This window comes from Amblyomma mixtum, chromosome 2 (genome assembly GCF_055824585.1).
Source record: "Amblyomma mixtum isolate Tamu chromosome 2, ASM5582458v1, whole genome shotgun sequence".
Lineage (NCBI taxonomy): Eukaryota > Metazoa > Arthropoda > Arachnida > Ixodida > Ixodidae > Amblyomma > Amblyomma mixtum.
This window is the reverse complement of record NC_143013.1, coordinates 192,737,411-192,881,589: the sequence shown is the minus strand read 5'-3', so window position 1 is coordinate 192,881,589 and position 144,179 is coordinate 192,737,411. Positions and strand designations below refer to the sequence as shown.

General features: G+C 47.2%; 1 protein-coding gene, 2 long non-coding RNA genes and 1 other non-coding gene across 4 annotated transcripts; 3 read left to right on the top strand and 1 right to left on the bottom strand.

Moving 5' to 3' along the window:
- Window positions 1-42,621: 42,621 nt before the first annotated feature.
- TRNAS-CGA (transfer RNA serine (anticodon CGA)) lies at window positions 42,622-42,693 on the top strand. Its single transcript has one exon. It is a non-coding gene; the product is annotated as a tRNA-Ser (tRNA).
- Window positions 42,694-46,341: 3,648 nt separating this feature from the next.
- On the top strand, window positions 46,342-75,169 carry LOC149361943 (uncharacterized). Its single transcript, XR_016288467.1, has 3 exons — window positions 46,342-46,465; window positions 71,678-71,762; window positions 75,018-75,169. It is a non-coding gene; the product is annotated as an uncharacterized LOC149361943 (long non-coding RNA).
- Window positions 75,170-88,686: 13,517 nt separating this feature from the next.
- LOC149361941 (uncharacterized) lies at window positions 88,687-117,531 on the bottom strand. Its single transcript, XM_089569624.1, has 4 exons — window positions 117,476-117,531; window positions 116,367-116,544; window positions 91,500-91,580; window positions 88,687-88,905 (listed from the first exon to the last, which is right to left on the bottom strand). The coding sequence occupies exons 1-4, from the start codon at window positions 117,529-117,531 to the stop codon at window positions 88,687-88,689; spliced, it is 534 nt and encodes a 177-aa protein (XP_089425750.1).
- Window positions 98,955-100,998, top strand: LOC149361942 (uncharacterized). Its single transcript, XR_016288466.1, has 3 exons — window positions 98,955-99,168; window positions 100,802-100,862; window positions 100,923-100,998. It is a non-coding gene; the product is annotated as an uncharacterized LOC149361942 (long non-coding RNA).
- Window positions 117,532-144,179: the final 26,648 nt, after the last annotated feature.

The following is a 144,179-nucleotide window of genomic DNA, read 5'->3' as shown; positions in this document are numbered from 1 at the left end:
CAGGACTAGCGAGTTCATGTGCCGCTCCACTTTGTCAAGCCTGTACGCTGACTTCAATGAAAGGAGAAGAGGCATGACCACACAGAGCCTTGAAAACAAGATCCACACGCGTGGTGCCGATGTTCTGCCACAACCGGTCCGCGAGGTGCTTAGCCTTGGGACGAAGTTTGCCATGGAATCTAAGAAGACAATACCACAGCTTCTAGCCGAGGTGCGTTGCGTTGCGAAGGCACGCCCTGAATCGGAAAGTGCAAGGTGTATTTCTGGCGGAGTCGATGTCCTTGTCCTCTACCAGCTCTGGGAAAGAAATATGCCAGTGGGGCGTACTGTAAGGTATTTGCAAGACTATTTATTGCCTTGCGTTGCTGACCTATGACAAAGAGAGGGGGCTTTCCTGTGATTTTAAAGGACCTGAACAATACTAAGGCGTTAGAAACCATCTGTTAGGAAAGCAGAAAGCTGTTAGGAAAGCAAAGTGTGCTGCTACGAAGCTCTGCAAAAAACTTAAACTTGACTGCCTCCTTCGAGGTATAAAAACTTGCAAGAACCGTAACTTGGAGGCGTTTTTGACTGTAAAAACTCATAAACCGGAGTGGCCCTTGAAGGTAATAATTTCGGAGGGAATTACTTGGCAAAACAACCTTGGTGTCTTCTTGCAAGAAAAATTAAAACTACTCACAAATGACGACCCATTTCAGGTAAAATCCTCGAACGATATAGCTAGGTGTCTAAATGACAATTCTAGCAGTGACTGCAGCGTGCTGAGTTAATGTAAAAGATTTACACTATTCCATACCAAATGACGAGCTAATGGTGTCTATTGAAGAATGCATAGATGCGCATGGCGCTGTTGGATTTCAAAGCGCCTGCGGGATGTCGACTTGGGGGTTATTGGAACTTCTAGCAGTGTATCTCAGGTCGACTTACGTCCTCTTGGAGGAAAAGGTTTATATTAAGAAACGCCGTGTGTGTATTGGTTCATGTATCGCACCTCTACTGAGTGATTTTTAGTTGGCTCAAAAAGACACGTTTTTTAATGTAACTGTCGCTGGTACAAGTGTTAAAAAGTATTTAGGTACGTTGATGACTACCTTGTTATTTTTGATGGCCAAGGACCGAATACATAGAAACATTAATGGAGGAATTGGGTCGCTTTGTAGCTGGCATCAGACATGGCTAATTGGATGGAGAGGCATTATTTGTGGTGAAGTGGACGTAGTCGGGCTGGATGATGATCATGACGTCAGCGAAAAGACAGAAATAAATTATACGCAGGGCACAGTAGGGGTCGCTACAAATTACTGCTCAACACTATATTACTCATACGAAGGTTACCACCTCTGCGTAGTTTTAAGAGATTAGTGGCGCCCGCTGGGCCGAAGATGAGTCGGACTATGTTATCAAAAGCGCTTTGTTTTGAGTGGGTATGCCTCGGCATCACCCAATCGGCTTTCCGTCGCTGATACGCGGCACGACCTCTAAAGCACACCATGCGACATCTATAGCTGATGGTTTCTGGGGGTTTAACGTCCCAAAGCGACTCAGGCTGTGAGGGACGCCGTAGTGAAGGGCTCCGGAAATTTCGACCACCGGGGGTTCTTTAACGTGCACTGTAACCGCGCAGTACACGAGTTTCTAGAATTTTGCCTCCACAGAAATTTGACTGCCGCGGCAGGGATCGAACTCGCGTCTTTCGGGTCAGCAGTCGGCATCTATAACTGAGGTACATACCTGGTACTTCTCCAGATTAGATGAGAGAAAGGCCGTTACCATAAGCCTTCCAGGAGTTGGATGCATGGTCATCAGGGAGTGGGGCGCGCACTCTGAATTTGTGCCTACAATTCTGTTGTAAATTTGAGCTACTTTAACATAAATATTTAATATGAAAACAAAAATAATCAACAAACAAGAATTATAAAAAACAATAAGGCGAGAATGCTTGTTTTGTGTTGTGCTTGGTTTTGTGGCGCATAAGCATATAAGGCTATCGTGCGCCAAGCTCAGGGTATAGGAAAATTGTTTATTTCAGAATTTTGCAAACGTGAAAACGATCAGTGATGTAGAGACCTAAGACGCTAGCTCGTACTACTTAGTAAAGGCAGAGCAGAGGAACTTCAAAATCGGCTATTAGTAAAAGCTTTTATGAAGGTCAGACAACTTCAACGACCATTCGTGGCTAGGCAAGGCTCTCGAGGCTCCCATCCAATCCAATAAAAACATCAACCTTCTTCTCAGCAATGTGAATTTGGCTTAGGTGTATCAGGCTATTAGCTAGGCAGAGTGTAAGAATTGTCTGCTTTTCAAGGATACCGGCTTGCCCTAAAAAAATGTTACGAGCACATGCCATATCAATAGTTGCATGATCACCTAAAATGAACCCTTGATGAAGAAGTATGCGTTCTTTCTAAAATGGACCGAAATATTTTTCCTGGGTGATTCAAGCTTTCTGCATGAAAACAAAACGTGGTTTACTGTCATTTTTCACAAAGAGGCTTGTCTTGTTTTGTAGAAGTTGTGTGTAAAGTGTGCATATCCAGTACGGAGACGGCATAAACTTGTGGGAAATGTCCCAGGTGCTTACCTGTTTTCCATTCGCCTTGTGCGGGCTTTGCGAAGTGCACTTTCTTACTTACTTCTTTGTCTCAGGTTTCCTGCCATTTAGCGATCAGATTAGTGCGTATTCATTTCATGCAGTCTCTATGGGGCACAATGACGTTTTTGAGAGGACGACTGCGAACTTGCGCAGCACATAAGTTGGCTCTTTCATTCGCATCTATTGCGACATGGCTAGGCACCCAGTAGAATTTTATCGTATGCCCCAGTGTTGTGGCCTTTTCTACGCTGTGTGTTATGTTTCCTGCTCAGGGTTCATGCATTTCTGGAATGTAGTGGCGCGAGCTAGCTAAATGATTTCCTGTAGATTACAGCATTTCATTACTGTTTTTAGTATTCTGCCCACAGCTCCAGAGACACCATAACATTCGGCACTAAAAATTAAAGCACAATTTGGCATCCTTACTATTTTTTTCCAGTTTTGTTGCACTACCACACTTTCGACATAATGTGCTATTTTGCAGCCGTAAGTGTAAAATTGTGTGAGTTCAGATATTTTTCTTGCAGTGCCATGTGCTTCTATATGTGTTCGTGTGTTGTTTCTTTCTTTCTAAAATATGTTAACGTGAAGACACATATAGTGGATAGGCTGTACCAAGAGGGGGGGGGCAGTGGGTAGTGCCTTGAGGCGACATCACGACTAATGTCTAGTATTTAAATGTTTTGGTAACTATCATCGAAGTGGAGAAGTAGAGGTCTGATCGATTGAGGTTTAATGAAGAACATTGTTCCAGAGGTGCACTTTGTAACAATCGGATGACGAATATTTTTCGGCAGAGACCTTATTTTCAGTACGTACTCCCCTATGAGCTTTGTCCTTCTTTCAGTTAGGGGGGGGGGGGGGAGGGTTCGTTTGTTTGTACGTTATGTCTATTTATGGAAGATATTCCGTGTGCACCGGCTTAAAGACGAAGACCGAGGTTAACTGCGTCCATTTGTTTCTCTGCCTGGCTGAGCAAGAGACTATGCACCCGTATTCGAAACAAGAGAGCACTAGAAAGCCATAAACCCGCAAAAGGTAAGCTTTATCGGAACCGCAGCGTTTTCGTGAAAGTATGTTGAGTACTTTTGGGGTCGAGGTGACGTCTTCTTCATGTTTATGTGAGGCAGGAATGGGAGCTTTTTAAAATTGTTATGCCCAAGAACTTGTTTTCCTCCTTTCTTGGTAAGGCAACTTCATCCATCTATATGGTGGGATCGGTCATTAAGCGCCGTCTCAGTGAGAACAGCGCAGTTACGGAGTTTTGTAGGCAAAGTTTGATTCCATTTTTATATTCCCATTTAGCCAATTTGCAATCATCTCTATCTGTCTCTTATATGTTGATACTCTAGTTGAAGTACATACAATTAGCAGGTGATCTACATACATCTGATACATAATCGACTTGGGGGTTATTTTTGCTATGGAGTTCATTTTATGTAGAGTGTAGAACTTAGAATACACCCCTGAGGTACACCATTCTCCTGAACGAAAGTCACTCATAGGGTAGTACCTAAACGTACTTAAAGTGAACGGTATGCCAGAAAGTCACTCAAAGAGTTGAGTACTCTGCCTCGGATGCTTAGATCTATGGGTATTCCGAATCTCTAGGTTGTGTCGTATGCCTTCTTCATTAAAAAAAAAAAACTGCAAGACATTTTTTTTTTCGTGTACTACCACCTCCCGAACTGCATTTTCAAGACGGAGAAGATGATTTCCCGTGAAGCATGCTTTTTGAAGCATACTGATGTATGCCGAGAAGATGACGAGATTATTGAACAAAGGTGAGATGTTCAAAACACTTTCAAATGATTTTTCTAGGCAGCTGGAAAGTGCAGTAAGACTTTCACAACCAGGACTTGATGCTGGCTTTCCAGGTTTCAAGAAGGGAACTATGATGGCCTTCTTTCATGCTTCACGTATCTTGCCTGAACGCCGGATGTTAAAGAATTTTAGGAATGCCTCAGCGGCGGCTTGAGAGAGGTGCGCAAGTATGGTGTAGTATGTATTATCTGAGCCCGCTGCTTCCAGAATTTCTTGGACGGTAATTAACTATTTATAGTAGTTACATAGTGCTTTTTCCAGGACGTTTTTTCAGCATCTCTACTCATAAACCTAGTAGAGGAGTAGAGGAGGCGGTGTGCTGCTCATGGCAAAAAAGGCCTTATCAACAGAAAAAATTTAAAAATACACACAAACAACTCCAGATTTCGAAATCTTGACGGTCATTTCTTCCACAAACATCTTTTCCGTTCTGTACCGCCCACCATCTGGCAGTATACCAAATTTTCTTTCATTTTTGGATAATTTTTTAGAATGGGTTAATTACAACAATTACAACCTTGTATTAGGAGGCGATATTAATATTAATATGCTTCATACCTCAAAAGCTCGATCAGACCTCATCACAATACTCGAAGCCAACACCTGTATTAACACCATTAACAGGCCCACCCGAATTCATGACGATTCTGAAACATTATTAGACGTATTTTTAACAAATATAGACAATGAGAAACATCATTCTGGCGCCATTGGCGCCCACATCAGCGATCACTTGCCAATATTTCTCATTACTGACCACAAATTAACACAATCATCATTCCTGGCAACGCGTGACATGACATATCAGGATATTAACCCATTTACTCTGGAACAGTTTCGCAATGAAATATCTCAAATCAGGTGGGAACAAGTCTACAACGAATCGCATCCGGACACTGCTTACGACACTTTTCTGTCATTATTTAAGTCAGCTTATAACAAAACTTTTTCCCGCAAAGCAACAAACAATAAAAAGACTCGTAAACCATGGATAACGAACCATTCTTTAAAACTAATTAAACAAAAGGACGCTCTTTTCAAACGCTTTATTGAAACAAAAGATCCTGAAGACCTACGTGCTTTTAAGGCTTTCAGAAACAAAGTGACAAATTTTTTAAGACAAAGCAAAAGAAACTACCTTCACAACCTTTTTAACACGGGAGTTATGAAACGCAGTGACGTTGCATGGCGAAGACTTAACACGGTTCTTGGTCGAGAGGGCCGAAATTCACAGAGCCTAGAAGGCTTGGTGTTAAATGGCACACCATCATCGGGATCATCACTGGCTAACGCATTCAACGAATTCTTCACCACCCTGGTGACTGATTCCCACGATTCACAGAGCGTAAAAAACATTAAATATTCCTCCCGTGACAGCGCGTTTTTAAAACCAACTAACTCTCAAGAAATTTGCGACACGTTTCTCACCTTCAACAACAGCAAATCATGCGATTCGGATGACTTACAGATACGCCCCGTCAAATACGTCATAGACATTATCAGTCCCATCCTTGAGCACGTGTACAACCTTTCCTTCGCACATGGCATATTCCCTAAAGGTATGCAGACAGCAAAAGTGAGCGTTCTGTTCAAAGGCGGCGATAAACATAGCCTAACCAATTACAGACCGATTTCTATTCTTCCAGTTTTTTCAAAGGGATTAGAAAAGTTAATTAACAACAGGATGACTGAATTTTGTGAAAAGCATAACATACTAGCTAAATCTCAGTTCGGATTTAGAAAGGGACTTTCAACTGAATTAGCACTTCTAACTCAAAAAGAACTCATTTTGCATGCAATAGAAAGCAAATTACTAACTCTAGGTGTATTTGTTGATTTCTCGAAGGCCTTTGATCGACTAAATCATACTACATTACTAAAGAAACTTGAAATCTACGGATTTCGAGGGGTATTCTTAAGTTTACTGAAAAGTTATCTCCAGTATCGCCAACAAAGAGTGCACATTAATACTCACATATCTGAAATTAGACAAATTAACAGCGGGGTGCCTCAAGGGAGTATCCTCGGCCCATTGCTGTTTAATATTTACATTAACGACATAACATCTATTGATGAATCAGCCACGTTTATTATTTACGCCGATGATACTACCATATTTTTTACTTCACCTACTTCGGTGGGCTTATTTGACCGAGCAAACCTTACATTGTTAAAATTGCACAAATGGAGCGCTGTAAACTCATTAACAATCAACACTAATTAAACCAAAGCTATTCTCTTCCGGCCAAAAAATCAGCACGTGTTCGTTACTGGGAATCTAATGATCGGAACATCAGTCATTGACATCGTCCATTCCTTCAAAAGTCTTGGGGTCATATTCGAGGAGCATTTATCTTGGAATTCACATGTCGACATGGTGGCTAACAAAATTGCCAAAGTAGTTGGAGTACTAACCAAATTACGTTCCTTTTTACCGCGCAGAATAAAATTAGTTATTTATAACTCACTCATCCTTTCGCACATTAGCTATTGCCATCTGATTTGGGGGACTACCACTGCCACTAACATGAACAAGCTATTGTTGCTCCAGAAAAAGTCAGTGCGCGTCATTTCGGACTCCTCATATGATGCTCATACAGAACCCCTCTTTGAAAATCTGAAAATCCGTCCAGTTCACTTTCTGTATAATGACACATTACTCAACCGATACTTTAAAACAAGAAACCAAGGAAATAATTTTATTGCAACATTATCGAACCTCATGAGAAATGATAATGTTTATGAAACACGTCACCATGAAATCTGGCACATTCCATCAGTGCGTACCAACTATGGAACTCAGTCGTTGCGCGTGAGATTGCCGTCCCTATTGAATATTCGCAATCCATAAAAAAAAATTCAGTTAGCTAAAAGCAAACCTAGAAGAAAGTCTACGTCTTTTCCTACATATTTTAAACTTTGATCAACGTGTCACTTTCTCTTGTTTTTCCTAACGTTCTTATTGCTCGCTTTGTTACCCTGTATTCACCAGTGCTTTCGTGCTTTCGTCCTCTGTTTGTTTTGCTTAGCTATTATTCATGTATCTGCCTTGTATCATTACCGAGAATGTTTTTACTAGTACATTGTGAACTGTTCGTCTTATTAATAACAGAATTGTTCATTTAGTTTTCAGTCATGACTTTTTTATGTTCTGAATTACAAATTTGCAACTGACGATGCCAAATATCATTTCTATATGTCCGTACGCACATGAATTGTTAAGGGGCACAGACCCCGTCAAGCTGTCTTCTTCAGCTTTTTGTCTGTGCTCCAGACCTCTGTAAAGATGTCGAATAAAGATGAATGATGAATGATGATGATATAAGGTACTTCGGCCCTTCCATTTTTTTTTAAATTAGTTCTCTGCTCTTGGTACTTGTGAAACGACCACGTGCTTTGTTTTGTTCCTTTTTTTGCTAATCTGCACTCCTTTGTACACGAATCATTATTTTTCCTTTCTTAATTGTCTTGATCTTCATGGAATTTCTATCCTTGCTGAAGAAGTAATGGAGGTGGTAAATTTTTCATTTATTTTATGTGTACCTAGTGCAGCACCTAATTCGTTATGTAGTGTAGCATCTGTGGCAAACAGTGACCAGCCAGCTAGTTGGAGTTTAAGGCGCTGAGGTCGTATTTAAACGATTGCGACTGACGATGATAATTTTGAAACTTTTGGTAAGCGATCAATTCCTCGAGGATTAATTAAAACATCCCAAGACGAACAAATAAAAACTGCTGGTGACACAAAGGGAAAATCAAGGTAGCTGCTTTTCCCTGACATGAGACAGCAGTATGTGCTTTTCCTGCATTCATTAGTCATATGGTATTTTTAAGTATAAAATATTGAATTATTTCGCACCTTGTGTCTGTTCGCTCAGTGCCCTAAAGGTGGAAGTGCGCATTAAAATCCCCAACAGAAAATTACGGTTGAGGCAATTGTTGAAAACATCTTTCGAAATCACGGGTAATAACTGTGATGGGTAATGATATATACTCCGAACATATTGTTATTGTTTTGTGTGTAACTACACTGTCTGCTACAGCTTCACAGTTTGTTTTCAATGATATTTCTTGTGCATGGACGCCGTTTTGCGTTATGATTGCGATGCCACCTGCGTACCTGTTCGCCTGTTCTTTATCTCGTCGGAAAATTCGGAATTTTTTAAAGTTTATATTTTATCCCTAGGTTTGCCTCGTGAAGACAAAAAGCTGTAAGCAATATTGATTCATGTATGGCTGCAACGTCTGTGTAGTTTCTCAGCATTCCTCTACAGCTCCATTGAACCAAAAATATAATGTGAGTATGTTGGGTACTGGAAGGCAAAGCGTTTCTGGTCCGAGCACTCTCTCTCTTTCTTCTGTGTGTTTTTACTTTTTCTGAGATGAGCCATAAAATGGCAAAGAGGATGTAAGTACAAACAGATATTTCGGTGTGTCCTTAGTCTATTGGTTTGGTTTCGGTCTATGGGGTTTAACGTCCCATAGAGACAGGCTATGGGGGACACCATAGTGAAGGCCTTTGGAAATTTTGGCCATCTGGGGTTCTTTAACGTGCCCTACGTCTATGAAGTCAGGAAGCGTGCCGGGGGCACAGGCGAGGACTATGTGTTGTAGGAATTTCTTTGTTATCTTCTAGGATTTTTCTTCTTTGTGCGTTGACAAAGCTCTGTTCTTTGAGTCCTTCTATTATTTCTTCTGTCAGATTGGATGATGTGATGGAGTGTTTCTTTAAGAAGAAATATGTTTGAAAAATAACAAGTTGTCTGCAACTGTACATACATGTTTTGGTCGAATTCTTTGCCTCAATCTATCCAAAAGCTGAAACAGCTGATGGGCAGCGCTCAAATTCTGCATTAGGAAGTAACGTAATTGTCGGAAATTTTTTTTCGGCCCTGGTTTGTCCGTTTATTTGAAGCGGGAGCTTTACTACTAGAGGTCATGGGCTGATCGCTGTGCGTTTTCCATGGCCTTGAAGGCTCAGGCAAAGTCAAAGCTTCAGTTTATAAGTGTGAAGAACCGGTGGATGGTCAATGGTCAGACCAATAGTCAAGCAATTGGACAGGTGAAGGGTCAAGGTCATTGTCGTTTCAAGGTCACGTCAAGGTAAACCAAACTTCAGTCACGTCATCGAACTTAGATTTGCCGAAAAGCCTAAACGCGGCGTTTATAAGATAGGGTGTGACATCAGGCCATCTTTAACCGAGCGCATGACGGAAGGAGCACCAGCGCGCCTATAAATAAGTAGATATGAGGTGTTAACGTGCTAGGCTGCGACTTCATGGCCTCACAAATCGAGTACATAATGGACGTAGCACCGGCGCGCCTGGCACGCTAAACCATAGTGTAGCTACCACTTCTCACTCGGTTTAAGAAAATCTAAAGCACCGTTAAATTTTTCTTCTCTATATTACTTTTTTACACATCCGCCTGTTGGCATTCTTTCTCATTGTAATATATTTCAGTCTATCTTCTTTTGCAGCGTGCGCTTTATCTCATCATTTACCAAGACTGTAGAGCCTTGCCTCTACAACAACCAGTAGTCCGTGTTCTGTTCTGTCTCCCAGCTCATGGTCACTTGAAAATATTCCCTGTTTCATCGTCATGCTCAACTTCTCCGTGTCATTAACATATGCTCACGTTGAAGGCCCACTCGCCTGTTCTGACCTCACCTTAGAAGCCTACGTTGCCGTGACACCAGCTGCCTGTATTAATTTTTTTTAAATGTTCCACTGGGGAAAAATATGGCCCCAGTCCTTTTATGTGTTATTGGCTTGAGCCTGCCACAACTCCGTTGGGTACGCGCTTCCTCCAGATTTACCTTAATATCTATTTTTTTTCTTTTTGGAGGGCCGTAACGCGAGGCTGAATTATGCGAACAATAAGAGCTTAACTTTATCCTTTGCAGTAGAAAATGGTGCATTCATGAGGCACTTTGAACTAGCTATCTCTACGCCATTAAAAGCACCTGTCATCAAGTTTTTTTATATATAAAAGTTCTTTTAAGATCACATTCCAAACTCGGTCACGTACATTCCAAGACCTCGTTGCGGATGCAAAGCGTAATCTTCCCAAGTATAACTTGTAGAATTATTATGTCAAACAGAAATCTTTATAGAAAACGGTGAGTGAGCTGCTTCAAGGTAATAACAATTTTTAACACGTGCGCTTGCCGGCAATAGCAACTAATGTGGAAACAAACGCACAGCAGAGCTTTTAGCCACATGAGAATGCGTGACAATGCTTCATCAGGCAGAGAAAGATGCTATTCATGTTTTGAAGGTTTCTGGTTAAAGTTATAGGATGCGTTGCTTTTGTTTTCATAGCCTAAATACAGTCGTTTTGTACATTTACACCGTTCATTGTCCACACTTGTTGATAGATTTGCGTTCACATCCGTTCATACTCATACAGCCATTCAGACGTAAACAGTGTCTGAACAATAACAAATGCGGAACTGAACGACGTATGCGAATCATGTCTAATGTTTTTATGTTGATTTCAGAAAGAGCGTCACTGTTGAGTGCAAGTGGCTCTGTACACAAACGTTTTGCCATTTTGCACGGCACTGGTTTGCTGCTTCGTTTCAGTGATCGAAGGCCTGCCAATGTGGGTTCCCTAGCAATCTTTGCAACTCAACTTCATGTCTTGTGAAAAGGTTTACACGAAACAGATGGAACATTAGAAAACAGTTCAGGAAGTGTAGTGATATATACCAACACACCCTGCAGAAATAAAAACTACGCATCCGAGTACGCCCACGTACGCCGGCACTCAGCTCTGGGACTGAAGCTTGGAAGGCAACAAAATACACTGAAATCAAATTTCGGGTTATGCAAAACAATAATGATAAGTGCATAGTAGAGTAGAGAGATAGCAAGAAAGTAAAGTCACTGAAGGACCGGTCTAAAGTTAATAATATCAAGCAATTTTCATGAACAGGGATTGAGCATAACACGAATTTGATTCGGAAAGCATATAACGGGTGGTCATTTTAGGCGACATGGTGCATTTTCAGCGCAGGCAAGCTTAACTGGGAAGCAGAAAGGACGACAGATGAGGTTCGGAAGTCTGCTGAGATATGGTGGCCCCAGCTGGCATAAGGCAGGGTTAATTGGAAATGCATTATTTCAGCTCTCAAGTGGAAAGTATTAGGGCTGGGTGAAAATGAAGACGTTCGCGATAACACCGAAACAAATTTTGCGCGGCTGACAGTAGGTATAGATACCACATACAAACCAACCATATATTCCTCAGGCATAGGCCTCCACCTTACCGTAGCTTTCAATAGCTTAATGAGGTCCTCTCGGCTGAATCCGAGTCTAGGTATGTTATCAAAAGCATTTGTGGTTTGCTTTGAATGCGCGTGCCTCGGCATCGCCCTATCGGCTTTCCATCGCAGGAAAGCGGCACGTACTCTGGCCCACACCACGAGACCCCAAAAGCTGAGGTCCATACCCGGTACTTCTCTAGATTAGATAAGAAAACGGGCGCTGCCATCACCCCTCCTGGCGCTGGGTCCCCTGTCATATCGGAGTGGGGCGTTAACACCAGATTTGTGCTTTAAGGGCTGCTGTAAACTTGTAGTTCCTTAATTGTAGTAAAAATACGAAAATAAAAATACTCATTACACAACAATTATAGGTATCACTTAAGGAAGAATAAAAATTGGACGGAACACTTAAGCTCCGCCTTAAGGGTACGACACAATAGCGTAACGAGTTAAATCCCTTATATGCACAATTGGTCATTTGTTACAATCATGGATCCATGGAAGCCCTCACAGCACTCCTGGCGCAGTGGTGAAACGGTTGAGCCAAGCGCCACTGCCCTGGTACGGAAGGGGCTCCCACCAGTGGGCCTTGTGTGACACACGTTGTCCTTAATTTAGTCGCCACCTGGCACCGCGGACATTTTACTCACAAAAATGTCTGCACTCTGTGATGACGCCTCAAGGTTACGTTACTTAGGTGGACCTCCTGCCTCCTAGTTTGCTTCTGTCGGAGTGGGGATCCACTCTTCTTTTATCGTTCATCACATATCATGGGGCCGCCAGCACATAATGGCAGTCCCTCACAAACTAAACACTACAAGGAGTATTGCGGGGCAGCTCTGTCAGGCAGTCAGCTATAAGGTCATCGTAGACTAATCAACCGAAACTATATCGCCGCAACAGCCGCAGGATCGCTGAACTACAGGCTATGCCTTCTAAGCTCGACAAGGCCTGCATTCGGAATAAATGTTTTTCATTTATTCATTTTTCGATGTGGAGTTGCAGATTAAAGAAAATATGTAATAATTTCTCAGAACTGCTCAGGTATCGCTTCTTATTCCATGAGAAATTCAAAAGAAAAACTCCTCAAACGCTGTCTTCCATGCGTGTATCAATATTCTTATATTTGGGATGCACATGTGTTGTATGCCTCTAAGCAAGAGGGATCTAGTTTTTAACACTGTTCAAACTACAGTTTCAGCAAGCTACACTAACTTTTATATTTATCGGGCGAAGAATACTGGGAGTACGCGTACGGGGGCATCTAGTCTTTAGGAGTCGGTGATTGATGGTGCTTTGTATCTGGCCTGAACTTTAAAGACTTGATGCAGGGCTTGTTGGTTCATGCTACAAAAGTTTTTTTCTTTAAGGGCACAAAAGGCACACACGCACGAAAAAGCAGGAAGACTGTCCGTTTCTTTCTTTCTTTTCCTCTGTGTGTGCCATTTGCGCTGTTAAAAAAATATTTTTGAAGGACTTCTGTCTTTCTCGACATTATGTAATGCTCTGGTAGCACAGCTTCCGAATTGTTTGTTAGCGGGAGCCACACGGCACCTTTAGCATTTTATTTTTTAGGCACATATTGTAAATGCAAACATGGGAGAAAATCACAAACCTACTAACTTTTATTTTTTTTACTTCTAGACAAAGAATCTCCATGCGCAGCAGTTTTGAGGCTGGCGTGTATCACATGGCCACAGTTGGCCTATTTCTAAGGTTGTCCTTTGTCCCACCCCTCTGGAAGACATTTTATTTAACCAGTTGTTAACAGGGAAGTTTGAGTTGAAGCATACTACACCAACGTTGTCTATCAGAGAACTCCTGGGTGCAGCCATAACAATAAACCGATTCGCGGCCCAAACGTCTTCAGCTCAGCTCTGGTGTATTCTGTTCACGAGCACTAGCTTCCTGATTATGAATTTCCTCTTGTTTCTCAAAATGGATGGGCATCACTGCTTTTACAGGCAACACCAACTGGTTTTTGGTTTGAGGCCTCTGTGCTGGAATCTATACTTAACGTAGAAAATTGATTAGAACGTTACATAATTTTATCGTTTTCAGTTTCTCTTTGGAAGACGTTAGCGAAATCCAGGGCAATAAATCTGCGCTCATTGTAATTCTTGAATTTTCTGCAGGTAAAACGTTCGCGACAAGTTTGACCTTTCATGCATTTCTTTTAGCGATGACCAGGTTCATTAAACATGCTACTTAAAATGATCATCGCTAGTATTATCAGGAAACTATCACGCACCATTTCAGCTTCCCGTATTTTGAGAGAATTTCACCTCGCTAGCAAACTGCTGCTCTGTTATATGAGGTCCAATTGATTCCGCGACAGTTTACTTTGAAGCCATGTGATTTCATGCGTTTTTAGTCATACGGAGCTACATATCAGTGTGTTGTGCAATATCAGCGCACAGTTATCAAAGAACGATTGCAAGAACTAATGCTGAGCTTTCCACGACGGAGTCACCTCCATCCCACGTGCACCTACCGGCGTTAAGTGCCACATGCCCTACTGTGGTGCGCTTCTGTGGAGCGCTGTGGAGCGCTTGCGCTTCGGCGCAGACAGATGGTACCTCATTAGAGTCAGTTGATGGGCTGGTTGGCACTCTCAAATTAATTTTATAGTATTCAGCGAACATGAGCTCAGCGCTGTGTTCGCTTTCCTTCCCGTCCTTCTTCTTCTCCCTTCCTTTCTTTCGCCTTGTGCATTTGCGCTGAATACTATGAAGTTAACTACATGGTGCCCTTTAGTTGTTTTCTAGTTTGTGGCGCTAGAAAGATAAAGCGCAGGAACCATACTGCATGTAATGATAAGCTACGAATGTTTGTGTACTTAAACCGTGCTTTCTGTTTTATCTTGAGAGAAACGAAACTTCTTATAAAAGCTCTCTTATGTCCACTTCTAGAGCACGTTTCCTTAGTTTCTGATTCGTACAAACATCACAATCATCAGCCTCACTACACCTACTGCAGAAAAAAACTCCTACATGCATATGGAGTTACTGCACTAGGGACATATGGGGGATATGAGACATATGGGACGTATGGGCGATATTGGTGTTATGGGATGGGAGTTTTTGAAAATGTGGCAGTTATGGCCTTATAGTGCCAATTTATGTGGTAACTCGAGGATACGCATGTAAAAAGAGTAGATCGCAATAAAAAATGAAAAATAAAATTGCAGCAGAACCTATTTTCGAACCAGGAACCATCACACTCGAATCTGAGCATGCTGGGAAAAGTGCCTTGCTTTCTCATGTCTATGGTAGATGCGCACTTCACTCCTTGTAGTTTTTCATCAAATGAAAACACTGCAGTCGTAGCTATTCCTGCTTGCCTTGCAAACGTACTGAATATTTCTCCGCGCTATTAGCAGTTGTCACCAGTGTCTTGCATCTTTATAAACCGTCGGTTTCGATAGAACCATCTGAGAATTTCATAGTTTCTCAGTGCTAGCTTTCGTGTTGTCCCCTCAGAAGGCACCTAATTCTCGCTACGCGCAGCTACCTGGCTCGTCAGTTGCTGCATAATGCGCCGTTTGGCTCCTCATGCGGCCAGCGAGGAGAAGCGTCAAGAATACACTTCCGACTAATCATTCGGGGGCGCATTCAGAGAAGGAATGAACCACAGGCTGGTACACGCTCGTTAGTTGGTTGGTTGGTTGGTTTGTGGGGTTTAATGTCCCAAAGCGACTAAGGCTAAGGTTATGTAGATTGCGATCACAATAAGACAACTGGCCCGATAGGCGATTCAAGTTCCGTTAACCTAAGCAGGGCTCATATTATAAAAAGTAGTGTGCTAGAGTACGGCTTACTCCTTTTTTACGGGCATATGGGCACATGTGCCCGTATGTCCTCACATCACCTCCGATGTCACTGCACTTGCTCCCTATGTCCCTTAAGAAGTCTTTTGGTGCCCATATGGGACACACATGGCTTCATATGTGTCCCATATGAATTCATATGGGACGCATATAAATTCATATGCTCCCACATAGGATCATATGGGACTTTTTCAATAACGAAAGACCTCTTTCATGTCTCTCCAATTAACCCTTTTTTCTGCCAGTTGCAGCCAATGTATCCCCCCCAACTGCTTTGTCTCCTCCGTCTACCTAACTTTATGCCTCCCCCTGCTACGCTTGCCTTCTCTTGGAATACACTCCGTTCCCTCAGTGACCAGTGGTTATCTTGCCTTCGCATTATATGCATTGTCCAAGCCCATCTCTTCGTCTTGATTTCGACTACGGTGTTATTAATCCCCATTTTGTACCAGGACCCATTCTTTCCGCTTCCGGTCTCTGATTCACTTATTTTGCCATACCTCGCTGCGTAGGACTTAACATGAGCTGTACCCTTTTTGTTCGACTCAACTTTTGCGCCCCATAGGTGAGTACCGGTAAGATACAGCTGTTGTATACTTTTCTCATGAGGGATATTGGTAAACTGCCAGTCATGATCTGAGAGAACCTTCTATATGCGCTGTACCCGATTCTGATTCTTCTAGTTATTTCAATCTAGTGATCCAGATCAGCGTACAAACATCGATATTAATAAGCTAGACTTGTTTTAAAGGAACACCTTCAGCTTTATACGTCTAAAAGGTGGGAGCCACTTTGAACAGCCGTCCAGCCTTTATTTCCGCAATCTTCCTGATTCGACCGTTTTCTCTATTTTCTATGTGAACATAGTTTCTTCTTTCGTGTAATGGAACGCTGCAATTCTTCGTGCGACGGCATGAGCTGGTTATAACTAGAATTTTTTTTTATTATTCCTGGAATTATAAAACATTGCTCGCCTATCAACTCGCCCATCACTGTGTGCGTTAACTGAAATAGCGTTTTTTTTATTGCCTTCTGAACTATGTTCTACCTACCAGTCAAGTGTACTGCTTCAGAAGTTTCTCATAAATAAACTTACTAGAGGCGAAAATGGCGCAGCGACCGTGCAGAGCGCAGGTATAGTCTGCATCCTTCTCTGTCTTTGTGTTGGTGCAATCATGCGTACTCTTCACTTAACAGCAGCTTTACACTGATGCCCATCGTGCAGGACACAATAATTACTAGAAGGTGTAGTCCTTACTTAGCAGAAACAATACGCTTCGCCAGTTATATGCCTTTTCTGGCCCACTGCGTGTATAAACAAAATGCACTTCCGTGAAAACCTTCATTTATTGACTCGAAACGTTCAGCTTGCATCCTGGAAACCTGTAAATTTTATACATCACAAAAAGCATAGAATTCAAACTGGAAATACTGCAAAGACTATAATATCCCTTGACTCTGAACTATTTTATTAGATCGATACAAAATATTAAGCAGACGACTGGGCTGGAAAACCTTACCTGGTAACAGTTATTGATCGCTTTCTGACAGCCTAACGCACATGCAAAAACTGTCCACTGCTAGTTATCTTCCAGTGTATAAATTCCTTTTCAATGCAATTTTGAAGCCATCCTCTTCAAATTCCGCATGGTAGTTGCTGCAAGAGCTCATATGCTATAAATGGCTTCCTCCTTTAATGTTAAAATATATCATACCTTCAAGCTGTGTAACTCCACGTGCGGATTTTCATTGCGGTTTAGCAAACCTGCCGTGTGGTAGTTTAGTGGTACATCAACAGTTCCACTTTCTTCGACAGGCGAAAGAGCTGAAGGCAATCTGAGGGCGATTTCATGTTGGCCTGCAACAACGAATTATAACATTCTACCGACAAAGGTACCACTCCCAATGACAAGAGAGTATTTTTGCAAGAGAATAAGTCCAAATACAAAATACACTGTGTCCCCATCACCCGTCGATTTTTCTAGTAAAATACATGCATAAATGTATCCGCGCATTGTAATACGGCAAGAGAATGGAAGTTAAAGCACCATTCACTTCGAAATTTTTTATTTATTGATACTGCGATCTTTTACAAGACCTTCGCAGGATTGCAGCAAATCGTCTGTTTCAGGAAGATATCACGAACTTGAACCTTCTGCCTTGTAGATTTAAATGCATAATCACAACCTCACTCGGTCATACCCAAGCAAATATACTGAGGCATATCTGACCTTGAGGGCTCACCACAAATAAAGTAAATACTACCGCGACTTGATTTTGATCCTGCGGCGCCACGACGAGTCACCTTCGCTGGCCAATGATTACGAGCAGTACGCTATCGCCGCAGCCGATCACGCCTCGTGGTAAACTGCAACACACTCAAGCTATGCATTGCAAGTCATCGTCTTCATTAAATTGCATCTTCGGCGCGAAAAAAAATAAAAAGAATTAAATCTCGATCACAACTTAGCCTGAATCTAATATCATCGCCAGACGTGCAGTCAATGCAGCAGAGCAAAACCCCATGTCAATAAGGCTAAACACATGCTTTCGCACGCCTACTCGGTTGAACAACATAACCTAATGCATGCTCCTCCTCACCTCCGTGCCCACGCCTATACTACCCTAATTCGACGTAAACTTGAATATGCCTTGGCTATTTGGGACCCTTAACAATCTTACCTAATAAATAACATTGAGTCATTGTAGAACCGCGAAGTTCGTTTATTTACTCCGATTATTCACGTAATACCCCATCACAGACTTGAAGAAACGCGCAGGTCTCAGTGATTGATGTCTCCGCCGCAAAGTTGCAGGACTATCACTTTTTCATTAACTGTATCATCCACCATCACTTCATAACGACTTTTTTTCTTTGCCACCTTCAATTTTTGACCACCGCGATCATCCCTTTAAAGTTAAGCGTTTCACGTGTAGCACATTTAACTATGCGGATTCATTCTTACCACGCACAATATCTGACTGGAACATTCTGCCTTCACATATCGCAACTACCACTGATCCTGATAAATATTTTAATCTTATATCTTTAAAAACTACTGCTTAACTCTTGGCGTACATTGTCATTTTATTTGTTCATAGGTTCCTTTTTTGCAGGGTATGTTCTAAAATGATTCTTGCATTAGTGTTCTGTTTGTATGATTTTAATACTGTAATAATTTTCTCTCTTTGCCGCGCTGCCATACTTTTGATTTTTTTGATTATTTATGTCATGCTAAGTGTTTTATTCGGGGTTTTGTTGTTTTATACTTGTGGTTTTGTTTTATTTTGATCAATTTCCTGTACCCCCCCCTCCTATGTAATACCCACTCGGGGGCTTTTTGGGGTGTTCTGTATAAATAATAAATAAATAAATAAAAACAGTGCCACTTTTTAAATCAAAATTTTTGGAGATAAGTCTGCAATTGGTAGTAGGCAAATGTCAACGTATCCCTAAAAACGTAGGGAATCAACTTTAAATGTGAACTATACTTAAGCGCTTTGTCGTGACGTTTCGTAAAAGACAGCTGCTCTGTGTTATTTCGGTTGGTTTGGACATGGCGTGAGGGCCCAAAAGTGGCCTTCGGATAAAAAAAAAATTCATGCGCTGTACCCGTCGTCAGCGCGCTGACATCTGTCACTGGCAGCGGTCTGCCATTTACGGTATCTTGAAAGCGAGATCATCAGCATGCTCATCACGGGCCACTAACTTGAGGACACTGGCACTTTCCTGCATGTGCCTCCTATTGTGCACGGAGTGATGGGAGGCAGCCTTTTCTTGCCCTTCAAGATTTTCTTTATTGCGACCTTTGGGTAGCGCGTGCTAACCTTGGGGCAAAGTGAGAAAGTGCGAAGCCTGAGCGCTTACTGGAAGTAAAGAGTGCATTAACTCTCAACCTTCACGACGCTGTATATAGACCTATTATGCGCTCTGAGAAACTCACGAGTTCTTTTATTTCGAAGGATCTATTGTGAGATTCGTATCTTGGATTTGCGGTTAAAAGAAAACTTTGTCATTTCATCCCTCTCGTAAAAAACAATCTACCAAGAACTTTGTGCGCTGAAAGGAACCTACATTTAAAGAGGCTTTTTTCACACACAGCGTTTCAAAAAAGACTTCTGCCATCATACTGGCGCGCACCCTAGTACTGCTTCATTGTTCAGGCTCAACGCCGCCGGCATACTACTGTGTCATTTTGTTTATGACGTGAGATACTACCAGACTTATCTTGATTGATCGGGGCCGCGCGCAACAGCTTCTATATTTTTTTCCGATTTTTGTAGTTGCTTATGGTCGCTCATCTCAAATCTTCCTTGCCAGCTTTAAATTGAGTGCGGCCAAAAACTGCAGCCAGGCTGACCGATGGCCGCCGAGCAGGCTTGCTGCTACACCACCACAAAGTCATTCAGTTGTTTTCGCGCAGGTCCACTCAACAGTCTACTTTAGAAACCCTCTCCGTTGTTTTTTTGCCTGCCGTACAAGTAAGTGAAAATATCAGTTTGGAACAGCGGTAGAAAGTGAAATGTGACTTTTGTTTCCGGTAACTTATCAAAAAGCTTTGAAGACAAGGAAAGTTACCGCGCTTTTACATGGCCTAATATTCTTGCTTTACACAAACCTATTGCCCTGCGTCATATTTCAGCCATTTCGTCACGATACATTTATACGTACTGTCAAACCCGCCACTGCAATCAGCCGCGCACAATCAAATGTTACGAGAGAATTGCACAGCGTCCTTTAAGCTATTTGCGCTATGATCATCATTAAAGATTGAACCATGAGAAGTGGCACATGTTTGTGGATGGCTACGTTAGAAAATAACTGCACAGCGTAGATTCCGCAAGGTGGTTTGCAAAAAATTTAGGGGGCACTTTGTTCACCTCAATTGAGGTGATTCGAAGGCCTTTAGCACGGCGTTGCTGCTTGTGTCACTGATGTGGGGTTCAGACGTTAATTACGTACGCAATTGTTTGTGAATCTAAATGCTGGAGAGACTGGAGGGCGTTTGGGAGGCATCCGTCTGATTGAACGCCTTTCTGCAAACACTCTCCAGCGTCCTAGACAAGCAGAACGACATATGCGTTGGCACGAATTTGCGTAACCATTAGCACGCTCGGCTGCCGAACAGAAGGATGGTGGTTCGAATCCCATCGTGCACAGAGATTTTTTTCAGGTCTGACTAGAAAATCGTGACACCTCTGCTGACAGACTTCTGCTGACAACCTTCTGTCGACAACGAAGAGACATTAAAGGCTTTCTTCTTAATGTGCAGGCGTTCCAAAATTCTAGAACCTCGGAACGCAGAAACAGCGCGGGCATCGCTTACGCGTGCCATGCGCTCCACATGCGGTTCCGGAGCGGAAAAAATTCTGCGGCTAACGATGGCGACTAGCGCTCTGAGATTAAAACGTCCTCGCGAGAGGCAGCACACAGTTACGATCTTTTGTGGTTATCGAAACCACTACTGGAAGTCAGCAGCTGAAAACGTAACTTTGTTGTCTTGTCCGCTCTTGCTGTCGCATAGCCATTCATGAATGTTTCTCTTCGATTATCTTTCACTGAACTAATTTCGTACTTGCTGACTGCTTGGCTGATGTTACAACCAGCAATGGACATAAATTAGCTCTGGTAGTTTTGTAACTGATGTGTATAGCGATTTCCCCTTGCTGGAAGACGTCTAGGCCAGCTACTAAACGTAACTGTATTACCGCGCACAGATATATATAAAAATTTTGGACTACCGTCCCAAAACGTGACGGTCCAATATAAATCAGCAAATCATAGCAACACAACAGTGACTAAACTGCAAAGGCGATATCACAACTATAAGGTAAATGGGTTCATGTGTCGTAGCCAAGAAAGCTGACAAAAAGTTATCCTGGGATCCGTGCGATTGTAACGGAGGAAATGCGTTGACAAGTTGCATCTATTTCATGTGACCACAATTACTCATGGTCCTCTCGCTCCTCAAATACGCACACTATAGAGCCCGTCAAGAATTTATAGAGCCCTATGTGAGCAGCTGTGCCAGCTTGTGCTACAGCGCGTGTTCGTGTGGTGTGCGTGTGTGTCTGTGTGTGCGTTAGTTTGGTTTGGTATGGGTGGTTTAACGCCTCAAAGCGACTAAGGCTATGAGGGACGCCGTAGTGATGCGCTCCGGAAATTTCGACCACCTGGGGTTCTTTTAACGTGCACTGACATCGCACAGTACACGGGCTTCTAGAATTTCGCCTCCATCGAAATTCCGCCTCCGCGGCCGGGATCGAACCCGCGTCTTTCGGGTCAGCAGCCGAGCGACGTACCCATTGTTTTCTCTGACCAGCGCGCAACAGCAGGACAACGAACGGACGACCTACCGCTCAGCTTCAGTTTCAGTTTCGTTTGTGTGTGTGAGGCATGAGAAAGTGTATAACCACTGTGCAAAGAGTTTCAATATCTCATCTAGAAAAGAAAGCGATAAACGCGGATATGCATTTAGAAATCAAGCATCACATTGTGGGAAACTCAAAAAAGAGTTAATTGTGCAGCAGTAAGCTTTATTCCAAAAGGCAGGAGAATGTTCAGGTGGCCTCATTAATGCCAGCAAAGATAGTATTAAACTTATATTGTCACGGACTAGACGACGATGAAGTTGGCAGTGGCCTGAGCGGGAGCGCTCGTGCCAGGCGGTGCGCCATGTAATCATGCTGCAGCCATCTGTAATATCGTAGTGTATTGATCTGCGTGCCGTCACATAACATTGTGAGTTAGCTGCGAGGAGTCATCGCCGTCCTGGTCTTGAAGCTTTGACGTCTGTCGTCTGCCGTGTCTTTCTTGCCCGTACCGCCCGGCCTTGCCCGAGCTCGCCTGACCAGAACCGACCTCGCCGTTCGCCCCAGTGCCTGCCCCGAACCGAACAGAAGAGAAGACCCACCAATGATGCCGCCAGATTAGAGTCTACAGCCCCTTCCGATCCGAAATACGTGAGTGCACAGCCCCTTGACCCTGCCGTTTGGTCCGCCCATAGACCTCTGCTGTCGGCTACAAGTGAGCTATGGCCCGAAATCTTCGTCGGCCAGGGCACATCCGATCATCTTCTCACCCATCGTAGCCGCAAGCCCTTCATCTCTTTTCAACCTTTGTACCACGTCCATCGTCGCGTCCTGGGTTTCATCGTCATTGCCGCTTCAGTTAACGTGGTCAGGACGATCGTTCTGAGGCCCCGGGTCGTGGCACGGACTAGAAGACAACGAAGTGGTCGGTTGCGCGGGCGGGAGCGCACGTGGCAGGCTGTCCGCCATTAAACCATTATGCAGCCATCTGTCATGTCCTACTGCATTCATCGGCTTGCCATCACCTTAGAATATATTAAGTACGACTCACGGCCACCCTATTGGAGTGGATCCTGAATACGGACTACAGTATGGTGGCCTCGAAACTGTAAAATGATCTTGTGTTTTAACGGCTCTTGAGCAAGGCAGACCTAAAGTTGATCGTATGCGCGCTCTCTCAATACTTCTTCACAACCGGAAAGTTTTTTTTTGCCATTTTTCGAATGTATTGCGCACGAGAGACGCCACTATCGAGAAGTCACAACGCGTTGCCGGTGTCACATCGTGTCTCCTCGGACGATGTGGAAAGTGAACCGTTACCAACTCACACAAGCTTCCATTCTGGAACTATGAAAGCTTTCGAAAGAGAACGCTGTGTTTCGAACAGATTTGACTGATGTGTACATCAGCGACACTCACGAAGAAGTATACTGCAAAGCTGTGGATCCTGAGAATTGATCAAAATGCACAACGGCAGCAATCGTGCAAAGAAGACTCGAAAACACGTGGAATTGTGAACAGTTGTGAATCTTATTTTATTCATAGGTTTCGCGTCACTCACAAACGTTTAAAAAATACTATTTCTCGTATTGACTCCATTCGAGCCAGATATTAGGTGTCTGTAAAATAAGTTGCACCGATGATATTTACATTATTTCTCTGCAGCGCCTCATCCATGGCAGGTCTGGTGTATTGTGTACAACCTATATCAAGGAAGATCTCCCCTACATATGAAGGGTTATCCGCTCACACAACCATTTCTCTCGCCCTCAGAATTTTAATTTGTTATTTTCATCGGTGCATAGGACGCGACTACTACCTCACATTACATTCAGTGTCTCCGGTCCCAAGACCCTCATTATGTGACGTTAAACATGTTTTGAATTTACAGATCAGTTACGACTCACAAGCCTCTGTGTTGTGATGTGTGAGGAAATTGGAAAAAATTTTCGGGGCTTCTTTGTGAACAGACGGAAGAAGTCTTACTTGGTGAATATATAAATTTTCATGTATGTCTTCAAAATCTTGCCATCTTTCCTCCGATTTCTACATTATACGCACGCTCTTGTCAAGCTGTGAAGCAATAGCTTTTTTCTCCGCCGCCTTTTTCACCACCCGTGGTTCGTTGGTGAATAAACATTAATTCATCGATTGAATAACTTCACATTTGTTTTGTCTCCGGTACTATCACTAACTTTTCTGCTGTGTTTTCCGGACTGGGTTAATCTTTTTCTCTCCATTTTTTATTGACACACCCACATGTCAGACGTCTCATTTCTCTTGGTCATTTATGGGGCTGACTTGTTTTCCTCGGTGTGCTTCATCGAATGGTTTCTGCAGGTCGTACAGCTTTGCCTTGACAACAGACAATACTTATTGTTCCGTTCCCGTCTCCCATGTCCTGGACAATTGAAAACCTTTTCTGTTTCATCCCGATAGTCACCTTCGTTTCATCATCACATGCTCTCGCTGAGCGCCGTCTCGCCTCCTTCGGCATCACCTTAAGAGGCTGTGTTGCCATGACACTAACTGCCTTAATCCAAATCTCCTTTTGATTTTCAGCTTGGGGCAGAATATGGCCGTAGTTCTTATGTGTTTGATCGGCTTCTGCCTGCGACAAATGCGCTGGGTACGGGGTACCTCCGCGTTCATCTTAATATTTTATTTTCTAGCCGGAGAGCCATAGACGCGAGTTAGGAGTCTTAGAACAATACGCGCTTGAGTGTACCCTGTGCAGTTCGAAACACATAATTAATGGCGCACTTTGACCAAGTTACCTAACAATATATTAAGTATGAATCACAGGCCGTCCTGTCGGAGTGGACCTATATATGGACTACAGTATGGCGGCCTGTGATTCATATTTAATATATGGTAGAGAGAGAGTGTGGTAGATGGTCCTTGGCGATCACAAAATGAACAAGGGAGGGGAAAACCTCAGGTTGCTTGAGCCAACGATCCTAAATATGGACTACAGTATGGTGGCCTCGATATTGTGACCTTGTGTGTTAGAGTGTCTTGAGTGAGGCCGACCTAGGATTGATCGTATGTGCGCTCTCTCAATATTTCTTCACAACCGGAATGTTCTTTTTTTCTATTTTCCGAATATATTGCGCACGGGAGAGAGCACTCTCTAGAAATCGGAACACGTTGCCTGTGTCACATTGTAAGTCTTCTCGGACGATAAAAGCATTCGAAAGAGGACACTGTGCTCCAAATAGATTTCACTGCTGTGTTCATCAGAGAAACTCACGAGGAAGTAAACTGGAAGCTGTGTATCTTGACTGTTGATCAGGCCGTTGACCGTTGAGATTCAAAAACACGTGGAAATCTGAACAGTTGTGAATCTTATTTTATTCATGAGTTTCATGTAACTCACAAAGCTTTCGAAAAATACTCTTGCTCGTATTGATTCTCTCTGAACCAGCCATTAGGTATCTCTGTAAAATAAGTTGCACCAAAGATATTTAGATCATTCCTCTCCAGGATGCGTTTACTAAATAACATTACATACAGTCTCTCCGGTCTCAAGACTCTGATTAGGTGATGAGAAAACTGCTTTGAATTAACAGATGAGTTACGAGTCCCACGCCTCTGTGTCGTGATGTGTGATGAAGTTGGAAAAGGTTTTGTTGGGTTTCGTTGCGAACAGACGGAAGAAGTTTGACGTGGTGAACAAAAGTACATTTGGCCACACTCGCCACGTATGGCTTTTTTCGTATAGCTATGCATACATATAACTTTTTACCTAAGTCTTCAGACCCTTGCCGTCTTCCCTCCGATTTATACATCATATGCACGCTCTTGTGAAGCTCTGAAAAAGCAGCTTTTTTCCGCCATCTTTTTCACCACCGTAATTTGTTGGTGAATAAACACTGATTCATCGATTGAATGACTATTTTTCGTTTGTCTCCGGTACCATGACATCCTTTTCTGCTGACCCTTTCTTTTTCCGGAGCCGGTTTATCTGTGTTTTATTTCTCTCCATTCATTTTTTACTCATCCACTTTTATTTATTTATTTATTTATTTATTTATTTATTCGTTACCCCTAAAGGCCCTCTAGAAGAAGGTATTACATAGGAGGGGTGGAGGGTACAATCATATTAGTAATCGCAATACATTTTAACAAATAAGTGCAGCAAAAAATGTTAATTAAAACATAAGGCATAACACAAAGGAAAAAGGAACACTAACAAAAACAGCAAACTTTTACACATTTCCGTCACAGTGAATAAGCTCTTGGAATTTTTTATTGCTAGTTTCTGTGGCGATGACTGATGACAAACTATTCCACTCAGTGATAGTACGGGGAATGAATGAATTGGCGCAAGACGATGAATGACAGTTTAGGCGTTTAACTGTGAAAGAATGATCGCGGCGTGGAAGGATGGCATCAGGTGATTGAAACAAATCACTGCGAAGGGATGGGTGACAATACTTCAACTGCAGAACAAATTGTACAAGCGCAGTTATCATCAATCAAGATGTACATGACATTATAACGGCACGTGACGGAATGGGAACGGCAAATATACCCACACAGCAAATCATGACGGAAGTGCCGCAGCAAACAAGTCAGCGTTCTCATTTCACTTCGTCATTTATGTTGCTGTCATGTTTTGTTCTGAGTGCTTTAGCCGTATCTCACGGTTTCAGCAGGTCGTAAAGCCTTGCCTCGACAACATCCAGTACTCCGCGACAGTTCCCGTATCCCCAGTCCTGGTCACTTGAAAACATTTTTTGTTTCATCACCATGGTCACCTTCGTTTCATCATCACATACTCTCGCTGAGCGCCGTCTCGCCTCTTTCGACATCACCTGAGGAGTCTGTGCTGCCATGACACTAACTGCCTTAATGCAAATTTCCTTTTGATTTCCAGCTTGAGGCAGAATATGGCCGTAGTTATTATGTGTTTGATCGGCTTCTGCCTGCGCAAAATGCGCTGGGTACGGGCTACCTCCGCGTTTATCTAAACATTATATTCTCTTGCCCGAGAGAGGACTCTTATAACAATATGCGCCTGACTCCTCCCCGCGCAGCTCAAAAACGCAGATTTCACGCAGCACATTGACCAAGGTACCTTTGGTAAATAAAAATTGTCTTATCTTCACCAAGTTTTCTTCAAAGAATTCTCATCTAAAGTCGGAACTCAGACTCGGTCACGAGCATTCCAAGACATCGTTGCGGATGCAAAGTAATGATCTTCCAAAGTATAACTTCAAGAACTATTATGTCAAAAACCGATCCTTTAAATACATTAACTCTGTTTTAATGCCATGCGTGTGATGATAATAAAAAAGGTCTTAGCGAATTGGGATATACGATGGGATATTTATAAACTATTTTAAATACGTTTTGTGTTCATGAATGCATAAAAAAGCAGGAAGTAGATTCCTGAAATTTCATGCTCAATATTCTAAATATATTCTTGAAATTTGCCAAATAACTCACTTGAAGTAGCTCTGAAGGGGCTTCTAATAAAGTTGTGGTATGTCTAGGATGTTAACGAACGGAGCTTCACAAATATCCTGAAGCAAGAAGTTGCTTAATGCGTTTTGTGGAATCTGAGTTATTTTCCAGAAATTTTGAATTTCCTCGCTTTCGCGCATTTCTCTCTCCTCTCTTCACTTTTTGCATGCTGACATGTCGGCGCCTTCGCGGGCTCCATCCGCTCGGTCCTCCGCTGGCTGCCGACACGCGCGGGAGGAGGGGGGGAGCTGGCGGAGCTTGCCGCCGCGGGCATGGGAGCTGCGTGACGTCAGAAAGGGGCGTCACAGCGAACAATGGCAGCCCTTTGCTGGCGCCTTAAGAGAGGGTGACATGACGCGTTGCGCGTGGATTCGAGCGAAAGCACGGCACTGCAAGTCGCCGCGTAGCGCAGCAGCGCAAATTTTTAAATTTATATTGTAAACGATCGGTTCGCTTTTGATGACTACGCGGCATGGACACTCGGTGGCCAACTCTACATATTGCGAGCATATTATAGGTAATCTGGAACACGCTTTTCAGGGGCCCTTTAGAGCATGGTTCTAGCACTTTTCGAATATTCGAAAAATTACGCAGGCGGTTTTAGCATCCTCTCAGTGTATATAAAGTACTTTCGTATATATGAACTTCATTCGTCCAAACTATACCTGAATTCTAACAAATGGGCAGCCCTAGCAAACATACTTCCTGCAATCCTGCAAGCAATGCAGAAAGTTGGGCGAGTTGGTAATGCATGTTGAACTTAGCAAACGCAATAAAAAGACAGGGACAAGAAGAAGAAGAAGCACGCAGGACAAACGCTTGACATCAACTAGTTCTTTACTCGGAAAAAAAAAACACACATATACAGATACATAGAGGGCGGAAACAAATTATTAACCAAACAATGAATCGGCTTTATCACAAGTGTGTTTAACGTGAACAGGTATCAAGGTAGGCAATTTCCTTGCGTGATAAGGTCAGGGAAGGAGTGCTGATACAATTTTCAGCTTTCTTTACAATGCGATAGGCCTCTATAATTTCTCTGTCAAGCCTCTTTTTTCCTTTACCGCATGTGCGTGTGGCGTTGAACTGCGGCTCATTTGCTTTACATTTTTTACATGACTTGCAGTGTTCTGCTAGGTGCCCATCCGCTGCTACAGCTTGCACAGCACGATGGTGTTCCCTCAACCTATCGTTCAGGCACCTGCCTGTCTGGCCAATGTACGACTTCTTGCACGAGAGCGGAATCTCGTAGACTACCCCTGTGACGCAGGTTGTGAAACGGGTGGCATGCTTCGTTGTGCACCCAGGATGGTCATTCACCTCGTTGACAGCTCGACACATTTGTGAGAGCTTATTGGGCGCTGAAAACATTACCCCGCACTTCTCGTCCACTTTTTTAAGCCGGTGCGACACGCTGTGTATGTAGGGGACCACCGTCGGACGCCTAGTCTGGGGAGCCTTTTCTTTTCGCTTCCCAGAGTTTAGCTCCTTCACTAGGCTTTCCACCACAAAGGCGATGATTTCTTGTGGGAAACCAGCCCTTTTCATGCGCTGAGACTGCATCTGCACACTGGCCGAGACGTTATGCTTACACGATTTGTTGAGGGCCTCACGTATGCAATTTAGGGCAATCCCCCTCTTTACTACCTTTGAGTGGGCCGAATCATAGTTCAAAATGCCTTTTTTGGTACGCGGCTGATACACCCAGCAGACTTTATCCTTATCTAGAGTCAAACAAACGTCAAGATACTGCAGACTGCCTTTGATAGGATCCTCACACGTAAACTGCAGACTGTGGGAACAATTTTCGAACACCTTGATCACATTTTTTATAGCATTGCTACTTTGGCCACCTTCTGTCGATTTCATAACCACAAGATAATCATCCACGTACCTAAACACTTTGACAACAACAGATTTATCAAGGCTGTCGCTAATGCGCCTATCACAATGGGCTAAAAAGACCTCACTTAAAAAGGCGGCAAGGCAGGAAGCAATGCATATGCCTTCTTTTTGAAGAAAAGACTGTCCGTTATGAATAACAAATGTTGATGCAAGGTAAAAACGAAGCACTTCTAAGAAGTTGTCAATAGATAAACCCGTCGAGTTTTGGAATGCGACAGCATCCGATGCTTCGATAAGATCTCATACAGCTCGCAGCATATCCGGCTGTGGGAGAGAATAAAACAAATCTACCACATCCAAAGAGAAAGCGTACAGGCTCTCAGAAGCTGGTCCCCTGTTCTTTAGGTAGCTTATGACTTCCGACGAACTTCGAATCATGAAAGGATCCATGAAAGGTAACTAGCTGATATGCTTCTGCAAAAATCTGGCTACCACACCTTGCCAGGAGTCACTTTCCGTAACAATCGCACGAAAAGGCACCCCTTCCTTGTGGGTTTTTGCAGAAAAAAAGGCGCGCAATCCGTCTCTTTTTGCTGCTGAGATACTTTTGCACAAATTCGGTAGATTCAAACTCTCACATAGTTCGAACGCTCGTTTTTTCACTTTTGCACGGAAGAGGTAAAGTTAACAAAATTCTTATTGAATGCCTGATCGGCCTTTTCACGGTACAAAGAATTTGGCATGACGACAAACCCTCCTTCCTTGTCGCTAACCAACAGGGCTAAGTCATTGTTTCGAAGATAGTTAATAGCAGAAATTACATCTTTGTTCCTCTTTTAGACGTTCCTTTTGGATGAAATGCAGTCAACGGCTTGGGAAATAAACCGACCCTTGTCCTCCGCATCGACATGTGCTGCTACTCTTCTGACCACAGCCAGAAGAGCAACAGGAGTTTCATTAGGTTGTTTGCTAAATTTCGGGCCACAACGCAGCACCTCAGCCACGGTTTGCGGTAAAGAACATTGACCGAGGCAAATCACCTTTCCCGACGAGACTTAATTCTTTTGTGTTGACTTGGACCAGGCACACAGAGAGGGCAGAGTCCGATTCCACAGGAAATTCGTTTGCTTGGCGGCTTCACGTGTCAAACGACGAAACAGAGCGTCACCGACTTCACCAGAAAGTTCCACTGAAGACGAAAACGCGCGCAGAACCACCTGTAGATGTCGCACCTGTCGCCAAATTTCGGAACGGACTATCTTGGTGATTCTCCTTGCATGCCTCGAAGAAGGGAAGCATGGTTTGAAGATACCTTGCAGCTCGTCAGGAACAAGATCATGACGAAGGCAAAAGGAATAGGATCTTGCTCTACAAGTAGTGACAGCAATAAGGTTGACTAAGGTAACTGAAGGATTCACACATAAAGAAAGAGGTAACACAGGGCCCAATGTACTAGAAAGGACTTCAAGCAATGCAGAAAGTTGGGCGAGTTGGTAATGCATGTTGAACTTAGCAAACCGCAATAAAAAGACAGGGACAAGAAGCTGTAGCAAGCTGTAGCAACGGATGGGCACCTAGCAGAACACTGCAAGTCATGTAAAAAATGTAAAGCAAATGAGCCGCAATTCAACGCCACACGCACGTGCGGTAAAGGAAAAAAGAGGCTTGACAGAGAAATTATAGAGGCGTATCGCATTGTAAAGAAAGCTGAAAATTGTATCAGCACTCCTTCCCTGACCTTATCACGCAAGGAAATTGCCTACCTTGGTACCTGTTCATGCTAAACACACTTGTGATAAAGCCGATTCATTGTTTGGTTAATAATTTGTTTCCGCCCTCTATGTATCTGTATATATGTGTTTTTTCCCGAGTAAAGAACTAGTTGATGTCAAGCGTTTGTCTTGCGTGTTTCTTCTTCTTGTCCCTGTCATTTTATTGCGCTTTGCTAAGTTCAACATACTTCCTGCACACGTCTAGCCGCTGTAGGACAAGTGCTTGAAATCACTTTTCGGGGAACCGTCAAGACTAATTCTTTTGCGTCCAGCTATCATTATCGTAACTTCTAGCGCGAAGAATACAACTACCTAACTGCATTATGTGTGGATGACGTGATAGCATTACACCGGCAAGTGCGTTTTGGCACCTCCGAGCCCGAAAATAACGGGGAAAACAATCCTGACTGACAAGGTTCACCTGCTTCCATAGACGCCCGTGTATTTGTTGCTTCACAGTTCGACTCCTGACCGATGCCTGACTCACATTGCGGAGAGCAGTTCGGTTCTAGAGAGCCCCCTGATTCTAACGTGTTCAGCCCGGCACTTGTGGGACAATTTGGGGGCCCACAGTTTTGCGTCAGAAATGCCTCCTCGTGCAACATAATGTGTTCTCTCTGTCTGAACCCTTCCAGTTTGCTGACGTCGCTTTCTGTCGGCATTTGAAGCGTGGCGACATTATTCCACTGAAGCGGCTTCAGGTGACCTCACAACGTCATCGACCTCTCCGTTAAAGACAACGCCACGTTTTCTCAGATAGGCGTATCCTTATACTTACGCATTAAAAGGATAATCGAACGAACAACCCTGACGGCAGCTAGGTCAGTGATTGGTTCTACTGTCGACCCCTTCATCGGTCCCGTCCGGTAAAGCCGACTAGTAGCCTCTTTTCAGGCCGAACTTATTTTTTAATGTGATGCATTTGATATATATTTTAGTGTATCTTTAATGTATAATATATGTATATACTAAGCCGGCAAAAGGAGTATATTTACATATTTCTAACAATTTTCGCAAATTTACTCCACGCATATTTAGAAAGCATTCGTTTTACTATTTAAGTATAAAGCAAAAAATAAAAAAGAATAACAAATAATACAATATATTCGAAATGCACTTTTAGCACAGCCACAAGAGAAATAGTCGTCATGGCATCTTCAATACAAGGGTCGCTCGTTGCAGTATTGTTCACAATGCTTCATGAGCCAGAGACGAATGCAATGAGCGCTATGGGTGCTTCTGATGAAAGTTATAGGACGTGTTCCTTTTCTTTCGTAGCTCTATGGGGGTGGGTTTCTGAGAGCGTTATTTGTTTGCACTTGATAGCTTTGTGCTCACTTGCATTCATAATGAGGAGTGCCATGGATCACGTTCACAATGCGCAGCAATAATAAATCCGGAGCTTAACCACTTCTGTAAAGCTGTGTAATGTTTTCAGGTTGGTTTCAAAAAGAGCACCAGTTTTCAGCGCAAGCGCCTCTAGCTAGAGAAGCGTGCTTTATCATCGTTTCATTGCATAGGTTTTCTGCAGCGTTTCACCGTTCGACAGCCTGTGAAGCCAGCCTCTAGAAGCGTTTACAACCCATCTTCCTGCCTTGTCAAAACGGTTTACACGAAGCAGATCGAGCTTTGAAAAGCCGTTCGTGAAGCGTGTTGGAATAAACAAAAACACCCTACAGGAACAGAAACTCCAGTGTTCCTTAAAACCTTTTTCAAGAAGCTATTGCACAACCACGTACGCCGGCACTCGCATCTGGTATTGGAGCTTGGAAGGTAACAAAAAATTGATATCCACTTTAGCACAACGTAGCCAGTTGTGCAAAACAGTAATTATAAGCAACGAGTAGTAATATAGGAAGAAATTAGAGTCAGTCAGGGAGCGATCGAAAATTACCGATATCTAGCGCATATTATGAACAGGAAATGTGGTCACACAGCCATATAATATAGGTCACGTAGAAAGGTTTGTAGGTCTCTTTGGGCGAACGGGTGAATTCCAGGAGAAGCCGAGCTTAACAGGAAGGAAGGCAGAGAGGTGGACGGATGAAATTAAAAAGTTTCCAGGGATATAGTGCGATCTTATCGCATTAGTGAGGACTAATTGGAAAGGCATTATTTGTGCTGGATAGTATGTATTCGGGCTGGTGACGATGATGACGTTCGAGAAACGATCGCAAGCGCGGCATACACTACGCGGTAGATGCCACATAGGCTGCAACAGTATATTACTCATGCGTGGGTCACCACCTTAGCGCAGCTTTCAATAGCTTAGTGGAACTCTCTCAACTAAAGCCGGGTCGGGCTATGTTATTAATAAAGCATTTGTGCTTTCTTTCGAATGCGTGCGCTTCGAATTTGCCCTATCAGCTTTCCGTCACACCAACTCGGCGCGACCTCTAAACCACACCACGTGACATATATAGCTCAGGTCAAAACCTGGTACTACTCTATATTATATGAGACAACCGCCGTTACCATCAGCCTTCCAGACCATGGGTCCACGGTCGTCAGGCGTGCACTCCGGATTTTTGGCCACAGTGCTCTTGTAAACATGTAGTCACGTTAGTATAAGTCAAAATATAAAAATAAGTTAATCACGACACAAGACTACAATGTAACAATTTAGCAGCAATAATACTTTCAGTATGCAACTACAGTTATATACCACGTATACTTCTCAATCAGCCGATCATCACCTTGAGCCGTGTTTCCTAGGAGCTATATATGCCTGCATTCCGGTCGGTATTGTGGCTGTGCTTAACACTCATCAAGGCGGGAGGGCAGCCCGACGCAGAGCGATAAAAAACTTAGCGCGGGCGATGCAGAATACGTACATGCAGGCGTAGCCAGCCATCCTTACCATACCGCAATGGTGGCCACAGTGGTGGATGCTAGCCATATACATGTCACCAGCGTACCTTCAACAACTGCATGATGACGGAAGCCGAGCAGAGAGCGATTGCTCTCAGCATCACCGAAGGCAACAGACGGCATAGATTGTTTGGTTATATTTCCGGCGGCCAGGTGGCGCCGCCCTGGTTAGCTGGCTGCCTATTGTGCTCTGCTTTCACCTACCCTTGGCCTGGTCTACGGCCTCGCCCGCCCCTAGAATTACACTCCATTGCTCCAGGATGGCTTCCGAAGCACGTGGAAGACATCGGCATCACGGCCCGCTGCCGAGCTGGCCCTCCACGCGTCTCTAAAACTGAAGCGGCGCGGCGCCTTGCTAACCCTAACGCGCCGCGCCTGCACCTCCGCAATGCAGCGTCCGACCAAGCCCCTGCAGCCGAGACCCACCGATGCCTCGCCGGCCTCAGCTTCTTCTGACGCCGGAACCGCGAGGCCTGCTCCAACCACGCCGACAGCTGTTTCTCAAGCGGCTACGTTCAACGCCGCCCACGCCACCGAGCACATTCCTGTCGTGTTCAACGCCATGAGCGACGTTGCGAGCTCTGGATCGACAGACGCAGCGCAGCCAGCAGCGTTCGTCGTCACCGCAGCGTCCCCTGCTAGCCAACACCACGCTCTAAGCGACGCCAAGAGCTTCGGGGCCATAGACGCGTCGCAGCCGGCTGCGTTCATCGCCGCCGCCGGAGCCGCCGCACCTAATCCAGCCACATGTCCCGCTGACACCAAGACCTTGTGGGGATCCACGTTGCCCCTCGCCCGCCGGATGCACCCTTCTCTCTCTCGTGGCCTACCGCGGCTCTTCCTCTGGCGGCCCCCGACATGGCCCCCGACTAGGCGCAGCGGTGGAGGGAGCGGAGGGGAGGCGCCCGCGACTACGCGTCGTCACGTGGGCAGCCGTCCTTACCCACCCCTCTCGGTTTCGGCGGCCGCGCGGGCCGCGCGCACGGGACACAGTCTGATGGAGAGTTGACAGCGAGCCCTGAGAGAGAGCGGACGCGGCACCAGCGGCGGCCCAGGTGACCTGAACTCCTCTGTGCCTGTCTCCTATGCCTGTGTCCTGTGCCTGTTGCCTGCCGCTGCTGCCTGCGCGCGACCGAGGAAAGACATTGGGAGATCCCAATTAAAGCTCTTGCCTACGGGCTTATTCCTCGGAGGTGTTGTTCTTCGCGGCCACAGGTGTGGTCGAGCTAGCGGAGTGGCGTTGGCCCTGAGTTCAGGGTCCGAACCGTGCCAGTAACCCCACATTTTGGCGCCCAACGTGGGGCCCCTCTGGAGTTCCAGGTGGGGTGCTAGCTCACGAAGAACAGCATTACCAGCCCGCGCTACGGGCTGCCGGACCTAATGATGTTGGCTGATGTATGCGGCGAAGCACGGGAGATCTCGAGCATCGTTTCCGTGGCCACATCTAAACCGACCGCGGATGCGGTAGCGCAAGGTCCGTCGGGCGCTATGCATGAAGCCGCAGGCGCGGCTGGCGTCCGAGATATTGCGCCAGGAGTTCCTGGTGAATACTCCGAGCTGGAGCAGCCAGATGGCTGTGGCTACAGGAGTTCCGTTCTGCTGAACGTGTCCCCAGGCGCTCCCGCAGATGCGGGTCGCGCAACTGGTTACGCGCCGGGAGATCCCGGCCAGCAAGGAAAGCCAAAGTCAGGTGTCAGTGGCTTCCAAACGCTCCGCTACGTCTCAGGCGCGTCCGCAGATGCGGTTCGCAAACCGAGTTTCCACCCAGGAGATCCTGGACTGCTCGTTGAGCCATTGCCAGTTGGCGTCGGCTACTCGCTCCTTTCAACTCCTGCGCACGCATTCAGACCAGGTGGTCTAACTGCGTCGACGCCCGCAGATGCGGGCAGCGCTCCCCGCCAGATGGCAGAGGGTGACGCAGCGCATATTGCCCCGGGAGGTCCCGAGCACCACTACAAGCCACCGCCAGTTGGCGAAGGCAAAGTTCACGGTCGAGACCGACCATATGGCCTTAACCTGGCTGAAACGCCTGCGTGAGCCCAGCGGGAGGCTTGCGCGATGGGCCCTGACACTGCAACGCTTCGAGTTCGAAGTGCGTTACCGCAAAGGCACTGCAAATGTAGTCGCCGATGCGCTGTCACGGGCGCCGGTCACTGACACCCAACCGGCCGGCCAGGACGAGGAGGAGGCAGAGTGGCAGCTGTCTCCCCCTCTGCGGAAGGAGCTCGTTGCGGGGAGTGCCCCGTTTTCGAAGCCCCGCGAGCACGTGCACCTCGTTGGAGCGGGGATCCCTCTCGAGGTTGCGTTCAGCAGAGAAGAGCTTGTCAAGGCTCAGCAGGAAGACTCATTCTGTCAGGAGTTGATCAATAGTCTTAGTGAAGAGACAGACACTCCGACGAGTCAGGTCAAATTGCGCTGTGAAGCCACTGGTAGTGTGGTTGGCGCTAACTCTAGTGTCGCTGGTATTGCGGCGAGCGAGTTGGAGAACTTCCTGCTGGACCGTGATGGAGCTTTGCTAAAATACGTGCCAGGCAAAGAGGCCTCGGATGAGAGTTTCAAAGCCGTTATTCCGCGCAAACTGCGGCGCGCCGCTATGCGGCACTATCACGACGCAGACGGTCACGGGAGCGCTCCAAAGACATGGCAGAAGCTTTGTCGGTTTGCTACCTGGCCGGGAATGAAGGCTGACGTATGTAGATATGTACGAACATGCCACGTCTGCCAAGAGAGAAAGCCGAGAGGTGGAAAGCCACCTGGCTTACTCCAACCCATCCTAAGCACCAAGCCCTGGGAGATCCTGGCGTGCGATTTGATGGGGCCGCTGCCGCGCAGCAAACGAGGGTACAAATACGTGCTGGTAGTCACGTGTCACTTTAGTGGGATCGCTGAATTGTACCCGCTGCGAAAAGCGACTGCCCGGGAGATCCTGGCAAAGCTGTGTGAAGTGTTTTGCCGCTACGGCTTTCCAAAGCGGCTGATCACTGACAATGCCACGTATTTCACTTCGAAAGTTTTCCGTGATACGTGTGCAGCAATGGGTGTCCGGCAGCAGAAAACCACGTGCTGCCATCCCCAGTCCAATGTGAGCGAGCGCCGAAATCGAGATATCAAGCCGCTGCTGGGCGCATATGCGAGATCGCACAATGATTGGGATGAGCACTTGGACGCCATCTCCTTCGCTCTGCGCACGAGCACAAATCGCTCGACCGGCTTCACGCCGGCTTTTCTCATGTTTGGCAGGGAGCTGAACACGCCTATGGACACAATCCTGATGGAAGGGTCGGAGAGTGTCCGCGGAGTCACGGCAGATGTTGACGACTACGCAAGGCGATTGCGCGAGCGTTTGGCAAATGCCATTAAGGAGGCGAACCGCAGCCGCGCGAAGGCCAGGGCAAGTCAAAAGGCCACTTATGATCGCGCACACAGAGACGTGGACTTTCAGATGGGAGACCTCGTTCTCAAGCGCAATCACGCACTCAGCGATGCAACCGCAGGTTTCGCGGCCAGTCTAGCGCCCAAATGGATGGGACCCTTCCTGATCGCTGAGAAGCTTTCGCGGCTCAACTACCGGCTGAAAGACCCGAGATCGGGCCGAATCAGCGGACCCATTCACGTGGGAGAGCTGAAACAGTACTTCCAGAGGGAGGTTGCTGTGGAAGCAGAAACGCCACCCGCGCAGGATTGTGCAGAGGCGAGCGAAGCCCAGAGAGATCGCTACAAGCATCGCTATAATACCCGAAGCCAGCGAGCTCGCTGGGGCAACGGGAGAATGCCGAAAGCGTGAGATCACGCACACGGCGGCGTCGGTTGCCAAAACAGCTCGAGATCGGAGCAAACCGCGAAGGAACGCCAGACGCGCGAGATCGCGCACGGTGGATCTCATGCAAGGAGATCCTTGCCCCCGACGTCACAATATCCGAACTGGGCGAGATCGCCGAATGTGACCCATGCCGACCACGGCAAAGCCTGGTGCGAGAGGTCTCGTGCCCACCCTGCCTGTGTGGATACACAAGCCGGTGTAGTTCCTGTGCCCGGAACACTGCAAGACGCCCGCTCGGAGGAGCTGAGCCCCCTCCGGCTGCCCTGATTTACGGCCCTGTCTTCAGCGACGGCACGGAGAGCGGCGCGCGGCCGGGGTCGAGCCGCCGAACTTCGCCCCCACACCATCGCACGGGGCCTCGGCGGCGGTTCCGGAACAGCGCGGGGCGAGCTGACGATGGGCGGCCTGAATGCGGAGCAGGCCGGCTTTCGCGGGCGCCATCCTGGTCTGGCCCGCGCCCCAGGCGCAGAGCTACCATCCCGGGGCCCAGTCTCCGGAAAGGCGGCATGGACCTGCTGATCCGCCGAGTTCGCTTCAGCGGGTGGAGGTCACTATTGAGAGAGGGAGGGTGTGGGGATCCACGTTGCCCCTCGCCCGCCGGATGCACCCTTCTCTCTCTCGTGGCCTACCGCGGCTCTTCCTCTGGCGGCCCCCGACATGGCCCCCGACTAGGCGCAGCGGTGGAGGGAGCGGAGGGGAGGCGCCCGCGACTACGCGTCGTCACGTGGGCAGCCGTCCTTACCCACCCCTCTCGGTTTCGGCGGCCGCGCGGGCCGCGCGCACGGGACACAGTCTGATGGAGAGTTGACAGCGAGCCCTGAGAGAGAGCGGACGCGGCACCAGCGGCGGCCCAGGTGACCTGAACTCCTCTGTGCCTGTCTCCTATGCCTGTGTCCTGTGCCTGTTGCCTGCCGCTGCTGCCTGCGCGCGACCGAGGAAAGACATTGGGAGATCCCAATTAAAGCTCTTGCCTACGGGCTTATTCCTCGGAGGTGTTGTTCTTCGCGGCCACAGGTGTGGTCGAGCTAGCGGAGTGGCGTTGGCCCTGAGTTCAGGGTCCGAACCGTGCCAGTAACCCCACAACCTGCAGCCCAGCACCCGCGTCGCAGATTGAGACTCCGGCTGAAGACTCAGACATGGACCTTACGACGTCCCCGGTAGAGGACACTCCATCCCCGGAAATCGGCTGGAGCACCATCGCTGCCAGCCGAAAGCTTGCCTCCGCAACCCGACCCCGCGTCGAGCTCATCACAGTTGCCATTCAGCTTCCCTCTGGGACCCTCATTCCCAAGCTACCTCTCTACGACGTACTCACCGCAGTCATCTCTGCTGCACAACTCTCCGCCAAGAGCAGTGCAGAGATCACCCTTCAGGCCAAGCCACCCCAAAGCCTTGTGTTTTTAAAAACTGATTCTCCTTTCACCGCCCACCTCCTACTTTCTGCCACGCATCTTCAGCTTCATGGTAAGCCTATCACCATCAAAATATACGCCCCTAATCCTCCCATCTCATGCCTCATTGTCATCCATAACGTCGGTGGCCACTTCACCCTTCATAACTTCATGCCTGATATCGAATCATTCAAAACCGATATTCTTGCTGCTCGCATGATGGGCACCACTTAGTCGGTGCTCATAACTCTCCCTGGAACCGTCATACCCCGCTTTGTGTATTTTAAATTCGTTGAATTCCGGTGCCGTCCCCATAAGCCTAAGCCTCCCAACTGCACCCGTTGTCTCGCTCTTGGACACCGCGCCCACCAGTGCCCACAGCACAGCGTTCCGGCCAAGTGCCGTCGTTGTGCTGCTCCTCTATCCGCCGACCCTTCCGCTCATGCATGTGCAGCCCTGGTGCGTTCATTGCCAGGTGAACACCCACCCCTGCCTTGACCCCACCTGCCCCTTCCTCCTCGATAAACAACACGAGTTTACCAAAGCTGCATACCTCCGACGCCTAGCTTTGTGCCGGGCCACGCAGCCCACCCCCTCTTGCTCCTCTATTCATAAACCTCCATCAGCTCAAATCACGTCGCCACCAGGCTCCTATGCCGCCAATGTTAAAGGATCCTCGGTTCCAGCGTCGCTCTCTTCCACTAACTACACCACCATCTCCATCCCTGACTGACGAGAGCCGCTCGTTCGAACTCCGGCTTGCTATGCTGGAACGCCAGCAGCGAGAGCAGCAGCGCATTTCCCACTACCTACAACAGCAGATCCATGCCTTCACCGAAACCCTCCAGACAAACACCTCCTGTCTTAGCTCCCAGATTACAAAGCTACATGAGCACCTTGCGACGTTGACCACTTCCTTTACCACCGCCCAGGTCACCCTTTTGGCTGATCTTGTCTAACCCACCACACAGGCACACCACACTCGCTTGGTTCAGCTCGACACATCGGTTCTCCAGATTCTTACCACCCTCCAAGCATAATCCATGCAGTTTGAAGCCTTCACTTCTATGCTCCACTTCCTGCATGAGTCAGTGCCCACCGGCCAAAAAGAAGGAACGCGTACCCTCACGAGTCTCTACCTATTCACTACCATAATGGCGTTTGGCGAGAACCTCGAGATTGTGCAGTGGAACTGCTGAAATCTCTGCCATATTGACTCCACTCCGCCAGTACCGCACGCCCGTCCCTCCCTGCCCCATCTTCTCCTTCTCCAGGAGACTCGGACGGCCCGCACTGTCCCAGGATACCGCGCCTACCATGCCACTACGGCCACTCCACTTGCGTCCATTTATGTAAGCAGCGACGTGCTCGTGGAGCAACTTGACATCCCCTCCACCCTCCTTAAATATTTAGTTGGTGTGGTCTATTACCACCCTTCTTCCCGCGTCTCACTTGCCGTTTAGTCTCTCTACAGCCCCCCCGTCACCTCGTCTTTATTCTCCGCCCTGGACAAGTTCCTTCACTCGCTTCCTTCCAACTCCCATCTCCTCTTTGGTGGTGACTTTAGTGCCCCTCAAACACTCTGGGGCTACCATCAAACCCGGATGCCTCCCCCACTGTCTGGCCCACTCCTCACCGTTCTTAATACTCCTGGTCTCTTACTCTAGCGGGAACTGCCTCAAAGCGCCCCACGACACCCAACCTCACTTTCTCTCCGGGTTCACATTCCTTTCACTGGCAGGTGACAGCCGAAACTCGTCTCAGTGACCACTTTCTCGTCCATATTACCACCTCTCTTTCCCACATCCCTCGATGTCATCCGGTCACTTACACTGGCTGACACGAATTCCGCGCTAATCTTGCCTCCAACTCCTTTCAATCCTACAACGACTGGACGTCATGCATCACTGCAGCACTCACGTCGAGTAGCCGTCGCGTTCGTTCTCGTCACCCAGTCCCAGACCCAGATCATCACCTTCTCAGTTTATGGCGTCGCCGTAAACGTCTTCAACGCTCCTTTCGCTCTCAACCCCACAATACCCAATTATCCTCCCGGATCACTGCTCTGCGGGCCGAGATCGTCGCCCACTGCGCCTCCCTCGAGCACTCTCCTTGGAGTCCTCTTTGTGATCGTCTTGACTGTGCGTTGCATTCGCGACCCACATGATCTCTCTTCAAATCCCTCCTTGCCACTAAGCCTGCCCTTGCTCCGACTGTAGCTAAAGCCCTCACTCGGGGGACTCCCTCCGATGTGTTTGATCAGCTCGCCTATCTCTACATCCCTCCCTCTCTGGCACTCTCCTACGCAGTGTTCTCAGGTGGACCTAACCCCGATCTGGACCACTCCTTCACTCTCCGAGAGCTCGAATCGACTCTGGCTGCTAATTCTAGACGCTCGGCTCCCGGTGAGGATGCCTTTACATACACCACACTTCGCAACCTTCCTGACTACGCCTAAGAATTCCTCCTTCAAACCTACAATGAGGCCTGGAACAGCGGCTGCCTGCCGAGCTCCTGGACCTCGTCTCTCATTTCTGATTCCAAAGCCAAACAGACTTTTCTCTCTCTCTAACCTGCGCCTAATCTCCGTCACATCGTGTGTTGGTAAAACCCTTGAGCGAATGTCCCTGACTCCACTCTCTAATTTTCTCGAGACGAGAGAGCTCTTCTCCCATTCTCTCATCAGCTTCCGACGCCGCGTCTGTGCATAGGACATGTTTCTGATTCTCCAGCACACCTTTCTATCACCCCCCCCCCCCCCCTCAAGTTGACGCACTTGTGACCGTCGATGTTCTCAAGGCCTTCGACGGTGTTTGCCACGACCACATCCTTTCCCAAATTGCCTCCCTAGACTGTGGTTCCCGCATGTACTCTTATATCCACCCATTTCTCTCTAAACGTGTGGCTCGCTTTCGAGTAGGCACCCATCTGTCCGACCCCCACCACCTCACCCGTGGCACTCCTCAAGGTGCTGTTCTCTCTCCTACCCTTTTCAATCTTGCTGTGGCCCCTCTCGCCTCCCAGCTAGCTAAAATTCCCAACCTGCATCATATATTTTACGCCGATGACATCACTCTTCTCGACCATTCCTCATAGCAGCGCTCACACAATCACTTCGTCGCTCTCCACCTTTCTGGCTCTCCCATTCCTGTCGTCACGCAGCGCAAAATTCTTGGCTTTCCTTTGCATGCTGCCATGAACGTGCAAGCCCTCCACCACACTGTCGCCACCTGCCACCGCGATAACATATTCAGTAATATTCTAAATTGATCAACACCACAAATTAAATAAATAAATAAAAAAAAATCCCTTGTGCCCCTTGGTTTCTGTGGCTGTTGGCTTCTGTCATATCTATAACGAGCCCCTCATACCTCTTCCCTTGTTTGCTTAATTGCTTAGCGAGGGCCTCGGTCCTGGCAGCCTTGACGCCATAGGAAGCATAAGGGGGTTCTCACGCAACTTCCACCCTCTTCGTTTGATGACGTTCTACGTCACACCTGCGGTAACTCAGGACGTTCCACGTCCGCCGCTTATGAACGTGGGTGGCGCTGATGAACACTCTCAAGGTTAGGTAACTTGTAAAACACAAATACCCCCGAAAGCAGAAGATTTGACAGCCGTCGCCGTAGCTCAGAGGCAGAGCACCGGACGCGAAATTCGGAGGTCGTGGGTTCGGATCCCACCGGCGGCATGTGGTTCTTTGTTCTGCTTTTCTAATCAATTAGCATTAAGCGATAACATATTCAGTAATATTCTAAATTGATCAACACCACGAATTAAATAAATAAATTAAAAATCCCCTGTGCCCCTTGGTTTCTGTGGCTGTTGGCTTCTGTCATATCTATAACGAGCCCCTCATACCCCTTCCCTTGTTTGCTTAATCACACTCTGGTGTTCGTCGGGCTCTCCCGGTCACGTACAAGACACCCTGCAATGTGGCGTAGGTCTCATCGACTCTTTTCTCATCACCGCTGGCCTCTCTCCTGCTCCTGAAAAACCGAGCTTCTCCTTCTCGACCATTCCTCATACCAGCGCTCACACAATCACTACGTCTCTCTCCACCTTTCTGGCTCTCCCATTCCTGTCGTCACGCAGCGCAAAATTCTTGGCTTTCCTTTGCATGCTGCCATGAACGTGCAAGCCCTCCACCACACTGTCACCACCTGCCACTCGGTAACTCACCTCCTGCGGCGCGTGGTCACTCGGCGCTCGGGTCTCCACGAGGCTTACACGTGTCGAGTTGCCCACGCACTGGCTCTCAACAAGGTCTTGTACTTTGCACCCTACGTTCCTTCAGTCAGACTCAACTTAAGCTTTCGAGCCTGCCCTTGTGGGCCTCTACAAGGCAGCTCTCAACCTCGCTATCACTACCTCTACCGCTAATATCTTTGCCACACGCCTCTTTCATCTTCTCCGTTCTCTTCTCTCTCTCCACCGTGATTCGCGGCTTGTCCGGCTTTCCCTTACCCGTCAGGGTCAGTGCTTACTGACTCAAGCGGGTATCTCCTCCATTCCCGTCGCCCCGTTTACCTCTCCTATTCCAACCCCGGTTCCCAATCTTCGTATCCTCCTCCTCCCGACCAAAATGTCCCCCGTCCTGCACGCCGGCCGTTGTCTAGCGGCCGCGCAGCACCATTGCCTTCTCTTTGATACCCAGTGTGTAGCCTACATGGAATTCCTGCTTCGTGGCTCCTCGAGGTTCCTGCGGCTACTCCCTGTACCATCCCCACCTCCCCGCTCCTGATACCCACACCAGCGGGCCGTATCTACACACTCCGGATGGATTGTCCCTCAAGGTCCTCGCCACTGCACATGCCCTCCAGTCATTTGCCCTCCTTCCCTCTCTTCAAGAGTACACACTCTATTCAGACTCCCAAGCCACTATACACCATATACATGAACGCATCCTAACCCCTTCTCTCCAACAGGAGGTCGAACGAGCGGTCTCCGCATTTCAGCCTTCCATCGTTTTCCTCCGCTGGGTCCTTGAGCATTCAGGATTGACGGCAATGAGCTGACCCATCAGCTCTCCCGCGACCCACTTTTCCGGGCACCGTTGATCCCCTGGCCCAAGTCTTCGGATGACGGTGGGAGACTCACCCTTCGCCGCACCATAAAGGAGGTCTACCTCGAGCTCCGCCTCGACAAACGCCTTCACCTTCCCCCTCATCCATCACTCACGGTGCCGGAGGCTCGCCTTCTTCGGCACATCCAAATGAATGCAGTCATCATCCCGTCTCGCCTCTTTCTCTATCGCTATCCATCGGACCCTTCCTGTCCCAACTGCCCCGGTATCTATGCGGATCTGATCCATTGCCTCTTCCTTTTGCCGGCAGCTCAGCAGCCGGTTTCCTACCCCCCACGTTCTTTATCCATCACCACCTGGCTCGACTGGCTTGGCGCTGAAGGGGAGGATGAACAGCCGGTCTGGTCGCCCAGCCGGTCGACATGCTCGGCCTGTAAATTATGGCCGAATAAATGTCTTGTACTACTACCATTATTTCCAGCTAACAAGCAGCCTGCCGTAATTGCACCGACAGCCGAGTTTACAAATAGCTTAGGTAATACTCAGTCTCATCAAACCTGTTCATAGAAGCTTTACGTAGAAGCTGCTAATTGCGAGGTTCTGGAAGTGGTAAGGAAATACGTCTGCTTAGAGCAGGTAATGACCGCTGTTGATCCCGATCACGAAAGGGAAAAAGCCAGAAGATTAAGAATGGGGATAAATGCATGTGGCAGGTTCTCTAAGGTCACGAATGGCAGTTTACCGATATCCCCGAAGAGGAAGGCATACATGTGTATCTTACCGGTACTCACCTTTAGTGTACGAGCATGGAGGCTAACGAAAAGCGTTCAGCTTAAGTTAAGAACAACGCAGCGAGCAATGGAAAGAAAAATGGCAGGTGTAACGTTAGGAGACCATAAGCGGGCAGAGTGACTGAGGGAAAAAAGCAAGTTAATGATATTCGAATCGAAATGAAGAGAAATAGATGAGCTTGGGCAGGACATGTAACCCGCAGGAAAGAAAACCGCTGGTCCTTCATGGTCCTTCAGCCAAGCGTAACAGGGTTCACCGAAACTAAGGTGGGCGGATGAGATTAAGAAGTTTGCGGGGATACAGTGGCGGCAACTGACAAAGGACAGGGTTAATTAAAGAGACATGGGAGAGGCACTTGCACTGCAGTGGTCATTGTCAGGCTGATTATGATGAAGAACCAAACCTAAGGTTGTGCACCCTACATTACATGGGCCCCACGATACGCCGGCCTGACTGCGACAAAGTAGCCAAGGCCACCGCTGGCAAACTACCAATAGATGAGATGTCGGTGAACGGGAATTCACTATGGTCTTACAGACGTAAGGGGCTATTATGCAGCCTCTCTGACGAGCCCACCAACGCCACTCCACATGTTCCTCAAAACTTAGTAGGAAGCAGTCGGTCCGCTGGAGAGCTTTACAAACCAACACATTTTCAAACCTCTTTATTTTACACACTACTCATCCACACAGCACCAGACCACCTACCTTGATGCGGCAATCAACGAGCCTTTCGTCGCATAACATAAAACTGCCAACATATAACCAGAATCCCTCACATACCAGTCACCATACGGAGCAGCCGGAGGCAGCTCTGTCTAGCAACCGTCTCAAAGAACAATGTACATTGATTGATCAGGCGTTTATTGCCGCAGGAGCCCCGAACTGGAGGCTATGCTCGCTGAGCTCGCCAAAGCCTCTATTCAGCAATGTTTTCCATTCTAATTCCCCAAACTCGTCTGAGTGCCATCTCTTCCTCGCAGTAAAGGACTTATTCACTAATTAATTTATTCATTCTCGGAGGTTGAGTCAGATATCCAAGAAATTAGCTAACAATTTTTTGAACATCCCAGATATATTCCTACTCCATATGGACTTCTCCGAAAGCCTTATGAATGCTGCTTTCGATGCTTGTATAAAAACTCTAACATTTCGAATGCACGTGTGTTGCTTGACCCGAAGCAAGAAGCATCTGGTTTTTAACGTTGTTCAAGCTGCAGTTGTCGCAGCCTGCTTCAATTTTTATATTTTTCGGACGAAGATTGGTGTGCTTATGTGTGCTGGGGTTTCTATTCTCGCGGAGTCATTGATTGATGCCGTTCTGCTGCTGACCTGAACTTGACAGCTTTCAGTGTTTCTGTACATGATCTATTGCCCAAGTGGCAGACCTTTTGAAATGTTTTTTAGCGTGAGCTAGACCGCTCCTTTCGTGTCTTATTTTTTTACGAAGCCGCATAGGAGACCGCATACGAGCGTATGAGACCGACGCTGACAAGGAACTCCTGAGTGTAGCCGCAAACAGTCAACCGATTTGTTGCGCACACGGCTTCAGCAGACCTCTGGAGTCTTTCGTTCACCAACACTGCCTTCCTGATTCTACCTTTCCTGCGGTTTTTCCAAAAAGCCGGGAATCGCTGCTTCCAGAGGTAACACCCACTTGTTTTTGGTTAAGGCCTGTGTGTTTTGAACCTATACTTATTGCAGAAAACTTAATAGGGTGTTACATAAATTCATTGTCTTCAGTTTCTGTTTTCAAGAAGTTAGGGAAATATTCGGCAATAAAAATATACTTCAATTTCTCGACTGAGGGATAGGTATAACGTTCAGAACCAGTCTGACCTTTGTGGCTTTTATTTTATTCTGATGATCGCGTTAATATGAGATATAAATTTAACGGGAAACCACTGCTACCAAAAGAAAACTATCCGACAACACTTCAAGCGCCCGTATCTATAAGAGAACTACTCCGAATTAGCTCCTTCTTGCATTGTTACCTGATATTTGAGAGATCCCGGGAAAGTTAACTTCGAACCGATATGATTCTGTACGCTTTTAGTCGACCGCAGCTACATATCACAGCACAGTAATAATTGAACGATAAGCATAACTAATGCTGAGCTTTCCACGACACATTAAAGGGATACTGAGGAGAGCACTATTAATATTTTTTTTTATAGTAAAATCCGATAGTTCGGCATGTCATGGCTTTGTTGCCACTTGGCCGGCAGCGAAAGATGCATTTATTGCTAAGAAATTTGGATTCGAAGTTGAAAAAGTTTTTCCCGCCGCTCTGATTCAAACTTGGGATTCGTCTATGACGACAGAGGACTAAGAGACGTGAAACATGACGTGCACATGACGTAACGCAGACTCCGTGATTTCTGGCTGCCAGCAGTGCGGCCTAGCAGCAGCCGAAAAGAAAGCTACCGCCGGCCGCACGTTGAAGGCATCTATCGGCTATTGCGGCCGTCGCTACAGTCGCTTCGATTACGTTTGCACTGGCGTTTTGCCAGCGTTACGATGGATCTCGTTCTCGAAGTCGTCAACGAAGTTCTCGCAAATAGACACCTTTAGCATACCGTGTACCTTGTTACCGCTAGCGGAATACCGGGAGCCCGCCTACCGCCGGAAAACAGGCGCTGATTTGTCCCGATCCTTCAGGAGCGCGCGTAGCAGCCGGGCACGTGGCGCCATCTGGCGACGTCAAGGAGATTTGCGCATGCATTGACTGCGCCTCAGTGATGCATGGTTTCTCGGTTCCTGGTGTTGCTAGAACCATTCGTTCTAGCAACACTGTTTTGTTCTATGATCTCATCACGCTTGTACTTGCGAGTTTGGCCTGTGGCGGCGATACCTGTATTTTGGTTCTTGCTCTTTTCTACGTTACAAGAGCTTTGTTGTCAGTATGAGTCGCGTTTTTGTAATCAGGAGCTGGTATTCTGTCGATACAAGCCAACTTCAATTTCTCCTCAGTGTCCCTTTAATACCGATCCCACGTGCACATTGGGATGTTAAACGTGTTACAATAATATTATTTATTCATGTCACAGCGTACAGAAAATACTCTAATTACACGATCTTAATGTGCTTCCGCTTCGGCGCGGTGAAATGGTACCTGCATATTTTTCTTCTAGTTTGCGTGGCTATAAACATAAAACACTGCATCAATACGGTATATATTGGTGCGCTAAGAACGTGCGGATAATTGAAGCATGCTTTTCTTTTTGTCTTGTCAGAAACGACACTTCTTCAAATACTTCTGTCCGTCCAATTGGCGAGCGCGTTTCGATAATCTATGGTCCGTACAAACAGACCCACAACAATATCCTAGAGTCAATCTAAAAGAAAGCCTAGAGCATAGTATTGTGACGGGCTAGAAGACAACAGTGGATAGTGCCGCGGCATTGAGCGCTCGCCCGAGGCCCGCCGCCATTAAATCTTTCCATCGCAATCGCTCACGTATTCCTGTATTCATCGGCTTTCCGTCACGTAACATTTGTGGACGTGCTGGGTTATCATCGCCATACTGGTTTTGGAGCTCCGACGTGCTGCGTCTGCTATGGTCGTCGGCCTTCTGTTTGTGGTCCGCAACGCCCGGCTGTGCGCCAGACTATCTGACCAGAACCGACCTCTCCGTTCGCCCCGACCGCAAGGCACGACGGAGTGATCTTGACGACCACACCCTACATGACCCGACCGATCCGAGACACGTGCGCACAAAGCCCCCTGCCCATGCCGTTTGGTGCGCCAATGGGCCTCTACCGTCGGCTTAACGTGACCTGTGTGTAGAAAGCTTTGTTTAAAAGTGTTCATCCGATCATCTCCTTATCTTTTTCATCGTGACGGCAAGCCCTACCTCTACTCTTATTTGTTAATTGCTTCTGTCACCTCTCACGTGTTATCGTCAGTGGTCTTCTAGTTAGCACGATCGGGGACGATCGCTCGGTGGCCCTGGGTAGCCCAACTACTTCTTTCGTCACGTCACAATGTTATGTGACGGCAAGCCGATGAAGTCCGGACTAAGTGGCCGATGGCGATGGAATGATTTAATGGCGGCGGGCCTAGCGCGAGCGCTCCGCGCCGCTCCACTGCCCACTTTGTCATCTTCTAATCCGTGACAATACGTCTCGAGTATACCAGCAACTTTGCAGCGTCATCTAACCTTTATTTCCACAATCTTCCTAATTCGCCCTTTGTTCCAAGTGTATTAAAATGCTTCTTATGTGTAAAGGAAGGCTTGAATTCTTACGACGGTATGAGCTCACTATGATTAAACAATTTCTTTAATCTTCCTATAATTATAGAATGTTAGGGCGTTCTTTTCTCCAATTCTTCAGTAGTCTCGAAGAAGGTGCATTATATGTAAATATCAAATTTGTAAATAAATAAATTCCTCTCGCAGATGCGTACGATGTTTAGAAATTTCCCAGAGAATATATCAGTGCCCTTCTGCAGGCTGCTGGACCGGAAACGAACGTTGCTGCCGCCTTCAGATTTCTAATACCAGATTACTAAACTTCCTACGCTTTGAGTGCCAGTTGCTGGCATCCTTGAAGTACGAAATTCATAAAAATATAACAACATTACGAGCCGTTGCAAACTTGCAGATTAACATGTCGTCTCGCTCCACCCGCCACCATGAACACTGGCACGGTCCGCGACCACGTACTGACTACGGCCTCCAGATGCTTCGAAACAGGCTGCCTAGTACACCAAACAAATATAAGCTAACGGAAAAGCAGCTGCGGGTTCTAACGAAGAAAAAAATTATTCGACATTATTAACTAACCCGTACTGTAAGATTTGATTGAATATTTTATCTAATGCACTAATTCACTGTTTTTGCACTTACTTTGTTCGTATATTTTTTCCATTTTTCCTTGTTATTCTTCCCATCATATATGTTTTATGTATTTCGCAACTGTCGTGCTTGCTGCCATGTTGTTCGGGGAGACGGGGCCAGTCAAGCTGCCCTTGACGCAGCTTTTATCCCAACACCCTCGCCACACCTCGTACATGCCCTGTACTTGTTGTGGGAAATAAACTGGAACTGAAACTAATATTTCTGGCACAAGCACCGTGATGTGTCTTCATATACACACGGTTGCTGCGCCCTTCCTTTAGTAAGTTTATGCAGCACCAAACTCAGAACACACACTTTTGCTGGTAAGTAGAATAAAGCTGAGAACACAAATAGAGAAAGAACTGCGCTATTTTAATTAACTCCCACTTCCGGCCTAGCTGGCGTTTTATTGCAGTTGTCTTCTGGACTTTATTCCACTATCACTCATATATAGCTTTTAAAAATGTGCTGGTGCATAACCTTAATACAGGCGAAAACGGCTTAGCGCCCGTGCAGAGCGCTTGTTTGGTCTCCGTCCTTCTCTGTCTTTGCTTTTGCGCGCTCAAACTTGGTATTCAGCTAACGACAGCTTTACACTGGTGGCCACCGTGTAGGGCACAACACTTACTGGAAACTGTACTTCTCATTCAGCACAAAGCACTACGCTGCTCCAATTCCATACCTTTTCTGTCCCACTAAATGTTTACATACTGTTGCTGCTGTCAACACGCATATGATATAAAAATAGAAGTACAGGTAACATTATTGTATTCCTTCACTTCAAATTCTTTGTTAGCTGCGTTCTGGATATTTAGACGCCGTTTGGGCAGGGAAACCTTCTCAGGTAACCGTTATAGATCGCTCTTTCAGAGTGGGCCATATGCGACCGCAAAATCTATACATTAATAGTTTTCTCGCGGTGGATAAGTTCCACTTTCAACACAACTTTGAAGCCACCGCCTACTTATTCCGATTTTAGTGCCTGCAAAGAGCTTTTATGCAATAAATGTCTGTCACGTTTCGCGTTATGGTAAATCAAACCATGCGTTTATGTAGCCCGGTTTGCGGAATTTCGTAGCTATCTAGGGAGCCTGCCGTGTGGTACCTTAGAAGCCCATCAGCAGTGCCACTTCCCTCTACAAGTGAGGGCATGTAAAGTAATTTGAGAAAAAATTTAAGTCTTCCTGCATCTGATGAGTATGACATTCTACCGACAAAGCTATCCCTCTCAGTGAAAAGCGAGCATATATGTGGTAGAAAACGCCCAAACACGAAATACAGGTGCAGCCAAGACCAATCTATTTTACAGGTAAAATTCATGCGTCGACACCTATTTTTCGGCGCCTGGTCATAAGCTAGTTAAACGTATTGTCGCGTGGCACTTCAGCACTACGACAGGAGAGGGTTGTTACACTGCCATTTATTTCCAAATGGCAGCAATTTGTCTGAACCGATGAGGATGTACCAAATCTGAACCGAGCTTCGGGAAGATTTCGTGCGAAAGCAGTACTGCACGGGGTCAATGACAATCACGAATCTTGTGGCTTAGCTGGCCTTCAGGGTGCAGAAATAAAATGAATATCCGCGGCTGGGTTTCGAACCTGCGGCAGCGCGACCAGAACCCCTTCGCGGCCACTGAACGACACCTCAATGCTCTCGCTGCAGCCCATTACGCCTCATTGTAAACTACAGAACGCTCACGCTGTGCGTCGTAGCTTGTCGTCTTCAACAAATTCTATCTGTTGCCAGACGACAGGTGACCCAGCAAAGCAAAATCATGTGTCAACAAGGCTAAACATGTGCTTTCGCACGTCTACTAGGTTGTGCCACGTTGAAACACTACGATTTTTTAAAAGTAATTTTGTAGACAATGAATATGTCTTTGGTTGCAGGCCGAATGTCAACGCAGTCAGAGGTAGATAATCGTGGTATAAAAACCACGAATCTTCCTTATCAACATCGTGGACTTCACACAATAAAATTTGTATTGCTGTATTCATCGCCAGCACAGCGACGTCTATCACTGAGAGTCATCTATCACTTAAGGTGCCGGGAATGAGATATAGTCCATAGGATCATGACGGTCCTCTAACTTGAGGGCAATAGCACTTTTCTGCATGTCTCTCCTACTGTGCACCATTCATAATTGCGTGCTTTGTCCTGAGTGTTCGTTATACACAGCTGTTCTACATTATTTGAGTTCATCTGGAGTTGGCGTGAGGGATTATACGTGGACTTCATACAATAAAATTTGTATTCGCTGTATTCGTCCTCAGCACAGCGACGTCTGTCACTGAGAGTCATCTATCATTTAAGGTGCAGGGAATGATATATAGTCCATAGGCGCATGACGGTCCTCTAACTTGAGGACAATGGCACTTTTCTGCATGTTTCTCCTACTGCGCACCATTCATTCAATCAGCAAAACTTCGCGCTCATTAAGCTGGCAGATTTTCATTTCAGCGGAGAATTAAGAGGGAACCTGTTTTAAGATTTCAGGATTTTCCTTATTGCTAAATTTGGGTAGCGAGTGCTATTTTGGAGTCAAGCGAGAGGGATGAAACGTCAATGCTTAGTGGAAATAAAAAATAGTGCATTAAGTCGGAAACTTCACGACGCTCAAGAGATATTTTAAGCCCTCTAAGAAAATTATTATTTGTTGTTAGATTGCGAATTATCTATTGTGAGTTTCGTACCTTCAATTGTTTATTAAAGAAAACTTCCGTGTCATTGCTCGTGCAGAGACAATAAATCCATAAACATAGCTTCGTTCGCGGCAAGGAATATAGCCTTTCGGGACCCTGGCGGGCTTTCTGTTCCTGCTCGACCGCAGGCGAAAGCGCAATGAAGCTTCAACGTCCACCATGAGCTCCCCACAAAACTCGACTCGGATCATCCTTCAGCAACCGCGGGTGGATCAACTCTCGCCCCAGGTGAAAACACCAAGAATGGTTGGCTAACTTTCAGCGGTCGGCATTCTACAACAGTTAGGATGTTGCGATAAAAATCGCACACGTCTTTTTGTCACTGGAGGGTTAAGTACATACCTGGTATAAGAACCACGAATCTTCCCTATCAACATCGAGCCTATCCAAGAAGAATGCATTGAAAGCATTCACAAGCGTCCTAAGGAAACAAAGAGCCGAATGACTCGAGTCCAGAACCCAGCTCCCGAACGACCCCGTCATCGTGTACGTCCAAGAGGTGAAGCACCTGTTTTGTCACCCCGACCCCGAGATGACCGAGGAAAAGAAAGTTCAGTGTTTAATGCGCAATGTGAAAGAACAAATCTTTGATTTGCTTTGAGGCGCCAAAACCAGTCCAGGAATCCACATATTAAGGCTCCATGATTGAAAAGACTCTCGACGTCCGAGCTCGGCAGTACAACCTCTCGGCTCAAGTCTCTGCGACTCATACGCACACGATGACCACCAACAGTGACAACTTGTGGCAAATAAGCCGCGAAATTGTCCGCGAGAAACTATGACTACTGCTGCCATCTTCCCCGAAGCCTTAATCGGTGACTCTCGTGAGTGCGATACGCGGAGTGAAACAGGCGCTTGGCATCCCGACTCCGACGGCCACACAACCCCAGGTCATGACTTCCACCGCCGCGGTGGTCATCCGAAGGCATTCTGCGACTCTGCGCCAAGAGCCCTATGCACAGCCCCAAAGATCACAACCGCCCACTCGCCCACATATATTGCAAGCTCCGCCAAGAAAAACAGACCTGGGGAGGACCCCCCATCAGCGCCGCCCGCTCTGCTTCCGTTGCAGCGACCACGGCCATATTCTTTGACACTGCCCCTACAGATGAATGGTCCTGCGTGGATGTTAGGTTGATGCCACTCGACCCCACCTTAGCCAGAATATGGGACATCGACCAATACTAGCCCCAGGACGTGTGCGTGTCATTGATCCGTCTGTCCCGCTCACCACCACCGTCCACACCAGGTTTTGTGTCTCCACGCCGCCGCTAGGCAGCGGCTGCTCGTGGAAGGTCCCCCAGACCCTGCAGGGGAAACTAAAGACGGGAACCCTGTGAGGTAGGTAGCTCACAAACGAAACGCCGAATATATTCCACCGGCCACGCCGCATGAAAACGCAGCCCCCAATATGCCGACACCGCATACAACCTCGACCACGACGCGCCCCGACTTTAGAATGACGCCATCACTCAGAAATGCCCCGACGACACATCTTGCCCCCCATTTTCATATGCGACAAAGCCGTGACCCGACGCCGAGGACGACATCCAGCGCAAAATCTGCGACATCCGACTTATAGCCGTCTATCCAAAAGTTACCACTTTCGCCTACACAAGAGCCGATTATTCGGTGATTAGTGGAATATTCGTCGCGCAGCTTAGGAAAGTCAGGACCACTTGGGACACAAGAGCCGATTATTCGATGATTAATGAAATATTCGTCACGCATCGGAGGACAGTCACAGCCATTTGGGACAGCATGCAGATCCGCACAGCAGGAATCCACCTTGTTACGCCATTGGGACTATGCACTTTGACAGCGACCACCAACGGACAGGGAAACCTTCTCAGGTAATCAGTATATAACGCTCTCCGACTGCCGGCAAAACACCGCAGCAAAATCAATTACACTTTGAATGCCGTTGTAGAGCCTGCAATGTCTGTCACATTTCGAGTTAAGGTAAATCGAGTCATGTGCTACTAGCTATGTAACCAAATGCGCAGATGTGTATTGCCATCTGTGGTGGTACGAGAGATTTCGCACACGTCTTTTTGCAACTATAGGGCTCAACACGTACATTGTATGAATACCAAGAGCCTTCCATAACGATATAGGGCCTATTCTAGAAGGAAGTTTTGAAGTCATTCACGAGCGTTGTGAGGCATCAACGAGCTGTTGAACTCCTGGAATCTAGGACTCAGCTCCCAATCTTCTTTCCGCTGGTACGTTAAAGAGATAGGAGCCTCTTTGGTCGCACTGATCCCGTGATGACTGTGGCAAAGAACGTCTATGAATTCACACAAGAAGAAGCCTCCACGATTGAGAAGTCTCTCGACATCCGGGCTCGGCAGTGCAACCGCTTGGCTCAAGTCTGTCCAACTCGTCCGCACATGTTGACAACCACCAGCGACCACTGGCAAGAAGTCATCCACGAAATGTTCCGCGAGCAACTACGATGACAACTGTCATTTTCCCCACAGCCTCAATCAGTGACTCTGTGACTATGGTACGAGAAATGAAACAGGCGCTCGGCCCCTCCACTCCGACGGCCACACAACCCCACGCCATGACTTTCGCAGCCGCAAAGCGCAGCCAAAGGCGTGATGCCACCCTACGCCTGGAGCCCTATCCACCGCCCAAAATATCACAGCCGCCCGCCCGCTTACATAGTTGCAAGCTCAGCCAAGAAAACCAGACCTCTGAAGGATCACCCATGAATGGCGCCCGCTCTGCTTCGATTGCGGCGAACCAGGCCATATTCTTCGACACTGCCCCTAGAGAATAAGAGGCCTGCCAAAATTTTCAGTTGATGCTCCGCCAGCACACCTGGCCAACAATCTCGGGAGATCGAAGAATACCTGCGGCGAGACGAGCACGTGTCACGAACAGTCTGTCTCGCTGACCATGGCCGTGCAGACAACGTTCTGTGTCGCCGGGGCGCCGCTAGGCAGTGGCTGTTCTCAAAAGGTAACGTAGCCACCGTAAGGAAAACTAAAGACGGCAATATTTATAGGTGAGGTTGCCTTCGAACGAAATGCCGAAGATCTTCCATCGACCACGGCACATGAAGACGCCGCCCCCAATAGGCCGACACCACATGCACCCTCGACGACGACGCCACCCGATTTCAGAATGATGCCGCCACCAAGGGAAGCCCAGGCGGCACGCCCAACCCCCTATTTAAATACCCGGCGAAGCCTTGAACCTACGCCGAGGACGTGCTCGTGACAAAATGCAGCGAAGAATAATGACATCTGAATAGAGACACGACGATTACTTTCTTGGAGTAAGTATCAGACGGTCGAGACACCTTCGCCCTCTCCTATTGACTACCAGGAGCACCCTCTAACCAGAGTACTCTCCCACTTTCGGCATTGAGAACATGCAAGATCAGATACGCGGTCTTCGTCAAAGTTACAGCGATTGCTTCTGGTCGTCTTCGCAAGTCCGGCAAACGCCCGTCGCCAAACACCAAATTGTAACCCACGAAGACGCCTGACCCCAACGCCAAAGCCCTTACTGACACTCAGCAAGAAAACGCCAAGCTATCGGAGATCAAATTGAAGAAATGCTTCACGACGACGTCATCCAGCCATCGACTAGTTCCTGGGCGGCACCGGTTGTTTTGGTGAAAAAGAAAGACAGCACTTTTCTGCGTCGATTACAGCCGCTTTTTCAGTCGGGGACAATGTCTCTGGACCATGTTCTTCTCAAATGAAGCCGAACAGCAGCAGTGCGCAGTGCGTTCTCATTCATAGCCCATAAGCAGCCTTAAACGCCCCCGGTAGTTTTTAGCTGCAGAGATGGTTTTGTGCAATCTAGCCATTTCCCCGGCTGGCGCACACAAAGCTGTAGGGGGGCACTAAGAAAGTATAGTTTGTAATTCACTTAAATGAGCTCACTAATCTCTACTTCCAGGCAAAAAATAGAAACAGGAACAAAGTGAACAGAGTGATCATCTCAGGAACAGAGTGACCAACTGAGCTGCTCTTCTTGAGCCATGTCATTTTAATCCTCCCCAGGTGGTCGAAATTTCCGGAGCCCTTCACTACGGCGTCCCTCATTGTCGCTTAGGGACGTTAAACCCCAATAAACGAAACCAACCGATTTTCAGTGATAAATATAGAGCAATCAGTGCTGACGTCTTCAAAGTAATGAGTCGGATATTCTCTAGAAATCTCAGATCTCGTCTTTGAGAGGGAGACGCGCCTCACGAGTCGGGAAGAGCGGACGTGTCTGACGTCGGCTCCGCCGAATCTATGATCTTTTCGCGAAGCACTAGCCAAAGCGCTGCAACACAATCTGGCTACACTTCCAGAACAACGAGTAGGCCACCCGCCCTTGTTCAGGTAGGACCGTTTTCTTAAATCGCACGAGAATTTGAAATCTAAGCGGATCGCGCGAGTTGCTAAGTCTAACAGGCCACGACTCAGTTGCCCGCCTGGGCTCCCCGGGCAAACTCTGCCGCAAACCATGACGACCCTGACGGGATACGACCTGGAGGGGATGCAGATCGTCACCATGGAACAGCCTAAAACGCCAGTTTTCGAAAAGGGTACGGAGGCGACTATCCAACGCAATATAGACGAGTGGGAGCGCGAATCAGCCCGTGACAACCACTCGGCACGGCAGAAAGGTCAAACGCCAGATGGCCGCGTCACTGCGGCAGGGAATACGCCGCTGCAGCTGACCGCAAGTCAAGCGTTGGAAGCCTCCTCCGCAGCCGCGTCTGGACAAGCACGATGCAGTCATCATAACCAAGCCTAAAGGAACGCTGGATCTCAGCAAATTCAGGGCAAGCAACGCGGTCCGAAACGCCTTACACATGGTAGCTGGCGTATACAATAGCTCAATCGAGCTCAGCATTTGGCCCATATGCCAAAATAACATCATCGTCGTCGGGGAGCGAGACGCCCAAATAATCAGAAAGATCCTGGCAATTCAAGAAATTCAGCTTGGGGCAAGACACACGCAGTGTACTTCTACCTCCGCCCCTCCGACGACACGTGCAAAGGAGTAACAAAAGTGGACCCGAGGGTTTCCCACGAAGACATCACGAAAGCGCTTCGCTCCCCGGACGCACCAGCGGTGAGCGTGAGGAAAATAGGTTCCTCCAACGGGGCGGCAATCACGTTTAAAGGAAGACAGGTCCCGTTTCACGTCTTCTACTACGATGAAGCGGTTCCCGTAGGCCTATACAAGAAACCGATGCCAGCTTGGGCACTGTGCGGGAAACATGGACAACGAGCGGATGTTTGCCCTTGCCCTTCGAAGTCAAGATGTCCGCAGTGCGGTCAGCAAGATGTTCCTGAATCACACGACTGCTAACTGTAACAAATTGTGTGCATGCCTTATTTTCCTTTTATTCTTTTGCGACCGAGGTGGCCACGGCTGGCCACGGCGCCGGTTCTTCGCAAGCATGTTAAGACGCGGCGACGATAATTTTGCGCCCCTCTTGGGGCCAGTTGACCACTCGCGACACTGGAGGGTCAAGGCCGCTCCGCCCCTCCACAGGATTATCGCCGGGAAGCGAGCGATTGCACGAGGTGGGGACGGGAAGTGGCCGGTTGAATGCCCTTGTTGAAGATTTGCGGGGTCGCAGCGGACCACCAGAGCAAGATGACCAGCGTGGCAGGCTTCCAGTTCCGAACAGCCCGTGCCGGACGTGCGCTCCGAGCACGCGCTCTCCATCTTTATTTTCCTCTAGCGCACGCTGGTACCGTCGATCTCAGCGCCTGCGCTTTATAGCGTCGCCGGGCGCTATAGAGCCCCCCGCCTAGACGGAACGGCGAAATGTACGCGCCGACGGGGCACAGATGGAGTAGCCACGGCGGTAAGCAAGTCTGCAGGTGGGCCGGCAACATCTCAGGGGAGCTCCTGGGGAGGTGTCTCGAGGTACGCGGCTTTGAGTCGATCGAGATGGACGACCTCTTCACGACCATCGAGAAGGATTGTCGCTGACTTTGTCGTGCTGTTGAGGACGCGGTACGGGCCGTCGTATGAGGGGGTAAGAGGCGCCTTTACAGCGTCTCGCCTGAGAAAAACATGCGTCGAGGAAGCAAAGTCTGGGTGCATAAAGACTTGATGGGCAGTTGAGCGAGGCGGCACTGGGCGCAGGTGCTGGAGACAGTCCTGTAGGCGCTGAAGGTATTGCAGGGGTTGGAACGAGGGAGCCGAAGGTACGAGCATGTCTCCGGGAAGCCGCAGGGAGGTACCGAAGACGAGGTCGGTACCTCCCTGCCAAGGTCACGACGCAGGACGGCACGTAGGCCTAGGAGCACCATAGGGAGGTGGTCTACCCAGTGCTCGCGATCCAGGCGCGCAGTAAGGGCAGCCTTGAGCTGGCGATGGAGCCGCTCGACTTTGCCGTTGGCACAGGGATAGTGTGATGTGGTGCGGCCCAGAATGCCCTGCTTTAGTCGCTGATACGGGGCATCGCCCAAGGGTGCAGCGATCCGCTACCTCTTGAGCCACCTCAGGAGGCAGGTTGGAAAGTAAATGACGAAACCGAGATTCCTCCGAGCTGACGTGGTGCAGATGGAAGATGGCTTCCACTTGGGCGAACCAGATCTGCGGACACTTGGGCCAGAATGTTAGTAGGCGGAGCTGGAGAACTGCAACGTCCCGTGGGCGCAAGGTAGCGTCAGGCGGAAGGTCGCCTGAGGGCGGTAGGTTGCCGGGGTCGGTCATGTCTTAGGCCGGAGTCACCACTGTTGAAGATTTTCGGGGTCGCAGCGGAGCACCAGAGCAAGATTACCAGCTTGGCAGGCTTCTAGTTCCGAACAGCCCGTGCAGGGCGTGCGCTCCGAGCACGCGCTGTCCATCTTTATTTTCCCCTAGCGCGCGCTGGTACCGCCGATCTCAGCGCCTGCGCTTTAGAGCGTCGCCGGGCCCTGTACCCAACACCCTTACCGACCTTGACAATTTAGCATCGCTCCTGGGGAAGACCGCGGCTTTCCCTCGCGTCCCTTCTCAATCTCTTCGTGTTTCTTTCCCCCCGTTCTCAACATCTGCAAATCGTTGGCGCACTGTGCTTGGAGGATTCATTTGCTGGTTTCTGTTTCTTTGTTGGTTTGCCGCCGGAACGTGGCAGCGGGAAAACCGCGAGCGAGTTAGTTGGCTTGGAGATTTCGGTGCGTGCGGACATGTGTGAGGTCAGCCAGGGAAGTGGTCGGCAAGCGAGCTGAGGCGGGTGTCTGACGCGTAGAGCGCGGCGACGGCTGCCACGAAGACGCGTGGAAGACGCGTGGCCCAATTTCGCCCGTATCCGTAACCCCCCATTAGCCCCACGCGCCTCCGCAGCCCAACGCTCCCTGCGACCGGACCTTGCCACTACGCAGCTAAGCCATCGTTTCTTTGCACTCGCTTTACTCTTTTCTTTGTCCTGTCATTCTTTCTTCTAGTAACCTTTTGTACAGTATTGCTTTGTTGTTATAACGTGCGGTATAGTAATCGTCTTGATGTTTCCTTCTACGTGTTAATTGTAGTGTTTGTGTTCTCATCCTGTGATATTCGCGTAGCGCTTATGTATTGACGCTACTTTGTTGTTTGTAGTGCTGTAACTGGTTGTCGTTATTCATTGCCGAAGTTAAGATTCTTGCTTGTTAAGAACTCACCTACGCCTCATGACTCCGGTCAACGGCTAATCAGGCGTGGCCACTATCGCCGGTCAGCAGTCTAACCTCATCTCTTGCACGTGGGGTGGCGAAGTTTGTCGATGCTGCCCCTCCAATTTTACGGAGAGTGCAGTGGTGGGCAGGTTGTCCCGAATAATTATTATTTCGATGTCAACCTAGTATCAAGCCACCCACAATATTGTGGCACCAACCCAAGTGGACGGCTTGCGAAGGTTCACATCCTATGGGGTCGAATCAATGCAAGTACCAGTTCCTAATATCACAACCAACCAAGCCCAGCACAGTACGAGTTAACCACCAGTCCTGGTTCAGGCTTTGCAACGGGTCCAGCAGCAAAGGCCCATCGAGTAGCGGGGACAGACTGACCCCTTTTATTGTGGAACTCTCAATAAATACAATGCAATAAAAAATGTGAGAGGAAGCCCGTACCTAAACAGAGGTTATCGCAGGCGAACAAATTGAAAATAAAAGAAAAGGGGCCAACGCCCAAGAGAAAATTTAGGAAAAACCAACTACTAGAGAAAAAAAAAGGCACAAATGATGGCCGGGCAAAAGTGATTTTTAGGGCAAGACGCCCCTGAAGGGATAAGAAGGACCAAATGAAAATGAAACATGTATGGGTCCGGCATGCCCAGATTCTTCAGACAGGCTCGCAGGCGTTTAGGCTGAGGGAAAGGCGGGGATATGTAGGAAGGAAAATGAGACAAGAAAAAAAAAGCAAGGAGAAAAGAAAAAGCAGGAGATAATGGGCTTAAGAAAGCACAGGGGTTACATAAAAAACGGGAAATAGAAAAGTGAATCAAGATAAATGAGAAAAAGGCAGGTAAAGAAGAGAAGAAAAAGAGCTAGCGGAAAAAAATAACCAATCGAGTTAAAAATAAAAAATATAATAGCTAGAAGAAAGAAAGGAAAAAATTAAAAACAAACTAAAAGAATAAAAATAAACACAAAAAACGCAAAACAAACACAACGAAGACTGCGTGTGCACGCAAGGTGTGGAAATAGCAAGCTCCACATGCCATCCACATGCCCGTGAGGCAGGGGCAGGGAAAAATTGGCTATATGGTGCCCCCGACCACATGAGATATGGGGTGGCGCAGAAATGGTAGGGAGGTCTACGAGCCATTCGGACGGGACTAAACACGAGAGACAGGGGAAAGAAAAGAAACGCGAACAGCAACGCGAATAAGCAAAGCACGAGACCACAAGGGAAACTAACAGAGAACGGAAGGCACTAGAGGCTGTCTCGAGACGAAACCAGCCCACGTTCCGCAGAGCGCCGGAAGACGTGAATGCGACGTAAGCAGCACCCGCAGAGTGGGACGTATAAGAACCGTCCGTGAATAAATGGATGCCGGAAAGGAAGGACTGAGAAGGAAAGAGAGAAGACGTGTGAAGGAGAACCGGGAAGCCAGAGAGGGATGGTCGCACCAGTGATCAAAGCGGGGCTAGGTATTATAAGGTAGGCAAGTGTGACTTCCAATGGTGACGGGATCTACACCGTTTAAAAGGTTGTACTCTGCACAAAGGCAATCCATTTCGAAGGGGCGAGGGGGTATCCGGAGGAGTACTTGAAGTGCAGCCATGCTCGTCGTGTGGAATGCCCCTGTGATAGCGAGAAGAGAGACGCGTTGCACAGAAACAACCTTGTCCCGAAGTCGGGAATTTACGTTGCGAGACCACCAAGCGGGCGCGGCGAAAGTAAGAGCGGGTTGTATTACTTAGAAATAAAGCCTACGTGGAGAAGAACGACTGAGGCAACGGTGTAACGATAGAAATGAGTCAAGACGCGAAGTGAAGATCTCTGCCTTGACGCGGAGGAAGTGAGCACGAGGCAGAAGAATGAGGTGGCGGTCGAAGACAGCGCCTAAACTTTTGAGTTCCTGTTTGAAACTTAAGGGCGGCCCGATAAGCGCATGGTGGGATTGCGCCTTTCCATTCCGCCCACGCATAGAAAAACAGCATAGAAAATGATTTTGTCCACGAAATCGTCACCCGCGAATGTGAGACCCAACAGGCTCTTCTGTCAAGGACGTCCGCACACAACTGCTCCAGCTGGTGGCGTGTGCGGGTCGGAACCAACACAATGGTATCGTCGGCATACGTCTGTATTTTTACGCCAGGAGGCATTGGACACTCGAGAAGGTCTGCTATTATTATTCTCCACAAAGGGGATGAGACAGGGGGTCCCTGAGGGCTGCCGAGAGTAGGGTTGGCAGAGACCTCCTCACCAGTGCGTGTACGGTAGACTACCGTGCGCTGGGAAAGAATGGACTCACCGACCCACCCGGCCCAATCCTCTAGCAACCAATCAGCACCACCCGGCACACACTTTTTAAGGAAAGGACCTGCACTACTAATAAGGTGTCGCACCACAACGGCAGCCGTCCAGCCGAGAGGACAACACGACCCCATAACAAGGAGCAGTGCAACGGCAGCAAGTTGGGCTAGGCAGATGCAGATTCCTCCTCCCGCGAAGCGTTGGCTTACAAGCGACTTAAAGCAGGGATTGAACAACTCAAATGAGAACATAGGATATTGAAACACCAATTAGGCATCGCAGTCAATCCGAACAGTACATTACCTGCATCGACGCAACAGGCATGTCCGATGAAAGGAGATAAACCAGACAAACCCCCTCCGTTTCCACACCGGTTAGGCACTAGCACCTCCGAGAGGCAAGCAACTTCCTTAGACGCAGCACACCAGGCACCTACTCCAGAGGCACCACCACCGCAGGCACCAAAGCTGCAATATACAGAGCACCCTCAAACCCAGGAACGCATCACTCGCTCAGATCCACAATTCAAGACCTCATTGAGAATAAATTCCAAATTATAATCGAGATGACAATCAAATGCATGTTGCAATCAGTTATTAAACCCATGATGAAAAACCTCGAATCAGTTCTAATCAGTATTCAAGCGCAGGAGATCGGTATTGACCGCTAAGTTCAGGAATTAACAGGTGTTTCACACAATAAGGGCACAAAGCTACAGGGTAAAATGGGAACTCGTCGCCTACTAAGCACTCAGCTAGATCAACAACCTGAGGGTGCACCACATATAGAGACCCTCGTTTCTAATCCTCAGCATGGCGCCACAACCCAGACATAACTTGCCATCCTACAGTGGCACTGTAGGGGACTAAAACAGAAGAGAGAAACATTATAATACGTAGACTCTAGTGCCCATACGCCGCAAATAATAGCCCTGATAGAAGTTCGAATGGAGGCTAACGTCGGAGGTTACTCAACATATCAAACAAATCCCTCTACATGGATCTTGGACAATAAATCGTGCAGGGCAACCACTGTAGACCTCTATCTAGACAGCGACATTGAATATGCCTTCATAAATCTACTGCCACAGCACAGAAACAGCCAGGGCACCTATATACCCAATATATATAGTCGCCCCAAATAGCACCGGTTAGCCTTCGACATGATCTTTCTTAAAGCACTAAGAGAAGCCCAAAAAAGCTCCCCTAGCTGCAGTTGGTGACTTTAATGCTTCTAGCCCCTGTGGGGATTCCAAAGGGAAGACGCGAAAGGCAGAAAACTAGCACCCGCAATCGCTCACATGGCCCTGACTCCTCACGAACCCGCAGCACCCGACTCGAGTCGGCACCAGCATAACGCGGGATACTTCCCCCGACCTCACACTCTTCCCCAATGCCCGCAACTATGAGTGGCTCAATACGGGAGAGACCATAGGGAGTGATCACTACGTACTGCAGACCATCTTCGAAAGCAACAAGCACAGCAAACCACGAGGGCAAGCCAGAATTACAGACTGGTAGACATTCAGGAAGGACACCAACCTAGCTACATCGGAACAAATAATCAGCTATGATGATTGGGTTGCCTCCATTCTCGACCTTAAAGAAAAGCTCACAAAATCCCTCACCACCACGGAGGACCACCCACCTACTGACAACCACCTCTTACACCTTTGGGAAGCCAGACATATTCTTAAAGAAATGATGGAAAAAACAAAGACACAATCGGAAACTCAGAATTCGCATATCCAAGCTTATTATTCAAGCGAACCAATACGCATGGGACCTCACTCGCACCAATCGGCTAACAAGGTGTCCGAAGCCCTCAAAAGTCACCTAGACACCAAGGATACGTCGAACTTTCTGCGGTGCCTAATTGACCCTCTGAAAGCGAAGAGTGAGCAACACAAATTTTCAGCGAGCCCTACACAGCTTTCAAGGCACGGATCACGAACTCGTGGATGAACACATGCATCGCTATGTCTGCATTGCAAGAGGCCCAGAACCCTCCAATAAGGAGTACCTGGGGCAACCGAACGAAGACCTAGATAGAGACTTCACTTTAGAGGAAATCATTGAAGCACTAGCATTTATGTGCCGAGGCGCAGCCCCGGGTCGACAAATTTTCTGTCGGACTTCTGGTCAACCTCGGCACGGAGGCTCTGCAGCAACTCATGGATTACATAAACAAATGCTGGCGTGCCGGAACCATTCCACAAGCAGCCAGTGCACACTTTACCCCCAAACCCGGCAAGAAAATGAGCATCGAAAACCTGCGCCCGATATCCCTCACATCGTGCCAGGCAAACGCATGGAAAAGGCAGTCCACGCGCGCCTCCAATTATCTTGAGATCAGTGAGCCACTACTACAGGCAATGTTTGGGTTCAGGGAACACTTGTCCACCCATGATGCTCATCTGCAACTCAAACGCGAAGTCATTGATGTCGCACGCAGAAACAGCAACCGAGCTAACCCTTGACCTTAAGGGAGCGTTCGACAACCTGAAGCACTCCACAATCCTGAACAACGTTCACAGCGCGAACTGTGTCCAGCGAGTTTACTCATAGATCTGCGATTTCCTTACGGACAGAATCGTCAACATCAGCACCGGCACAAAACAAACAACGCAATGAAGATGAGCACGAGAGGCACTCCGCAAGGGCAGTACTATCCCCACTTCTCTTCAATATTGCGCTTCTAAATCTCACACCCCTTCTCAATCAGGCACAAAGCATACGCCATGCCCTATAAGCTGATGTTATAACCATCTGGACAAGCGCGGGAAGTATGGGAATGATTGCAGAACAACTACAAACAGCGGCAACAGCAGCTCAAAATTATGCACGGGCACGGACTAACCTGCTTCCCGAAAAACCTGAACTCATAGTCTTCCGTCAGCGCAATAGTCAAGACACCATCAACACCCGCGATGACAACTCACTGATCAAGGAAGTTCAGACCCTGAAGATACTGGGTCGGTACATAAATAACAACGGACAACCTCCTCACCCTCCAGAAACTTTGGCTCATGAGCGAGCATGTCGCCAGGATGATCGCCAGGATAACGACGCGCAAATCAGGGATGCGAGATGAAGACACTCTGCGACTGGTGCAAGCTTTCGACGTAAGCCGCGTCGTCTACGCAGCACCCAACCTCCGCCTCAAGAAGCGTGACATCAAGAACCTGGACGTCATAATCAGAACAGGCTACAAGAAGGCCCTGGGCCTCCCCTTGTGACATCGCCGGACCGGCTCTTACGACTGGGAATGCACAACACGATGGACGAGCTAATAGATGCACACCTCACGGCGCAAGTGGTACGGCTCTCCACTACTCGGACTGGCCGACAAGTCCTCAGTGATTTAAACATCAATTGTCCCCGACAGCTAGAGGCCAAAAACTACATTCCAGCCTCATGGAGAGGATAATTCAAGGCAGCTCCACTATCGAGGAATATGCACCCTGGTTTTCACCAGTCAAGACGACAAGCACGAGGTGAAGCTATCAAAACGCACTACGGCGAGCGCGAGGGCGTGTTCTATGTCGATGTAGCGGGTTGGAAGCAGGGAATGACAGCAGTCGTGGTAGTGCGCCAAAATGAAACAATGGACGTCCATGGGCTGCGGCCATTGACCCGCAGGTCCTCCACACAGGGGCTTAAAAAGCCAAGCTGCGCTCGCCCGTAGTCACACCGTGAAGAAGGGGCCGAGCCGGTCCCGAAACGTCGTGTTTTTCCTGTATTTTACTTGGTTGGCGTCACTTACCTTCTCCTAACATTAAATTTCCCAACCAGACAGACTTCTGTCGAATGTTTTCTTTTGATGGACGGACTAGTACTGCCTAGCCCGGACATACTGTCTGCGAAGAAGTGGCGATTGCTTTAGCTGCAACACACACTAGCTCGGAATACATTCGTACAGATTCACAGAGAGCGTATCGCAATTGAGTCAGGGGCAGTATCGCACCGCTAGCAGATAACATCCTGCAAGATAGCTGCACCCGTGGCTATCAACCCACACACAAACACTTAATATGGGTATCAGATCATCAGGACATCCCAGGGAACGAGCGCGCACATGCCTCCGCCCGAGAATTTCTCCCCCGGGCACCCGGTACGGATGCCGTGGAACTTCTTATCCCACTACTAACATACAACGACATACTTCAGCACTTAAGTTTATTCCGTCGGGTCTACCCTCCACCGGCTAAAACAGTGAACAAAGGGAAGGAACTACACCTCCGGAATCTACAGACCAAAACTTACAACAGTCCACGAAGACTACTCGCAATAGACCCGGAGTCATTTGAGTCACAGTGCAAATTCTGCGGGGTGAAAGTGGACCTGTACCATACGGTACAGGTCCACCATATGGTCCACCAGGTCCACCTGTACCATGTGGTACAGGTCCTGCCTGCCAACAAAATCAGGCGGTCACTGTCAATAACCAGCCAACGCATGAGGGATGGGAGGCATCTCTGGCCAGCTCGGACGAAACAAGTCAAAAAGAACTCATCGAAAGGGCCCGGACAGAAGCCTACGCCAATGGGGTTCCGAACTAAGAGCTCCAGCCGCCGCTACAACCTCCTAAAAAATTTCATTAAAATATTTTCACCACCACCACTGGGTATTCACTACGGCACTTCTCCTCCTTACTTCTTTCATTCCCTCCTTTATCCCTTCCCTTATGAGGCGGTTCGGGTGTCCACCGAGATATGTGAGACATTTACTGCGCCATTTCCTTTCCTCTAAAAGCAATTTTCATTTTCCATTTAGGAAAGCTTTTGGTTTGGTTTGGTTTTATGGGGTTTAACGTCCCAAAGCAACTAAGGCTATGAGAGAAGCCGTAGTGGAGGGCTCCGGAAATTTCGACCACCTGGGGTTTTTATACGTGCACTGACAACGCACAGTACACGGGCCTCTATAATTTCTCCTCCAAAAAAAATTCACCCGCCGCGGCCGGGATCGAACCCGCGTCTTTCGGGACAGCAGCCGAGCACCATAACCACTGAGCCACCGCGGCGACAGAGGAAAGCTTTCTGTTTACCACATCACCAGCTCTACGGTAAGAATATATTCCAGTCAGAATATTCAATATTCCGTGGAAATGTAAGCGTTGTGCCATCCTCTGTTATTACCGCCGCTTTTGCATGGGTCTAATAGTAAAAATTACAGCTTTGCTTCCACCCTAAGAGAAACTAGCCTGGCATATTTCTAAAATTACATGGGTGTAGTTATGCTTAATTGCGAAAAAAAAACGTAACGTTATTGCTTTACCTGCGTTATTTCCTGATTGCAAGCCACAGCGCACGTAATATGCCATTGCCATCAGTGTGAGCATAAAGAGGAAGTGTTGTCTTGCGCACTTCGTGAAGTGATGGCAATAAATTTTGCCCTTCATTATGGCAGCGGGGACATAAAGTATGTCTCGTGTACTGGAAGTGCCGGATCGACGCACACTGCCGTCGGGTACCCAGCGCTTGTTCAGTTCAATCTGTTTGCCGGCTTCGTTGGGCAAAATACTTAAAAAATAACTGTCCTGGAGCCCTCTGTGGGCAGACCAAGGCGCCTTTAACCACGGCGTTCTTTGGTCAATCCGTCCTTACACTATTGATATTAAATGCTTGTGAAGACTACTCGTGCTGCAGCCGAAACGTCTAGTTTGCCTTCTGGCCAGCGGCCCTGATATCACTTAATATTAGAAAAGGGCAGTTAAATGTGAAGTGGGACCGCTTTAGAAATTAGGATCTTTTGTTTACATACTAGAAATATAGCTGAATCTTTGCAGTCTTAAAGGCGACGTAGTGTGCAGTACTTACCTGGAAACTGAAAATTGCATACGCATAATTCTTTCATTCATATAAAGCTTGCTGGTGTTCTTGTAGGTTATTCTCTTAGCACCTGCAGGACAGTATAGTGGCGCCGTTGCCAGGCTCAACCTCTGCCAATGTAATTTGGCATTTTCAACTCTCATTTGTCTAGGGTCTCCCTAAAATAAGCGCTATGTTTCTAAAACTATCTTAGTAATATGTTCTGATCGCCATCCCACTTTTTTTATTTTATTGCAGCCCCGTTGAATATGCAAAGCTCTTTCATACTTCTCCATTTCTCTCTGTGGACAATTATTTTTCTAAACGCAAGCGAAAATTCATCAAATTAGACCCAAAATATCTGTTTCAAGCCGTTTTTACTCCACGAGCTTGAAAACTTCGTAAAATTTGAGACAATGACACAATTGTGATTCATAAAGTTTTATGCCATTCTGCAAAACTTTTTTTTCGGCAAATTTTACCCTCAGAGTTTTGCAAAAGCGAAAATGTTGCGAAAGGAACATCAGTGCCTGAAAGGTTCATAACTTCAGTGCCTCCACAGAACAATTCCTTATCGAAAAATCTCATATAAATTCATATGTGTCTCGTATCATCTCAGATGCGTTACATACGAGCTATATGTGTCAGATATGTGTCTCGTATGAACTCGCATGCAGCCCATATGAGTTATATGTGTCAAATATATGCCTCATATGAACACATATATGCTTGATGCGAGTTCATATGTGTCACATATGTGTCTCGTATGGACTCATATGGGCAGCATATGAGCCATATGTGTCGAGAAAAGCGCCTCGTATCAGCGCATATGCTTCATACGAGTTCATATGTGTCACAAATGTGTCTCCTATGAACGTGTATCGACTGCGTAACAGGTGATACGCGTCACAAATGTCATCGATGAACACATGTGCTGCATATATAGTAGTTCACGCGCTACGGAAATGTGCCTTGTATCGACTTATTACATATGCAGCTTACCTCAACTGACACGCGACACTCGTGCGTACACAAGAGCTCCGATATGCATCGTATCAGCTTACATCAATCTCGTGCGAAACAGATAGCCGCTCATGAGTGCCTCTTATAGAGTGGGCCTTGCTGTTTGAAGCACGCGGAAAAGAAGGGATAAACAAGCGATCAACTAGTGCCCAACCAACGCATAACAAAAACTCTTGGCCTGTTTCACATAATTTTCTCCTTGATTCTCTCTTGTGCCCTCTTGTTGTAAACAGCGGCTATCCAAACCGTCGGACGTACGGAGTTTCCAATGTGTTTGGACAAACGTTCAGATAGAAGGCAAATATTGCCTTCAGGGCTTAGTTCAGCTGTTGTAAAGATACATATCGGATAACGCCAGGTATTTTCATGGCAGAGCTCCGACTGTAGTTAACAATAGGTGCGCAATGAGAGTACTACGATGAATGGTGCAGGCGCTGTGAAAATTAAAATACGTACAAATATCAGATCTTTCAGTGCTTATCACAGAGCACATCAGGATTCACAATAACAGTGGAAGCGCAGTCGGCTTTAGTTCAGCTTGTTAAACCTGGCAAATAAACATTTGACCTCGCACCTAACCCTCGAATTTCAAAGTAGTGGGAAGCATAGCGTAAATCTTGTCATGCAAATATAACGCAGACATTTTCCGTGGCAGCCTTGGTGTAGTGGTTAGTGTCGTGAGTTGTAGATATCTAGGACAGTGGTTCGAATCCCGAAGGGTGTGTATTTTTTCTTTCGCCCTGACAATTTTTTCTCCACTAACTTCTATGGAAGCTATTTTATTGTTAACTGCCTTTTAATTCCACCCCAGCCCTCTTTCCTTTCTCAATAATTGTAAACGAGGCACCTATGACATATGACAGATAAGACACATATACACATATTCCATAATCTCGTATGAACCAGGCCGCCGCGGTGGCTTAACGGTTATGGTGCTCGGCTGCTGACCCGAAAGACGCGGGTTCGATCCCGGCCGCGGCGGCTGGAATTTCTTTGGAGGAGAAATTCTAGAGGCCCGTGTACTGTGCGATGTCAGTGCACGTTGAAGAACCCCAGGTGGTCGAAATTTCCGGAGCCCTCCACTACGGCGTCTCTCATAGCCTCAGTCGCTTTGGGACGTTAAACCCCATAAACCAAACCAAACCAAACCGTATGAACCAGACACACACACACACACACACACACACACACACACACATATATATATATATATATATATATATATATATGTGTGTGTGTGTGTGTATATATATATATATATATATATATATATATGAGATTTTTCGATAGGGTTTGCATTAAAAAAAGAACAATAAAACGCACAGTGTGTCATTCATGGTCGATACCAGGTCTCCACCATGAGCAACAGGGCTAAAACGGGTTGAAAGGAGGAACGAGGTACTTTAGCAGAGCGCTCCGGGCTATATCTATAATTAAAGTTCTTTAACATGCCCTGCCATTGCACAGCGCACATGCATTTCAGCATTTCGCGTTCATCAAAATCTCTCCTCCGCGGCCCGTGAACAATGAAATATCGGAGCGCTGGAGCTGCGTTGGAACCGGCTCCCGGATATGCACGTACGCCTTGGTGCGCAGCGCAGGTATCTGTGGAGTGAGGTCTTGCTGCACACTTCTGTTATTTGTTTAGTGCGCTCAGAATGCCCATGCTGCAGCTGTTCTAGGCTCGTGCACGGGAAAGAGAATGCTGAACACGTATTCTATGTCAGCGTGACACAAAAGTTATTCAGGCAGATGTGAGGATTTCAGCGTTTAAAATGTTTGTCGGTTAGTTGGCTCGGAAGCATCACAGAACTACCAGTGTTAAACGGACATAAAGAGAAAAAGATGACACGAGGAAACGCAGCGCTTACTAACAATTGTAGGGGGAACTTAAGGTAAGCTCCACCTGAAGAGTATAACGCGACAGTGTTCACGGACAAATACCCATACATGATTTGGTCATTATCTGCTTACCATTCATAGCACCTGGGAGTCCTCATATCACTCCTGGCGCAGTTGAGCAGCAGTTAAGCGATGCGCCACTACTATTAGATAGCAGTTCCTCCTCCCGCGCAACATTTCGAGACCATACATTAACTGCCACCTGCCAGTGTTGTCTGTTTCATCACAGTCCGGTGGGCAGGTAGTGATGGCGCCAAAAGGTCACATCACCTGAGTGGCCCACCTGTGTGGCTTGTCCGATTGCTTCGCCGGAGACGGAGAATGTTACTTGGCACGTGTCAACACACAGACGGAGCCAAACATAACTGAAGACCAGCCGCAGCGATTTAGCGGGTACATCGCTTGGCTTCTGAGCCAAGTTTAGCAGGAACGAGTAGGTGCCACGGCAGGGACATTTCAGTGCGAGCCCAATGCACAAATTCTCGCATGCTGCCCGATGTCAGTGCAGGCTAAAAGTGCCATACGGACGACATTTAAACGGAGCTGACTAATACGCCGTCTACCACAGCCATTTTGCACCATTGTGACGTTAATCCAAGCGAGCATTACCGCCTGTGCTTAGTTCTTTTTTCTTTGTTTCATGACCTCAACGAAGTTGATCCCAGTGCATAGGATCATGCGGTTCCCATTCTACGCAGCCCTACTCATTGCTGTGAGCTTGCTGCTGTGCTTTGTCAAAGGTGAGCCTAATTTTCGACCGCCGTTAACATATTCACTGGCAGACACAGGTGCATGGCACGGATTTGCTTGCTTTTTAACTTCCTAAAACACGGGCGCGCAGAGCTTATGACGACATTTTTCTCGTCTTCTTGTTCTCGCTTCTTCGCCACTGTACCCTGTGGTGACTACTGACGATCTGATGCCTCCTGAAGCGAGGAGAAACATCCTGTCGAAGGCATTTTGAGAACTCGCAGCACTCTCATAGGAGAATCAAAGGGCCTGGCCACCATCTAGTGTATGCGAGATGTATATGCTTTCAGCATAACCTGTGTATGCATGGGACACCTGTGCTCAGATGTGAAATCTTGAAAACAAATTTAGTGCATTCTTGTCTTAAACAAAAACGCAAACATTGAAGTGGAACGTTCAAAGGCTTTACGTACAGCTGAGAATAATGGTGCAAAATAAACTGCCGACTTCCGTCCGCACCTTGCAGGACTCCCAAACTGATAACTGGCTGGAGGCTGACCGCTTCAATAAAGCCGTACCAGTAGGCGCGTGCTACTGTACCACTGTGTTTAGTCGACACTGAAGAGTTATATTTTCTGTGCTGTGACAAGAAGTTGTGAAAAAAAAAACGCTTTAAAGCTGCGGACGCCAGTGGAGGGATACAGGCAGACTGCATCCTATCATTCTCGAATTCTTAATATAATGAGAACATACTTGAGTTTTCAATGTGGAAGAATGCAATGTATGCTGTGCAACGCGTGTGGTGGAAAGGCCGAGGATGATTTTCACTATACGGGATCCTTTAAAGCGAACCCAATGCGAAGTAAACGCTAGTTTTTGTATCTCGCATCCATCAATATGCAGCACCCTGCAGCACCTGTTAGTTACACTGCAATGAATTCAGAAGTTTTATAATTAGCGTTCTGTCTCCGTGCTTCTGTCCGCATTCTTTCGCGGGCGCTTGATATTTTGCAAGATTCCTGGCCAACGACCAAAATTTTCAGTATTATATTTACTAGGTAACGCAGCAATTAGGTGCTGGATGCATAGTTTCCACATATTGATTTACAACCTGCCCATGAAAGAATAGCGTCCTGAAATAGATTTCACAATCGATAAGCTTCACTTGAAGTTAATTCTTCATGTACCTGGCATAAACAAGGAATCCTAGTATCTTTCTGAACAAAAAAAAAACTATAATCTGTGGCATCAATACAGCTGCAGCTTTAAAGTACTCAGATTTGTGTTGAACGAATAGCAAAAACGACTGCTGTTCGGACTGAATTGTTCACGTCGGAGGTGATGGTAAACTGAACTGAACGCTGAACAAAAACAGAAACTCCTTCACGAGACACATTTAGCGACATTAGGATCCAAAGTTATTCACCTGTCCCGCCTCCGGAGATTTCGCGACATCCTTGCAGTACGTTGCATGAGTGTCATTGCTTTTGGGCTAGTCCAACATCGCTTGACTTAGCACCTGTGATTCTGACATGGTCACGGCCATAAAATGAGCTAAAGTTGAAAAAGAATAAAGATTTTAATATTGATTTATATCACAGAGCTTCTTATAAAACGGCGTTCGCAGCCAAGTACGCCGTTGAACGAAGCACCTCAGAAGTCAGCTATCATCATCAATGCTCTCAACGGCTCCCTGTATACGGTATTTATTCCAAGCTTTAAAGATGTAGACAAGTAGAATTTTTCAGTAACTCATTATAAATATCTATTAATGAATTATGCCTTTGACAACTGTGTATTATCAAAAAACTTTTGAAGTGCATTGACTAACGCAGTACCTGCGAGTGCGTTCGCACTGACATAGAAGTAGCAAATGTCCTGAAAAATCCCATAGCAATTAGGAGCTTTTCGACTCCATTGTCCCAACCTGCCAGTTGTGAGGGAGAGGAGTTAGCTTGTTTAGACAAACTCGAGAGTGGGAGTCTTCTATATTAAAGCACACACAGCTGTTATTGGTTTGGTTTTAAGGGGTTTAACGTCCCAAAGCGACTAAGGCTATGTGAGACGCCGTAGTGGAGGGCTCCGGAAATTTCGACCACCTGGGGTTCTTTAACGTGCACTGACATCGCACAGCACACGCGCCTTTAGAATTTCTCCTCCAAAGAAATTCAACCGCCGCAGCCGGGATCGAACCCGCGTCTTTTGGGTCAGCAGCCGAGGACCATAACCACTGAGCCACCGCGGCGGCTACACAGCTGTTATTGTCTTGAAGAATTTCGTCGCCAAGAAGCTGGGCGCAGAATTTTTTTTTTTTTGCAGCTGTGCGCCTTGATACGGCTTTACTCACACTGGGGGCTCGCAAGAACTGAGGCTTCAAGCTAGCTTCACAAGCTCTCATGCGCTCTAGGGTGTTCGAAAGTTTTGCAAAAAAAAAAGGCAACCATTATTCAGAAGAGCACACAAACGGGGTTCTGTGAGCGTCCGTGTGTGCCTTCGAATGTTCCTTGTGTCTCGTCCCTGCGCTTTCCCTAACTATCCCTTACCATTATTCCATTTTCTAATTTTCACTTCAGGGCAATAAAAACTTTTTTTCTTAATATTTTGTTTGCACATCAGTAAGATATTAAGAGGGTTTGCTCACTTAAAATGCTGTGTGGTGCCTCTTCCAAAACTTAGGATTTGAAGCTGCTGATAAACAGGCGGTTTTTTTTGCTCGCATTACTTTTTGAGAATTCAGATTGTCCGATATTTACGCGAAGGCGTCGTCACTGAAGGCAGCATCTACGCGCTAACCGCCAGTTCCGCCATAAATAGCTAATACAGCTGAAGCTCTGCACTCATGTGTTCGCTTAGCAGTACATTTATTCGGCAGCCAGGTCGTAGCTATTTCTGCTTTCTCGCGGAAGCAATGCTTCTACTGAACCAAAAACAAAGATCCATTTAAAGCGGCAGTGTGAAAAGAAACTTCTGCGTTACGTTGAATTTGGCACACTTCACAATTTCGCTTCCTTTTTTTTTGCGCTATGCGTTAAGTTCGGTTTCAGCAGACGCCCGCCGTCACATATTAACGATGCAGCGTTTACGCCGAGACTGCGATCCCTTAACTTTTTCGAATAAACTAACCTTCCAGACGGATGCAGTAACCTGCATTCCAAAAACCAAAACAATTGCACATCGGTTATATAATCTGTTGTAGGCGCCTTGAACCGAAAGCCAGAAATGAGACAGTGTGGCCCTGTGAACTGCCGCCCAAGTTTTACTGCATATCACAGCGTGACTTTATGTTCGCCTTTTCTTTACTCCAGCATGCCCCCACGATAAGCAGGGGTCTTTCTGCCCCCGTGAGGGGACTCCCAACGGTAGACTGTGCCCAGGCATGTGGCCGAGGACTTGCGCCTGGCTAAGTATACAATGCGGGTGCCCATTGGGGAAATATGAACATTGGAACGGCACTTGTGTGGAGAAGAAGTACTGTTTTCAAGGTATGCACCAAATCCTTACTAATTGATTTCCTTCGGAAGTTTCTCGGAGATGTGAATATAAGAAATTAGGCAGAACAAAATGACCCACAAGCTTTAGCATCTCTGTGTACCCGCTCTCGTAGTGTTTGATTGAATGATAGGTGAACTTGGCCGGAAATAAAAATTCTTCATTATTGCTGGATTATCTCTCGTGTTATTACAGCTATTGCACTCACCACATTTTTGTGTGTCAAATGAAAATGTCGTCAGCCCTGAGTTTGTTTTTCCATTGACGTAGCTGGGATTATAGTCCTGATGTGTTTCGCTGGAACGTCTGAGGTGAAGACACCAACATTTTCGCACAGCAACCACTGTGGTTTAGTTTTTTTTTCGCTTTTTATCTCCTCATCGACCTGAGCAGATGATGAAATATATGATGGCGCGTATAGACAATGCAAAAGAGAACATAGACACATATACTTTGCCTACAGCTAAAGGCGTCTTCACACTTGGCAATTCGGCGGCGAGAGGGAGCGGAATCCGCTGCCGCGGCAGAGATACCGCCGGAATACCCAGCGGAAAGCCCTATCAGTACAGGACCGAATTCTGCCGCCGGAAAAAATTCCGCCGATTCTCATCGGCCAACAGGACGGCAAGTACGAAGTTGCAGTACCGTGGCGGCAAACATGGCGACGCCCTTCGATGGATCATGCCTCGCTTCGGACTGGATTCGTCCTTGTTACTGCCTTCTTCGGCGCGTTCACTGGCCATAAATGGGCCACTGGTTTTTCTCTTCGTCTCATCTCGCACATAAGAAAACGTATGGTTAAAAATTTGCTATGTTTTTTTTTGTGCAGTGACGATTCTGCCACCTTTAGGCTTAAAAGGGGCGTCGGTTTGCGGACAACAAAGGTTCCCGTCCTAACTACCGGGTGGCACCACTAGGCTAAACTTCGTCGCGCTTCTGTTTTAAAAGTGAGAATGTTAGAAATAGCTTAACGTCCGGCAAAATAGCTGCATTTAGTGTACGTAAGCGTGCACACGGTTATAGCATAGATACAGCATCGATTAACCTCTTTCCATCTCTCTGTACGCCGTGAGCAGAAGACCCATAGACGACGAGCGGAGACGTTGTGGCAGGCAAGTGTGAACGAGGCAGCATTTTGGCGGTGGCGGATTTCACTGGCCGTCGCCGCCGAAACGCCGAAGTGTGAACGCGCCATAATGTTTTTAACGTGAGAGCTTTAAGGCTTCCGTTCTGCAGATAATTCGGCGCCGTCGGTGGCGTTATGAGCGAAAAAGGAGATTTCCTACCTGTCCCCAAGGTAACGTTACCTTGTGACGTCATTATAAATGGCCCACTGTGGCGTTACCGCGTCATACTCGTAAGGCGGAGCTTAAGAGTCCCTCCACCCTCCCCTCCCCATTTTATTTTACCAAGGTTTCTAATCTCGGCACTTGTCTAGGTTTGTTCCTTTCCTGTTTCCTCGTCGGGCACTCACTAAGGCATGGACGTATATTGAGACTTTTTCTCCGGCACATCCGGCCTCCTTATGGAGCGTGTTTTGCTTCTAAAAATCACCTCTTGTGATTCTCTGTCCTATATTGTCCTCTTGCCAACCATTGCCTTCCCATGAAGGCATTAGAGATGACACCAGGAACCCGCCGCGGTGGCTCAGTGTTAAGGCGCTTGTCTACCGAGCCGGAGTACACGGGTTTGAACCGGACCGCGGCGGCCGCGTTTCGCTGGAGGCGAAACGCAGGAGGCGCCCGTGTTCTGTGCGATGTCAGTGCACGTTAAAGATCCCCAGGTGGTCGAAATTATTCCGGAGACCTCCACTACGGCACCTCTTTCTCTCTTTCTTCTTTTACTCTCACCTTCCTCTTTTCCCTAACAGCGCGGTTCAGGTGTCTTCCGAGATATGTGAGACAGATACTGCGACATTTCCTTTCCTCAAAAACCAATTTACCAATTTATTGACAGCAGGCTGTTCTTCTTCAGCATAATTTAACTATTGCAAACCTCATTTCTTGTTGAGCTTCTGAAAAGGTTCATCGCCTACATATGTGTTCCTCAGGTGTTACCCCATTTTCGACATCTACGACAAACGCACTCGACCTATCAGACCTTTCATTACGCCGCGAGTTCTCTCGCCTCTGTTCGTCTCATAAAATGTGTACACTTAATTTCTTTGTAAAGAAACCTCTGAGCACTACATCCAGGTACATTTCTACTGTAAAGTAGAAATGTAGCTGGATCTGGTGCACAGATGTTGAAAGCAGAAGCTGAAAGCTTCTCTTCTATTAGGCAAAAAGCGAATCAATACCGGGAACCAACTTGCTAGTTCAAGAGGAATAGTTAACGAACTAGCTAGGTATGCATGACTCTAATTCAACTGTAACTAAAAATACATAAGCTCTGTTGCAATCTTGATGATTTAGGACCTTTTTATTTGATGAATACTTGCGGTTTATAGCGAAGTAGATCATGAGTGATAAATATTACTAGAGCGGCTGCGAGGCCGGTTCTATATGTTCTACAGTTTGTTTCTAAGAGTGGATAATGGATTTCCACTCCGGCAGGCTGTGCTTTATGTCACAGAGGTTAAACCTTGTCCTGCTTCTAGGCTGTTAGCAGCACGATCCGAGAAGGTATCAAATGTTTCTTTCCTCTATCAGGCGCCGCGATTTCTCAGTGGTTCTGATGCTAAGCTCCTGATGTGAAAGACGCGGGACCGATTCCGGTCGCGGAGGTCCCATTTTCATTCAGGGGAAATCCCCGAGGCTGTTGCACCGTGCCATGGCAGTGTACTTTTCAGAAACCCACGTGGTCGAAATTATCCGAAGCCCTCCAGTACGACGTCCCTCATAGCCTCAGTTGCTTTTGGACGTAATATGCCGTAAAACCATAAAAGCAATCTTTCTTCCGCTCTAATTGCACAACCATAATATCAATACCACTTAACGCGAAACTGACGAAAGTGCCGTATTTGACTGCGGGATTTCTGTATTCTACGACAGCCTATTACTCGATATCATGTGTATAAAATGCATGTATACTGCCTTGCGCTCGCACTGCCTACCTTGAGCTTTTTTTTTTAATTTGAGGTTTCCAAAATATCGCCCGCTTATATCTTTCCACAGATAATATCGTTAGAAAAACCCACCGTGTCTTCACGTCAACAAGGCGAAAACCATCATTACGACGACGCAGAGGGTAGTGACCTGCAATCTAAAAGGTAACATATTTCGCTTCTATGATTCACCAATCACAGGTGCCATGACACGAATGAGCCTTTATTTTTTTTAAGTTTTTCGGGACAATGGTACATAGGGACAAATTTTCCGTAAGAAAAAAGACATTTTAAGATATTTTTAAACTCTAAGCCACGAAATAGCATTGGTGTGCTTTCTTATATTATTCGATTTACGCTAAATAAAATATACTGACAAGACACGCCCGTTTGACTGCCTACCTTCATTCGTTCTGGTGGAGCAAATGTAAATGTTATTTACTATCACAGGTACACAGAAGAGAGTTTACGGCAGTAAAGACTGCTAGTAAAAAGCCGTTTCTGGGAATGTCATGACGATCCCCTACCCTATGGCAGTGTCATCTGGGGGCGATAAGCGTAGAGAGGATGGAGGAATGCTTACCAAATATGGCTCAATCCAAAAACAATGAACACACGCATCGAGTAAACGTTTACTTGATCCGGGCGTTTCATACCCTATTTTGTCGATCTTTTTCCCCCGTGTTTACCTGACTGCATCCTGCAACAGTGTTCGGTCACGGTTATGTAGAATGGCGAACATTGTGGCATTGGGTGATTCCATGCCAAAGGCAACAATGAATGCGCCCTACTCTTTTAGATTTCTTTAAAAAAACTTGTGGCTTTGTACTGAACTGTCAAAAGCAATGTCCTTTATATCTAGCGCGAAAAAAATCTCTCGTTATGTGACAGCCCTTGCATTCTCCAGAGAAGTGCAAAACTAAGTCTCCGTAAAAAAAAAATTACAATACAAAGCTTATTTCCATTTTGCCCTCGAAATATGAGTTGTATTTTTGTCATGCGTAAAGACATTGGCAGCAAAAGGTGTTTGATTTTTGTAGTTAGTTTTTTTTTAGCTCTAAACGCTCCATTTCTGTTTTTTTAGGCACCCACACGACATTCGTGAGCAATATCAAACTTTTCACTGACTCACCTTAGCACGCACAATATGGCAAAATGTTTACTCTGAAATTAAACTGTATAACGTTCCCCCCAAAAAATGCCCAAGATGCAAAAAAAGTGCATTGTGCTGCGTATTCAGACGGAAATATTATACTGAATTGCTCACTAAAAAAGTTCAAAATACCGATTCTCGAAAAGCGCATTCTATTGAAATATTTCACAGCCTTTATTTATTGTGTTTTTCTATTTACTTGAGAAAAAATTGCTTATCACTTATGTTTACTGAAACCTATTGTGTGAGCGAAAGCTCCATTCACCTAAGCCAAACTATGAGCCTCGTCATTGCTTCAACCACCAGCAGCACTGTTAGCGTAGCCAGGGGAATGAAGCTTTCGCTCACACACCACGTTTAACTAAAGATAAGCCATGAGCAATCTTTTGTTTGACCTTGACTTGACCTATGACCTTATGGCCACCTTGGTGTAGCACCATAGCAACACACTATTGCTCTACTGCGGTTTGACCTCTAAATTGCTTGAAGGTGAAAACCGCAGGTGCCGCAAAGAAAGCCCGACGTGCCGTGGTAAAGCTTTCGCTTCAAAAAATTTTGAAATTTAGCGACTCGACACTGCTCATAGTTGCCCCGTACTGTCACTTCACTGCAGAACACAACCTCGGCGCTGTGAAAGAGTGCTCTCTTTCCCTGCACTCTCGTGCTCGGGCATTGTTGCACATCCGCTGTGAGCGAAGCCGGCATCGCACTTCTCGCGTGGCGAGTCAACAAAAGCCGTGCTCTGCGATGTGGGAGGACGGAATCAAGTGACTCGAGGGGACATCCACAAAAGCGAATATGATCACCTGGGGAGACCGTAGTCCCTCCTCCGTGTCCTTGTGATTTTCCTATTTTCCACTAAGCTCTGTAACGGACTCCACGCATTTCGCCGCTCCCGAGTTCTGTAATGCCAACTATCCTTATTGCAAATATGCATTGAGACATTTTGCTCAAACAATTGCGGATGGATTCAGGGCATTAAGTTGTGTTGTTCTAATGAAGGGGATAATAAATACGTGCGTCTCTCAACCATTGATATGACACCAGCTCCCATTATTCTGCACCAACCCCGACAGCCCCTTACGTTCAACGACTCTCCAGGCGAGGATCTTTAATAGTGGCTGGGCCAGTTTCAGCCTGTCTCCGTATTCATCCTATGGGATGACCGGACAAAAGTGAGCAACGATTTCGTCACCATGGAAGGTCCAGCCAAAATTTTGTTTGAGATCCAAGAAGCTTTTCTGGTGACGTGGCAAAAATACAGGCGAGAGTTTCTCGAGACATTCAGAAGCATCGTCAGGAAAGGAAGAGCGCAGCTGCTTCTACAGGCACGCATCCAGCACCGGAATGAGACAGTGACCGGACACCAGTGGCGTAGTCCGGAATATGTTTCGGCGGGTGGTTCACGGGGACGCTTAAAAAAAAAAAGAGAGCCCGCACCAAAAGAATATCTTAGTCATTTTTGTGCTGTAATAAATTTGAAGGGTTAGTTGTTTCGTTCACTGGACTCTGAGGATCTGAATCTTAAAGGTGCACTGAAGAGGCATCTGAACTCGTCTTTTGCCACAGGAACTCGATCTACACGTTCTCAGCATTCTTCGAAACTTCGATATATTGCCTTGTGCGGCCGATTTCCCTAATTCAATCGGATTAACGTCCCGCTGGCGCCTTTTTTTTTTTTTAATTCCGCGCATACGGTGGGAGGAGTCGCCCATCGCATAGAGTGCCTTTCGGACAGTCGCGCGGCGACTTCACTTTCGCTTTTATTTTCTTTATTTTAGGTTTCTGTGAATAAATAGGTCTAGTCAGATACTACATAGCTGAAAATTAGGCCCACGGAAATAAAAATACGCGTGGACTCTTTGCTTTCGCTGAACACTAGGTATCACTCCGCCGATGGCAGAGCGGCAAGCCACCATGGGACTGGATGGAAGGTTCGTTGACTCCTCCTAACGTTTGCGGGGAATTCGAAAAAAAAAGCAGGAGCCCGACGTTCATCCGGTTTAAATTAGGGAAATCGGCCGCTCAGAACGTGCAGATCTAGTTCCAGCGTTAAAAATATGACTTCATATTCCTCTTCACAGCACCTTTAAAGGGTGTCGATTTTTTCACCAAGCAACGGTCGTACGAAAAATCACGGCAATTTGCAAAAGTTTTCGCAATTTACAACACACATGCTTCTGCTCTACAATAAAGTCAGAAACTGCGAACGAATAGCATTTGTCAAAACTTCTTCCCCATGCATCTCAAGCTGCACTCGGGTGCACAGGCGCTTTAAAAAAATTCACTTTTTGAAAAGTAGGATAATGGGACCTGGTAATTTTTATTGGCTGAACTGTGCCTACGATCAAAACAAGTGTATAATACGTCTTGCGATGGTGAAGAGTGAATGTTTTGTACACTAGCTCTGCTTTCTATTAGAAGAGAAACTATTTTGTCAACAAACCGACATTCTTTTTGTTATCCTTATTAAGTTTTAGTATATAGATGCGATCTGAATAGCACACGTTAAAAAAATCTGAAAGGAAGAGGGAAGAATGAATGCGGTGCTCAGAAATTTCGGGTGGGGGGTCTGATACCCCCCCTGGCTACGCCCTTGGCGCATACATAGAAGGCAGCGACCTCATACGAAGAAGACTACATACGTAGAAGACGCATATGTGGGACGCAGAGGCGGGACTCCGGTCTAGCCCAGGCAAGAAATTTCTTGTGAGGAAAGGAAGTGACGCGTTAATTGTCTCACATATCTCGCTGAACACACGAACCGCGCCGCAAGGGACGGGATAAGTGAGGGAGTAAAATAAGGAAAGAACAAGTGCCGTAGTGGAGGTCTCCGCAATAATTTCAACCCTATTCGCTTTTGTGGATGCCGCCTCGAGTAACTTGATTCCGTCTTACTTCGCAGAGCACGGCTTTTGTAAACATACGACTTGAGAAGCGTGGTGCCGGCTTCGCTCAAAGCGGTTGTCCAACAACGCCTAAGCATGTGAGTGCATGCAAAGAGAGGAGTCTGCAATACACCCGAGGTTGTATCCTACAGCGAAGTGATATTAGCGGGCAACCATAACGAGCGCTGCGGCGCTCAACTTCAAAACGTTTTCCTTTCTAAAACAAAAAATGCCTGGATCAAATTTACCGGCATATTTTCGACACAACGAGCTATTAGATGAGTAGTTTTTTGCAAACTTGTAGTGAGCACCTGAGCATAATATTTGCGTCTTAATACACAGCAGAATGTACTTTTTTTTCAACTTTGCATATTTTCTGTGGACGTTATTCAGTTTAGTTTCAGTGCAAACATTTTTCCCAGGTAGTATATGTTACAGTGAGCCAGTTACCAAGTTTTATATTGCACACGAATGTCGCAGGGTCTTTTTAAAGAAAGTTCTAAAATGAAGCGTTAAAAGCTAAAAAAATTAGAAACATAAAACCCTTGTGCAGGCAATGTCTTTACACATGATCAAAAATACAACTCATGTGCATTCTATATTAAAAAAAATTCAGGGCGAAAAGGAAATCAACATTTTATTCATTAAAAATTGGAGATAAAAAAGGAAGTAAATATTTTATTACGAATTTTTTACTTTCACCTAGTTTTGCACTAGCCAGGAAAATTAAAAGGGCTGTCAGATGACAGGAAAATTTATTTCCGCGCTCGATATTAAGGAAAATTGTTTTTCCGGTTCAATAGAAAACCACCAATTTATTGAGCTAAATCGAAGAGGTTGGAGCTTAAAGAATGTTGCGCTTGGCATGTAATGACCCATTTGTTGTTTGTAAGCCTCTGGTGATTGCTTTTAGCACAATGACCAAACACCTTTGTTGGAACCACTGAAGAAGGCATTTTCGCTGTACTAGAGGTTGGCCACTGTACCTGCAAAGGAGCCCTATCGGCTTGCAAGCCAGCGGCAGACTCTATGTTGCCCGAACCCCTGATCACCCCGCTGTCCATGCACAAAACTTGACTTCGGTATCATCCAAAGAAGCCATCATGCAGTGAACTATTGCATTACAACCCTCATGGATGACCGCACTCTTTTCTAGCGCCCTCCTTTCTCCTTTACTCCCCTATTGCCTCCCCTACACAGAGTAGCATGGCAGCGAATATTAACGCGGAGTAAAGTCTCTGTTTTTCATTAAAGAGCTCTTTCTCAATCTTGTACTAGTATAGGGCATGAATTTAGGCCTCCCAAGAGTTTATAGCACCATCGACATCATAGAACACACCTTTCTGTGTATCGCCATCAACGAGATGTGAAACCGTAACCTGGAGAGGACTTGGAAGCAATGTTCCCTGATGCCGAACACCATAGCCACCGAGACGCCGCGGTGGCTGAGGAGTTTGCTTCTTGCGCATTACAGTATATACATTGCATTTTTTTTTCTTCTGCAGTTATGACCTTGGAGTGCACTGTTGTCCGACATCCTGATATGTGCAAATGCCACTACGAAACCGAAAAGGACTCCACCATCACCTAGAACCATCTCCCCGTCCACCGAATTACTGCTGAAATCATATGCTCTCAGTTTTTGTATCTAACTGATTTACCAGTCCATTTAGTGCTTCCTGCTTCAATAAATTAAGGCCCCGGTGCTCATTTTTTCTTCGAAATGAGTGCATGACGGCAATGTTCTTACTGCCACGTTATGAAAAGCCGACTACTCCTGCGCCTGGTTACAGTGTATACAATTCTCAACCTTTTTTCAAACCACCTGCACCGCCTCAATGCCATTTCCTATCGGCTCCCAAATGCTGACGTTCTTTACCACCTTTAGTTCATAATGCCTTAAAGACTTTGCCTCAAAGTATCCAAGCATCCATGTCCTTCTGCTCGGTGATTTTGATTTTCCTGCCATAAATTGGCCCCATCTTGCCTCTTCGTTATGGAAAGAACTCCGGCCAGTGATTTCTTGAAAACGGGTATGGCATTTGGCATAAAGCAGCGTAATGGCAGTTAGCCAATATCCCTCCAGAGGAAAGTATACAACAGCTGTATCTTACCGGTACTCACCTATGGGGCAGAAACGTGGAGGCTAACAAAGAGAGTTCAGTTTAAGTTAAGGACAACGCAGCGAGCTAGGGAAAGAAAAATGATAGGTGTAACGTTAAGAGATCGGAAGAGGGCGGAGTGGGTGAGGGAACAAACGCGGGTTAATGGTATCCTAGTTCAAATCAAGAGGAAGAAATGGGCTTGGGCAGGGCATGTAATGCGAAGGCAAGATAACCGCTGGTCCTTAAGGGTAACGGAGTGGATTCCAAGAGAAGGCCCACGTAGCAGGGGACGGTAGAAAGTTAGGTGCGCGGATGAGATTAAGAAGTTTGCGGGGATACAGTGGCCGCAACTGGCAAAGGACAGGGTTAATTAGAGAGACATGGGAGAGACCTTTGTCCTGCAGTGGGTGTAGTCAGGCTGATGATGATGATGATGATAAAGCAGCGTATCGCTGATCCAACACGTATTGCTGATCGCTCGTGCAATATTTTAGGTTTCTTATTAACAACTCACACTGGTATTTTACTCATGTTACGGCGTTCAACTGTTTGAGCGATCATTTAGCATTACGCACTTCGCCTTCGCTTTATTCAAACCTGCTCAATAAACAAAAATAAAAAGCTTTTGTTACATAATAAAGTTGATTATGCGGGCGTGAATTGAGAATTATCAGGCCACTTTTTTATCTTGACTGCTAAGTATTCACTAAATTCTCTAGAGTCTGATGGGTTGCTTTTCAAAGCATAGATACATCGGCTTAGACGTCTATGCATTCCCACCATTACAATGGCAGAAAGAGTAACATCACCATGGCTTACTGTTCAATAAAAACGTCTGTTTCAATTAACCAAATGATCTAAAACATTTTCCACATTGCGGAAGTATTACGCTGTCGCGGAAGACTACAACAGGCCAACCGCTCAATCTCAACGCCAGTTTTTCTGCCACTTTATTATGCATGCTGGAAACTACCACAAAGCGTCTTAGTGCGAAAGCACTTCTTCCCAAGGACAAACCAGATCAAGAATCTTGTGGTTTATGTTACCTTGAGGGTGCAGAAATAAAAAAATGGCCTGGCTTAGCTTAAGGTTAAGCCTAGGATGCGAAGCATAGTTTTGCGGTCTGGCGAGCCGCCCTCTCCCTGGCCGACATCTCGCTGCTCAACTGACTCAACGAGTGCGTCGCTTTCCTTTTGCGTGACGTCAGTATCTCCTAGCGGTAGGAGCGGGAGTTAGGCCACCGGCGGAGGCTGCGCGTTCGCATGCGAGCGCACGAGGCCCCAGCTTTGACAGCTGTTGTGACGTCACATCACGTGGTGCGCCGATGAAGGTCAAGTGGTAGCTACGCGGCCGTGCGCGGCGCAGCAAGGTAGAGCTCGGTTGTGCAAGTAATACGCTTCGCATAATAAGTATTGCCGCGACTGAGTTCCGAACTCGCGGCGGCGTGAACAGATTAGCTTCGCTCGCCACAGCACGAGAGCGCAAGGCAATTGCCGCAGCCGATCAAGCTTTGTGTTGTTGCTGTTGGCTTATCGATATGGCACGACGGGGCATAGGCGAGGGTTCAGTGAGGACAGCCAAAGAAGGGGGTAAAGTGGTGCCAAGGTAATGGTTTAGCTTTGCGCAAGAATTCAGAACAACTAAGGAGGCGCTTCGTGTTAAACTGCAACACATTTTCGCGCTGTGCATTGAACATCGTCGTCTTCATCAAGTTGCATCAGCGGCACAAACAGACTAGATTAGCTTAGCCTTTATTAGAGCTTAACCTGAATTTAATATCGACGCCAGACGTGCCGACGACCCAGCAAAGCAATACCACGAGTCAGCAAGGCTAAAGACATGCTTTCGCATGTCTGCTCGATTTAACTACATTGAATTCCTACCACTTTCGTTTGAAAAAACAATTGGCCCTAATGAGTTTAAGATTTCACTCTGTACCAGCTCTGAACTTCTGATTCCTGCGACGGAGGAAGCAGATTTTCTAAACGTAGCATTTCGTTCACTTCTCACTAAAGAACCGCTTGAGAGTTTTCTCGATCCACCGTAGCTTGCGTTCCTGCTCTTGCAAAATATCACAATTCATCCGATCGGCTGCATTTGGAGTGAGCTTGTTTAAGATCTGCGGTGGCCGAGTGAGCTCTTCCTTAGTGTCGACCACCGGCACTGCTGTTCCCTCCAAATGCTTTTATGCAACATTTTGTTTTTCCCATGCAACCAGAAGGAAGAAATAATAGGTCAGGAACAAAACGCTACTATCCTTGAAGCGTGATGGTGATGCTACCCTGTATTGGCATGGGTAGCAGACAACCCGGCACTCATAAAATTTACAATAACACCAAATCACAGACGCGCTCAAGCGTAACATCGCGCCAAAAAATTAACAATCTCGTCTTTTCTATGTTAGCTTTTCGTACAATGTCAACGCCATCCTTTCAGTCATCTTAAACGGAACTATCCTGCCGTTCCTCTTGCAGATGAAATACAAAACTTCCTTGACTGCACTCGAGCATGCCAATTATCTCAATTGCTTGTTGTAGGCAGTTTCATTCTCAAAAAAGAGAATACTTCGCGGCGTGTGTTTTAGTTTTCAGTTTCGCCTGGCGTTATGCTTGTGTCCTGTCCTGAATAAAAAGCATCATCGCAACAGACGTTCCTTCGCCTTGGCTTGATGTATGTGCCTTCCGGCCATTTCACGTTGGGTAGCTAGGTGGTCGAAATCGTGGTGGCCGTTCATGTTTTCTCTCTGTTGTCAGTCGCATATTGAATGCTACATGCGCCTTTCGAACCCCTGTGTACTTTATCCAGCAGTTTCAAACGAGGCGCCGTAGCATTACATCTTGCAGCCTCTTAAGGATAGCTGCTCTTGTAGATTTTTGATCACATAGAAGTATGGGTACTTAGAAGCCAGACTACGCCGGATCGCGGGGCATATATATGACGCTTTTATCGGCATAGTCTAGTTAAAAACGCCGGCCTGTGAGGTGCACGTCAGTGAACTGCAAAAACTAGTTAATGGTTTGGTAACTAGTGAAACATTTGAACTCACTTTTGGGAGAAATATTTCACTCGCTGCAGAAAACAAGCAGCTCAAGGATAAGATGCAGCCTTTGTTCCTCAACATTGAACTGGAACACATCTCACGATTGAACAGTGTAAGGCGTTCCATTGCAACCAAGGGAAGACTGCGTTGCCATGATGCCGGTATTGGGGGAAAACGCTAGCCGTCTTGTTCTCCTACAGACGTCAACGTTGTGTACTCACCAAAACAAGTGAAATTAAAACATTATTACCCATTTATGTTCTAGAGATACAGAACAGGAACACAGCAGCCGAAACCGAGGGGCACAGGGGCTGTCTAATTTATGGCCTTCATCAATGGGAGATTAATAAAACCAGGAGAAAAAATACCAAATTCAGCTGGTAGAATTCGAACTCCCGACCTCCGACCAACTCCGCTACGGAAACGGCTGCCCAATGTTCCGCTTTCGGATTCATTTGTGCAGTATAACCGAACCTTGAGAGTTCTGCAGCACCATTTTCGTCCATTGAGGTGGACGTAGTACATCCTGTATTACCGCGAGTGCCACGTAGAACGTGGTCGAACGGTGAGGGCGGAAGCTGTGCGAGAGCCCTCTTATCTTGCCTACTTCTTAAAGACAGCCAGAATCGAGGCCCGCGTCAGCTGTTGTGCAGACAACGAAAGAAAAAAGATTGCGGTTGTATACGTCATAACGAGCCCCTCTTTTCCCATTCCTTGCCAGCTCATTACAGAAGTAGTTGTACAAAAAGATATAGGAAGGGTAATTATGCCTTATTGCACGCAGAAAATTGCTGGTTAATATAGCTACTCCGCCTAAAAAACGATGTACCACGTACTAAGAAGGGTAACTATGCCTTACGCCACGCAGGAAAATGCAGGTTATTACAGCTATTCTGCCTGAAAAACGGTTTACCACGTACGACACTGTTTTCGTAATTCCTGGATGTTGAGGTGGCACTTGCGCACTCCACTTATTCGACGTATTCGTACTTGCAGTAAGGCCACTGAGGCTATTCATAAGTGAGCAATATCGGACTTGAAAAGTCCTTCCAACGTGCTTTACAATGCTTACTTGAAACACCTTATACCTCTTACTTCATTTCTAGCATATTTATTTGACGATAAGAGATCCAGTCAGTAATGTTATATTCACTAAATTGTTCTGGCCAGCAACATTATCTGTAGAATTCCCCCACAGCAGTTATATACTTCGCTTAGAATGCGCCAGCGAGGTCTATAATCCGAAATCGTTGTCAGCGCAGCCCTCGCTGAGTCACCATTGTTGCTGAAGTGTTCCGCTCCACAGACAAGAGGACCACGGAGCCACCTTGAAGTCGGCTTCTGGTTTCATCAGCTGAGAATTCTGCCGGTCGTGCGCGGAGTCGATCTTGGTGGTTCCCAGCTTCCGAGACAGGATCGGAGCGTGCGCTGACAGTCGCCGTGTCCTCTCCACTGGGTTGCGACTCGTGCACCTTGTGAGGGAAGGCAATTGAGAGTTACAGCATTGTGCGAGCCGCGATTCCGCTATCGTGATTATCTTCTGTGGACGCCACCAGGCATGCGCAAATTGCCTTGAGGGTGCCAGATGGCACGATGTGTCCGGACAGCTGCTCGCAGGCTTGCCGCGTCGTCACCAATCAGCGCGCGCGCAATGACGGGCCGCAGAAGCGGACCGCGGTAGCTAATAGCGAATTACAGTATGCTATAACTATTTATTGACTGGGCTATAGAATTCTGCGAGCCTTCTTGTACATTTTAAGCAGACTGCTTTTTCAAAGTAGTCACGATTCCTGCCGCTTTAAGCACCGATAGTGCATTGATCCTGCTAGTGGTCGTCCAATTCACATGGAGTGTCTTTAAAACTATTCAGCCACAACTACATAAGCGGCTTTCGCTGAAGAGTTGCACTGACCATATATCCCGCTTAGTCATCGCCTGATAGAATGTTCGAGTACCTTGCACTGCACAATGGTGAAATATTAAGACTAATCGACCCACTCATCCGTCTTAGGCCGCAGACTAAACACCACTAATCCATTTTTATTGATTTTCGCGGCTGGTACAACATCTAAAATATTGGCTGTCTTAGGAATTTTTCGGATGTCCGACTTCCAAGTTTCGGGTGTCATAAGCTTTTTAAATTTCGCGGAGCCCTTTGGCCCACTAATCTTCATGCGGTTTTCATGGCGTCCCTAAGCTCTAAACCACATTCTTAGGCAAAAGGGGTCATCATACCACTACTGGTGAAGTGAAGCAGCGCTGAAGCGATGCGCCACTGCGCCAGCAAGGGGCTCTTTCAAACACAGTTCCCATTGAGGGGTGGGGGGCATGGGGGTGTCGTACCTAGTATGCTCTTGCTGAGCTGCCGTAAGACTCAGGTACAGCGCCACGGAGAGCACATGTCAATTGCATTGAAATTATTCGAATTAATGTCACAGCCACATACCACGCAGTGCAGATACTTCACAACCCGATTGATAGGTTTCCACGTACGTACCATGGCGATCAGGTTGATGTTGCTGTCCCAAGGCCACATTCGACCTCTGTAGAGCAATACCTTGTTTAACTGCCACATGGCAAGGTGGACAGTTTGCCCATAATCAAGTAGGCAGGTTTCCATCTGCGATGGCGGGCAGGCTGTGATGACGTCACGATCTCTCGTGACCTTCCTCTATCAATCAGGCAATAGGGCAGATTGGGGATCGCTAGGAGAGGGGTGTTTTACTCCAAAGATGCTGCCCCGACTGAGGAAGACGTTCACAGAAAATACGATATGGTTCTCAGAAAACCTATGTAGCACATCGAAAACTCTCGGCGCCTATTGGGTGCCCATTCATTCTCCAGTTTAATATAGCATGCTAAAATAACGGCAAAAGAAAATTTACGGCTTTTAGAGCTGAAACCGCTATTCCTCCCATGCTGAGCCCGAAGGTGAAGTGCCTGTACGATTTCACCTATAACGTGAGGCCCGCACCATGTGGCTATGACGTCACACCATCTGACTTGCCGATGACACAGCTGCGCGCTTGTCAGTCATGTCCGGCGCTGCACTGGCTGCTGCTCGGCCGCTCCTCCTCTCCATTTCTGGTACGTGATGAGTCACGTGATTCGCTCTTCCACTTGGCTCGCTATTGCACTTGTGGCACGCGGTGCGTCACGTGATTTGGTCTCGCTATTATAACTGCAGTGCTTGCTGACAGAGCTTTATCCCCGTTGAGCTGAGTTGAGCCACGGCCACTTTTTTCGCCAAATGAGGCACATCCAGAGACAACAGTACGCAGATTCCAACTAGCGACACCGAGCGCAAAACGCACGGTGGCTCTATGTTTGCGTACTGTCGTGCGAAAAATTAAGAGACTCCTGTCAGCGCGTGCCCATGAGAGCCAAACCCATTGAGAGGCTTAAGCCAAGCTGTGAGCGATTGCCGCTTGACGGAGCAATCCTCGTGCCGAGACAGGCGCACTGGCGCACGCTTATCCCGCGCAGCGTGACGCAACGCCAGCCTCGGCAGCAGGAGTTCTTGGGCAGGCGACGCTCACATGAAGTTTGGCCCGGTTCAGGTAAACTCTGTCAAGGGTCACATTTATTTAGCACTCGACAGGGCAGGTATAAGCACGTACAGGTACCATAACTACGTCAGAAATGGTGTGTTTCGTTCCTTTGAGCATATCGAAAATTTTACTGCTTTCGCCCTAAAACAATTCACTGAAAAAGCGCTCCTTTGCTTGTGGCCATCGATGAGCACAAATCATATATCAGAATCGAATGCTTGCGCAGAGGGTCACTGCATGTCTTAGAACCCGTTCGTGAAAATTTATGACCATTTCATGGCAAGATCCGCATTCGCGCATATATGCAATAAATTCAACGATGTTGAGACTACGTTTGCATTTCCGCGAGAACTGCTTATCTAGCTTACGTTAAAGATTGCTTTTTTCACAGCCAGGGGAGCCACAAATCAATTCAGCATCCTCCTTGCCCTGGCGCTCTCATTCCTTCCAGTTTTCTTTTTCGTCTCGTAAAAACACTCTTGCCCAAAATTTGTGCTACAAATGTGGATACCTACCCGCTTTCTCGCCGTCAGTACTGTTTTCGAATCAGTGAAATCCGTCAAGGGCTGGTCGTGCACAGCAGATTCCTGGGCCTTCTGCACGCATGCCAGAAACATTCAAAAAGTATTCGCTTGGTCACTTCTGTACCACGTGGAAAATAATTACAGCAAAACATGACCACGTGCGTATGTCAAGACATCAGCAGATTTTTTCACCTCACGTACCATCGGGGACAAAATTTTGCGAGACGCAGGAGCGCCGTTCCGAAGCTGCCTCTGGGACACTAGACGGCGCGGTGCGTGCGTCGAGGCTGCGCTGCGCCGTGACTAGGCGCATGCGCGTCCTATATGCGTCCGCTTGCCTTCCTTGGCAATTCTCTTTGCGTGGAGCGCTGCTTCTTCCGCGCTTGGGCGCCGGTAGTCGCTTTTCACCGTGCTTTCTACTGCTCGCGCTGCTCAAGTGATGCGGCTGTCGTGCTCCGCGCGCAGCTAGTCGACAGCGATAACAGCATGTATTGATAGCGAGGCAGCCGTATTTATAACACATTTTTTAGAAAAGTGAAGCACAGCTTCCCTTCCTAATCTCATCTATCTTCTGACGTGCAACCGAGGCCTTTTTTTCTCCAAACTACCTGTTGTGATGAAAACTTCTCGATGAAGGCACGTATGCTTCAACCTCGACAGTCTGCGTGCATCGCAACTCATATTTATCGTGCCGACCGGCTCAAAGCGAAAAACAGGGAAAGAATCCTTAGGCAACATATTTATTGTCCCGAAACTCAAAACTGAGAACAACAACAATCCAGGCATCACTGTGAAAGGGGCAATTCCTAATACTTGGAGAAATTACCATCAGTAGCGATAACGCTAGCCAAACGGCGCGGCATGGATTCGTACAGTGAACGGATCACGTCTGTGTCGGCGCGCAGCCTTTCCCATACTGCTTTTATGGCTTCCCACAGCTTGTCTGCGTTGGCATTTAAAGTGTGAGACCTCATTAAATTGACTTTCATTAGGCCCCAGACATTTTCAATGGGGTTCATGTCAGCTCCCTTTGGAGGCCATGGCAGCTGCCGCACGCCACGAGCGTCTAGAAGAGCGCTCACTCTTCTAGATGTGTGCACAGGACTCCTATCCTGTTGGAAGAAGTAGAACCCATCCGGGACGGGTCCATCAAAGACGTATGGAAGGAAGACGTTCTCGATGATGTCGACGTAGGAGTTCGAAGTGAACGATCCGTCGATTCTCACCAAAGGACCTAATCCATTACTTGACATGGCGCCCCAGACAGCCACGGAGCAGCGACCACTCGAGAACACGCTCTGCACGTATGATGGGACATACCTGTATAAGAAAAGGAAATCGGTAAGAGATCATAATTTGGGTCTTATGGATCAGCTGTAGCACGAATGAGAACTATCCTTTCAGTGTACCAAGGTTTAGTCGCAAGTGTGAAATATTTCATAATATTGATACAGCTTAGAAGTGGACGAAGAAGAAGTGCTCCGCCATCTCGCTTGTGACGAGCAAGAAGTGCTTCGCCTGCTTGCTGGTCACCGCTCGGCAGACTGGAACAGTTCTTGTGCTGTAACGGTGTGCCGCGTAATATTCGTGACAAATCTGGTGGAGGTGCGGGGTACGCTTCCAGACCCGCGTAGGCTACCGACCAATACGGATCTCACCCGAGTTCACCAGCGCCGCGGCCGCCGCCTCCGTGGAGCGTCCCCTGAATTTGGACTCCTTCCGGCTGCAACCAGGGCGACGCAACCCCGGTCTTCGGAGACACCAGCTGCCATGGCAACTGAGACCACGCTCCCGGCGCACATCCTCTGTCATCAGCCACGAACACCCCCGTGGTTTCATGGCGACGTGTTCGAGGACGCCGAGGATTGCCTCGAGATCTTCGAACGTGTTGCCCGTTACAACGGCTGGAGTGACAACCGTAAGCTCCACATTGTCTATTTTGCACTTGAAGAGTCGGCTCGGACATGGTTCGAAAACCATGAAGCTTCGTTTACGTCCTGGGAAGCTTTCTGTCGCAGTCTTAAAGCCACTTTTCCGAATGCAGACCGTCGAGAGCGAGCAGAAGCTGCGTTACACTCGCTCAACCAGCGCCACAACGAGAGAGTACGCATGTACTACGAGGACATGACCCGCCTTTTTAAGCGCGCGGATCCCAACATGACAGAAGACAAGAAGCTTCGCCACCTCATGCGGGGTGTCAAGCAAGAGCTCTTCACAGGACTCGTGCGCAGCCCACCAAGCACTGTGGCAGAGTTCCTCACCGAGGCGGCAACTATGGAGAAGACGCTGGAACAGCGAGCCCGCCAGTACAATCGCGACGTCAACACCTTCGGGCCTGATTCCATCTCCATGCCTCCCGGTATCGACGCGGCCTTTCTACGCGAGCTGGTCCGATCTCTCGTCAGAGAGGAACTGCAGGCCTTCCGTACGCCGTCCGAGACGCCATCTTTCACGCCGCTGAGCGAAGTCGTCCGGGACGAGGTGCGCCTGGCAGCACAACAGCACCAGGATTGCGAAGTTCCTCGCCAGCCTGATGCAAGGCCCACGTATGCGTCCGTCCTGCGCCAGGCCCCTGGGTACGACGTCACTGCCGCGACTCCAGCAGTGCTCTCGTCGAGCTCCCCTCGTGGTGACGCTCCGCCAGCCTATCAGCGACCGGGAAAGAGATAAGTGTGGCGTGCCCCGGATCGTCGGCCCCTCTGCTATCACTGTGGCGAGGCGGGTCACCTCTACAGGGCGTGCCCATACCGCCGCGTGGGCCTGCGTGGTTTCGCGCCGGACGACCCGTGCCCTCAGAACGGGGAACGACCGCAGGAGATAGCATTCCATCTGTCGTCGCGCCAGAACCCCATCACGTCAGGCCACCAGGAGGCTCGATCACCGTCGCCGAGACGCTACCGTTCTCCAAGCCCCCGTCAAGCCGCAGGCTACTCCGGACGCCGTTCTCCCAGTCCACGCCGGGAAAACTGATTCCAGCGGCCTCTGGAGGCAAGGCCGCTGATGCCGGGACTTGTGAAGATCCTCCTGCGCCACTACCACGCGACTATGTTTCTCCGCGAGCGAGTAGCGACAGCATCCGACGCGCTACCTCCAATTTGTGCGTCAAAATTGACGGAATCGACGTGACCGCTTTGCTGGATACTGGTGCCGACTATTCTGTCATGTGCCTGGCCCTTGCCTTACAACTGAAGAAAGTATTGACGGGGTGGTCGGGGCCTAGCATTCGCACTGCTGGGGGTCACCTGATTAACCCCGCCGGCAGGTGCACAGCTCGTGTCGATATCCGTGGTTTTGTGTACGTAGGCGAATTTGTAGTCCTCCGTGAGTGTTCGAGGGACTTGATCCTCGGTCTCGACTTTCTCCACACGAACGGTGCTGTCATTGACCTGCACGAAGCACGGGTCACGTTCTCGACTAAACGGGCCGTGGCGCGCAGTGACACAGACGACTCGCGCTTCACTGCTCTGCGACTTGTTGACGACGACGTAATGGCGCCACCCCGGTCCAGTGTGCTAGTTCTCGTAAGGAACGATTTATTCCACGACTACGAAGGTGTCGCTGATAGCCACGTACCCCTGCTGCTCGAGAAGGGAGTAGCCGTCGCTCGCGGGCTCGTCCTACTACAAGACGGTTGTGCTAGTGTGCTCCTTACAAATTTTGCCAACGAGTTGCAGCACCTCGCCAAGGGCACGGCTGTCGCCTTCCTGCATGACTTCGCCGTGGTGCCTCAAGTGTGCGCCCCATAGACAAGCCCTCAAGACCAGGCTCCACCATATCCTGTCCTTCCGTCCGTCAGAATCAATCCGGATTTGGCGCCTGAGCAGAAGGCTCTCCTTTCGGCGCTTATAACCGACTTCGCGGATTGTTTTGCCACAAGCTCCAGGGTCGGTCGTACGCCTGTCGCAAAGCATCGCATCATCACCGACGACACTACACCACCCTTATGCCAGCGCCCATACCGCGTTTCTTCCACGGAACGCGAAGCCATTAAAATGCAAGTGGACGAAATGCTCGCCGACGATGTCATTCAACCGTCGACAAGCCCATGGGCATCACCGGTGGTCCTCGTGAAAAAGAAAGACAACACCTTGAGATTTTGTGTCGATTACCGCAAACTGAACAACGTGACCAAAAATGACGTTTACCCGCTCCCCAGGATTGATGATGCACTCGACAGACTACGTGATTCCAGGTTCTTTTCCTGCTTAGATCTCAAAAGCGGCTACTGGCAGATAGAGGTGGATGAGCGAGACCGCGAGAAAACTGCTTTTGTGACGCCTGATGATCTATACGAATTTAAGGTGCTCCCGTTTGGACTGTGGTCAGCGACGGCTACTTTTCAGCGCATGATGGACACTGTCTTATCTGGGCTCAAGTGGAAGACGTGCCTCGTATACCTGGACGATGTCGTCATTTTCTCGCCCACCTTCGAGCAACACTTGGAGCGGCTGCGCACAGTGCTCCGGGCGCTCCAATGTGCGCAACTTACGATCAAGCCTGAGAAATGCTATTTCGGTTTTGAGGAGCTTCGTTTCCTCGGCCATGTTGTCAGCGCGCGCGGTGTTCTCCCAGATCCCGACAAGACCGCTGCTGTCTCCAGTTTCCCGCGTCCCACTGACAAAAAGACTCTTCGACGTTTTTTGGGACTGTGCTCTTACTATCGACGATTGGTCCAAGATTTCTCCAGAATAGCTGAACCCTTAACAGCACTGACCAGAGACGACACACCCTTCTTGTGGGGAAGCGACCAAGAGGATGCTTTCGTGGAGCTCCGCCACCGCCTGCAACGTCCACCGATACTCGCCCATTTCGATGACGCCGCAGCAACCGACATACACACTGATGCTAGCAACGTGGGCCTTGGGGCGGTCCTGGTACAGTGGCAGGATGGCGCCGAACGAGTCATCGCTTACGCAAGCCGTACACTTTCGCGCTCGGAATGCAACTATTCAACGACTGAGAAAGAATGTCTTGCGGTAGTCTGGGCCATCAGTAAGTTCCGCCCATACCTATACGGAAGAACCTTTCGCGTTGTCAGCGATCACCACTCGTTATGCTGGCTGGCCAGCCTAAAAGATCCATCTGGGCGGTTGGCGAGGTGGAGCCTCCGTTTGCAGGAGTACGACGTAACGGTCGTGTACAAGTCGGGGCGGAACCACAAAGATGCGGATTGTTTATCACGTGCGCCAGTGGACCTGGCTTCCCCGGAAATCACTGAAGACTTCTCTTTCCTTGGTGCTGTTAGAGCAACCGATATGGCGCAGCTTCAAAGGGAGGACCCAGAGTTAGCGCCGCTCATCGCGTACCTGGAAGGCTGCGATGGTCCCCGCGTTCCTCGTGTTTTTCTTCGTGGGCTCAAATCTTTCACTCCGCAGAACGGCGTCCTCTACAAGCGCAACTTTGAGAGCAACACCGCAAAATTTCTGCTCGTAGTCCCGTCCCAGTTGCTAATTACGCCACTAAGATACAACAGTCGTCTCTAAAGAGCAATAATCTTCAAGGACTTGCGGCTTCGGCACGGTGAAGGATGAGGTTATGGGGCCATTTGAGGAGGGGCGGTTCTATCAGAACGATGAGTTTCTTTTGCAGTATTTGTGGTTCGGGACCACGGAGGTCGCCCGTTCCCAAAAATCCCAGCCTTCTTCGTATTCTTCATACAGAATGATAAGAAATTACATATACACCCCCCCCCCCCCCCAAAAAAAAAAGGTATCCATACCTGCAATTCACTGGTCTCCAAACACGGCACTTCTAGTCCCAGCGGGTGGAAAATGTGGACTGGTCCGAGAATATAACCTCGGACCACTCGTCCACAGTACACTCTTTCAGAGAGTTTGCGAACTCGAGCCGTTCTTGGCACTGTTTGGCAGTAGGGTGGGGCTTCAGTGCAGCCACGCAGGATTGGAGGCCAATTTCCTTCAGGCGTAGCTTGACAGTCTTTGTAGACATCTGTAGCGTGAGTTCCTTGCGGATTTGTCGAGCATTCATGAAGGGGTCGGCCAACGATGCAGCTATGATGAGGAGGTCATCACCTTCACGTGTGGCTCTCGGTCGACCTGAGCGCTTGGAATTAGCGAGGCTGCCTCCATTGCGGAAAACGCGAACGGTGCGGGCCATAGCCGATTTGGAAAGGCCAGTCCGACGAGCTATTTCCCCTGGGAAACCCCTTCCACGAACAGGCGCGCAATTAGTCTCCTGTCATCGATCGGCACCCTCGGAGGCATTTTGCATCAGGAAGAATTTGGGATGAAGTTATATAGCTTTTCCTCGATACCACTAGCCAATCATAAACCGAGTAATATTGACGACTAAGCAGAAAATAAAGGCGTTCTGCGGAAACAGTGCTCCCGCTATCTCCTTTACCTGTGATCAAACTAGGCAAGCGCGTGCGCGTCAGCACGCCGGGGACCGAAAGCGTAAAGAGCACTGTCATACTTGGTAGTGTAATATTTCAGCTGTTTTGTTTTTGTAGTAGTGCTTGAGTAATGACGGAAATCCGAGGCGGGACCAGGAGCTTCCACGCGCAAAACGTGTTCGACAGCGGGCACTTGCTGTTTCGTCACTGTGTGGGCGCCATATCTAGGAACAGGCCTGGGCCTCTGGTGAGAATCCACGGGCCTTTCGTCGAGAAGTTTTACGCCGGTATCGTCGAGAACGTGTTCTTGTCATACGTCCTTAATGAACCATTACCGGAAGGATTCTACCAGATTAAACACAATAGGGGTCCCGTACTCACATCTCGAAAAGTGAGCGCCGTTTCCGACGCTCTAAGGGGTGCGGCACCTTCCATGGCCTCCAAAGCGAGCCGACAGGAACCTCATTGAAAATGTGTGAGTCCTAATAAAAGCTAATCTATTCAGCTCCCACTTTGGGAACGCCAGGGCATACACACTGGGGGAAACCATCAAAGGGCTTCGCGCCGACACAGATGTGCTCCGTTCTCTGTACGAATAGATGTCACGTCATTTGGCAAGCGTTATCGCTGCTAATGGCGATTTTTCCTAGTGCTAAGAATTGTCCCTTGCCAGTGATGCCTAGATCGTGGTTGTTTCTTGCTCTCAGTTTCATATTTCGTGACAAGAAATGCGTTGCTTAAGGATTCTTTCTCTCTTTTTCGATTTGAATCTGTCGCCACGATAGTATGAATGCGTGGCGATGCACTCTAAAGCTCGCAGTTGAAGCACACGGGCCGAGTTTCTTCGTCGAGAAGACGTATAAATCGCAACGGGTAGTTAGCACACTGTAAGAAATGTGTGTGAAATGACAGGCGTTTTTACGGAAATTTTCTGTTGTCACACAGAGAATATCTGTTTTGCGCCCGTAACAGAAACACGTTCACGCAAAAGAAAGTAATTTTCTGTTTTTGGAGCCGCAACACGCCCACTTCACCGAAAGTTGGTGACGTAAGCACAGCCGTTACACAAAAAAGTGATCCGAAAAACCTTTGCTACTTTTCATTAATCACGTTACATATTTTAAGCGTCAAAAAGTTTCTACGCGCAATATTAGCGCGCAGAATGAGAAGCAGTACTATTTGCTGCGATCCTGCATTCATCGATTGACGGCATCATGGAGGACGGCATGGACGTGAGCCGGGAGCTAGGATAATACCGGCGTGCTGTGTCCGTGATTTTCACCGATCAGACCGTTCGCACACAAGGTGAGTGGTGCGCATTTTTACCGGCATGAATGATACGCGTTTTGTCGTCTTTTGGGAGTATTGTTGCGGGCTTGTACTGTTGAACAGGGCAGTGAAGATAAATCGCCGGCGGACATTGAGCGTGCCCACCACAGCCGCTTCACCGCCGATGCGTCACTGCTGCTTTACTGTCTCTCACAAAAGGTGCACAGCGCGCGGAAGAGAGAGGAACACAAGCGAGAAACACGGAAGAGTGCGATAGTTTGCGGGAAAATGCACAAATTTTGCTTTGTCTGGAGATATGCACTCCTAAAAGAACCGAGTGAGTAAGCGCGGGAAATTTTAGGCCAGGGAAGTACGCGATTGGTTAGCGGAGGAGGACGTCAAAGAGCGCGGGATTTTCAAATTCGTTTCTCGTCTAAGAAAGGATCATAAGTGTACTTTGTGTCTTTTTATTTTTACTGACGTTTATTCATGCCGGTACAAGTAATGCAGTAATTGTGTTCATTTTGTAAGATTTAACTGATCTTATCTTTGGGCCGAAATAGCGTTGCACTGGTCAACGCAGGCTGGAAAGTTTCTACACAGGCGTTTCAAATGCCGTACTTGCGCTGTCACAGGGAAGTTTTTCAATGGCACTGATGTCATTGGAGCCGACATTCGAGATTTTTGAGCGCCTTCGACACGCGAGCTCAGTCCGTATCCTCCAATGTCAATCGCATCGCTTCGGCCAACCCGTGGAATAGGTCAAGGGAGGAGTAACTTTATGAAAGATGGCCAAATTATGCATATTAAAATACAAATTAAAAAGGGGGCGGGGGTGGAATCCTAGGCTGGAGGCGCGAGCCACCGCCCGATACGAAGGGTTAAGCCACTACCATCCATACATCCGCCCGCCCACAACCGTGCCGCGCGTGTCTGCTTGGACTCTGTGGCTGTTGAATACGATATCTGCTGCTTGCGTTTTTCTGGTGCTTCTATAGTAAATAGTTCGTGTACTCGCTAAATGGGCGCTTTGAGATAACAGTACACCATTCAGCATTCACTACGCGAGCTCGAACTTTGCGCAGCACTGCGCCGATCACGACGACTGCGCACCTTAGTACCTCGTACTATGCTACTTAAAACATAGTCATTTACAAACAGTTTGCTCGGTTGCTTGAGATAAAACGCAAGCTGCGCTCTACTTATGTTAAATAATTCCCCTGTGACCTAGTAGTGTGACATTTGAGGGGGCTGGCAGGTGCAAGGTTATTCACTACCGGTCGGCCGGATTAACTGCAGTGCTAGGACAGTCTCTTGACACCACTCGATGGAGGGCCTGTTTTGCTCTTGAGAGGCATTTACACTGTGTTCTTGGGCTGCATTTGACTAAAACGGTGCAATGTTTATGTATTGTAGATAATCCAGCACTTGTAAATGCCTATGCTGATTTTTAGGGCCTTTATATGTGGTTGACGCTTATTTGTATACACTCCAAAGCATTTCACCACTCATTGCTGGGAAAAATAAGAGCCTGAGCAAGCGCAGAAATGACTTATTTATGCTTATACTCTGCTGCATGCTTATTTGTAACTGGTTTAAAGTTGCAGCTTTCACATGGTGCTACTTTAGTAGACAATTCTTATACGCATTTAACTCCCTCTTATGCCAGGGATCTGCCAGTGATGACGACATCAGGGACATGCCATGTTCTCCTTTCATCATTGCAAAAGGTATAACTCTGTGGTACCGCACTCGGGCAAGCATTCCTGATTTAAAACTTGTTTGTGCAGGAGGCAGTTTCCTTACTGCGAGGTGCTTCACCATACGCATCGACACCCTGCCAGTGATGCACGCAGCCAACCCATGCCAAGCTTTCAAGCTCATGTTTTTGGTGCACTTAGCTTTCAATGTTGTGTACCCCAAGGAAACAAGCCTCTGCCTGGAGTTCACACAGCAGTAAGTACCTATCTGGCTTGTTAACTGAGTTGTGATAACCTTTCTTGTTTTGGTTTTGCCACTTCTCAAATACGCAGTGATAATAAAAGTTATAGGTACATACCACTTTATCATAAGACCTTTTTATGAAAATGCTAACAAAGTGCAAAAGCAATTTTTAAAAAAAGTAAGAAAATGTTTGCTGAACCCAGGCAACGAATCAGCTATGGAATGAAATTTTGCTGCTGCTGCTGCTTGGTTAATGCAGCTGGTAAAATAGCGCTCTGAAAAAATCTGTGGAAAGGAAAGACAGATAAAACTATTTTTTGTGGAGTTGATCTTCAACCACTTCTTCACAGATTATGGCTATACTACCTGCATTGCATGGTGCCCAGTCACTAATATGAAAGGGTTGGAAGGGGTACATGGTACTATATTGCTTCTGAGATTATGTAGCAGTATATGGCTATTTTGGTGGAAGTCATACACGTTGCTTGCTCATAGGGGTCATAGATACTTGTCCAGAGGAGCACAGCACCTGGGGGAGAGGGTTTACTGAAGAGTGCATATGTGCATGCAATGCCAGTAACCCTTTTGTGGCCATGTAACCATCCATTGTTTATGGATAGATTTGAATGTGTCGCCATGCAGATTTGATGGATTTGACGTCGTAGATGGTACGTGACAGAAATTGTCAGCATTCTTTCGCTATTAGTAAATACGAGGACTTGTGTTCATGTAACTGTGCTATGAACTTTGTGATGTGTGATCGCATTTACACTACGGCTGCTGGAGCTTCTTTGATCTTGAGCTCTGGCAGCTGATGTGGTTCTGGCGTTATTTGGAGGGTATGCTATATTTTGTATTTTGTTTTTGTATTTTGTGGTGCTTAATCGGTGTTCGGATAGGATAATTGATGAGGATTTAAATATTTGTCCAATGTCTGGTGCTTTTCATTGCTGTATTATGTGGAAACACATTTGTCTTGTAATCTAAGCCAATTTTTAATACTCTGCACTTTAAAATTTGAAATATGAACACACTTAGTGGAGACAACTTATGCTCAGAAGAATAAAGGTTATGTTAACCATTTGTGTTAGAGAAATGGAACAGAAAAAGCAAAGATAGCTTCATAAGTCGCATTGAAGCTGGACTTTCTTCAAGAAGAAATCAGCTGCCTCAAATAAGAGCAAATCTATTTTGATTGCAGCTTTTGAACTTTCAGTATATAGTTTTTTGCTTTGAATAGATCATGTATACTGTACATTACCATTGGGCACTGTGTTTTCCCGTCTGTTCAGTATTCAGAGGATTTTGACTTAAATAGTCGGGGAAACCATGGAAAAGTCAGGGAACTGAAAGTAGCTTGCTTGACACCCTGGTTTAGTGGTGGGTCATGCATGGTGTTTCTACTTACCATGTCAGTCAACATGACTGGAATCATGGTGTAAGTGTACAAGCCTTTGCAACCACAGTGCTTCATTTTTTCAGCCAATGTTTTGAGCACACTAAGTCAATGAGGCTTCCTTGTTCACGTTAGCGGTCTTTTTGTGAGTTCTGTCAAAAAATAATCTTCTTTAGCTCCAACACTTTTTGGAATTGCATTCATCTTGCTAAGTCTTTTGTTTATATAACTCACAATGGGGTTATTAAATAGAGCAGTGAAATTTTTGTGTGGTGTGCTCTCACTACTGACTGCGAGAGGAGGCTGTGGCTAAAGGTATGCCGGATGGACCCGGTGCATTTCCTCCCCTTAGTACGTTGGGTAGACCCGGAGCATTTTTTTTCCAAATACATCGGGCAAATCTAACAGTGTTTTTCAAAGTGCGGCTATTTGATTCTTGCCTGGCAGTCTGCTCGATTTATTCTCATAGTTCTCCTTTGAATTCTATGAGGATTAGTCATACCTTGGGCTCAAGAATGTTTACTCACTGCCCGGAATGGGCCAATTGGTGTTTGGCGTACATAATCTGAGAGCTCCATGCAATGAACTGCTTGATCGCATGACAAACACCATGTTCTCCGGTTGCACCGTTCACCACATGTAGTTTGATTAGGGTGTGTGAACTGCAAAATTATTCCTGGCTATTTCCATGCAGCATGGTGCACATGTGTGCTTTTCTATTGTGCGGTGAAGTCCGCTATGTGAACTTGGAAGGTTTGTTTACTTGCGACGATCCGCTGTCCCTCAGTCGAAGCTGAGTGCGTGTGCAGGATCAGTGCCCCAAATACACGTGTGGTGTGTGGCATTGGCTGAGAAGGGCCCATTGGCTCATGCTAAGCTCGAACCACTCAATATGTGCAAATTTCCGCCTGAAAGACCAAGCAGCGAGCTAGGCACTTTCCTTGTATTCCCCTCAGAAATGTCAGTGTTGGCCCAGAAGTGGTCTGTACATGCTTCCTGCTTTGTGGTTGCTCCTCCACAATGTTCTTGTGTACTGTGGTGGAGTATCTCTTCGAGTCACCTAGGTCAACACTGTAAATAAATTCCCCATACTATTGCTTTTGCATGGCTGTGAGGCATAATATAAATATTTTAAAGACGAATATTATATCAGGCCACCGCGGTGGCTCAGTGGTTATGGTGCTCGGCTGCTGACCCAAAAGACGCAGGTTCGATCCCGGCCGCGGCGGCTGGAATTTCTTTGGAGGAGAAATTCTAGAGGCCCGTGTACTGTGCGATGTCAGTGCACGTTAAAGAACCCCTGGTGGTCGAAATTTCCGGAGCCCTCCACTACGGCGTCTCTCATAGCCTTAGTCGCTTTGGGACGTTAAACCCCATAAACCAACCCAACCAACCAATATTATATCTGGTGATAAAAAAGAGCTAGCATTATGTTTCTTATGTAATACGGATAGGTGCATCTAGGAATATGCGTGCTGTGCAGAGCATAGGCGCTCGATCTAGCAAGCATTCTGCTGCGCTTCAGTGCTGGTGATAACTTGCTTAAATTATGAGCAGAGCTGACTGATTACAAGACCAGTGCGAAAGCACCAAGCTGCTGGTGCACGCCGCGTAGCTTGCTGCTTATATATGTGAACTGGTGCGAGCGATGGTAGTGCTATATATATATGCACGTGCAACCGGGTGTGAAGACATATATCGGGGATTTTTTGGAAGAGCTGGGCTTGTTTTACTTCATCTGAATGACAGCCGGCGATATAAGAATGGGAAAACTTCCATTTGAAACTCCTCACAAGTCACAATATGTGGCATGCAACTTGCAAATGTTTCGCAGAGATGAGTGTTGCACGCAGCAGCAGTGCACTGGCTGGCAGCATCCACTATCATGTTGGATGAGATTTAGCCATGGGCGGCAGCTACATCCTTCATACGCTCAGTGAGAATGAACAGTCTTTGAGGTGTATCTTTAGACACTGCAGCGAAAGAAAAGCGGAAATTAGAAAAGCGGAGAGTTTAGCTAGGCTTGTGTTGGATACATTGTGCTGCGGGAAGGACGAAAGAATAAAAAGATGGAAAAAATTCTTTTTACACTATATGATATATGCAGATGCCTCCAGAGAGGCGAAAAAGAGGGAAGTGTGCTTGGTATGCGTCCAATGTCTCATAAACAATGGCCAAGGGCAGATCTCTGAATGACATGCAACTTTTCATTTCCAGCAGTTTGTAGCTTTCATGCCAGTGTCCTTGCATAGAGTGAAGGACCCCATATTTAACTAAGTAATCAGTGATGACAGTTACCAAACAACGCTTTGCCAGTAGCTTCCCAGTCTGTGTGCACAGGCGTATACGGTAGCAGAACAGTCCCTCAAAATACACAGTGATTCACAAGTACCACCTTAAGATGTGTCCCAGCCTCCGTACTTTCTTAATTTTCTCCTTTCAGTAAGTGTAACCCCTGCAACATTGCAGCATTGCCAGGTAATTTTGGCAGTATCACGTTGCCTCAGGGACGACCTTACCACACCTTGTGTGAGCCCTTGCTGAGGCCCATACTTGCAAAGCCTCTCATTATTTCCTTTTGTTTATATTACCTTTTTACATTGCATTTTTTTTTCGGTATTTTTCAGAGGGAAGCCTAATTGTAAAACAAAATTGTGCTTTACAGTACATTACCGCAAGCTGTGCCCTTAGATGGCTGTAGCCTGAAGGGATACTGCAAACCAATAGCGACACCCGGAAGTCGCCACCGCATTGCCACCGAAGGTCACGGACCACCGACTTTGCAAGCAGATAGTACGGTTTAAAATATAGAAAAGCAAAGAGGCTTGCCATAGAAAGATGAGTTTAGTTACATGAACTGAAAATGCTGACACCTTCAGCTCCTCTTCTAAAAGTGCAGGCATAAGCAAAGCATAGATATTATATGTCTGATTAAAATTTCTTTAATAAATCAACCAGTCCAAGGGACATATATAGAATGGGCATCAAAGTGACACAAGTAGTATAGTTATTCAAAGAGAAGTGGCAGCAACAAGATCCAGTAATGAAAGGACCGATGAAGAGCTTATTTGGTAAGAAACAGTCGCATAGAGTGAGCTCCCAACTTATCCAAGAGAGCCAGTTGTTGCTGTTGCAGTGCCCCAGAAGCACTTGCACTTGCGTTACGGGGAAAAAAAACAATACTTATTAGATGGCGCAGCATGATGCACTTTTCACCAAGGTATCTTTGCCACCATAGTACACATTCCTTTTCCAGTACTCATGGAATTGCTAGCCAGAAGGGAGGCATCAGAGGCAAAAAAGCACTCACTTCAGTAATTTCATTTTCTGTGAAATGCTTGATCACATTCTTCACCATCACGTGAAATATTTTATTCTAATTTGTTTTGCAGCAGTAGTGATCTACCACATCTGGCACACACCTAAGTGCTCTTTTATGACTTTGTCGTATTAACCAAGAAGCTCAGGTAATCGCAGAAAGTTTTCAGTGAAAAGCTAGAGCAACACTTTCTGTTGGGCAAAGAGCTGCACAGAAGGCGGCAACGTGGATGCTGAACTGCCAACTTTTATATCAGAAGAAACGGGGACAGCTATTTGTACACCTTCCTAGCCGTCAGATACACGACGAAAAAAGCTAGGCAAGGTCCACTTGATATGAAAGCTTGTATCACGGAACACCAAAATAAGACAAAAACATTCGACAAGGATATTTTTTTAGGCGGAAAAGACAGGGAATGGGCCAGCAAGAATTTGCGCAGCTGTATCTATGAAGCAGCAAAAATCCAAAGGTTGCGAAGAATGGCCAACAAGAAACATGCCAAAAACCACGATGAAAACAAGTGAAAAAATAAGACGTGCTCTTGAAGGTTACAAGTGATAGAAGAGATAAAGAGCTCAGAGGGTAGCAAGTAACAGGCCAAAAAGCTAAAAAGTTAAAAGTGATAAAATTTGACAATGAAGGAAAAGACGAAGTGTAAAACCAGGAGCAAGTGGTGAAGGCAAAAAATTAAAAAAATACTTCTGAAGGCCCAGGGTACACATGATGAGACAAGTGTTGTGTAGCTGAAACCAGGCATTGGATGGCAGGTAGGCTAGTTCTTTTTCTGATAATGAGTAATGCTGCCATCTTGGCATTCACTGTCGGAGCTGTAAAATTTTGGAAACAGGACGTTTATCCAAATTTCATAGAATGGAATTCATAGCGAAGAACAAGAACTCACTGGCTTGTGAAATCATAAAAGCAGGCAAGGTACTGGCAATGAAGGACCAGTGCATAAGGAAACCTTCAGTTTCATTATTTGAAAAAGTACCAGCCTATTTGTCATGCAATACCAGTTTTTATATATGCAACACTTGTCTCACCATGTGCATCCTCGGCCTTCAGTCGTATTTTTTATTTTTTGCCTTCACCACTTCTGGTTTTACATTTGTTCTTTGACCTCATTGTCACTTTTGCGACTTTAATCTTTTTAGCCTTTTGCCCTGTTATTCATTGGCCTGTGACGTTTTTATCACTTTTATTGGTTTTAGCTTTCAAGACCATGTCTTGTGCACTTGTTTCCACCCTGGTTTCTTCCATGTTCCTTGTTGGCCATTCTTCACTAACTTTGCTTTTCTGCTGTGTCCTAGAAACAGCTGTGCAGATGCTTACTGGCTTATTCCCTGTTTTTTCAGACTAAAAAAACCACTTGTCACATTGTTTCGGGGTATCTCCTGATATGGTTTCATCTTTTTTTGCCATGTGTGCTGACAGGAAACTGTACAAAAGTTGATCATTCAGTGCTTCAGTCCATGTGGTCCTCCTTCTGTGTAGTCTGTTGTCATTTTTTTTTGCCCTGGTTCCTCACAGATTGCAAAAAGCCAGTCTGAACAGCCATGAAATACCATATATGCTTTTTATCTTGATGAGGTGCCCTAAGACATTCTTGAAGAGTTTCTTCGCTTGTTCCATGATGAGTTCATGCTCCTTGTTAGTGCATTTGCTATGCTTCATTTTTAGACTTGCCTCTGTGCAAGCTTGATATGGTGCGAAGTGATTTGTCAAATATTTGAGGCTTCTAAGAATCTGTGCCATGTGCCTCCAGTCATTTTATCGAGTTGCCGCTGGTGATTACATGGGATCCCTGTCAAAGAGCTTGCAGCAGAAACAGAATACTCTGTCTTAATAAGTTAAATATCCAGCGTCCACTGAAGACTGTTCTTTTTGAGGTGTCTTTGAGAAACCGTGTTTAGGATATATGGTAATGCTCACCTAGGAGAAATTGATTAAAAGGAAAGGATTCCCACTGGAAAATATTAAATAACAGCCATGTTGAACCTCATTTCTTAGATGAAAAATGTCCAAGGAATAACATGGTTCTAATGTACCCCACCCCCCTCCTTCAAATCCCCCCCCCTTCCAGTTGCAACCATGAATCTGCCCCTGCAATAACCACTAAAATGTCTTGAATGGTTGTAATATTTGGTCACGGACGGGACCGGCCGGATTTACTTCGGTGTTATCGTAGTCAACATGTGTTACGTTGGTGTACATATCCGTGAAGCAGCAGAGAAGTGGTATCCAGATTTTTAAGTAGTGTGTTAGTTTCCTAGAACCATGAGCACACTCCACCTGTCCCACTTTTCATGCAATCTCTCTTCTCTGGGTCGCTGTGTTTCACGATACTGGCCTTCCCAGGGCATTTCCGCTTCTTTTGAAACCATTATTTACCTCATGAAGCTGATGTTTTAGTGTTGCCTGCTCCGCTTTTAATAGTCACTACAAAAAAGCCAGCATAACAAAATTTTGATAGCGTTAAATTGGGTGACAGGAAAATTGAAACCTTTTTCCAGTTGGATATGTAGAAAATGGTACAAGCGTTATATTTATCATCACGGATTCCTTCTGTTCCTAATAACAGTGCCTTGGCTGCAGATTGGTGTGAAGAAGGTCTGGCGTACCACTTTTCTGCATACACATGGGCAAAAGTTTAGTGGGGCGAAACAGCTATTGTCGACATGAGCTGAACTTATTCAGGTTAAACAGTAGGCTGTGCAAAGTTAGCCAGGCTAGATCAGGTTAGTTTTAACCTTACTACGATAATTCATCTTGTTCCTGTACTTTAAAAGGGCTTTTTCCATCGTCTCTGCTTTTTCTTGAAAACTGTCACAATGCACCAGCAATTTTAGCACTTCGGCATTCTTTTTCTTTCATAAATTGTCTTGCTTAGAACTGCGCATAAGGCAAGACAGCTTGTTAGGAGAGTTCATTTGCACAGTCCATAGCTACAATGCAAGAGGCAGGACAGGTGATTGGGTAGAAGCAAACGAATTTCAAAATAAAAACAAACCATGTAGACATAATGCCAGACACAGGAAATCAAATCTCTGTTTCTAAGTTGCCAGAACGCTGCACAAACTTTTTGTCTACATCTATGCACATAGCAACAATAGTAGCACTACAACCATTCTCTACAAAATCATTCAAATTTTCTGTGCCCATTTTCTCGCCATTCAGAATTAAAAACATTTTTTTGTCCAAGACAGGTATTTCTTATGAACGAGTAACTATGGGCTCACAGTCCAACATCCTGTGAGTCTCAAAGATGATGATTAGCAAAAAGCCCAGTCTACATTTAGGTCTGTAATTAACTCCTAAAATCAAGCAGTGCTGCTATGCAGCACTAGGTGCCTAAAAGAAGAACTAGCTATAATGAAATTCTCACAGAGCAGAGCATGCAAAAGGGAGAGAAATGGTGCACACATTATTTCCTACCACCATTAAATGCAATACAGCTTGACGCAGTCAGATGTGTTCTGATTTAGATAATGCACAGGGCGTGCTGAAGGCAGTATTACGTTCAAAGATGGAAAGAATCTGCACAACTGAGACAGGACAAGGGCTAAGCAGTGAACTGACAAAGCTCTCTAAGCACAACTCTCTTCCCCTACCCCTTTCCCTTCTGCCGCAGCAGAGCTTACAGGTGGAAAAAGATGTCATTTAGATGGTCCTGCCCGCAACAAACGACACCTGAGACTATGCCGCGTCTGTAAGGTGCATGCACCCTTTGCAACCCTCTACATTAGCGAGTTATGCACTCATTTTGGCATGCTTCAGGCATACATATTGTCTCCCTAATTTTGAAGAGCTCTGGAAATGTCTCTTTTGAAGGTCAAGGGACAGAGGGAAGGCGGGTAGAGGATGGGAGGATGTAGCATAACACCCACAGGGCAACTCAGCATCCCCATTTTGGTGACGTCTTGTGCGATTGCACCGGTCACCCTCCCCTAAGGCTGGCATTGCTCCCACTTGTCGGAGACAGGTTCACTGCTAATGGGAAGTTTGGGTTTTTTCTCTTTTGTATTTTGATTTGCATTCATTTGAGCGTGAACTGTTAGGCAATGCTTCATATTGTGACTATAGCTGGATACAACTGAAGAATGCAGCAGCAAATGCCCCTATGGTGTTGAATAATTCTGACGACTTCATTGTTAATTCCAATGCACTTGCTAATCCATCACACCAGCTGGCAAAGGGAAAGGATAAACCACAAATTAGCCAAAATAACCACAACATCGTAATGGTTGGTTGGTGCCGTCGACTGGAAGACTTCCTTTTTGCGGTATTTGAGCCTACAGTCTTGAATTGTATACTATGCAAGATAACCAATGCATACAGCACTGCATATTGTTGTGGCACATACCTCGCTATGTGTGCCTCAATAAACTGGCTCCTCATTCAATCACGTGAGGATTGCTGATGAGAGATACAGCATTGTTATTGCTGCATTTGACATGAAGCTTTCTTGATGGGTGCGCTGTAAGCCGCACATATTTCTTCCAAAGTGCATCTGTAGGGGGGAATTTATATGTGGAAGGAGTGAGGAGCCCAGGATGCTGTACAGACAAGCTCAGCTGTGTTGACTAGCCTCGAGGACTGCTATGCGCGATAGTGAAAGTACCTTTTCCTTGCAGCCCAGTTCAAACTGAGCATAAGCCAGGATACTGAAAAAGGCTGTTAGTACTTGCATTGTTGAGGCCTGCATGTGAGCCGTACTAGCGGCGTATGGGCAAAATGCTACAGCACTGAATATGTGCGACTTCCAGTGCTCAACGAAAAGTTTTATTCGAAGCTATTGCTTAATTTTGTTTTGATTCTGCCTACAGACAATATTTTGTGTGCATTCTGCATGTGTCTTTAGCTGGGTTACTGCTTGAGGTTGTGGTCAGAAAAGTTTTTTACTCAGGGCAGCAGGCACTTTGCACTATTCTTGGACAGTGGAAGCTGAGTGCAGATGTGAGAGGGTAACATCACATTCACGTAACAGCTTGCTCTGCAGCACTAGACCTCATTTTAGACTAGCGTATCACTAGTTGGGCATTAGTATTACAAACAAGCCTCTGCTCAGTTCTGTTAATTCCATCTTCACTAAAATGTGCATATCCCTCGTCATGCATCTGAATCTCTGTAAAGACAAAGCACGTCAATATGTGCTGCAAACTTACTTATTACCTGTCAAAAGATTTTTGCTTACGGCTGTGCTTTCGGGTGACACAGAATAGGCATGGTGATGATTCGGCCTGTGTATGCATAGACATTGCTACTCTGGTGTCAGAGAGCGCTTTGAAGGAACATTGAATGGAAACTGAAGTTGGCCTTTGTCGAGAGGCTACTGTCTGATTGCAAGGAGACTGAAATGGTGCTTTTACAAGCTACATAAAATGAAGAAGCAAAGGGCAGGTGTTGTCATCATTGCCTCATTTTCTAAGTAGACTGCAATATACTGTCACGTCAGATTTCTGGGTGCAGATAACAAGGCCCTAAGCAGCCCCGCAACTAACTTCAAAATGTGGTCATGAAGTCCTTTTCGGCGTATACATCAGAATTTGAATTTAGTGACCGGCAAATTTCTAAATGTAGTTTTCTCAGCAATAAATGCATTTTTTCGCTGCCACACTGACATCAACAAAATGGTTTGATTCGATTTATTGGGGGTTAACGTCCCAAAGCGGCTTACGCCATGAAGGACGCCGTAGTGAAGGGCTCCGGAAATTTTGACCACCTGGGGTTCTTTAACATGCACTGAATTTGCACAGCACACGGGCCTCTAGAATTTCGCATTCATCGAAATTCGGCTGCCGCGGCCGGTATCAAACCCACGTCTTTCGGGCCAGCAGCTGAGCACCATAACCACTGAGCCACCGCGGCGTGCAACAAATTGGGAAAGTGCAGACAGAATGAATTTTTCCCAATAACAACAGGTTTCATGGAGTTGTTTTTGCATCCATTTAAAAACTAGTGTTGGAGTTCAGTGAGCAGCTTTCACGCAAGTAACAAAACACTATGGTTGTTAAAAACATTATTAAAGTGAACATTTAGGAAAGGTTTATTTTGGCTTGAAGTCTGGTTTTGTACTGAGTACTAAAGACTACTGGATATATTCACTAGTGCAAATGAAACTGAAATGTGGGCTACAAAGGAATTAAATTTTGGGGTAGGAAGAGGGGTGCAGTCTTCTTACAATGTTTATTATATCTTTGAAGACAGTATAGATATGCTCACTGTCCGAGGAGTAACAATGTTCTGTCCTTGTTTCAGGACCATTGCAGCTGTGAATCCTGTCCGGGGAACGAAGGCAGAGCACTCGAAGAAGAAGCAACACTACCCCTCTTCAAAAGTTCCTTCCCTCATCATGCAAGACTGACTTTCTGAAATCTGACAACTTTTTAAATCAATATTTTGTGTACGCTGTGATAAACCAAACAGCCTGTGGCATGACTTATCATGCAGTAGTCAAAAGAGTTGATGTACTATGTATAGAGAATCAATGTTATATAGTTACACTGATAAGTCAAACAGCTTGTGGCATGCTTTATGTCCTGTTGCTTCTATCTCACTTCATTTCGTACTAGTGTCAGACAAGACACAATTTGCTTAAGATGCCTTATTTATGCTTATACTTGCTGTTACACTTCAGTGGCTGGTTGTATGAATTGTAGCACTACTTTCTATCTTGTCTGTGTTACTTTTTTCATTTTAAAGTTATTGTAGTCTCAAGATAAGACGTACTAACTGGAGTGACAAAATGTTTTGCAGTTAAACTGTGATAAGGCAAACAGCCCATGGCATCCGTTATGTCCTGTTGCTTTCATCTTGCTGCTTAATGCAGCACTAGTCATGAGCAAAGCATATTTTTCCAATACTCTCCTTTTGCGTATGCTTGCCATTAGTTTAGTGACTGGTTGTGTTCATTGTTCAGGTATTATTACTTCGTGTTGTATGCATTGTATTGTATTACTATTTTAGAGTGAATCATGCCATTCTGTATGACAGAAAGGCACAGGTTTCGTTTCTACTTTACTTGCCATTACTGCATATTTTGCATGCTTTTACTGTATGCCTGTAGTGCAGGCAGGGCAACGTAAGTTTCTTTTTTTCTTTGGCCACCCTCCTACTGTTTAACTTAATTAAGTGATGCTGAAAGATATTACTGTATAGTAAAATATCAGCCATGATTGCATTGTTTAACACTGCATATTTTCCAATATTCTTGAATACTCACTTGCCTTTGCTTGTGATTGTTTAAAAGCGGTGAAATATTTTATTCTATTGAAATGTGGCAGCAGTCCTAATGTTCTGTATCTGTTTTTATGTCAGTCATTAAAAGATGATGTGAAAGAAATAAAGTGTGTGAAATGACAGAACATGGAGCTTAACAGAAAATTTCTGTGAGTAATGAAAAAAAAGCTGTTAAATGACAGAAAATATGGTAAGAGAAAATGGAACATCACAGAATTTTTCTGTTAGCAGCAAATCGAAAAAAACCTGTGAAATGACAGAAAAAAGTAAAAACAGAAAATTTCTGTCATCCTCACGGACATTTTCTGTTAATCGCCAACAAGAAACCCTGTGAAATGACAGAAAAAGTGAAAACAGAAAACATACAATAACAGAAAATTTCTATCGTCTTAACAGAAATTCTCTGTTAGTCGAAAACAGAAAAGATCTCTGAAATGACAGAAAAAGTAAAAAACCGAAAACATAGCATAACAGAAAATTTCTGGCAGGCCAGCTGCCAGAAAATTTCTGTTTTTTTCAATAAATATTTTTTACAGTGCAGAAACACGGCGTCGTTCGCATGCAAGATGATAGAAATAATTAGCCAAAGAAAAAAAACTGTCCGAGCTCCACTTGTTTTTATAAAAAAACGCGATTTAGATGCGGTGGGCCCCGCCAACGCACTCTGTTATCGCTGTCGACTGGCTGCGCGCGGAGCACGATAGCCGCATGACTCGAGCAGCGCGAGCAGTGGAAAGCACGGTGAAAAGTGACTACCGGCGCCCAAGCGCGGAAGAAGCAGCGCTCCACGCAAAGCGAATTGCCAAGGGAGGAAAGCGGACGCATGTAGGACGCGCATGCGCCTAGTCACGGCACAGCGCAGCCTCGACGCACGAACCGCGCCGTCTAGTGTCCCAGAGGCAGCTTCGGAACGGCGCTCCGGCGTCTCGCAAAATTTTGTCCCCTATGGTACGAAATAAAGGGTGACAGTTTGGCGGCTATGTGGCTCTACAGAATAGCACTGAACTGAATTTCATATTCATGAGTTGGCGGCAAGCTCAGGCTATTAATTACATAGATGTATTTTGTTTTCTATGTAAAAGTTTCACGAGCTCATCCGCTTGTCACCCATCCGTATAATAAATCTTTCCAATTTTCGGGCCCTGGCGAAGCCATTTTATGTCCCCTACGTTCTGTGTTCAGCATTTGTTTGTAATTATTGAGCTGTCTTGGGAGTTATATACAGCATGAGGCCCCTCACCTCCGCCCTTCGTTTAGAACAGACACGAACAATTCCCACAGCCCACCTTAATGTTCCTGTCTTTTTGAGGTTTCCGTTGAAGTCATCAGCATGATTTCAATTTGCCAGTATTGATCCGTTAGTATACTGATGTTATCCTTGTATTTAATGAAAAGCGTTACCGTAGAGATATATTGTAATGAATGACTGCCTTGTATTCCTTTCGTGACATTTGGTAGCAATAATTTGGTAGGGTGTGCACGGAGTGTTTCTGCACATTATGTTAGAGATGACCGAAAAAAGGAAGGGGGGGGGGGTGGAGTAAGGACACTCGACGCACGCAAGAAATTATCGGGAATAAACAATGCATATATTGCGGCTACAATTCAAGTTCGCGCACTTCAGTAGGGTTCGCACTGTATTACGCACGCCCGCTCAGGTCACTCTCGCACCACACACTCTCCCTGCGCTTCCTGCCGCCGACGCTGATGACGCGCCGACTCGCGAAAAAACATACATCACAAACACAAACGGCGTCCTGACGGCGCCGGAAGAAATGGAAGAGGATAGGCAGGCGATGCGGTATGCACTCCGGACCGACTAACGCATCGATCCAGATTCACATAAGCGCCACTCGATGCAGTCGATGTGGTGTGCACTCTGGACCGACCGGCGCACCGAGCCAGATTCATGTGAACGCCGCTTGAGTCGAGGAGTCGACCGCCGCCGCCCAAAAGGGAGCAGGCGCCGATGAGAAATTGCGTCGTACGATTGCTTACAATTATTAGTTATACTGGTGGTTTTCTATGCCGATGGGATCTAAATTCGCTGCTGTGCCTCATTTTATGGCACGGAAGCCCCGTCCGCAAGTACGACGGGGCAGGTGATTTCTGCTGCCGGAATATATCTGAGGAAAGATGTACTGTACCAGTTTTGCCGTAACATTTATTACAATTTCGCGACGTGCCAATAGTGGCATTTTTCAAAGAGCGGAGCCATGAAGAAGCATAGTAAAGGGTCATTACTTTAAACTAGTCTCTTCGAGCACTTCTCTAGGCGGCGGCGCAGGCGTAATGAAATGCTAGCGAGAGGACACTTCTGTGGCGGAGAATATGACTCACTATTTACCTGAAGCAGCACTGCGCACATTTATTATTACGAAACCATATATCACCTTCCTCTTGAAAGTGACATGCGTCACTTGGGATGTGCTGCGTCACATCTAAAAACGGCGTCGCAGATTAAGTGGGCGAGCCAGTGAGGGAATGAGTGAGCGAGTAAGTGAGTGAGTGAGTTGTTTTTACACTTACGTTTCCTGTGAGTGTGTGTGCATAGGGTGACATCAGTTGCTGCAATGTATCTTTGTTTTTGTAGGGGGACGGATGTGCCTTTTTGATCGAGAGTCCAAATAAACTTCTCTTATGTGTGAGTGAGTGAGTGAGTGAGTGAGTGAGTGAGTGAGTGAGTTAAACATTTTTATAGAAGTCGCACACCAGAGTGTTGAAGAATAGGTGTCGTGGTGACTCAGAACGGCCTCGTTTGGGCGCGGTTGCACATCAGAAAAGCCGACGTGGCAGACATGTTTTGTTGGCGATGGCAGAGAGCGGGCTGAATGTGACGTGCCGGAGCACCTATATCATTTATGAAAAAAAAAAAAGTTGCAGGAAGGAGGTGCGGAAGGAGGAAGTCCGGCGATCTGTTAGCGCGAGCAGATTTAGAGATCGCGTAGATCTCACCGACAATGAGCGCACGCTTCGCTGAAACAACCGCTAGGGACAGACATCACTGGAAGTTACAAAACTGCCTTACCAAGAGTTATTTTCGAAGCCAATCTCAGACCACAACTTGCTGTTTTTTGTATTCATTAAAATCTCTCTCAGGCTGCTGTCACTACAGTGCAATGCGTACGTTGTAAAACTAACAGGGGTGCTTCAAAACTGTACAAGGCGTTAGAAGCAGTGTTTAATCACTACCAAGAATTTAAATAAATCCTAATGCCTGAAGTTCATTTTATTTTTTGGCTACGTTCAGGGGCACATAAGCGCTGTTCAAGTTAGGGCCGAATGTCCAATCTCTGAGCTAGTAAACGCGCAGCAAAGTGGCATGAACCAACTTACGGAGTTGGTTCCAAATGCTAAGAGAGTGGCAGCTCCTATCAGCAGTGCCAGCACGATGGAGAATGCGATGGCGTTTTTCCCCTCGAAACGCTGCTTCCAAAGGGCGAAGTGGACGTCTAGGTATGCGTCTTCTTCGGATCGCCTTGGTGGACTATCAAATCTTAGCACGTACACGGGGCTGCGAGAGGGTTAATTCACATGATGCGTTTTGCTTTGTCCTTAGACACAAAGAGGTATTGGTTTACGTTTCCAGCCACGAAACGTACAAAATATTTCAATAAACCCGTGCACATTTGACGATCGTTCAAAGGTACTTCTGCCGCACGACACATACAGAGTCCCAGAACTGCAGATACGTGGCTAATGCCCGATACATTTCAAACTCCAGGCCCTCCCTACGCTACAGGCAAGGAAAAATAACTGCTTGAAGCTCAAGCACCAGCCGCGGCAATGTCTGCAGCAACCCTCGAATGTTTGGCGTAGGCTGCTTGTGAACGCGAAAGACGCGCAGCTTATCGCCTTGAATTCGTAAGTCAAACGAGATGTCTAACAAAACACCTGCAAAAGGATACGGAATCACAGGTTTGGTGACGCCACGACGGCCGCGTTATACAAGAAGCTCAAAAGACACCCTTTGGCAGTGCAGTAGTGCATGTTGAAGTACCCCATGTGGTCAAAATTATTCCCGAGCACTCCACTGCAGCGCCTCTATAGCCCTCCATCCTCCTGCGTTCCCTGTGATCTTTTGAACAAGAGGCTACACGAACACACACAAAAAGAGAGAACAACGAGCACAGACGCCTTCTAGTTATTTCTTCAAATGTCAGCCTGCAGAGCCAACTACACCGGCGAGATGCGTTACTGAAGTACATCCCTTCCGTCGTGGCGCATTGACTTTTCACGTAGAGGAAGATAACTGTTCTGCCTTTCCTTTCCTCATACCTAGCATATCTCGCATCGGCGTTAGGCCATTAGGCAGCGAAGATGTCGCCTCCTCGACACAGATGTACTTTGTCTCCAGCTAAGGCATTTGCGTATGAACGCGGTGTGCAGTTTTGTCCCTAGTGCGTTAAACATCAGCGAGAACAAATACCTCTAGAAGTGCCCACCTGCCGTTCCTCGGTCCCTTACGCTTATTGTGAATCCACTGGCGAGCGAAATTCATTGCTGGGCTGATGGACTACGCTGCAGGGCACAAAACTTTCTTCTTCCTTGTCAACTGATCGGTCATCCTCCAAGCGCGTACAGATACAGACGCGCATACATAGGAGGTGGAATAATTTGCCGCGCCAAAAAAAAATTACGCTGTCATGGGTCGCGGGTCGCTGTACTGTACCTATATTGGACGCGGGCGGCTACCGTCATATAGGACCATACCCGATAACAAGGTCAAAAAGAAAGAACTTGCCAAAATATTTCATATAGATACAAGACACAGAGCTCGAATTCATGAAAACTATGCAGAGCCGGAACTATTCGCAGAACCAACGTACCATGTTACCGATTACACCAAGATGCAGCTTTGATCCTGGAAGTACATTTAGTTTAGTGTATTCTATTTTCTTGCACTGTTACTTATTCCAGTTCCAATAACCGACCTGAAGAAAACGCATTTCTTCAACAGAAGCGGAAACAAACAACCGCGAACGGTATTGAATTTGTGGTTAAGCTATTGGATTTGTGGGGCGAACTTCATAAGAGATGACCCACCGGATGTCTTTTTATGCCTTGCAGACTTAGTAAACCAGGCACAACAGCACAGACCTAGAAACAACAGAGGGCTTCAAGAAATTCACGGTGGCGCCGAAGGGAGTGATTCTGTGATTTGGGGATGTCAGTCTGAAACAATCGCAAGCTACGCACTGGTAGGCGCCATCAGCGACCTTGCAGTAGAAAAAAATTATGGCCGTGCTTTTAAAGTGTTGATGTGCTTTAGGATAGATGGCGCCATCCAATGGCATAACAGGTTACAAAAGAGGGATCATAGCCCTCATGGCAGAATAGAAAGCTCTCTAGGTTCGCTGAAGGGTAAGTGAAGCCTACCGCGAGTAGCAGCGCCGCTCAAGAATGGCGCCTTCAGTGTAAGGAGCCATCGGCGTCAGCTCTGTATTCTGGGAAAAAGGCGGAAAGAAGGGATGTCGGTTTTTAGCTGGGCAACCCAGCCTTCTGCTGAATATGCGTTTCGATTGCACCGTGGTTACCTTTCTGTGCACTTCTCTTTAACGCTGAGAAATTAACTCAGCAATTTGCTCTTGAACCACAACTTTCCTCTAATATTGTCCTTCATTGTGCTGTCATCACCAATCTAGCCCTCTTCCCTTCTACTTAAGGTACGCTTGGAGGTCGTACAGCTCAATCGATGAACTGCGCCTTCTATAAGGACAAAAAGCTGGGCAAGTTGATTACGATTCGTTATACAACAGCGCAGAAGAAAAGGGCACAAAACAAAGGAAAGACGACACGAGCGCTAACATTCAATTCATTTTTATTGCACTCTTGTTCACATTTAAACCGCTCCTGCCGCGACAGTTAAAAAGAACCTAACTTATAACCCTGAGTGCTACCTATGTTTCCGCAAAGACGTCCTCAGAAAACTCTAATTCAAGGCTTTCAAGTGATAATAACGGTTGGCTGATGCAATAAGAACCAACATTGGCAATATGATAAGCCCCAACCACCTCCCTTACGGTATGGTCCCTATGTGCAAAAATGACTGACGTTTGATTTAGCAGTGGGTTCCACATGTTTTTTTTTTTGCCGACGATGAAAAGGAAGATTAGATCCCGTGCCGCTGCTCAGTGAACTGTTCTCTTCCATGAGGCGGATGCTTAAACACCGACCCGTCTGGCCTACATAGCAGCCACCACAGAAAAGCGGTATCCGCTAGACAGCGCCTATCGCACAATCCGCCATCCTACTACCATGTGTTGCAGAGCAGGTATTCTGCTCTCTGCTTGCCTCCGGCTGCCGCCTTCGCCGCACTGCTGGGCAGATACTACCCAGTTTCCGGCGCGAAGAAAAAACAACTTCAACGTTGTACTTCCTGCCCGCATTTCTCATTAGGTGCGACAAAGCATGCACGTATGGAATTAGGGCAAACCTTCTACGCTTTTGGGAATCAGGTTTCTTAGGCACGTGGTTCTTTTCACACTCACGAACTTCTGTGAGGAAATAGAATAACCACCGTGATTAAACGTTGCTGGGAATGTAGCTTGATTGATTAAGAAAACAATCAAATTTGCTGCTTTGGCTTTTCATCGCATTTGCTGCTCAACTGCTCTGATATCTGCACCTAAGACGCAATGACACTGTTCCTCAAGTGAAGTGGCTCTGAGATCATCGAGTGAGATACAGAAAGAACTTCATTGCCATAGAATCTCGGGATTTAGGCCAGTTGGGCTTCGTGTGGCCCCCAAGTGGGGGCGAAACTGTAGCACCGTGTCAGGTGTGTCACAGGCCATGTAGCAAGAAATAGAGTCGACAAATAAACCCAATTATTCAGCGACGCGCACTGCACTAAAATAAGGGCTGCTCAAACAGCGCTTTGCTGTGCACCTGAAGGGTACATGCATATACGCTGGTTCAGGCAACAAGTGAGTGCTTCCAAGGGTCAGTTGCTGGGCGGATCAAAGTAAGGGTGTGTCATCTGTCAAGTGATAATAACGGTTGGTTGATGCAATAGGAACCAACATTGGCAATATGATGAGCCTCAACCACCTCTCGTACAGTATGGTCTCTATGTGCGACCATACAACAAGAGTATAAGAGTATAAACAAGAGTATAAGAGTGGACTTTAATTACCTCGCTCTATAATCCCTTGTCCGCCACTTATTAGGCATTCCGTTGTGCAGCGCTTCCTAACGAAGCTTCTAATTGTCATGCACGAATACAACTCCAGTATTGCCGGGCATGACGAGGAGGAAGACGAAGGACCATGCAGAAGAACAATGTCCATTATAAAGAGGCGAAGAAGAAGAAGAAGAACAATGTCGGTGCGACGGCTGTCAGCGAAACCCTAATCGTCCCTCAAGTGCCGGCTGCAAGTGTCCGTTCACAAGGCACGGCCAATCCGAGACTCCCGCAAGGCCAACCCGGAGCTTCGCCCGATGAGCACAAAGGGCACTTGAGCCTCGTCCCACTCAACTCGTCCGAAGTCACCCAGGGTCCTTATTCGGTTCCAGGACGTCTGGCCTCTTTCAGCGTGACTTCTGTCTTCATCGCTGGCCTCTTCATGGTCAGCGTGATTATCATCATGGCCACGTACAGATTACCGCGGCTGCTGGCCTACGACCTTACAGTGGAACAAAACACGACCGTCCACACAGTGACCATTACGGGTACGACGCTTGATATCTCTGCGCGGCCTCTGCCCGCTGCTCGAGCATCCCACACTGATGCACCGACAGAACACCAAGGTACACAGGAGACACCTGAGGATTCCGCCTCCGGTGCCGCGATCAACCAGGACGATACGACCTTCTAGCTGCTCCTAAAAAGGGCGCGTGGCTTCTTCATAGACTATGCATGCTTGCCTTTTCTCCACAAATATACCTAGTGCTTCAGTACGCATGGAAACGCAATTCTGAATATATGGCGCATGGATTCCTGTTTCTGTTCGTGATTAAAACTATTTTCGTTATTCGAATTGAAGTTTCATTTTTATGGCAATCACGCATCATAGAGCCCAGACCTAATGGCACATAAGTCTCCCTAACAAGGCTGAGGGCACCAAGTATAAATATAAAATGCAGGGATAAAGTAATATCCCAGGCAGCACGCCAGGATTGGACCAACAATGGCTCATTATTGGAATACAGTGGCATCAATATTGGGCTGGCATTGGCATACAAGAAAATTACTACATTTTCCAACCTTGGCCCATACTTCATACCAAGATTGTCCCATTGTTCAGCCAGTCTGGCACTGCCAGTATGGGCATATCACTGGCCTTTCCACTCATACTTCATTGGTCCTGCAAGTCTCGGTCCAATGTTCAGCCATGCTGGTACTACCAATATGTACTGAACATCAGCTATTCCACTTATGTCCCATTGTTTATGCCAATATTAGTCCCATGGATAGCTATTCTGGCCCTACGAATATGTACTGAAAACCGGCTACTCCATTCATGTCGCACTGTTGGTGCCAAGATTGATACGTTCAGCCATTTGGCACTGTCAATGCAGACTAAGCAAAGGCTTTTCCATTCATGACAACGCATACAACCTGTCACATCAGTGGCTTAAAGATCGTCATGCCACTGCCCTTTTCTATTTACTACTCGCCATTAAAGCCTATGTTAATTTTTATCTTCAGTGGCCAACATTAATGCAAATGTTCACTCGTAAACAACCATGCAAATATTCATGAAATGAGACAACGAAAGTATTCATGAAAAGAACATTTATTTTATGAAAAAGTCCAAATATAATTAATTGTTAGGGGCCGGGAATGGCTGGTGGCAGGTGCTGTCAGATGGGTGATGGCAGGGGCTGTGGGGTGAGTGGGGGCAGGGGCTGTAGGGAGGGAGGGCCCTCGGGAAGTGGAAGAGGCCAGGGGATTGGGAGGCACACATGCGGGCACAGTGCAGGGGGCTGTCCCCGCACTCACAGGTGGCGTGCTTGATTGGAGGGGGGAGAAGACTTCGGCAAAGCGTCTCTTCCTTCCACCCCCTCTATCACATGAACCGGGCAGCCACCTACGAATAAAACCTTGTGCCTCTGATGCATCAAATGCAGCTTTTCGCAAATGGCATCTGCGCAGGAAAAGTGAACACAGAAAATAGACATTATTTTCAGGCACACAAAAATCATGCCCCTAATTTTAGAAAAATGTAGAAAATGAATTCCAGGAAATGGCCAATGAGAAATGCTGTACTGAACGGTTCCAGATTAATTTCGATCACCTGGAGTTCTTAATTTAAGATGTACCGACATTGCTTAGCACCCTTGCTTCTTTGCATTTAGCCTCCAGAGCAAAGCAGCTACTATGGGTGGTGTTTGATCCCTCACTTGGAATCAGTAGCTGAGCACCTGAGCCAGGACACCAGGTTAAAAATATAGTAAACTGATATATTATTACGTGCCTCATAATCAAGGCAACATACAAAACCTTGACACAACTAAACAATGAAGTAAAGAATCACTAGAGGGGCCTCAATCCATTGACACTGACTTCTCGTTGCGATTGACCACCTTGCACCTGCTAAGTGGCATCATAGATGCCTCTAAATAGAAAGCAAGTGACTGCAGCTTCTATTACACACCGCAGGTTCGAAGGGCTTTTTGAGCTCCAATAAGCTTTCCAAACAATTAAAATAAAACTGTGAAAGGATGTTAATTAAAGGGAACATGAAGAACTATTTACTAAAGCTAGAATTTGTTGCCATCATTAAATACTTGTAAATGAAATCAAAACATAATTCTCTTTTCTATAAAAGAGAGATAACGCATCTGTCCAACTTCCATTTATGAACTGTGTTGCGCTTCAACTGTCATGCACAATAATGAATTTTAGCCTGACTCTAACTCTTTAACGTGGCTTGCAAGGCATGCGCTTTGTCAAGTTGCGACGACAGTCCACCGCTGTAATATATCACACCTTGCGGAAAAAATTTACACTGTAGTTCAAAAGGTGTACTGTCTTGTTCCCTTATTGCATCATAATTTTCTTGATGCAACCATTCAGGCTATATACACGACATTACCTTTACATTTACCACTTGAAAGCAACACAGTCACTCTACTTTAATTTGTCAAAGAGAGTACACATCACATTTCCTCAAGGCAAAGCTTTGATCAGCAGGCAACGGCACATAAACCAATCTAGGCGGTCTTAGGAGGGCAGGTCTGGAAGTGGAAGGTATCAGAAGCAATCCTTTCAACTGGACAACTCTGGCAGATCAATGCATCATTTTGGAGGAAGCACTTGTGACCATCACAAGGTGTACAACACATGTACTGATAGGGTTACGCATTACTTGCTTCAAGTCTAAGTGAGCATCATAGATGACCAAAGATATTTTGAATTACATAAACAATTATACCAGGTGTTTTCTGCAACGTCCTGAAAACCGTGACACAGGACCAGAAGAAGTCACACACTTTTGGCAAACTTACAAATGATTCATTTTTGGCTCATCCACGTACTTGAAGCCATTTTCTCGCTTAAGCGCCCATGGAACAGAAAAAATCAAGTTCAATCATCTTTCCATCCCAGGCAAAAAACAGCAGTCTTTCACTATGCTAAGGATAGATGGCTCGCTTTTACAGGATTGCTCATTCTTTTTGATTAAAAATGCTTCAACCAGTCCTCGCTCGTGCAAGGTTTTTCCCTCCTAGTAATGCTCGTGCGGTGAATCAGTGGCAAACATTTGCTACAGCCCCTCACAAGCAACGCCAGGTTGCTCCCTGTGCTCACACGCAATGTGTTTCCTGAGGCATTCATTCAGGCATTGCCCAGCCTGCTCGATGTATACTTTCCCAAAGCAAATGGGGTTGAATACACAACTCCCACCACACACTTTGTTAACCTCGTTTGGTGGTTGGTCTTGCATGCGTGTTCTCTGCACAGCCAGAGATGCGGGTGAAAAGACCAGATAGCTCATGAGGGGCTGAAAACACCATGTTGATACCAAATTTTACGGACGCTCTTTTCAGCCCATAGGAAGTTTTATGGAAGAACAGGATCACCTCAGTGTTTCTTGTCCCATACTTCCATAAAATTTCCCATGGGTTGAAAGAGTGTCCGAAAATTTTGGTATCCAGTTTGTGTTTTCAGCCTGCAAGAGCAACCACCAATTGGAGTTTACAGTGTGTGTAATGAGGGTTGTGTATTAAATCCATATGTCCAGTGGGAAAGTATACATCAGGCAGACTCGGCAATGCTTGAATGAACGTCGCAGATAGCATGGCAAGAAGTTGCAAGCAGGCACCGGTAGCACCATTGCTTTGTATGTGAAGGACTGTAGCAGATGCCAGCCTCTGTTTCACAGCATGAACATTATTAGCGGGGGTAAGTCAGGCATGATCAAGAACTGCTTGAAACACTTCTAACAAATTATAAAAAAGAATAAGCGGTTCTCTGTCCATATCACAGAAAAATAGTGGCGCTTTTTATCGGGAATGGAATGACGACTGGGCTTGTTTCATTTGCATATGCGCTTGCAAAAATAAATCAGCTGTAATTTCGGCGGTAGTGTGTGTATCGTCTCATTGACCTGTGTCTCAGTTTTCGCTGTTTTTTTTTTTGCTAGAACACTGAATAACATGTAACAAATTTGGTAAACGCTGTAAGCGATGATGCACGATATGAATAGTGGCAGCTTGCTCTGCTAAGGGCTGCCAAGTTATGAGATTACTCACTAGTGCATAAACCATAAATCACTGAAAGAAAAGATTTCAGTTCTGCACCTTGTATTGCAGCAACCTATAAGAACCCACAAAGCCAAGGAAGCTGACCAGAGGTCAGCTAAGCTTCTTCGTTCGAAGAAGTACTCGATTTTAAGTCACGCATATTATTTGAATAAATTTTTACTGGTCCTGAAATCCCAACCTTTATAGAAAAGGTCTTTCTAATTTCACACTAATTTACCTCTGCAAACGTTTCATAGTGAGAGGGCTGCCGGGTGGATCACAGATGTTGAAACCAAGAAAGGCTCCAAGGAGTCCCACTGCCTTGTCCAGACTTGTCCACTTGTCCACTCCTCTCTGTCGACTGCAAGGGCAAGTAGGTGGATGTCGCCCACACCTCAGCCTGCATGGGAACAAAATTACTAGCACATAATACTATTGAGTCAAAAGTTTTGTTGTGTTTTTCAAGACTAACACAGACTACGCATACGGCAAGCTTGGTGCCATAGGAAAGACATCAGAGATTATACTCGGTTCACCCTTAAGGTTACAGGGCAGCGAAGGCTCTCGGTCTGGCCTGATCTTTTGCTTTCCAATATGTATTCCTAGCCAGATGCTCGTTCTAGAAAATCGGGGCCCGCTTGCACGAAGCTATCACAGCTGGCTGGAGGCACACCGGACCTCGGAGTTATCACGTCAAACTACGGCCAGTGCAGCAGGAACATACAACCAGCGGGCCGATCGCCGCCGCCTCGCACGGCTGCAGCGTTAGGAGCCGGGGCGAGTACAGGCGACCGAAGAGCTGCAGGACAGTTCCGGACAGACGAAATAAGCGCGGCAGAGCGCGAAAGTAAACGATACAGGCGTGCTCGAGATGTCCACGCAAAAAACGAAGGGAAAGGCGAACGCACCTAGTGCAGGTAGACGCAATGCGGCAGCGAACACGCGGGATCATCGCGATGCGGGTCGATCGAGCCCCTGCGGCTGTTCTAATTAAATCGTCGTAATTAAATCGCATTAAATCGTCTACTTACCTGCTAATATTACTTATATGTATGTTTTGTATCCATGTGCTGCTAATATTGTATAAGTGTATTCTTTTGGTTTTATTCTTTTGGTATCCGTGCGCTGCTAACATTGTATAAATTTATTATTTTGGTTTTATTCTTTTGGTATCCGTGTGCTGCTAATATTGAATAATTTTATTCTTTTGGTTATGTAACAATGTAAGTTCACTCCTGCTTGGGCCAAGCAGTGGCCTGCAGTATTATGAAATAAATAAATAAATAAATAAATAAATAAAATCTGGAGGCAGGCCACGTCTTGAGCAATACGATGCGTGCGTGCTATACTTTTGGAACAGTAAGAGTTTTAAAAACAGTGAGGACGATTTAATCCGAAAGCCGAGTACGCACCGAAGGAGCACTATGGGGTAATAGCTGTCACACTACATCTTACCAGCCCCGCGACCAGCAGTCTAAGCAGACCGCGCAAAAGCACGACAGCGCGTTGTTTACAACAGCCACAAGCGCGCGATCGGCTCGCGTGTTCCCTTTACCTGTGTGTAGAGGCATACAAGGCCACCTCTCGCGTTAGGAAGGAGCGGGCTCACAGGGAACGCATAGAAGAAAGTTTGCAGAGATGGTAACCCTTGTGTAGGAAAGCGGGCGGGCACAGCGCGAGATGAATCCACGACGGGCTTGAGGCGTAAAACGTACGTACGCCGGCCGCCGCGGTGTGCATGCCACGACGGCTCGAACGAGACTCTCCGCGCTTGTGTCATCATACACCACGTTCCGACAGGAAAATGTAAGCAAATATAGTAAACATGCAGTACACCTACCGTAATCAAGCGCACTTGGTTTGAGACAGCAGCCGCTTCCATGAATCCAAGCCTCGCCGTCTTCTCACCAACGCGAAAAAACAAAATGGCGCGAGAACACGAAAAAAAAACGAGGCCCGCGCACACCGACCACGCCAAGATCGCACGAGGAGGCCAAGAATGCTTGGCACGCCGAGTCCGCGCGACGCCAAACGGGGACCGCATCGCGATAGGTCTTCGGTTGTATGACGTTTGCGAAGAAGAGCTAATCAGAAGGCCGAGAATTTTGTTTATTTTTTGCGCTCCTCGTTGCTCTGCCCTCTCCCCCTGATTCACGCCGAAGGAACTGTCTTTTTCGAATACGCCGAGGACCCGTCAAAACTGACCAAATGGTGACCGTCAAAGTGACGGCTAGTTTTTACAGTGCGACTGTAAGAAAAGCGCATAACACTAGGACGGCTTATAAGCTCCGTTTACATGTACGCGAGAGCAGCGCATCATGTCAACTTTCTCGTGCATCCCACTCATGTAAACAGGGAAAATGCTCAAGGAAAATGCTCTAATCGCACAGGCAGGGAGCAGATCGGCAAGTGCAAGTCGAGTGCTGGGGTGAATAGAAACAGGTGCTCGTAGGGGGCCTAGATGTGCGTGCGCTTCTCTCCGCTCTCCCCTTCCGCACATCGAGACACCCTATTTTCGGGGCCCCCTCTTCCGCCCTGGGCGCCTAGACAATACCCTCTCAGAATGAAAACAAAGCAGACCACGCTCCAGTTGTGAGCGGCTGTCACCCCCCCCGTCCCCCTACTTCCGCGTGCCGCATGCCTACATGCGAGCATGGCGTCTCCCCTCCGCAAGGAAATTTCGGATAAAGAAAATGCATCACCAACTAGCCCCGCCACTGGGAATTACGATACGCTACTGCGGTATTTATGTAAACGCGGAGCTCTTCTTAGAGAGCCTTCGTTCTCGCCCAACTAATTCTTCTTTAAGCTACAGGAGGGCTAATGCCCCATTAATCTCCATATTTCAGAAAAAGCTTTCCAACATAGATTCGCGACTTAAGAACGGGGATCAAGACTTTTTTATTTTTGTTTATCTAACCCACCCTTTTTTCCGCTCATAGACTGCTCTCAATGTCGTAGGCAGCGTCGCGCTGCCTACGACACGAAGTCGAGCTGCCTATTGCAGGAAGAGATTGTAGAACTGGTGAGATACTGCCAACTTCGAAATATGATAAAGTGAATGCAGGGGAAACATTCTGGAAACTGGTCCAATACTGCCAGCTTCGAAATAGGGCTGAGCCAACGCAGGGAAAACGTCCGAGAAACTAGTCCAATACTGCCAGCTTCTAGAAATGGCTTAGCCAAGGCGGGGAAAACGCCCGACGACAGGTCCAATACTGCCAACTTTTGAACTTTTGAGCCAAGGCGGGGAGAACATTGGCAACGCGGGGCCTTCATAGGACCGTAGTTTGCCAACTCAATTCCTACATTGGACCAATGTCATGTGCTGCTTGGGATATTTGCCGTGTGGTTCTCCGTGTGGTTCTGCTTACTTCGCACCTGAGGTGCGCTTTCAGGGACGGTTTTCTTAGTTGGAGACTCATAGCACGAGGAGCAATAATGGCAAAAGGAACTGAAATTTTATATATAACCTATATACAATAACTACAAATGTACAGCAAGTTGAGCCGTATAAAACACAAGATGGATCGGGCTAACAAAGAAATCAACCATCCTCGGCATAGCCGAAGATGCAGAGCGTCCAAACCATGACCAGAACGTTGGATTGGCCTCCTGGGCTTGATTTTATTTCCTCAGGAGTCCCTCTCACATCCGGGAAACATTCGATCGCAGCTCGCATTGTTTGCATGCTGCGTCCAACCCCGAAAACACAAACTGTAAGAAAACCATAAACCTTAGCTGCACCATGTGATGCACACAGGGAATTCCGCAAAAGCGGTTGTTACCCCCACTCGCGCGTTCCATTCTGCAGCTTCAATACTGCATCCGGCAACCCTCTTTGGGGAAGAAGTGCTTTCAGTCAAGGCAGCCTTGGCCTGCCGCCGGCACCCACAGACACTTCTCGACGAAAGGATGACGCACACCTTCGCCGGAAAATCCATGAGGGCAAATCTACACATCGGGTCGTGTGGAGCTGTACGGCTAGCATGCAAACAACGCTAATCTTCGCCTGGTGTGGTGGGTGCCCCAGTGTCCGAGGACACGCATGCGTCCACAGCCTGCGTTCCTCGATGGAAGAATGACCTGCGTCGTCACTGGCGATTACACTAAAGCCCGGTGTCGGGTCGTGGGGAGTGTACGGCTAGCATGCACACAAGGCTATTCTTCGCCTGGTGCGGTACGTGCCCCAGTGTCGTGCGTCACCGACGCGTATTCCTTGATGAAAGTGCGACACCCGCCGCCATCAGGGAATTCCACGAAAGCCTGTCTCCAAACCGCCTCCCCTCCTACTTAGTTAATTATTGCGATGGACACCAGCAATCCACACCAACTCCTTCTTAGGATCAGCACAGACTTCACGATTCCTTAGAGATATCTTTTTTTCTTTATTCGAGATGTTTCCCATTAGGCATAACGTAAAAGGGAAAGAAAGTTATATCAAGGAGTTGAGCGTACTCTTGCAGAATGGGAATGGGTGTGATACGAGGAAGATAAATTATGGTACGCATAGCCTCTCGATTTATTGATTCAAGGGAGTACCACTGTCGATGGGTGAGGCGATGAAATTGGGCCTGGTACACTACCCGCGGCTGGAGGATGGAGCGCACGAGCTGACGGGCAGTATCAAAACTTCGCTCCGCCAGAGAGCATAGCTATGCGTCGAATCAGGCCGAGAGTAGCGTGAGCCGATTTACGGGCCGAGTTTAGTCACACAGTCCCAGTCCCAGATGTGGGAATTAGAAGAACGAGTACACGCATACTTTCTACATGAGGAATTTGAGAATTATCTTCCGTGAAGGTACAAGGGGCTGCTTTCCGTCAGCCACTTCTGTTTCCAATGCGAATGAAACAGGATTTATTACACGAGAGGGTCAAACCCAAAAGGGGTAGGCGTGATGTTAAGGCATCCAGCGCTTGCTGGAGCGCCGACTGCTGCACAGACGCATCTGGATGACAAGACCACAAGGTTATGTGGTCGGTATACGCAAGGACGCGTACAGAAGGAGTTTTCTCTAGGGCTAGAGGGAGTACAGCAACAATGCGGGAAAATATTTTCAAAAAGATACACGTGTTGTCGACGGAGGCGCTGCGAAATTTGGGAGCGGGTGCGCAGGCGACGCCGGCCCTTCGAGCCCTGCGGCGGTCCCCATTCTGCGGGCACCGGCGACCGCGCTCCCCTTCTTGGAAGAGCGGCGGGGGGCCCGAGAGGCGCGAGGCTAACGAGGCCACATCTGGAGACTGCTCGCCCCAGTTACCGCTGCCCCCTCAACATCCGGTCGGAGAGAGGGACCGGGCAGTGCCGTACGAACTCGCTTGAGGAAAGGAACATACGTGCTGTGCTCCGTCTTTTCTGTTCTTATGTAACCTTCGGAGGCTTATAATAAACCTACCCATTTATTTGTTTTGTCTGGACGTTTGTTGTGTCGACTACAGCAAAAACATCTTCAGAATTGGGATTGAGACTGCCTTGCAAAACTGGCGCCTTCAACGAGAGCTTCGACCACGTAAGCTACGATGATGCTCCGATCGAAGCCAACGAAGGAAGGTTCTGCGACCAAGGTGGGACCACGACCGGGCCTTTCAACGGACAGCGACGCGCCCAACGATGTGGGGGCAAGGGAGGCGGCACTCAGGGAAAGCGATACTCTACGAAACGACGAGGCGCAGTCTAATTCAGGGCGGGGATCCATGAACGCCGACACGGTAGACGGCCACGGATTGGACAACCCCAACGGAAGAGCCCCCGGGGCCTTCGACTTCCAGGCGCTGATGCAGGCTGCTGTGCAGACGGCAGTACGTGAGGCCTTGCAGGGAGCAGCCCAGCTTCTGCAGGCGGCTCAAACGCCACATCACCCACCGACGGGAACATCAAGTGTCGTGGATGGACGACTGACCACGGCAAGCGCACAACTGGTGCCAAGTTATGACCCGTCATCTAACCACCAGCCAAGAGTCGAAATGTCGCTGAACAAGGTAGACAACCTGGCTGCGACGTACGGTTGGAGCGACCGGCAAACGACGTGCTTCGCACTCACAAACCTGCAAGGCGTTGCCAAGACGTGGTACGACGGCCTGACGAATGTCCAGCGCACTTGGGCAGAGTGTAAACACGAGTTGAAGAAGGCATTTCCATCAGCATCCAGTTTTCAGCATACCTTCCGGGACATGGAAGCAAGCAAGAAACAGCGCGGCGAAAGTATAGAGGCGTACTTCTACGACAAGCTGGCGAAAGCAAGACGCTGCAACGTCGGCGACACGGCCTGTATTGAATACCTGATCACTGGACTCGACAATGAAGATTTTGTGCGGTCCCTCAGCGTCAGAGACTACGCCAGCCCCGACGAGTTCCTCAGGTGCATGAAACGGCTCTACGAGCGTACAGAAGTCATAAAGGAAATTAGAGCCAAGACGCTGTATCAACCACCAGCTATTCAGAACTCTCAACGCGTCCTAGCAGGAAACAATGCGTCACCAGCAGCGCCTCAGCTTCAACACTGCGCTGGAGACAACAGATCGACGAGGGCTCCCCGACGCAAATTCAACGACAAACGCGAGCGGCTTTGTTTTAATTGTTCTTCATATGGACATTTCTCGGAAGCATGTCCAAAACCTCAGCCTAGACTGCGCTGCACGAATTGTGGAAAATCAGGCCATGAGAGCAAAGACTGCTATTCGAGGAAAGGCTCGACAGCCAGCGACACAGCTAAAACAGCCGCCCTATCTCAAGAAAGCAGCAGTACAAGTGGCAGCATGGTGCTAAATCAGAAGTACTTCCTGGATGCCAACATGATTGGGAAGGCAATTAAAGCGCACATCGACATGGGCAGCCAATGCTTAACGATACGAGAAAGCGAAGCGGAAATGTTACACCTCTCTTATGAAGCACTCAGCCGTCCATTCACTATCAGAGGGTCCGGAATGGGAAATAACAACGCCCCTGGAAAGCTTCGAAGCGAGGCTGACGGTAGACCAGGCTACGGCCGACGTCAAGGTACACGTTGTCCGCGACGATGTGCACGCTGTCCCATTGCTTGTAGGTCAACCCTTTACTGAGCAGCCTCACATTACGGTGGTGCGCCGTAAGAACACTGTGCGCATTTTCGAGGAGAGTAACGGGTCGGAGGACGAAGACGGAACTCTCACCAATCCACCAATCTTATACCGGCCCTACCTCCGCGACATGTGAACTTATGGGCGAAAGAGGCCGTTGTCATACCTCCTAATTACGTCGGGTTCATTGTGCTTGGGAGTGACAACGTTACGCACAGCGACATCTTCGTTTGCGACAGGCTGCACGAGACGAGCGGAGAGTATGTGCCAAGCTGCGTATTAAGAGAAGATGAACTGGGCGAGATTTGCCTGCCTGTGGCAAACGTATCCGAATCTCCTCTGATTGTCGCTGAAAACCAGAAGATCGCGAGAGGAACGTTGTGCATGGAAGAAGCAAATACCGAACCCTCCCTGATCGCAAGCAGCAACGAAAGAAAACCGGTAAAGGCGATCTCGGGTGATGATTTGACGGTTGGCACAACGATTTCTGCCACGCAGAACGAGGCACTCGTCGCAGTGATTAACCAGACCGCGACTGCTTTGCGACGTGCCTTTCGGAAATCGGATGCACGGCCGCGGAGCAAATGAAGATTAAGGTGACCACCGACGCTCCTGTAACGTACCGGCCATACCGCCTAGCCTACTCCAAAAGGCAGGCTGTGAGAACAATCATTGACGAACTCAAGGAGGCTGGAGTAGTAACAGACTCTAACTCTGCTTACGCGAGCCCTATCCTACTTGTTTCAAAGAAGAATGGCGAGAAGCTGCTTTGCGTGGACTTTCGAGCCCTCAACAAAATAACGAAAAAGGACAAGTATCCGCTACCGTTGATTGATGACCAACTTGACAGGCTACATGATAAACGGCGGTTCACTAGCCTACACCTTTCGTGCGGCTATTATCAGGTGCCAATCGATAAAGAGAGCCGAGAGAAGACGGCGTTCGTCACTCCGGATGGACACTACGAATTTACCCGCATGTCATTCGGACTTGTCAACGCACCGAGCGTGTTCCAGCGCATGATAAACACCGTCCTCGGCTCCCTTAGGCACACGAAGGTCATGGCCTACATGGATGACCTGCTGATTCCATCGGCTTCGTTTGAGGAAGGATTAGACAGCTTGGGCGAGGTACTAGAGCTCCTTCGTTGGGCTGGTCTCACGCTGCGCTTGAAAAAGTGGTCCTTCTTCCAAGAGAAAATTAGCTACTTGGGTTATGAAATTTCCGCATCGACCATCAACCCCGACAGCCTCAAGTTGAGAGGAATTGCAAATTTTCCTACACCAGCAAACGCCCACGACCTCCGACGCTTCCAGGGCCTCTGCAGCTATTTCCGACGTTTTGTGGCTGTATTTGTCACGATAGCCAAGCCACTTACGATCCGGCTGTGCGAGGGAGAAGAATGGCGCTGGGACGACGATCAAGAGACTGCATTCAAGCAGCTACAAAGACAGCTGATGAGCAAGCCAACGATGGCACTTTACGCACACGGAGCGAGAACGGAAGTGCACACCGACGCTTGCAAGGTCGGCCTCGGAGGAGTGTTGTTGCAAGAGCAACCAGACGGCCTCATGCACCCCGTTATGTATGTTAGCCGTAGCACCACGCGAGACGAGGAACGCTACCATTCATACGAACTGGAAGCTTTAGCCATTGTGTGGACAATTGAGAAGCTTAGACCATACCTGTACGGAACCGAGTTTCTTGCTGTTACAGTTCATTGAGCAGTTCATTGAGAACTGCTTTGTCAAAGCGAGATCTGGTGCCACGTGTCGGCAGGTGGTATATAAAGTTGCAAGAGTATATGTTTGATGCAGGGCATCGACCAGGAGCTAGAATGAGCCACGTCGACGCCCTCAGGAGGGCTCCTGCGTCGGAAGCCGAAGAAGTTGACGTTGCAAGTGGCATTAATGTCTTTGTTACAGAGCTCTCCAACGAAGACTGGCTAACGCTAGCACAGAAGACGGGCTCAATATTACAGTCTATCATGGATTCCCGAAACGGATCATCAGAGACGAAAGAAGCTGAGCGCATCAGAAAAGAATATGACCTGGTTAAAGGCAGGCTTTGCAGGAGAACGTGTGGCAACAACGGCGACGAGCGTCTGCTATGGGTAGTGCCACGAGCGGCACGTTGGCAGGTCGTGAGACGATGCCACGACGATGTGGGTCACTTTGCAGTTGACAAAACCATGGCCTTGCTCGAAAGCAAATACTGGTTCCCAAGAATGCGCCGGTATGTGAAGCGACACATCTCATGCTGCTTAGAGTGTTTGTATCGAAAGGTTCCGTCCGGAAAAAAACCTGGAAGGCTTCACAGCATCGAAAAAGTGGCCGTGCCATTCGACACCATTCACATGGATAACTTGGGCCCATTTATCCGCAGCACGAGTGGCAATACGCACGTGATTGTGGCAGTGGACGGCTTCACTAAGTTTGTGCTCATTCGCGCCGTGGGAAGCACCGCGTCGGGCTGCGCCAAAAGCTTTCTCAGGGACATCGTCTCCATATTCGGGGCCCCACAAAGGTTGGTTACAGATCAGGGAACTGCCTACACCAGCCGACAATTCGAGCACTACTGTAAGACTCTCAACATAATCCACGTGAAAAACGCAACTTGCACGCCTCGTGCCAACGGACAAGTCGAGAGGTACAACATAATGATATCCCCTGCGATTGCCAGCTTATCCGAACGAAGCGACGGGAAGGACTGGGACGAAACGCTCACGCAGGTGCAATGGGGAATCAACAACACGGTAAACAGAGCTACAAAGACGACTCCATTCACTCTGCTTTTCAACTTTCGACCCCGGAACGTGACAGGGGACTCAGTTGACGACGAAATCGCACTGGAGCTGGACGCCATTATGCCCAAACTAAGAGAGAAGGCCATCGACAACATACGCCGGGACCAAGAAAAGCAGAGAAGAAACTTCAATAAACGAAGAAAGACCGCGCTGAGCTACCGACCAGGCGACATGGTGTTGCTCGAGAGGGAACCAGCTGCAACGGGGAAGTCACATAAATTGTGCCAAAAGTACAGAGGCGCATATATCGTCGTGGAAACACTTCCCAACGACATATACAAAGTACAAGACTTCCAAGAGGTCCAGCGGACGCAGCGGTTCTACGAAGGTGTCGTGGCGGCGGACAGGATGAAGCGCTTTCAGCTGGGAACTGTGGCAAGCGAGGATCATTCGTCCGACAACGACGAGGGTGAGGAAACTGAGGCTTGAGAAAAGAAGGAAGATAAAGCGAAGATGCACACCAACCGAGGGCGGCTGGAAAGAAAAAGGATGGCCGACTGTTGTCAACAGAGGCGCTCCGAAATTTGGGAACGGGTGCGCAGGCGATGCCGGCCCCTTGATCCCTGCGGCGGTCCCCATTCTCCGGGCACCGGCGACCGCGCTCCCCTTCTTGGAAGAGCGGCGGGGGGCCCGAGAGGTGCGAGGCTAGCGAGGCCACATCTGGAGACTGCTCGCCCCAGTTACCGCGGCCCCCTCAACATCCGGTCGGAGAGAGGGACACGGGCAGTGCCGTACGAACTCGCCTAAGGAAAGGAACATACGTGCTGTGCTCCGTCCTTTCTGTTCTTATGTAACCTTCGCAGGTTTAATAAACCTGCCCATTTATTTGTTTTGTCTGGACGTTTGTTGTGTCGACTACACATGCATCAGTACAAAACAGCAGAAAATGCACTTATAGATAAAACTAACTGCTGAAATGCGAAGCAGATAATAAGCACCAGGAACATAAAACAAACGCACCCTGAAACTGGGGACTATTGCAAAAAATATCAAGGAAAACGGTTGTTAGAATGTAGAGTCTAATAGCACTTCCAAATGAAGAAACAGATTTGACATAATGACGCGGTACAAATGCTGGTAAGGCAGCCCAAAAAACACGGTGAGGTTTTTCAAAAAAGTGAGCTTTACCATGTTTTTTACCGCGAAGGCAGATAAAACCGGCGTGCTCATTCGTGTTTTGTCTAAAAAAGGTTATTAGCGATTAGGACTTTTCATGCAACAAAAAATAGCACAGCTGCAATTTGGCGACCCTTTTCAGGTTAAGAATTCTGACGCTGTAAGTAGCACGCTAGGCTATAACCATGACTAGCCACTGAGCGCATTTTCAATTGAAGTGAAAGATTTTGAAGCGAAAAGCTTCACTAGGCTAGTGAACAGAGCGCTTCGCTTGAGCCAGAGTCCAGATTGGCCACTTCTGCGCATGCGCGAAACCGAGTGACGTCAAGCACGGCGCAGGTGGCCGCAGCCGTCGGCGCCGACTCGTCACTACTTAAAAAAAAAGAAACGGCGTCGAGGTTCTGAACGTATGTGTTAATAGGTTTTAATGGAGTGCCTCTGATTCTATAAGTTTCCTTTTTTTCAGTAGGTTAGTGGGCTTAAAAAAACGAAAGCTTTACTGAAACTCCAAAAAAATGCCTACATTTAGTTTTTGTTCCTCAAAGCTTATTGTGATCGTTTCTGATCAACAAAGGCGCGTCTTCGGCTGATATATCTTTTGGAAAAACTACAATCAGTCATCTCCTGTGTGATTGCTCTGTCTTTGCGAATGAAAGACGTAAGCTGTGTTGTGCTCTGGACCGTCTTGAAACTCGCCCTTTCACGGAGGCCAAGATCCTTGGTCCGCGGACACAACAGTCGACTGCCATCAAGGCTTACAAGTCATTATTTCACTTTTGCGAGAGACTGCTTTGATTGATAGATTGAGACTGTTTCCTCTTTCGAAAACAGGAAACACAGTAGTTTAATACCCTCACTCCCTTCCCCGGTGCAGGGTAGTCAACCGGAAATCTTTCTCGTTAACATCACTGCCTTTCCCCCCTCTCTGTATCTATCCACATTGCTTGCCAATAATTATGTTATGTGTGGAAATGAAATTGGGAAGTCGCATAAAAATAATATTGCAAGTACAGTGCGCAACATTCGTCTTCATCTTTACATATTCATCATCGTTGGGTGAACTTCGTCTTTTTCATTACGTATTCAATTCTTTGCAGTTCTTTTCAAAGAACTGAACAACAGTACTGCCTGTGACCTGCAGATCGGGCCTGTGAGGTATGTCCATGACCTAATTTTTCCTGTTCTTATTCATATTTACAATATTTCTCTTTCATCAGGCCAATTTCCAAACAGAATTCAGGGGGCAAAGGTGCTTGCTCTTTTCAAAAAAGGTGACAAATCTCAAATTTCCAACTATAGGCCCATCTCCATACTTCCAAATTTTTAAAAAAAATCTAGAGAAGGTCATTTTTTGTAGGCAATCTAGCTTTTTGGATACGCATAAGTTAATAACCCCGCATGAACACGCCTTCTGCAAGGGCATGTCGACCGAACTGGCACTCCTTAAACATAATGAGCTAATCCTAAAGAAGTTTGAGGAACGCTTATTAACCTTAGGCGTTTTCGTCGACTTGTCCAAAGCCTTCGATTCCATTGCCCACAAACTTCTGCTTTGCAAATTGTGTTATTATGGCGTTCGTGGTATCGCCCTCCACCTGATTGAATCATACCCAAGTCATTGAAGGCAGTTTGTGCATGTGAATGGCATATCATCTACCGTCCTTCCTGTTGTAGGTGTTCCCCAAGGAAGCATGTTGCGTCCTCTATTGTTTAACATTTTCTTCAAGGATCTCAGTAACATTGACACCAATAACACATCCATTATTTATACTGATGACACTACACTTCTCGTCCAAATCTCCAGATGACCTAACCCTACGTGCTAACCACGTGCTTTCTAACTTACATCTGTGGTCTATTGAAAACGTCCTATTAATAAACACCGTTAAAACCAAAGCCTTACTCTTTCAACAGAAAAACATGAACACTGCGTTACCTGGTGATATAGTACTAAATACGTTTAAAATCGAAGTTTGCGAACATTCAAGTGTTTGGGCATGCATTGATCATAATATGTCTTTGCATTCCCATATACATTTTCTCACCGGTAAACTGCCTCAGTTGATGGGTCTAGTCCGTCCTGCCACATGCCTTGCTGTTTCCGTAAAACTGTTAATATATAATGCACTTTTTCTAAGTCATCTTAATTACTCCCGTCTTGTATGGGAGTCACCAACTTGAACAGATATTCACAGGCTGCTTGTCATGCAGAAAAAAAATTCTCCCCGTTATATGCAGCAAGCCTCATGACTTTCATTCTGCTCCCCTTTTGCGTGGTATTATAAAAGTAAAACTTCCCGCCTTATTGAATCATCGCCTGGTGGTATCCGACCGTAAAGAAACAAAAAAAAAGAACAGGTAATCTTTGCTCTCTCGCTAATCTCACAAACCGCGTAGCCCCCTACACTACTCGAGCTCCGGAGACTTGGTGCGTTCCTCTTCCACGAACTAATTATGGTCAACAAGTGTTGAGCTACTGGTTGTCAGAGCTACTAAATGACCATACTCAATGTAACATCGACGTGCTCAGTTAATCTGTAAGAAACCTGTTGTAAATATTTTTGTGCGCATGGCTGTGTGCTGTAATAACCTGTGTACGGCGTTTATGTTTACTTTTTCTTTCTTTTTTTTACTGTTTCAATAGTCTCGTCTTGTTTTTTTTTTGGTTCTTATGACTTTTAGTCTACTTCATAATCCTTCTCTCCGTCCTGCTGCAGCCATTGTAACGGTACTTGGGGCCAGTCAAGCAGCCCCTGAGAGGCTTTTTCCAATTGTATCCCCACAACTATTGTCTCCTTGTTTCTGTAAATCAACTCAAACTCAAATATCCACCTTCTTCGCTCATCTTAGTCTTCGTAGAAGTGGCCACCATAACTTCTAAGAGAGATTAGAATGAAGGAAGCACATCTGCTGAAACAGCGGGAGTGCCAGGGGGATTTTTGTCGATGGTTGCCATCGTGCTGGATGGTCCCAGCAGGTGAACACCGGAGCATAGCTGCCTTGTAGCGGCGGAGACGACGCAGGGATCTAGAGCACATCCACCACTTCTGAGACTGAAGACGAAGCGAGCTTTATTCTCTTTCGCAAGTATGGCGACCACTTCTCCGAAGAAATATGTCTGCAAGTACGAAATCCACACGATGATGATGATGAATATGTACAGAAGAAGGCGAAGGTCGCACACTGTGCTTACAACATGCTCAGCTTAATTTAGTTGTGCACACTCTTCCTTCCTGTGCATACACAAGTGGTGTTGCAGGCACGAAAGAGAAGCTTCCATTCATAAAATGCAAATGATTTTTGCACGTTTAAACCCAGCATCAAAATTGAATTTCGCGGGTAATTTTGTGCAATATCGCGGTTTTGCCTGAGACCTAATAGTTCGTGTTTTGTGTCACTAAAATATGCATTCGTCCAGTGCAAGTTCTTCCGTTCGTCTCCCTTGGCAGCCGCGTCAAGCAGGTGTTAGATCGGGCCTATTCCTTGAGCTGAAATCTAGGCAGCGATATGGCCAGTACAGTGCTCAACACTGTGACAGCGTGGGTTGCGACTGGTGTGAAGTTCGAGGGGATTCCTGCATTCAGCACAACGGCTCGAGGGACGGATCGAGTCCATGTTTTATCGTACGTTTGCACGAAATTATTCACCCCTTCTTCTGACACGCGCGAGCGCTTGGCACCGAACACTAAACACATAGGCCATGTCAGCGTTCTAATTTACTGTTATTATTGCGAAACCAATACTAGTTGCACTTTCAGCCCGTCGTGTAGCCAGGCCAGTAGCTACCAATAACCTTTAGCATGACCCCCTGCTGTGACGTCATGCGATCTGCCGCAAAAACCAGGGGCCCAACTCGCGCCGTCGCGTAGCGAGACCGCAGCTACGAAGCGCGGCCTAACTCCTGCTCCTGCCACGCGCGGCGCGCTTAGCGGTCTGACGTCACAGCTGCAAGAGCGGGGCTCCAACTTGCGCCGTCGCGTAGCGAGGCCGCAGCTACCAAGCGCGGCTTAACTCCCGCTGCTGCCGCGCTCGGCGCGCTTAGTGGTCTGACGTCATGCCATTTGCCGCAAAACCGGGCGCGCAGCGCGCCGGCGGCCAGACGTTGCCATGCCGCCTACTGCGAATGCATCGCGCCGAACGGGTGGTGACGTTCCTCCCTTCCTGTACGGTGCGCTTCGGGTACAGTGAACTAGAATATTGTTCCGGTGTCCACCGAGATGACAGGGAATGACTGCGCAATTTCCTTTCCTCAAAAACCGTCGCGTTCAAAGGGCAAGGCATCGCGCCGAACGGTTGGTGGCGTTCCGTAGACTGCCTGGCAGCGCTACAACACGCTGTCGCGTTCCGCTCCTAAAGGCGAACCTTAAACGTCATTAACTAACTTTGATAACATAACCCTTACTAAGAGCACCACCAAGACACACCACCAGCCAACCTAGGCGCAGCCAGGGGAAATTGCTTTCGCAATTACCGGGCTTAACCAAGCTAAGCCTCAGCTAATTTCTTTCATGTAACCGACACATCTGTGTAAAGCAGGATTTCGGTAACCAGGGAGCGCATAGTTATGACGGACGCCTTACATTCGCAATAAACTTGATATTAGTTCTGCATATCCTGCCTACTCTAGGTTGGAATGTACAGTCTTTGTCAAAAGTAACCAGGCTGCATGGTTTTGCTTCTCAGTCGTATATTTAAACAATTATGCGAGCCCACAAGCTCTAAATCTCTGTATGGTAGGGAGAACCCCTGTCCTCACCTTGAAAGAACTTTTCTACCTTAGCGAAAGCCGTAATGGCTCTACTATACAAATGAGAAGCAAACCATGCAGTGTGGTTACTTTGGACAAAGACTGTACATGTCAGTGCTGCCTTGTTTTAAAGCTCAGCTCTTAGCGCCTGTTTCTGCGTTTCGCGGCGTCGCCGTTGTCCGTTGTAACCAGCAGTGGGCAACATTTAAACTGCGAAAGCAGTGGAGCGGAAGCTTGCAAAGGAGAAAGTAAAAGCGCAACCTCCTCCCCTCCATAGCAACCGGCGCGCCAGTGGGGGGGCGCAACTGTGCATAGCAACCATAAAAACACAGTAGCGGTAGAACAAGCGCGTGCGCGTCGCCGGTGGCAGCTACATCGCGGCTCCTTCGCCAGACGTCTCGTTGCAGTCGAGGGAGTGAGACGCATGGCTCCGATGCAGCCCAGGGGTTCCGCGCCAAGCTGTTCGGTGAAGCGGCAGTGGGTTGACCACAAGGATTTCGCCAAGCACGCTTTAGAATTTCCAAAGTGCCTTCGGTATTTTCTTGAGGAAAGGAAATGCGCAGTATCTGTTTCGCACAGCTGCGAAACCGATAGAGCGGGGGCTTGGAAAGCAGAGGGTAAAATTTTTAAATTGGTTTCCGAGGAAAGGAAATGCGCAGTGTCTGTCTCTCACATCTCGGTGGACACCTGAACCAGACGAAAGGTGCATAACTGCCTTCTTGGAACAGTGGACACCGCAATCGTGCTGTAAGCTACGTGGCAGTAGTGACAGATGTGCGCTGCATGCTTTGGCATTGACAACGTTGTGCCAGAAACGCTGCCACCTGCCAGGGTGGCAGGGTGGGTGAGGACTTTAATGTGGATATAAAGACAAGCGGGAATTTCTTACCACTTATGCTGGAGAACACCCCGTTCCTCTCGCTCGTAACGGCTCCCACAGTTGTGACAACTTCGCGAAATATTCGCGCAGACCTCGTCTTTAAGAACCAGGCGTTGGTGCAGCAAGTCGAGCATATTTCAATACATCCTTTGATGGCACGTGCCAGTTCTGTGGGGAGGTGTCTGACACCTTCCACATGGTTTGCGCGTGTCAATATAACCCGTCTATACCCCCCAACCCCAACCCCACCAGAGAGGACTGGGAGGCGGCCCTGCTCGGCTGTCAAGATCTAAAGAGCCAAAAGGCCTTGGTTCAACGGACGCGGGCGGCGTTGCTTGCCAATGGGGCCCCGGAATAGGGGCTCCACCTAGTACTGTGAGGGGAAAGGGCCAATAGGGTCCTACCCCAATCACCTTTCTGTAAAATATTTAATTGCAAATAAATGTTTTTCACCACCACCAGTCGAGCATATATCCATCTATTTCTCCGCCCACAAAGCTCCCTTCTATGACAATCAAGAACAGTTAGTGGAGCGTTTCTTGAAGAAGGAATATAGGTGAGAAATAACAAATTGTCTGTAATTGTACAGACATGTCTTGCTCGATTTCTATGCCTCAATCTACCGAAACGCTGAAACAGGTGATGAGCTGCACTCAAATTTCGCATTAGGAAGTAACGTAATTGTCGGCAATTTTTTGTTTGCTCCTCGAACCATTTCCCCTTCTATGCCCTGATGTGAAAAGATAAACGGGCGCACTTATTACACGCCTCCTCACGCAAGTATTTACGGTTAAATAAAATCGAGCGCGCTTTCTACTGCACCCGGACGAAGGGAAGCAAGTGGGCCAGACGGTACCTAAGCGTGGAATAAAAATTTCAAAGGCACTGAAGCGCCGCGTTTAATTGTACGACACGATAGCGTTAATAGGTCCCATCCGCGGCTCATCTTCCCCACGCTCACACGGGCGGTTTCCAGGTTACGTGAAAGGCGACACGAGATATACACACTAGGCCCCACCTTAACTAAGCCATATGAACATGCCTGCGAGTTCTAGGGGTAGCGTACCAGAATGACAACGCAACGGGAGAGATTTTTCTTGGATTTTTCACTCAGAATCACGACTGCTACGCCAAATTTTATGCGACACGAGCTCCTTAAGGCTGTCGCATTAAGGCCTATAGCTCAAGAGAAAAAATGAACTGAATGCCTCTCGTAAAGACTACGGAACTCTATTGAGACAGACACGCTGAATGGCAGTGTATTGTTTTCGCCGTCCGGCGGATGATCCCAGAGAATGTGACTTCGAGTCACGAAACCACCACAAGCCAACTCGCCTCATTGCAAATAAGACCCTGCGTAAGCTTTCAGGAAAAATTATGGTATAATGAGAATATAAATCTTCCCCCGCCACCTTTTCCAATACTAACCAAATCGCATTTTATTCTTCTGCTCATTTCACTTCGTATATGTTCCTGTTAATTCCACGTGGCAATTACTTGCTGTAAGTTGAAACTTGAACACTTTCGACACCCAGTTCTACCTTTCGTACCTAAAACACTACAGTGGAGGAAGTGCATAAGGATTGGTCACATATGCTGCGTCTGCAGCTACTCCATTGTCTGCCCAAGATGCTGCGAGCCACACAGCGGCGACATTTTCAGCGCAACTGTCATGAAGTGTGGGAACTACCGCGGCCCACACGACTCTTCCTCGAAAGACTGCCCCGTCTAAAAATTGAGCAGGCGATACTGCAGCAAATAGTACGAAAGATTCTACGCACAGAGAGGCCTCTGCAGAGGTGCGACCACGTCGTTCACGCCGCCGTAGCTTTTGAAAGGATGCAAATACCTTTGAAGGGAAGGCCCCCAAGCGCCACTGCAACTTGTCCGCCTCCTCCCACAACCGCACTAAAGCAAGGGAACCCGGCGTCTGGTCGTGCCGGACCAACTGCTTCAGATATTACTTGGCCACTACTACCGAAGCCTTGTACACACTGGGCCAAAGACCTTGCCGCACTCCAAACGCCCAACGCCTCCGGCTGACCCAAACAAAAGCCACGATGTGGACTTTGGCCAAGATCTGCAAGTGATGGCAATGCTCAGGTCCTTGATCATTCTCTCCATGCTCTCCTTTGTAGCATGCGCATGCCAGTAGCATGAAACTCGCTGCAAGTACTATACGTGCAACAGCTCGTCTGCAGATCGGTTCGTCATCCAATAACCTCCAGATGAATGGAGACTGCGGTATCAAAGGAAACGTCTATAGGAATCGTGGCCACAGCAGTCGACTGCCCTGAAGGACAACAGGGGAATGTTTGTTTCCCCAGTGCAGGGTAGCCATCCGAAACACCCTTCTTGTTAACATGCTTGCTTGCTCTCTTCTTCTTTCTCTCTCGCTCTGTTAGGTCGACAGATAGCAATAGAGATACCAGAGATTATGAAGTTGAGCAAAGGGTTCAAGAAAAGTTTTGCCCAATGCAAGGTGGAACGCAAGTATACGCTATTCATTCTATGCTTATGCAGCAGTTCTATGCAGTAGTTTAATTGATTTAGGAAGAATGTATCTAATGCAGCCAATCGTGCGTGTTACCCTGGCTAACTGCCGGACAACATGATTTGCGTGATCTTCCGAAGACATGTGTGAAGAAAATACTACACCTAGGAATTTGAAGTGATCAACAATTTCTATTTCTCTCGAGTTAAAGTTAATACTATCGTGTGGGGCGATCGGTTTGTTTCTTGCTTGAAATATTACAGCTTTAGCCTTTTTTTCATTCATGCGCATATAGTTTGATTGTGACCATCTTTCCAGTGTGATCATTGTCGTGTTGCACATTTGTATCAAGTCATGAATGT

Excerpts from the sequence above, each read along its gene's own strand:
- LOC149361941 (XM_089569624.1), bottom strand. The coding sequence starts at position 117,531 with ATGAATTTCGCTCGCCAGTGGATTCACAATAAGCGTAAGGGACCGAGG. Across the intron at positions 116,545-117,475 it reads AAGGGACCGAGGAACGGCAG|CCCCGTGTACGTGCTAAGAT; the intron begins GTGGGCACTTCT and ends ACCCTCTCGCAG. Across the intron at positions 88,906-91,499 it reads TACTGACGGCGAGAAAGCGG|GTGCACGAGTCGCAACCCAG; the intron begins GTAGGTATCCAC and ends TTCCCTCACAAG.